Genomic DNA, 144179 nt, shown 5'->3' with positions numbered 1-144179 from the left:
GAAGGCAGGCGATCGTTTGCCAAAGTGATGTTAAATTGCTTGTGGGGTAAAATGGCACAACGACCGTGTTTACCCAAGACGGAATATTTGACAGAACCTTTCCGCTACTTCCAGATGATTCACGACAAAACCAAATACATGAAACACGTGGACGTCGTTCGCGAGGATTTGATCTTGGTCAATTACGAAGAAGATCTGGACTTTGTACAAGACGACCCTTTTGGAAATGTCATCATTGCGGCTTACGTGACAGCTCATGCTCGCTTAAAATTGTACGAGGCTTTAGAACTGTTAGAAGAACGCGTCCTGTACTTTGACACGGACAGTTGCATTTACATCCATCACCCGAGTCAACAGCACCCTGACATCGAAGGAGACCGTTTAGGAGCCTGGACAGACGAGCATCCCGACGACAAGATTCTAAGTTTCGTCAGTGGCGGCCCCAAAAATTACGGCTACGAATACCGGGACAAACAAGGAGAAGTGCACACGACGTGCAAGGTGAAAGGACTGACTCTGAATTATCGTACCAGTCGAGTGGTCAACTTTGGGGTATTGAAAGAAGCCTTGCAATCGGGAGAGGATGGAAACTTTAAAGTGACCACCTATCAACCGAACAAGATTGTACGTTTACCCACTCACCACATCGTCAGTCGACCCTTGGAAAAAGTCTATCAAATTGTATACCAGAAGCGAGTGCGACTTCCCAATCACTTTACGTTGCCGTACGGTCACGTCGGTATTGGTCTGTATATAAAAAGGAACCCTAGGCAAGATCGATAGTTCATTGTTCATTGAAGTAACTTACCATGTCGTTGACGAAGAAGAAACCAGATTGGTTAGGAGTCAAATGTTGGACATCACCGAGACCAGGGTTTTGAGGCTTGGACCCAAGAGGTGGCCCAGTATGCACGAGAGTTATTCAAGGAAAAAAGTTACTTTTCAACCTGTGTTAGTGACGGTGCCAGAAGAACCCGTCACCCAGGACGGGACTGTCGTGGACAGGCCTGAAAGACCCTTTCGGGAGGACACTTGTGTGACCTTACCCCCTACTATAGAACTGGTTAGAACTTTACCCAAAACATGTTGTACAGACACTTGTGTTTATTCCACGTTCATGGTTATCATGTGCATTTTATTCTTGTACTTAAGCCTTTGGCTTTTATGTATTTTTGTCTTTCGTATTCATGTTTGAAACATTCAATAAACGTGTTCTGAAAAAGTATATAAACTCTTGTCTTGTTTGTTTTCGTGTCACAAGTGACATTTCTCACACAATGGCTACCTCTGCTGTCTCTGCTCCCTCTTCCTCTACTGTCAAAGTCATCGACGAACACTTAGATCGTGCCAGTTGGGAGGCTTTGTATCTTCGCCATCCCTTTAACATGCTCATTGCTGGACCTAGCGGTTCAGGCAAAACCGAATTCGTCAAACGTTTGATCGAACATAAACATCATTTGATCGATCGGCCACCTCAACGGATCGTGTGGTGTTACAAAGAGTGGCAATCGGCGTACAGCCTCTTGCGAGAAAGTCAAGGCGATTCCATCGTGTTTGTGGAAGGCATTCCTAAAGAAGACGACGGTATCGTCTCTGACTCCCGTCAAACCCATTTGGTCATTTTCGACGACATGTTAGGAGAAGACGAAGAAGATATTAAACTGTGGTTCACGCGCAAAGGGCATCACCGTAATGCCAGTGTCGTTTACATCACCCAAAATTTGTTTCAACAAAGTAAAGCCCATCGCACCATCAGTTTCAATGCGCATTACGTGGTCTTGTTTAAAAGCCCTCGAGATAAATCGCAAGTGCAAGTCTTAGCCAAACAGTTAGGAACGCCTTGGCTGACTCAGGCGTACGACGATGCCACTCAAACGCCACACGCCTATTTACTCGTCGATTTGAAACCTTCGACTCCCGAGGATTTGCGATTTCGTACCCACTTGTTTCACCACTGGTGCCAAGACGGAGGGCCTGTCCTGTACACGTCTCCGTCCTCGACTTCATTTCACTCCCCATAATAAAAATCTATAAAAACCTCAGACCCTTTTCGTCTGTCTCACACAGTGTGAACATGACGTCCCTTCAGTCGCATCTTCCCGTCAAATTGATTCGTGCCTTGTATGGCATCAGTCGAGAAAAAAATCCACAAACATGAGCTCGTGTCTTAGAAGCTAGTCTCAAAGAAGTCTTACGATGGTTCACGGTGACGGCACGTCAACTACTCCAAGGAATCATTCAGATTCCTCATCAAACCAAACGCTTTTTCGATCGAAACAAAGTCGCTTTGGTCCAACTGGCTGATCCCCGCATCGACACTCAAACCAAAAAACAAATCATTTTGAAACCTGGAGGGAGCGGTACTCTAGGAGGGGTCATCATTCGCTCACTCTTAAGATGGGATCCTAATGCCCCCAAAGTTATCCCCAAGACAAAAGTCCAACGAAGCCCCAAGAAGAAAAAGACCAGGTCCCCAAGGAGAACTTCTCCAGTGGCAGGACCCTCCTCTGACCAGACACCACCACCCCGGAAAAAGAAAAGAAGCCCCCAGAAAAAGAAACAGAGAAAAAGTCCCCAGAAACAGAAAAGTCCACAGAAAACTAGTCGCAAGATAGGCACTTCGGCCAGGACGCAACCTTACACTCGCAAACCACGACCTGCCACGGCGGTGACTGCGTCTCCGGCATCCTCACGTTTGTCCACTTTTCCGTTAATGACACCCAGAACTGAAGAGTACTTGGAGACGTTGATCACACCAAGAACTTCTCCGTTAATGACCCCCAAAAGAACTTCCCAGTGGCAGGACCTTCCAATTTAGTGGCAGTGGCTGCTGCTCACAAAGTACCTTCTCCCAAAATCAAAGTTCAAGAAAGATCGGGCATGTTACAAAGTTTACTGGATTTGTCCAAGCAAGAACTGGCTCGATTTAGTCCGTTACGTACCCCTGCACGACGTGTCATGCCTGTCCTCAAACTAATACGACGTAAAGACAATCAGTGGCGACGCGTTCCAGTATAAAAAAGGCCTGTGACCAAGTCGGGTATCAGTGTTTTTTGGTGCTCCTGAAGACTCAAAGATGTCACCCTCCAGAAAACCCCAAGGAAAGAAAAGGAAAGGACTGCCACCACGTTTAGCCAAACATGGGGACATGTTATCTGTCCTGTCCAAAGCTTCTCCACCCCTACGAAAAAAACTCATTCAAACAGCCTCCAAAGAGGTCATCGATACCGTGTGCGAATGTTGTTTGAACGTTTTGAAAGGCACGATCCCTTTGTCCAAACACCAGAAACAATGCTTAGGCAAACATCGTCACGTTCTTCGCCAAATGGTTCAAAAGAAAATTCCCATTCGTCAAAAAAAAGAAGATGTTAGTGCAACGTGGAGGTATTTTACCTCTCTTGTTAGGCCCCATACTGAAAGGAGTCTTGGGAACCATGTTGGGAGGACTGGTGGGAGCAAGATAAAAAGGCCTCGGAAGTTCCAAGATCTCAGAATCGACCCCTGACAACCCCATGGAAGGACGAAAACTAGCTTTAGTGCCTTACAAACGATGGATGGAATACCATCGGTGGCAAGAACAACACACCCCGCATTTACCTCCCAATCCCAATTTGAGCGAGATGTCCCAGTTACAACACGAATTGCAGTCCTTGATGGATCGCCAAGATTTGTCCGAAACAGAAAAATCGCAAAAGTACGGTCAAATCTTGCAACGACTGCAACTCTTTCACCAGAAAGCTTTAGACGAAACAGCTCTACCCACTCTGAAAGATTTTAAGACCTTGATGAAAAGTCCAGCACCATCACCAGTACCAGTACCAGTACCAGTGACCAAGACAGAAAAAGGAAAAGAAGAAGAAGAAGGGTTTCAAACTCCACCAGAAAAAGTACGCAAGTTAACAACACCACCTACCTCCAGAATTGGATGGATTAAAAAGATGATGGCCACCCCTTCTTCATCACAAGACAAAAAGAAAGTGAAGACAGAAGTGAAGACAGAAGTGAAACAAGAACCGATATCCCCCGCTCAGACATCTTCCTCCTCTTCAACACCTATTGCCGGTCGCACACGCAAAGCATTGCAATCCGAGAAAATACCCCAAGAGAAAAAGAGTAGCATCCTCCAAGAGTGGGTGCCTTATTAACACACCAACCAACACAAAAAAATGGAAAAAGTCTTAGCCAGCATTTACTACGATCCCTCCCATCCTGCAGGTTACGCAGGAGTTCAAAAATTGTATCGTGCTGCCAAAACGCGACTGTAAAGTCTCCGTTTACCTCAAGTGCAACGATGGTTACAAGAACAAGCTACCTACACTTTACACAAACCCATTCGACGCAAGTTTGCCAGAAGTCGCACCCGAGTGGAAGGCATCGATCATCAATGGCAAGCCGATTTAGCCGATGTCTCTCATTTGGCCACCTACAATCGTGGCTACAAATATTTGTTTTGTGTCATCGACGTCTTTTCCAAATTTGCCTGGGTCGTGCCCTTGACTTCCAAATCGAGCAGCGAGTTAGTGCGAGCCCTGCAACGAGTGTTGAAACAAAGCTGTCGCCACCCTCTTCGATGGCAAACGGACAAAGGCACCGAATTTCTGAACCAAGCTTTCCAAAAAGAATTAAAGAAACGTGACATTCATTTTTTTACCACCGAGAATCCCGAAACCAAAGCCAGCATCGTGGAACGTTTTCAACGCACTTTGAAAGAACGCATGTGGAAATATTTTACGCATCACCACACTCTGAAGTACATCGACATCTTACCGCACCTGGTGCAAGCGTACAACCAATCTTACCATCGAAGCATCGGACGTGCCCCGCAAGACGTGACTCCCGACAACGAAGTGTTGGTGTTTGAGCGCCTGTTTGGTACGTCCCCGACGAGGGCTGTCCCCAAGAAAAGTGGAATGTTGGCCGTAGGAGATTGGGTGCGCATTGGCAAAACCAAACGCACTTTCGACAAAGGTTACTTACCTAACTGGACGACCGAATTGTTTCGCGTCACTGGACGAGTGCATGGCCGTCATCCTGTCGTCTATAAATTGGAAGACATGAACGGAGAAGTGCTCAAAGGAACGTTTTATTTGCCCGAGTTACAACGTGTCACCAAAAAAGAAGACGACGTGTACGACATCGAAAGCATTCTCGAACGCAGAACCCGTAAAGTGGGCAAACGACGTGTCAAAGAAGTCAAAGTACGTTGGAAAGGATATCCACCCAGTTTTGATTCTTGGATCGACGCTTCGCAAGTCATCGACTATAAAAAGAAGTGACCATCATGCCTTTTCACACAGACGCAGCTACGTCGACCACTCCTCCTTCACCTAGTTCTTCTGTGCAAGATTTACAAAAACAACCCTTGTGGGTGTGGTGTGGAGAACGTGTGCCAGAACGCAAATCGTCTTTTTCTGCCAAATCTTCGTGGTGTATTGTGTCATCGGGGCAGCCATCGCCAATTTGAGTTTGCAACAAGGAGACAAACAATTGTGGACCATTTTATTGAGCAGTTGCATCGGTTACCTGCTTCCTAATCCCTTCCTGAAATTCACCTCGAACGGGAACCCCGGGAACCTTGTGTCCAGTGCCAGTACCAGTCACCACTTCAACCACACCCAGAACCCCATTTTAGACGGAGACACGCCTCTGACGTCCACTAACCCCTCGGACAGCCACAGAACTCTGGAATTATGAGTCACCAAAGCTAATTGTACTTAACTTTACCCAGTGACAGTTCCATGGAGGTGTTTCCCAAGAACACGTTGTGCTGTTACACGGCCAAATTACCCCAGGCCATCCAGTTAGATCACAAAGCCCATTGGGAAATGGCTTTAGTAGAAATGATTCACCCGACCCAAGTCCTCAATGTCCTTCCCAATCAAAATTTTTTTGATGTGGAAGTTCATGACGAGCAAATGCAACAGTGGATGGATAGCAATGTCAAATATGACAAGAAAACCCGTACACAAAAGTACACCACCTATCACTTGTTCATTCCCCCAGGCTATTATTTTAGTAGTCAACATTTGGTCAGCACCATAGCCTCCAGGTTTAATGTCGTGTTTCTGAAAGCTGTGGAGCATGTCAACAAAAGTGTCACCATGGAGTACCACAAAGCAGCTCGTCGCTTCTTGATGAAATTTGAACGAAGTAAAATCATGTCCATTTTATTTTGTCCTGAATTGTTTGACATGTTGGGCGGAGACATGGACATGAGAAATGCCATGCTCAAGAAAAACGAATTACCCATCGTTTACGACAACGAGTCTTTTAGCAAGTTATTTCGTGCCCCGGTAGAACTGAACCAAGGACTGAATTTGATGTTCGTGTATTCCGATGTAGTGGAGTACAACGTGGTGGGACACACCTCCGTACCGTTACTGCGTGTCATTCCTTTCAAAGTGGATTCTGCCACGAACACTGACGAGGAAGGTGGAAACACTTACCACGTCCACCGCGAATTTGTCCATCCTCACTATTTGCCTGTCAGTAAGTCGTATTTGGACACGGTCAACATTGCTATAAAAGGAGATCTGGGACAAAATATTCCATTCACCAAAGGAAAAGTCACGGTGAAACTCCATTTTCGAAAACGGTTCTCTCACGACTCTTAAGTCATGTATCCAGTGTACCGAGGGGTTGCTCGACAGCGAGGACACGGCTTAGGAGATATGTTAAAATCGGCCTTTCGTTCGGTGGCCCCGGTGTTGAAACCGATGGTGACACGCGGATTGCACGCCTTGAAAGATGCGGCACTGACGCAAGGCAAAGAATTTCTCCAAAATGTCATCATCGACAAACAAAACCCTAAAGAAGCCTTCATGAGGGCAGGCAAAAATGTCTTGCTGCAAACGGGCAAAGACATTTTAGGCCAACGAGAGACACCTATAAATGCCCTGCACGCTACCGAGTCAGGCATTCAGCAAGGACAAGGCAGAAAGAGACGACGAAGAAAACACCTTTTCACCAGACTTCAAGCGAGAAAGGCCAAGAAAAGAAGAACCGTTCGAGACTTAGACGTTTTCGATTATTGAGAAAAGAGACAAAAAAAAAAATGATGCACCGAGAATCTTGCGCTTGTTCCAAGACGGAACTGGACCTGTTTGCCATGCCCCCCACGATGATGACGATGCAAGAATCCCAGTGGGTGGAATTTCACCCCGTCTCCTCACTGACCGATTCCGCTCCCATCGAGTTTGAAATCAAAGGACAGCCCGAAGATTACATCGATCTGAATAGCAGTTACTTGTACCTGAAAGTCAAAATTCTAGATAAGACTGGAGGTGCTATAGACGATGAAGCAGTAGCTCCCGTCAACAATTTCATGCATTCCTTGTTCAGTGGAGTGGACTTGTACTTGAATAACAAACTGGTCAGTAGCAGCATGGATACTTACCCTTATCGTGCCTACCTGGAAAATCTCTTGACGTACGGAATAGATGCCAAGAACACTCATCTCAATGCCTGTGTGGTATGGGAAGCTGACGAACCTACCAAGTTTGAAATATTGGAAACTGATGAAAAGAAAGACAACAATGATGGATTTCTAGAACGAAGAAAGAGAATCACGGGAGCCGACACAAGTTTAGAACTGATTAATCGTTTGCATTTGGACATGTGGTTGCAAGAAAAGTATTTGCTGAACGGGGTGAATGTCCGCCTGAGACTGAATCGTAGCAGTGCCGCTTTCCATTTGATGGCTGATAGTGACGGTTACAAAACCAAAATCCTAGAAGCCAGACTCTACGTACGCCGTGTGGAAGTGTTACCTAAAGTGGAAAACGACATCAGTCAGACGTTGAGCAGAACGACTGCCAAGTATCCCATACGACGCGTGGAAGTGAAAACCTTCACCATTCCCAAGGGACAGCGATCCATGATCGAAGACCATCTGTTCCAAGGACAGTTACCCAAACGTTTGATCGTTGGTATCGTCGGACATACAGCCTTCAACGGAGCTGCCGAAAAAAATCCTTTCTACTTTCAACACTTTGGCGTGTCCAAAATCGAAGTCAGTCGCGATGGCAAGACCTTGTGTACCCGACCTTTCGAACCTGACTTTACCAAGAAGAATTACTTGAGATCGTACTTGTCCCTGTACGAAGCCACCGGACAGTTAGGAACCAATACCAGTCACGGTATTACGTACGAGGATTATGCAGGAGGCTACGCTTTGTGGGCTTTCGATTTCACTCCAGACCAAGGCAGCGACGAGGGACATTTCCACCCTATAAAATCCGGCCAGATTCGTGTGGAAATTCAGTTTAAAGACCGAGACCCTGATGAAACGGTGAACGTCATCCTGTATGCAGAATTCGATAATACCATAGAAATCAACGGTTTGAGAGAAGTCATCCTAGATTACTAGAAACCATGGAAGACTGTTATCCCTCTTTACCTAGTGGAGAAACTTTTAGTGTTGGATTATTGTTAAAAAAATGTTATAGTTGTTGTTGTTTAGTGTTAAGTGAGTTTTGAATAAAAAATGTTGTGTTTTGAAAAAAATGCCTTTGTCTTTTGTTTAGCTATAAGAATGTTGGATTGATGCTCTTTCATTTCTTACTATCCCTCTCATGACACTCACTAAACGTTGCGACTCAAAAACCGTGTGGGGGATGTTTTCCTTCACGTCCGCGCTTTGACTTTAAGAACCGGGGTTGTTTCCAGTCTAACCATCCATTGTCGACTCATCCTCCTACGAAGATGTGCTCCAAACTAGCTAAGCTCAACGAAGCCTACGTGAATTTGCATAGGGTCAGACACAGTCTGATACCGAAGCCAGAAGAAATAGAGAATGTGAGAATGCTAAAAATCACTGAAGACCTGATAGAAGAGCTCTTCAGAGAAGAAGTGAACAGAGAGAAAGAAGAATGGACAGAGAAGTACAGACTTCAGAGACAGCAACAACAGCAGCAACAGCAGCAACAACAGCAACAGCAGCAACCTGAAGCTGACAGAGGCTTTGTCGATTGTCGTATCGACACCAAAGAGTTCTTCTTCTCTTTCCGAAGAAGCAGACCTATCGCCAGAAAGTCTATCCTCAGAGGACATCGCATTCTTAGAAACTAAAAAAGAATGCCATAGCAAACAAAAAAAAACAGCCCTTTTCAGGGCTACCCAATACTCTAGAAAAGAAATAACGATCGATTTGCCAATGTGTGTAGGTAGAGTAGTGTGAAAATAAACACTAACTCTTTTTTAAAAAAATGTGAGGGTATGTGTTTGTGTGTTTGTGTTTGTAAGTGGTAAAGTAAGTTGGTATGGATAGTAGATTAAAATGATGTCTTTTTTTGGTGTTTGAGGTGTAAATTTGGGGTTAGATTGGATTGCTTTGCGTATGTGGATAGTCTATTGAAGTGATTTATACAAAATTTTAAAATAGTGATGAGTAGCATAAAAAGTGAGTGAGTGTTTCTTTTAGGTCCGCGCGTTGTTGTTTTTTGGTCATGATGTAGGTAAGATCAATTTTATGTTTTTAGGGGATGTTTTCCTTCACGTCCGCGCTTTCACTATAAATTGAAACTCGTTCGGCAGTCCAACTACCCTTGTTGATTGATCAACACCAAAAATGAACACGAGACTGGAGAAACTGTTGGAACTTCATGTGCATCTGGAATATGCCAGGCGCATATTAAATGAACTGGCCGCGGAAGCCATTGTGGACGAGGGAAGGATAAGAGAGGAGGAGGAAAGAAGAAACAAAGAAGAGGAGGAGAGAAGATATAAAGAAGAAGAGGAAAGAAGATACAAAGAGGAGGAGAGAAGATACAAAGAAGAGGAGGAGGAGGAGGAGGAAAAGGAGAGAAGAAGAAGAAGAAATTTCAGAATCCCAGAAACCGAAAATTGGGATTCTGAAGCCACATATCCTGCCTCTGCTCTCTCCCCCCAAAAGGTAAAAAGTAACTGGGGGATAAGATGTGTATGCGGCGCCAGGCCTGGAAGGTGCCACCATTAACCAGGTGTCCATGAAGTTCCAAAAAAACAGCCCTTTTCAGGGCTACCCAATACTCTAGAAAAGAAATAACCATCAATTTGCCAATGTGTAGGTAGAGTAGTGTGAATATAAACACTAACTCTTTTCTAAGATAGTGTGAGGGTATGTGTTTGTGTGTTGGTGCTTGTAAGAGCTAAGGTATGTTTGTGTGAATAGTAGATTATGGGTTTCTTAGCGTATGTGAAGAGTATAGTTAGGGTTTTGTAACCGCTCACGTACGATTGTGTGGATAGTAGATTATGGATTTTGTTTATTGTTTCTTAGCGTATGTGGAGAGTATAGTTTGGGTTTTGTAACCGCTCACGTACGATTGTGTGGATAGTAGATTATGGATTTTGTTTATTGTTTCTTAGCGTATGTGGAGAGTATAGTTTGGGTTTTGTAACCGCTCACGTACGATTGTGTGGATAGTAGATTATGGATTTTGTTTATTGTTTCTTAGCGTATGTGGAGAGTATAGTTTGGGTTTTGTAACCGCTCACGTACGATTGTGTGGATAGTAGATTATGGATTTTGTTTATTGTTTCTTAGCGTATGTGGAGAGTATAGTTTGGGTTTTGTAACCGCTCACGTACGATTGTGTGGATAGTAGATTATGGATTTTGTTTATTGTTTCTTAGCGTATGTGGAGAGTTAGTTAGTTAGTTAGTTGGATTATAGTGGTTTTCGTTCTTTTGAACATGTACCACTTTTTTATTCACGCACTGCGTGATTTTTAATTACTCCTGGGGGAAGGAAAAGGAGCCTCGTCCCCCAGGCTTTTATGTACTCAAAGAGTACTTTTTAATTTAGCCACTCAGGTGTAGGACTAACTAGTCCTTAACAACCTGACTGAAAGGCTAATAGACATGAGTGGGAATAGTCACACCACACACTCGTGTTTCTTAGTTGGATTGAAATGCCCCAGGTGTCAAACCAAGCAGTATGTGACTCCCGCCACGATTGGTCGGCAGCGATGAGGTCACATTAGGACACCCGGTCTTGTGGCATTGACGAAGTGGCCCGCTTTTTTGATATCATCAATTGCCTTTCCCAGTCCGATATTCCGGTAGACAGAGCCTTCCTTTTTTCCACTCTGTTTAGGTGGTGCAGGTTCATCAGCTTCATCGCCGCTGGATGATGATACTTCCAGGGCCGCTGCCAGCGTGGAAGTTTCAAATTCTTCAGTGTCGTCTGCCAACATTGCCTGGATTTGGCTGAGTATGTTAGTAGAAATAGCTGTGGAAGCTTGATTTAAAAGTTCAGCCAGATGTTGTTTAAGAGACAAGGAGACGGTTAGGAGTATTTTTGTTTTTTTTTTTTTTTATTCATGAATTCCTTATTTATTTTGATTCCCTATCTTATTGGTTTGGAATGAAAACTTGTTTTTATGGTTGTTTGTATGTTATTATGGAGTCCTGTTTTAATTAATTCCTATTTTCCTATTTTAATTTTTTGTGGCCTTAATTGGTTTTTATTATTCGGGTATGAACGGCTGTGTCAGTTTGTGAACCTACGAGACCTAGCAGGCCGTCATAATTCCCAAACAGTGATTTTGTAATATTCGTCCTTAACTGGTTTTTATTATTCGGGCTATGAACGGCTGTGTCAGTCTGTGAACCCACGAGACCGAGCCGGCCGTCATAATTCCCAAACAGTGATTTGTTATATTTTTAACTGGTCTTTGATTTACTTTCTTAGATTTTTTTGAGTAGATTGGATTCGTGTATAAAACTTATGATATTTTTGAATGTTAGATTAATATTGGGGTTTGTGTTCATCAAGAATTCTGGGTATGTTGTAGGGGATCCAATTTTATGCTGTTTAACTTTAAACTTAGCCCTTTCTTTTTCAAGTGTATGGCAGTTGTTAAAAATATGCTCTATGTCTTCTGGGACCCTGCAGTGGTAGCAGTTAGGGTTATGTGGTTGTGGTCCTATGTACTGTCCGAAGCTGTTAGCCAGCTTGGTTTTGCCCGTGAGTATTCTATTTATGAATTTTTGTTCACTGCCTTTTGTTTTGGGTGGTTTCCTATTTCTACATACTTCTTTAATGATGGTTTTTAGTTTCCTGCCTTGAGTGCTTGTGTTCCATAATTCCTGCCATTTATTATCAATGAGGGTTTTAGATATGCTATTGAGTTCGCATATGCTATAATCTAGGTTGATGTGAGTGGTTTCGTTTAGTTTTTGTTTAGCTGTTATATCTGCCATATCGTTACCTGGTATGTTAATATGGGATGGTATCCACATAAATTCTACTTGTAAGTTATTATTGTTCAGTATTTTTAACAATAAATTGGTTTGCCTAAGATAGTTTTCTCTTGATTTGGTGTTGTTATTAAGTATTGAGTTTATGACGCTTAGCGAGTCACTTATTATTACCGCTTGGGGTATTTTGTTCTCTTTGATCCATTTGAGTGCTTCAAGTATGGCCCAGAATTCAGCTGTGTATATAGAGCAGAGGTTATGTAGTCTTCGTCCTACTTTAATGTTAAGTTCGGGGATTACGTAAGCTGCTGCTGTTCTGGGTGGTTCTGTAATTTTGGATCCATCAGTGTAAATCTTAATGTAGTTGCAATATTTTGAGTTGATTTCTTCTGTACAGATTGTGTTTAGTTTGAGTTCCTGTTCGTTTTTATTGCCATATTTCGTAATGAGGGTGTTAACTGTGGGGTTGATATTTATCCATGGTTCTTTGTCATAGTGATTTGCAATTTCTGCTTGGAGTTTGTCTATAGGAAGTTGTTCAACTAATTGATGGACTAATTTCCCTGCTGGTATGTTTTGTGATAATTTAGTTCTAAAAGGTATGTTGCATTTATTTATAGCTAGCCGGGTGGGGTGTGTGTCGGGGTGTGTTGTTAGCCTGGCTGCATATCTGAGGGTGAGTTCTTGTCTTCTAAGGTGGAGCGGCAGTTCTCCAGTTAAGATTTGAAGTTCCACTAGTGATGTGGATGGTAGTGCACCAGTGCAAATAATTAGGGCCTTTCTTTGTATGCTATCTAGTTTTTTGAGGTTATTTTGCGGTGCCGAGTTGTAAATTTGGCATCCGTAATCTAGTTTAGATCTAATTAACGATTTATATAAAGCTAGTAAGGTTTCTTGATTGGATCCCCAGGTGGTTCCTTTAAGGGTTGTAAGGAGGTTAAGGTCTTTATTACACCTTTTGACTAGTTCGTTTATGTGGTGTCCCCAGTTTAGCTTGAAGTCATAATGCATTCCTAAAAATCGTGCTACATTTACGAATTTAATTTCTTGATTTTGGATGGTGAGTTTGGGAAACTGATTTTGTAATTTACGTTTGGTGGTGAATAATACTGCTATGGTTTTTTCATGGGATATTTTGAAACCCCATTTATCAGCCCATTTCCCTATTTTGTTTAAACTTGTTTGAATATCGCTGATTACTTTGTGGTTGGAAGGGTTTCCTGCTCTCCATAATCCACTATCATCAGCAAATTGTGAGAGTTCAATTAGTTTTGATGTTAAGTTGGTGTCCAAGTCATTAATCATGATGTTGAAAAGGGTTGGGCTGAGTACGCTCCCTTGTGGTGTACCGTTTTCAAGTGTGTGTGGTTCAGAGTAGGTGTCGCCGACTCTGGTTGATATTTTACGGTCAGCGAGGAAGTTTTCAATGAATTTAAACATTCGACCTGTGATGGCGTAGTGGTTGAGTTTGGCTAATAAGCCTTTGGTCCATACAAGGTCGAATGCCTTTTCGAGGTCAATAAATACTGCAATTAAATTCCTATCAGCTTTGCGTTTGGAGTTGAACGACAATTTAATTGCGGTTTCTAATCGTATTAGTTGATCCGTGGTGGATCTTGTTTCTAAATCCGCATTGATTATCGGAGATTAAATTATTGCTCTCTAGGTGGTGTTTGAGTCGGTTGGTGACTATGGTTTCCATGATCTTACAAATGTTGTTTGTTAGGGAAATGGGTCTGTAGGAGCTAATATCGTTAGGGTCTTTTCCTTGCTTGGGTATTGGAATTACTGTTGCGTGTTTCCATTTATCGGGTAGTTTGCCTGAGGTCCATATTTGGTTTAGTAATTTAATAATTGTTTGTTTAATGTTATTTGGGATATTTTTGTATATTGTGTATCCTATTTGATCTTCCCCTGGGCTAGTTTCGTTTTTGGTTTTCAATGCTAGGTCCCATTCGTAAGTTGTAATGTCTTTATTTAGGTTCGAGACTTTGGGACCGAGGTCTTTAAAGAGATTACTATGGGTTCTTTCTACTTTGTCCCTATGTAATTGAAATGCTGGGGTGTGGTTGGTGTTGCTACTCATATCTGAGAAATGCTGAGCTAGTCGGTCAGCCTTTTCTTTATTAGTAATGGCTCCAGCTATTTTTGGAGTGGTGTTAGTTGTCTTTCCTCTAATTGATCTAATCTTATCCCAGACTTGTTTGGTACTAGTTGTGATATTGATATTCGTGCAGTAATTATGCCAAGTTGATTCCTTTGCCTGTTTAATTATGTTTTTAAGGTTTTTCTCCTTTTGTTTATATATAGTGAAATCAATAGAGTTTTTAGTGCGTTTGAATTTATTGAGGGCTTTTTTCTTATCAGTGATGGCTTGTTTGCATTCATCATTCCACCATGGGACTCCTTGTTTATGTGGGTTACCACTGGTTTTGGGTATGTTAGTGGTGGCTGCCTTTAGTATGGTATCAATCAGGTCTTCGTAATATTTATTAATATTATCATTTTCTATGTTTTTGGTGTCTATTTTGCTTAGTGTTTCATTAAATGAGGTCCAATCTGCTTTTGAATATATCCATCTAGGGGTTCTTTTTAGCGAGTTGTATTGGACCGTCATCTGCAGGGTGACTATTACTGGAAAGTGGTCACTGCCCAAGGGGTCAGTTTGATCCACTCTCCAGTCCGCCACCTGGGTTATTGATGGCGAGCAAATGGTGAGGTCGATGGCGGACATGAGACCGTTTTCTGGGTTAAGGCGTGTTTTTGTACCGTCATTTAAAATGGCTAAGTTAGATTCTGCGGTCCATTCTTCAATCAATTTGCCTCTTTTGTCCGTCACACCGCCCCCCCCCCCCCCCATAGCTCGTTATGGGCATTGAAATCTCCACAGATGACGATCTGATTTACTCGTTTGTGATCATTTATTTGTTTGTAAGTAATTAAGTTAGCTGTGCCTGATGTTCCCCCTGGGTCATAAATATTGAATATTTGTATTTGACCCTTGCCTGTATGAATTATGAGGGACTGAATTTCGAATGCTTCGTTGCTACCTGGGGTTGGTGTTATGGTTATTGTTGTTACATTCGGGATGTTATCTGCTATATAGATGGCTAAACCCCCACCTCCTTGTCCCGTGGTTCGATTTTTGAAGTGACCTGGGGCATATCCTGGGAGTTTGGGTATTTGTTTGGTTCTACTTGTTATTTTTGTTTCTTGAATGCATATAATATCTGGTTTGTGTTCTAAGCTTTGTAATTTGGCTTTGAGTTCACTGATATTACTTATTAAGCCTCTAGCATTCCATTGCCATATTATAATGTTCCGGTTTGTTGTATAATCCATTATTGGGGTGGTCATTTATTGATTCTTTTGTGTTGAGGGTTATTATGTTAACTTCAAATTTGATTCGATTTTGCTTATTATGCTTATTATCTGTGTTATTTTATCCACGATGTAGTGGTGGTTGTTGATAAGTTCGGCTTTGATCTCTGTGAGTAACTTTTCTATTGTCGGGTTTGACAGTGATTTGTTTTTGGTGTTAGTGTTATCTGATTCTTCGGGGTGGAGTTGTGAGTCTTTGTGGGATTTGATTAAGAATGTATCTTGTTTATTTAATCTTGTTTGATCTTGTTTGACCTTGTTTGACCTTGGTAGGTTGGGTGTTTGGGCTGTGGTTGCTTCAGTTGCTGGTTTGTTTGGGGTCATGATGTGGTAATTTTTATTACTGGGGGTTAGTTTTTTCGCCGCATGATACGGGATTTGCTTGTTGTTCATGATATCTATGGTTTGATATTCCTTGATAGTGTTGGGGCATTCGTGGGATTTAGGTAGGTGCGGGCCCCTGCAGTTGGTACATTTGGGTGTGGTTCTACAACATACATCTTTGTGGTTTCCCCCACATTTGTAGCATAGTTGGGTATATCTACATCTGTTAGAGAAATGTCCCCAGTGTTGGCAGTTGCTGCAGAACCTGGGTTTGTTTATGTATGTCTCAAGGCGGTGGCGTGCCCCAGAGTGATCTAGTCTTATCATGGTTGAGAGTGGAGAATTTGATTCTAGTATCGCTGTATTGGTTTCCTGTCCTAAATGATTTTTGAGTTTATACGCCCTATTTATGGGGGTACCACTGTCTTTGAGTTTGGCAGTGAGGGTTTCATTGTTTATCCCTTTATTTTGTCCTGTGAGTTTTAGAACTGCTTTAAATGTGGGGGTGTTCGTGCGGGAGTATGTGGCTAAGTCATTTGTTCGTGTGTTATTGTTTATTGCCATGAGGGTCTGGTTGCTATTGTGTGTTTTGGTTAGTATGTTCTTTGTCCCTATTTGTTTGTGTCTTTCGACGTTAACCCTAATGTTGTTAATAATTTCAATTTCTAGGAATTTGGCCATTTTATTGCGAGTGCTGCAGTGTACTATTATGTATCTTGTGTTTGGCCTAAATATTTTGAATTGTCCTTGATGAACCCTAAGGAGGGCCTGTGTGAGACTGTTAACAGTTAAGTTTATCAGTTTATTGGAGTTGCTACTGATATAAAGTGTGTGTTCTATGGGGTGGTATGAAAATTTGGCCTGTTTCTTTGGTTCTTTGTGGGGGTGTGAGTTTGAATTATTTTGGGGGGCAGGTTTGTTCTTGGTAAACATGGGTCCCTTCCCTTTACCCTTGCCATCCCACACGTTAGGTTTTGATTTAGTGGTTGGGTTAGCTTGTGTTTTGTTTCGGCTGCTGAGTAATTGTTCTTCAGTTAAGGGTTTTGATGGTCCAGGGGTCTGACTGTTAGGTTTTGATTTAGTGGTTGGGTTAGCTTGTGTTTTGTTTCGGCTGCTGAGTAATTGTTCTTCAGTTAAGGGTTTTGATGGTCCAGGGGTCTGACTGTTATGATATTTCGGTTTGTTGTTACTGATATGAATGGGTGGAGTTATCGTTACCATGGGCCCCATTTTGGGTGTAGTTTTTCCTTTGTTACATGAGTTGGGCCCTATTTTCGGTGGGTTTCTTATTATCATGGCTATATGTTTTTTTTCCGGGGATTGTGCAATGACCATGTATTTGGGGGTGGGTGGCTGGTCTTGTTTTTGGAGTGGCGATATTGGTGTTTCTATAGGTATTGTATCATCCAGGTCCTTGTTTGCCGATGGATCTAGTAAGTTTTTGAAACTTACAGTTGAGTTGATACTTAAGTCGGCTGCTGATATTTGAATTAGTTCATTTCTCTCAGGGGTGGTTAGATGCGGTGTTGTTAAATCTTTCCTTTCAGGAGTGGATGAGAAGTTGAGATTCTTCTCGCAAAGTTCAAGGTGCTTGGAGTTTTCACTGAGATCCAATTTCCCCGTGATTATTTGCGGGTTTGGTGTCATAGGGGTGGGAGGTTTATGTGATTTCATTTCCTTTTCAAGCCTATTGTTTCTCAGAATTTGTTTTCTAGTGTTAAAGTTAAGTTTGTTTGTGATTGATTGAGACATTCCTACTTTGGTTTTGAATAAAGTTTAGGTTACTTATTGTTGTTAATAGTGGTTGTGGTTATGAAGAAACAATGAGAGATGAGATTCTGTTACGTTCCGTGAATCGGAAAATCTCACAGCGGTTAGCTTGTGCTTGTAATTTGTGAGATTCTGACCAGGCGTGGTATCAGTGTGTTTCCTAGTGCCTGTTTTCGGGAACAGTGCTAACAGCTAGAGTTGTTATTATAAGAAAAAGGTAGTGGTTAGTTGTGTAATTTGTCGAATTTATTCTCTATGATTGAAAATCACACAATGATATTTGGTGCTTGTATCATGTGTGGGTTCAATCCAGTCGGTTCTAGTATGTTTCTTAGAGACTGTTTAAGAGAATAGGCGGCAAATTGAGTAGATACGGAATTTAGTACAAGTAAGGTAAAATATATTATAGTGAGATGTAAACAGCATAGAGTTTTAATTGCCCGCAGGCTTAGTAATTTTCCTACCTTGTACTAAAGTACTTAGCTTTTATACGAGGTGGTATGATCCAAAATGGCTGCGTGGCGGGCTGCTTGGCTGGATTTCCTTTGTCTGATATATTACTATCTTACTGCGTGTTCCTATCGTTCCTTTGTGAGAGTTCCTTAGATCTGTGCACTTCCTTTGTTCACGGCTTGCCGGGTTGCTAATCGTTTCCTCTTCTTAGCATTATTTCTTTGCACAAGTTGTCCTGTTCCTTTTTTCTATATTAATTGGTGTTGGTGGTGGCCGCACTCAGTAGAAATTTTAAAATTATACACCAAGTCGGTTTTAAACAGTAAACAAGTCAAGCAAATTCAGAGATAGTTTTCAAACTTCTATGTGGAGAATATAGTTTGGGTTTTATTATATGAAATGAGAAAAGTAGGGGGATGTTTTCCTTCACGTCCGCGCTTTCACTATAAGAACCCACAGTATTCGTCGTTCAAACCATTCTACAAAGAAGATGGCTTCTAACCAAATGGACAAAATACAAACATTGCAAGACGTTTTAGACAACTTAGGAATGATGGAACAGATGTTAATAAGACTCGTTGAAGACCATTATTCCTATAGTCCCCATCGTGTAAAGATGGAAATTAATAACTTAAAAAAGGTAAAGGACAAGATTAGTGGTGTGATGAAAGAGATAAAGGAGGATGAAGAGGAAAGAATAAGAATAAGCAAATGGAACGAAAAAATTGAAAAAGAAGAAGAAAATGAGAAGAGGAAGAAAGAAGAGGAGGAAGAGAAGAAGAAAGAAGAGCAGGAGAAAAAAAAGAAAGAGAAGAAGAGAAAGAGTGTAGGAGATAAAATAAGAACTTGGTGGAGAAAAAGAAGAAATTAGAAGCAGAAGAAGAAGAAAACCCAAAGGCCCTTTTCAGGGCCAGCCATATTTCTCGAAAAGAGATAGCCTTTCCATTGCCTACCCTTTTTTAAATTTAAATTTAAATTTAAAAAAACTTTTTAAAAAAAAAAAAAAAATCCCATATTCAATTCCCTTTGTCCCTAGACAAACCCAAACTCTATTCCCATGTTAATTTCCCTTGTCCCTAGACAGACCCAAACTCTATGTTAAATTCCCATTGTCCCTAAAGTGGCCCAGCGTTTTTCTCCATGTTAAATTTCCATTGTCCCTAAAGTGGCCCAGGGGTGTTTTTAATGCTAAGTCCCATTGTCCCTAATGTGGCCCCATTCACTACTAGCCTTTTTATCAACTGCTATCAATAGATGGATTTGTCAGATCCGGTGATGACAAGAAACAGATACCGCTGTGTTTTTGCTTCATGTCGGGAAAGAAGAAGAGACATAAATGGCGCGCGAGCGTGAGTGTGTGTGTGTGTGTGTGTGTGTGTGTGTGTGCTGAGGATGAGAGAAGATTTTTAAAATTACTTTTATAACATAATGTGTAAAGTAATGAACAGTATTTTAGCACAGAAAATAAGTTTGCAATATATTTAGCCTTATATACACGTCCAGATCTGAATGCGATTATGAGAGAATCAACCAATAAATTATTATTGTGCCTTTAATGTGCGATTCTATATCGGCAGGTATTCTTGCATTATTCATGCATTATATTGGAAAACTTTGAAAACATACGAGCCAAATAAAAGACGCTAAATGAAACTACATAATCATTATGTCCATGTATAGTTTTACTTTCTTCCCGCCATTTTCAGGTTTTTCAGTCAATCAAAGACATATTTCCTGAAACGAAAGTGAAGTCTTTTGTTGTTGACTTCGAAATGGTTTGTTGGCAAGGGGTTAGAGCAGCTTTGCAGCTTTTAGAACCCAGCAAATACATGGCTGTGAATTTCATTTTGGACAGGCCCGTTGGAGAAAGGTTTAGGAATTGGGATTACAGGTTAAAAAAAAAAAAACACTTTCAGTCCACTCCTTTGAGCTGCGATGTTAATATTCATTAGACTAGTTCCGATTTCTTTACATTTGGAATAGCTTTTTCAAAATAATTTTCGAAATGCTGAAAATCACTTGTAAATCATACATTTTTGGAAAGTTCAGTATCTTGAGACATCAAAATCTTAATTCCTTTAAGAAAATGTATAATTCTTTTAATTTCTAACGAGGCGAAAACCCCACTTCTGTTCATCCCTAATATTTTTAATGTTCATCACAAATAATTGTATTTTCTTTTCCAATTTTAGAGGGTCTTTCAGGAACACGAGAGTATGTATAAACTGCTGCGAAAGGTTTTCACGCTCCCCTATTTTCGCGCTTCCCTATTACCAGCAGACGACATACCACCATTTGTAGAGTTACAAAGAATTGATCCCGAGGCAGTGAATGTGCTGTCATTCCTAAGATATACGGAAGACAGTTGGATTCACAATGACATATGGACTATTGACTCCTGGTCAGTTTATGGCAGAAGCATCTGAACCAATAATGATGTGGAAGGGTGGCATAATCGTCTGAACAGGAGCGCAAGAAAGGGAAATTCGCCTTTCTCTCTCCTCATAACTTTACCTTATAAGGAAGGCAGAGAAACTGGATCTGTAGTTCGTATGTTGCAAGAGGGGAAGATAATACGAAATCAAAAGAAACAGACAACAAATGTTAAGGTCGCCATAGCAAGTTATGGGAGAAGTATGGAAACCACCAAATCAGCGCGAACACCTTGCTTAAATGCTGTGCCAGATTGTATGGCCCTTGTTAGACATAGCGACAGTAAAGCTGGACCGAATATTGCTGTCAAACTGGACATTTTTTTTATATCTTCACATGCCTAGTATGTTTTCCATTAATGAGTATATATATATATATATATATATATATATATATATATATATATATATATATATATATATATCCGTGTTAGCTACAAGTGCACGCCATTTGATTAAATAAACGATTATGCATTTTAACTCTTGTGGATCTATTTTAAACAATAATATCAGAACTGTAAATCAGGTAAAACAGAAAACATGAACTCCTTTATTGCAAATGAACATCACCGAAATGTAAATTTACCAAATTGCAAAAATTATACAGCAATAGATAATATTTATATTTGTATTTTAAATTCGTATAGTAGTAACTGATGTTTTACTTCAATAAATCTTAAAAATTGTAAATCGGCTAGGGAACATATTCAGGTAAAAGAAATGCACTCCAAAAGATGCTGATGTATTTAGTATGTGGTCTTATCTTTATTAATTTTAGCAGGCTTTCTATGCTTCTTAGAGGTAAATGAATTTTTTAAAAAAAGAAGAAAATCATAGTTACTGTTTAGAAGTATACTGTTGCACATCATAATTTGACAGTTCAACATCATGAGATGTAATTTTGATTAATGATGTGTGTTGATTTAAACATGCAAATATATGCATCATATTTCGAAAATAAATATCTGAAACCAATTTTTATATCTCTTTATTGTTAATTACAAGTTTCATTCCTCGCACCTCATTCAGCTCGATGACTGAAAGTAAACAGTCACTCGAGTGTGTAAAAGATCGAGCCGATGAAACACTATTTTGTGGATAACTAACACTAAAGTGTAAATTTTCAAACTTGAAGATATTGCAATCTGGGGTTAAGTGTTTCCTATAGAGCAAAAATGTACACCTATATTCTAGTCACATTCATTTTTTTTAAAAATATTTTTTCAATGTTTCTCTCTTTTTTGTTTTCTTTCAAATAATCGACGGGGCATGCTTGTCACATACTTTTGTGCAAAGAAACACGTGGTAATTGCCATCAGTTGTGCCAAGTCTTTAATCATACCAGTTTTATAGGTTTCGGGAGAGGACTCTCCATAAAACGCCTCCATATGTATACTCTTGATACTGACTGTTAGAATTACAAATCCCCCTTTTCAATGCCATTTCACTATTATTGATCAAACAACTTTCACCATTATCGATAAAGAAAATCGACAAAACATGACACACTTTGTAAATATTTACAATAACCAACTCATTATCACGACATTCAGCTTGTCGGATGAAAATACGGACGTAAACGGTGCACGGAGGTGTGTCTAATTTACGCTCGTTTATCGGGTAAACGAACAGCGTGATTGATAAGCGGCGATAGGTCAATTTCCTATGAACGGTGAGACGGGACTTTCATTTGTTTGCATAACAGCGAAAATTAACGTACTGCAGTATCGAAGATAATGATTATTGTAAACGATAGATTAATTGTCTGATCAATCTTATTACATAAATAAAAGGGGAAAATATTGTCTGATATAACGGCACGCTGAATGTAAATAAAATCTAGGAGAGAGAGAGAGAGAGAGAGAGAGAGAGATGGGATCATGGGGTATGAAATGAAACCTTAATGATAAGGTAAAGTAAAATGAGGAAAACGGCGTAATGCTTATGCATTTCTATAAATGTACGATAATTCCATTGATGTGGGGCGAAATGTTCAGGGTCGAAACGTCCATTGGGCGAAGCGTCCATGTACCAGTTTGGGCGAAATGTCAATTGAAGTGGGGCGAAATATCCTGGGCCGAAACGTCGATGGAGCGAAACGTCGCATTTCTCCGCCCGCGCCGTATCCACGTTGTATCTGTGCCATATCCGCGCCTGCATTTGTATTTGTATTTATATTTGTCACGTCGACGGAGAATGTGATGTGATGTGATTTTGATTTTTAACGTAGCTTTAACAATTTTTCAGTCATATCGCTACGATGTCTGCAATGTGGCAGTTTATAGTGATGTCTAGCACTGGGGCATCATGCTGCAGACACGTAGCATGATGTCCCACCCAGTCACATTATCCTGACACCAGGCCGACCAGTCCTAACACTAGCCTCTTAATGCTGAACGCCAAGCGAGACAGCTGTTAGTACCATTTTTTAAGTCTCTGGTATGACTCGGCCGGGGATTGAACCCACGACCTCCCGCATCCGAGGCGGACGCTCTAACCACTAGGCCACCGGAGCGGTACGACGGAGAAAAAAATCGGATACGTATACAGTAGCATTTTATGGGTTTTGTTTATTTACAGATCTGTGTTGAAGCACAGGAGTCTGACGTTTTATCAGTAAAGTACGGCGAAATCTCTGTCAACATGAAATCATCTGATCGGTTATATAAATGAACATTTCATTTCATTTATATAACCGATAAGGTTATTTCATGTTGTCAGAGATTTTACCGTATTTTATTGATAAAACGTCAGACTCCTGTGGTTGAAGTCATTCTATCACACATGACTTTCCTCTTGCATAGACACATCTCAGTAACTTTACTTGGCGACGCACGCGCATTGCACGCGCATTGCAACTGCGGGTTCGCATGCTTGCGTGTGTTGTTGTGAAGACATAGTCATTGGGGGTTTAGAAGGTTTGGTCCCAGATTAGTAAAAATGCATATCCCTTATTTTCATACGATTTGCGCATCGCACCTTGATCAACATCATATGATGTCAAAATCTATTCGAGAGTTTATGTTATACATTTACTGCTTGACAAAGGTAGGTATGTACATTTTTTTAACACATCTTCCCAAGAGGCATTCAAAATATTCGCTGAAACAAAATATTTATACATTTTTAGCGTATTTTCCCCGACCCAATGGGGAATTTCCCAAGTATGAGTAATATGCTATTAATAGTAACAAATTTTACCTTTTGTCAAAATGAAGTGATATAGTAGATGATGTGATGCTTTGTACACAATTTATCAGATATAAGTTTCGCTAAATTTATTATTTTATTTGGATAAAGACTTTTAAAATGAATTTTAGTAAAATAATACAAAGCATTAAAATATTGACTTATGAAATACTTACACTGATCACTTACTTTAGCACTGCACTAATCTTCCGGTGTAGATGAGAAAGGAAGGTAAAAACTGATATATAAAAATCCACAGAAACAGCGGAAGGTTGTCTTTTAATTTATATCCATTATATGCTAGTAGGCTTTTCAGAATCTATTTCAATTACTTAGCTTTCTTTCATTTCGAACGTCAGTACTCTGGATAGAAGTTTAAACAAGGACAGGGCATACTGAATGCCATCGCAGGGAGGTGAGTCATACCCGAATCTTAATCGTTTTGATTCCTAGCCCGTAATTTCATGTTTTTGTTTTTTTAAATTAAAAAAAACTTTCCTTGATAATCATGAATTTTTTGTTCAGTTCGGTATATGTAAACAGCGTTTGCTGTTTTACGATATTTAAAAGGTACATGGTTTTTGATAAATGTGTAAGTATCGGTCGACATAGTCCTACATAAGATCTCGACGCTTATATTTATGTTGTGTGCGTCAGGGTCTTACTGCCTAACTAACGCCGCTGTGTAGCGTGTTTTGATGTCGACTAACACTGTAGCGAAAGTAAAATATTCAGGAATATCTCGCACAACGGTCAACTACAATAACGACGCTTTTCTTCAGTAAAGTCATAGGGCCCCGAGTGGCCGAGTGGTCTAAAGCGCTCTCCGTTACGGATCACTGCCATCTCACCTCTGTCTGCGTGGGTTCGAGTCTCGGATTCAGCCAGTGTGGGTATGTGAGAAAGCTTGCTGGTAGCTTCTCATGGGTCGGTGGTTCTTTCTGGGGTTTTCCCGGGTTCTTCCTCCACGACTAATACTGGCCGCCATGTATAGCCTATCGTGTGCTGAAAAATGGCATTAAACCCCACAACAACAACAGTAAAGTCATAATGTTTTAGTCAGACTTTACTTACTCTGATGTCTTTTCTCTAATAAATTCAAATTCTTACAAAAGAAATGGACCTGTTTTCAAGTTTCGTTGTCCTACATTTCATTTGGCTGGAAAGCGATGAAAACAGGGAATGCCAAAATCAGGTTAAGTTGAAATATTATTCTTTAATGAAAAACAATTAAAAATATATTATGCCTATAGATAGTTCCCGAATGACGTCATCAGCCGCTATATTTGTGGTAAACTGTCAGATTTACCATTGACTTTATATGGTGTTTGGAAGTTGAAATAAATTCATTGAATCTCAAGATTCTTTTACGAAAATTACATAAATAAACAGAACACAAATTAGGCTTTATGTTAGTATCTATATTTTTGATTTATAAGTTGACTTTGCTTCAGTGTGTCTTGTTAGAAATGGTAACAATTGGTGATCACATATAGGAGAAACTGCCAGGTTGCCCATCGTCCAGGTAAAATGGCCAGAATATCGTCTGCTAGTGAACTTATTGGGAAGCATCTATTTGAACTGTAAGCAACATTTCGTTTCGTTCAAGAAACATTTCCTTTACTTGAACTTACTTCGGCATACCTCGACTACCATTGCATTGCAACAAATTGAAATGTATGTCAGTGGAACATGAAAATGCATCCATTAGCTAGTGTCAGATTTTGATTCCACAAGGATAAAAACAGCACAGTAAGTATATTAATTACATATCAGTTTGTTGAATAGTGTCGATATGGACTGCCAAGTTTGTGAGATATTCCTGAAACTTTGATTACTCATTCTATTGTCAACCAACATCAGAACACACTTTACAAGCATGTTATTTGGGTAGTAAGACATAGCACTAAAACAAAAAGAACATGTGCTATATCTTACATTGTAGGACTACGGTTGACATAGTCCTGTAGTATAGTACCCTCACATTTGTTTGTACCCCACTAACAATTTTAAAAATGAAATGCACCAAGGATATAGCAAACTGCACAAGACATAGACATTTCTTTCCTCGATTTATAATTTCTAACCTGATTGTCGCCAAGGGGTTACCAGCATTGTTGAAATATTGGTGTTTCAATGCATATGGAAGCTTTTGATGTAAACAAGCAAGCAGACTGCTTGCTGTCCATTTTTGATTTCTAGAATTAGTTTATTTTAGTAAAAACCTTATTGTCTGCATCCAATAGTTTTAATATTTCATAAACAAATAAATGGAACAAATAAATAGGAGGAACTCTTGCATAAAAATGTTCAATGAATTTTAAATCCAAAATTAATGGAATTATTGAGATTTTCAAAGATGTGAACAATATCACATCTCTTGCTTGAAAGTGTAAACTGGCCCAAATATTTATGGTGACCATGTTGCTAAATTGGATTCAAAACGCAAACAGTTGACAGTGTTTGGGATCTCCCCGATGACACTTATGATAGAGGTTATAAATGAGTGAATAAAATGACTAAGTTTTGTGCATTTTCTATATCCTTGATGCGTTCTGTTTTTAAACTTGGTATACAATCAAACAGGATGATTTGAAAATATTGTGTAATGAAAGATGCCATCTTTTTTTTGTGTGTGTGTGTGTGGGGATATCGTCTTACTGCTGAAATAACAGCACTTTTTAGTTCTGAGATTGACTAACATTGAAACAAGAAGTCAGATTTTCAGGAATAATTTACAGACTTGGTTGCCCATATCACTGCTTTTCTACAAATTAAAGTCATTGCTCAAGAAGGAGTTGACTTCTGATGTCTTTTTTTCTAATAAATTCAAATTCATGCACAAGCAAATGGACATGCTTTCAAGTTCTGTTGACCTACAATTCAGTTTTACTGGAATGTGATGTGAGCTGGGAAAGCCAAAATTGGATTAAGTTAAAGTATGTTTCTGTGACAAAATGAATTAAAAATTATATTAATATTGAAGAAAGTGTTTAGATAGCTTAGTTTCATTCAAGGTACTTATCATCCTTGTAATTGATTTCGGCATTCCTGGCTTTCATCGCATTGCAACCAATATTAGTAGACCTTGGTTTTAGGCACTAAGGTGGTGACCTCAAAAACACAAATGTCCAGTTTTAATCCAGCAAGTGATTTCAGGTCTGTTTTATTTAAAACAATAACCTCACGTCAGAACCCTTGATGGGTTTTAAATTGTGTACCAATATGGGTATCACAGTATCTCTTGACAGGATTCTCAGTGAAAAGCCTTTGAGTTTTTGACATTTATGATTTTTCAAGTCTCATATGATATCAAGGTCATCCACATGAGTTTGTTTTGTTGACTCACACAGCGAAGCTTGAATAAAGAATGGTGAACAGCCCTACTACACTGAACAAGAAAATCAAGTAATTATGTAACAGATAAAATACCAAATTGAATATTCATGGAATCAATAAGAAGCAGTAAGAAGCAGTATCAATGGAATATTTGCCATGTGAAAAGTTTAATAAGGTGTACATAATCAGAATTTCAAAGCTTGATAAATGGAATAGTACAAACCATACTTTAGAGCTATTATATACATGTATCAGGGATGGTCCTGGCTTTTAAAAAGCTGTTGCCAAAAAAATCGCCAACCTCAATATTTTGTCGCCAATTTTCAAAAAGTGTCGCCAGAACAAGTAGTGTACATTTTTCCAAGTGTTAATTTAGTCTATTAATGTAACAGGCAATGAAAATTACAAAAGATGGGTTAGTTAATACTTTAATTACAACAAGCATTAACAAAATGTTACAAAGTGTTAAATGAAGATCCATCATGATTTTAGGGCTGCCCACTTGTTGAATGCAGTTTCAAAGTCTAATTTTTCACATCTGTATATGCTGATCCTCATTAAATTCTCGAGAGATGAGATGCAGAGTTTATTTCTGATGTCAGTTTTTATGAGGTTCATCTTACTGAATCCACGTTCACAGTCTACAGTGCTGACAGGTGACACCAGTAGTCTCTCAGCAGCCCCCCCCCCCCATGGCTAGCTTCACAAAGCTTGTAGTGAATTGCTTCCTAAATCCCAAGAATGATCACTGAATGCTGTATACATTTTCTCGACAAGCAAAGTAGGATCTCCATTCCCACGAATGAAACTTACAGGAGTCAACACCTGGCAATATTGGACCGTATATATAAGCATAAATTCACACCCAATTTAGTGATTCTTTCACTCCTGTATTTTGAGAAATAATTATTTTTAATTATGCAAAACTGTTTTTTTTTTTTTGTGCTATTTCTTGTTGTGGAGTTTAAGTCTCTGCAGCCGTAACACGGGATTGATGGCAAAAGAAAAAGATCAGTGAGTAAAATGCTGCACTGGCGACAGATATAATTGTGATTGAGATTTTTTCCATTTGCTTTGTATTTATACACAGTAGTCAGTACTTCAAAGCTTATCAGTTTTCTATGAAGGTTCAGCAAAACTATTGTATTGGTATATGTAAAAAAATAAAAAAACAGAAGGATTAGCCATTCAAATAATTGTATCTGTTCTATTCGCGTCTTCAGAAGTCGGTCAGTTGTAGGTATATTTCGGTAGCATGATTGACTTTATCACAGCATACAGTACTCAGCCCAGATGTCAGCATAAGCAGACTATGATGTAACAGTGCACTGTAAAGATGGGGTTGTCAATACGAACAAGGATCGTTTGTGTAACAGATTGATTCCAATGCATTGCTTAGTCAAGTTTGTGGCTTCATTTTGTTCTCCCTTTTAATTTATCCAGTCCAAATCCATGATTGTATGTACAAATTAAATAACCAAAAAGTCTGTTGCCAAAAAAGTCGCCAGATGGGATATTTTTGTCGCCAATAAGGAAAAAAAATCGCAATTTGCAACATTGGCGAAGCCCAGGACGATTCCTGCATGTATGATAACATACTACATTATAATTGGCTCCATTTAATTTCATTGGTTTGAGAGCATATGAATTTCAGATCATCACATGTAAAAGATATTAAATCCCAAATCCCTGAAGGTGTGGATTAGAACAGAATAATACACAACAAAATGGTATAGCTTCCATCACTAATTGGAAAGATTTATTATTTTGTAAATAAACAATGTAATAATGTAATTAAATGACCCAATATTGGACTGACATTGAACAGTTTTAGATTTTGTAGCATACAGTTAAGTTCAAACTGTTTTTAGCATTTTCTCAATATGTGTACAATTCTTAAATTCTTGTTTCAGCTTGAAAATCTACACAAAAAGATAGATGCACCTTTTACATTAAATTACATACTGGTGATCCAGACAAAGTATGGAAGACGCAATTGGTAATGCTCGAGGTAGGCTTATGGTTGCTATTCAGAAGAATGAGGACCCAACAGAGAGTCTTGGGGCTTTACTCGGCCTAAAGTGCCCACTGACAAGGAAGCTGGTGGTACTGGATGTTTCAAGATTACTCCAACAAAACGGGAAGGTAAACCGAATGTCATATAATTGTATTTATTTTGTGTGAATCATGAAATAGTTTTGATACTATAAAAGGTACAACCTGGGCTTGAATTTCAGGGAGGAGTGTTTTTTTCTTGGACATCACAATAGTGTATTTTGGGTAGTCAAACATGTATGATTGGATTGAGATTCATACAGTGTACAGGGTTCACACGCTACTGGGAAATCGGGAAAAAGTCTGAGAAATGATAAAAAAATTCCCAACCATGAAAAGTCCTGGACTTTCGCAAATATTGATGAAAGTCAGGAAAAACTCGGGAATTTTCCATTATCACTTGACGAACGAAACAATCATGTAATTGGGTCGTAACTAAACTGATCGTGAGTTACATTTATTGAGTTCTAACAAGAAAATTCAAAGGGTGCAGTATGGATTATTTGATTGCTTGCAATAAACATATATGCTGAGTCAATCCAAATGCCCAGTGGATTAGATTCATCTAGTACACTTTTATTTTCAAAGTCAGCTCGATATCCATATCTTTCCTTATATAGAAGGTATGAAAACCAATCTAACATCACAAGAGGCCATCATGGTGTTGGCAAAGCGTAGCCGCTTACCGGATGGCCTAGCAAACTTTAAACATTGCTAGATCAAATGAGACATGCATGAAATCGATATGAAAATTACTTACGTTCTCAGAAATTGTGAGTAGTAAAATCGTTATGTCTTGAATCTGCTGAAAGACAAGATAAAACTATGTCGTTGTTGAAATGTGACCTGGTGCTCATGATTTGCATTGTTTGTTGCATGAGTATTGTACACATATCTAACAACCCACCTTTTCAAATGTTGTAGAGAGAAAAAAATATAAAAAAATATTAAATGAAAGTCGTATAATGGTTGTAATAAAAACACAATAACGAAAGAACACAAAATTCTCCATATTTATATATTCCGAGAGCAACTTTTGGAGTATTGTTGTATCACGTGACCACCACGTTGACATGTGATCTCTGCTTGATAAATTAGACTGGCCAGATTGCTGGTTTTTACAAAAAGTTTCTGACTTTCATTTAATATAATTGAATTTCTGTACAACAAATAAAGTAGTTTGTTGTTGATATCACATGAATGTTGGACTTCCGATGTCCTCATTTGATATTTCTGGAGTCATGTGACTTGTAATGCAAATGGCAAGTACTGGGTCAGGTTTCATCTACGCCATAGTTTTGTCTTGTTTGACCGTAGATTAACGACATAACGGTTATAATACTTGACATTTCTGAGAAAGTAATGGTGAAAATAAAGGTTATTTTACCAGATTGGATTCATGCGATGGTTGTCTGAGAGTTATGCATTGGTACGTCACTATCTTTTGAATGTATATGTGTAGTTTTTCAGTCTTCTTGTGATTCTGAAGTGATAAAAGACACGCGAGAAAAGTCAAATTGAGCAGAGGGTTGTGGTCATGCTTGCACTTCTTGTGTTAATTTTTATTATCAAAAAGGTGATTTCATGTTGTCAGAGATTTCGCCGTACTTTATTTATTGATAGAACATCAGACTCCTGTGCTTGACCTGGTAGCCCAGAAAATCCTATTAGAATCATACAACTACCTACATTTTATAAAAGATGGAAATGTATACCTTAAAAAATTATGTATCTTAATCAAAGTTTCCAATTTTGCAAGAAGTTGTCCCACACATACTAAATCGTCTGCTGCCCAACATGTCAGCTTGCCACTAGAATGGGATTCTCACAGAACTTCCCAGTGTATAGTCTGTTTCTAAATTCTTTAGTATTTTTTCCTCATAAACAATATGTTGTAAACACATTACACCCTATTCATTGTTGTTTCTCTTCCACATAATAACTCTTTTTAAAAAATATAAAATATTGAATTTTACTAATTTTTTTTTTTGTACAACATCGGTTTAGTTGGCTTAATAACGCTTGTTATTCTTTGGTATTGTTACGTTGGATTTTGTAAAACTAGCTATAAACCTGAACAGAAACGGTCCAAAGTAATGTATTTCATTTCTATAGCCCGATGGATAAACATCTTTTCAAAGCTGTGCACAGAATTGGCCGACATATTGTGAGTCATGGAAACACGTTGTCCAAAATTAATATTATTTTGAACAGAATATTGTGCTGACAATTGCCTTTTTTCAAATGGTAAGCATTACAGTATCTTATTTTCGTCAGTCGTTAAAATTCGGTTTCACTTCGAGACGGAAACCTTAGGTGCACAGAAATGCCCGACAGCATTGTATATATTAAAAAACAACACGAGCTCCAGTATCAATACATGTTTGGTGCCTGGTTTAACGAATTATAAAAAGACAAGTTGATTTTACAGAAAATTCAGTCCTTGTTTATACAACAGTATACCATTTTGAAGGTCTTTTGTCAAAACTTAAATCAACCCTTTTGAATTTTTTTCATCAAATGATGGATTTTTTACCAGATCATCTTAAGGAGATTAGGTTGTTTTGAAAAATATTTTTTTGGGATTTTGTTGGCACAGATAAATTTAGGGTTAAACTCTTTTTGTTACAAGGCAAGATTTTAATTATTTGCCTTACTATTTTTCATACTGTAATAGGAAATGTTACTTTCTATGAAATGCATTTATATATTGCTATAGAATTCTTTAGAATTAAATGTTTGAAAGGAAACAAAACATAATTTATGTTCATTATGTTGTTCTCATTTAGCAACATAATGCAGCAAAATAAAGTTAGAATTTTTATTCTGTACGTTGAAATGACTTTACATGCTAATTTATAGGAATGTAATCAAACTTGTTTCGTGCAATACATTTTGTGGTCTTGTACATGATCATCTTTTCTGACAGAAGTTAAGAAACTGAGAATGTCAAAAGTGTATGATCTTCATCAGGTGAGATGTTGTTACGTTTGCCCTTCAGATCACATTATTTTCAAGACTATGCATGCGGGGGCCCCGAGTGGCTGAGTGGTCTAAAGTGCTCACTATTACGGATCGCTGCCATCTCACCTCTGTCTGCATGGGTTCGAGTCTTGGGTTCGGCCTATGTGGGTATGTGAGAAAGCTTGTCTGTAGCTTCTTGTGGGTCGATGGTTCTTTCCGGGGTTTTCCTGGGTTCTTCCTCCACCATTAATACTGGCCGCCATGTATTGAATATCTTGTGCTGAAAAATGGCGTTAAACCCTACAACAACAACAACTATGCCAAAGTAAAGACACCAGCAAATAATTATGTAATTACTTTTGACAATAAAAATGTTAGTAACTTGCATTTGAAAGAATTCATACCATTTCAATTTCCACCAGCATTCATACTAAATGATCCATTTTGGTCAGACCTCCATTCTTTAGAGTTTAAATGGGCACCATTAAAAGGAAGATAGATGATTGCCTGAAAGAACTGGAACATTTCTGGGTTATTACCCTAACTAGATTTCAACCAATCAGCTGTTGCCTAGATGTCATCTGCTTTAAAAATAGATTGCAACATCTGAGACACTTTCAAAACGTATTTCGACTTTAAGCTGGTGGCATTTTTTCAGACATCGTAGTTATATGACTTACAAATTGTTAAAGCTACGTTAAAAATCCAAATCACACACACATACTCAATGCTTGTTGATGGGAGAAAACACAGATTTATTCTCAAGGTGCAAAACTGTCTCTACTCTGCCCAGGAATGAGTGTGTAGTAAAGTTTTACCTGGCCCAGCCAATTTTTACCTGGTGAGGGCAACAGGATGAGTGGTTATCCTGAGCCCTGCCTAATAAATCTGTAATTTGTATTGATGTATCAGTCTTCCTAATTTGTAATTGTTGAATGTTTTATCTTTCATGCTTTAATATTCAGTTTGTTTTAATTGCAAATAAGCAGATACAGTTCTCCATATTTTAAATTTATAATGGAATGACATTCATGTACTGGACATTTGGACATGTTACTATGACTGCTTCTGAATGAAAATGGTGCCAATCTAACAAAAAATATTGTATCTTCACCCAGTGCACCCATCTTGTAAACCTTACCACAACTCTTACAGACTTCTTATGATGTCTTGTAGGTCTAAAATGAAAATAGTGTCACTCAGTCATCTAGTTTCCCTGCCACTGTAACCATCTTCATAATCTTGTTATTGCTATTTCTCCTGATGGTCATCTCAGTACATGACTTTCACTAAAAGACTTCTTGTGATATCTGATTTGTCCTAAATAAAATTGGCACCAATCTGATGTCCATTATGGTGAACTTAGCAGTCATCTTGAATTTGTATATATTACTACTCATGAACACCAAGGGTTTTCTTTCATGAAGATTCGTTATGATTACTAGTTGGTCCCAAATGAAAATGGTGCAGCTTAAACAACTAGTATGACCACCAGTGGACCTTTTAAAATTATTGTTATTGCAACTTCTGTTGAAGTGATGGTCATATCAGCATTGGGATTTTACTTAAAGACTACGTATGACATAGAAATGGGCCTGCATGAAAATGGTGCTGATCTGACATTCTGTATTGTCACCAGAGCAGAAATAATTAAAATCATGTTATTGCAACTCCTCCTGAATGGAAATTATATCACCATGGGGTTTTCACTGGAAGACTTCTTACAGTGTATAGGTGGTTCTAAATGAAATCTGCTGACATCCAATATTACCACCACATCAACCATCTAGAAAGTGTTGTTATGGCTATTTCTCCTGGACAGAAAGTCATATTGACATTGGGTTTTCACTAGAAGACTTTATGATGTCTAGTTGGTCCGAAACGAAAATTATGCTGATCTGATATGGGATTTTCAACAGAAGACCGATTATGATGTCTGTTTGATTTTAAATGAAAAAAGTGCCGTTCTGACCTCAAATATACAGCAGCCATCTTGAAAATCATGTTACTGCTACTCCTCCTAATTGAAAGTCATTTTGACATGATTTTCAGCAGAAGACCAAGTATGATGTATAGCTGGTCTTAAAAATGAAAATGGTGCCAATCTGACCTCAAATATGCTGCTATAGCAGCCATCTTGAAAATCTTTTTATTACTATTCCTCTAGAATTGATGATATATTGATATAGGCCAGAAAACTTCTTAAGATATTTGGTTGGACCTAAATGCATATTGTGCCAGTCTTATATGAACTATGGCTGTCTAACAGCGGTCATGAAAATCTTGTTATAGCCACTTCATCAGAATGAATGGTCAAATTGGCAAGGGGTTTTCAACCAAGTCTTCTAATGATGTCTAGTTTGTCTTGAATGTAAATGGTTCCAATTGGAGAAAAGTGGGTTTTGCAGAATAAACATTAGTTCCACGTTAAGTTCCTTTACCAAACTTTGGATGGCTTGCATTTAGGTAGGAAGGAAAGGTAGAAAGGAAAGTTACATTCTGAACATTCTAAATGTCAAAGGTCATGGTCATTGTAATTTTAATAAGAAAATAATGGTTTCTGTACATTTTGTTTAGTTCAAAAATATATGTTAACCAAAGTTCCAGGTCATTGAGACTTATTAGTATGTAATCTCCATAGTTGTTGCTGTTGTTGTGGGGTTTAACGCCATTTTCCAGCACACGATAGGCTATACATGGCGGCCAGTATTAATGGTGGAGGATGAACCTGGAAAAAAACTGGAAAGAACCACTGACCGATGAGAAGCTACTGGCAAGCTTTCTCACATACCCACATTGGCTGAATCCGAGACTCAAACCGGCGCAGACAGAGGTGAGATGGCAGTGATCCGTAATGGAAAGCGCTTTAGACCACTCGGCCTATCGGGGGCCCCTAATCTCCATAGTCAGCAGTGCCTTATTTTGCTTTCACAGAGGACTATTTCATATTACATATATTATTTATATTCTGTTCACATTAGTCTTGGTAGTTTTCATATTTAGCTGATTGTCTACATGGCAAACTTAACATATATTCTTTTGACTCATTAACTGTATCCCTATTTTCATACTTTTACCTTTGTAGGGAAAACTACGGATGCTGGTTACAGCTCTCAGTATATTGGAGAAGTATGGTCGACATCTGCTCAAGCCCCCTGAGAGTCGCTCAAATATGTGGCGATACATTAAATTCTCCAACCAGATCTTCAAGGATAAAATTGATGCTATCAGGGTAATTTTATTGTTTGCATAAGTGCTGTCTCCAGATATTTTAATATAATTAAGCTTTCAAATTTGGTCCATCTAGTATTGCCAAATTTTGTATATTTTATAGTTTACTAATTGGAATATGTATATAATATAATACATTGCTGTCACTGTGAATGTAATTTTGCAAACTTTGTTTTCTCTCCAAAAGTTTATAGTTATCATGGCTTAATTATTATTTGTTAATGAGATACATATTATAAAATTCAGATGTTTTTCTTTCCCACCAAATTTCTAACATATTTACTGTTGTAGTTCTTTAATTGTCTGAAAAGCCAAAATTTATGCATTGTATTTTTTTCATAAGGTAGATGGAATAAAGCTTGTTATGTACATTGCAAAAGGTGTGAAGTTGTCTTGATGCTTCGGTAAACAGTATAATGTAATCTGTACCAGAGAATTATCCCTGCCTTATGGTTCCCTGCTCCAATCAAGTTTGGAAGTGAATCATTTAATTACAATGATGAAAGAGGGTTTCCAACAAATTGTTAACTCATTTTCAGTTAGGTCAGTTCCTCAGGCATTGTAAATTCCAAAGTCAGGCAACATTTTATGGAGATGTGTTTTGATTAGTACTACATGTATGAAACAAAAACATTTTCATGCTCAAAAGGCTTGAGTTGAGTTTTGTGTTCATGTCATTTGGGTATTATTGGGCACAGACATACAGCTTGGTTTGTATATACATTCAAAAATCTTTCTAAAATTAGGTCACTTTGACCTGCAACTACTTGGGTTTGGTTTGATTTTAGATTGAGATCAGGTTCTCTATAATTGTTTGCCATATGATATGCAGCTTGTTATGTAAATGCATTTTGTTGAGTACAAATCAGCCTCCAGTATTCAGTCACTGACACCTAAATTTGGCATTTCAGTGACTTCATTTAAATTTTGCATTAGGTCTGTTTCTTTTGTATTGTTGGTCACAGTCATGTAGCTTAGTATGTAAATGTGTATTGGTTAGTAAAATATCTTACCACAAGCAGATCACAGTAAACCATATTTACAGTTTTAATGACTTGGCTTGAACTTTTGTATTTAAACTGATATTTCAGGCATTGTTGGCCACAGCAGCTTGCAACTTTGTGGATGTATCTTGGTGATAACATTACCATGATATCAAAATTTAGTTACAGTGACCAGCATTTTATACTTTAGTAAGTTCAGTTTTGCAATTATGTCAGTTTCTCAGGCATTATTTGCCACAGTTATGCAGCTTTTCATTTGGAGTTGTCTTGTTGAGTACAACACTGTCTCATCATGAATAGATCACCGTGACCTATATTTCATTCTTCAGTAACTTAAATCCAAGATTTGTGGTTAAATAAATTTTTCAGGCATTATTGGTCACATAGACATGCAGCTTTGTGTTTGGATGTATCTTGGTGAGTCCAAAACTCACCTTACCAAAACTGAGTCTCTGTGATATATATTTGACATGTTTGTGACTCTGGTTAAGTTAACCATTTATATCAGCTCATGACATCAGTTTCTCATGAACATTTGACACATCAGTTTCTCATGAACATTTGACACATCAGTTTCTCATGACACATCAGTTTCTCATGAACATTTGACAACTTGGATGCACCAATGTGAGATGGTTGGGCATTCATTTTCTATGGAAACACTTGTAATGCATTCATACTTTTACCTCATTTCAAAAATCCTATTCAGAACCATGGATATTCCTCTAAACTAGCATAAGTAATAACCGTCAAAAAATTAGCTTAAGAAGGTGTTGACCCTGAATAGAATATTTAAATATTTAAATTTTAAAGTAGTTATACCACTTTTTCTGAGTCTTCTTTGCATTTATTCTTTCTTTTTCCACTGTAAATGTGCTGCAGATGAAGATTGAAGCATTCTTTGTTCATTTTTATCTTAGCTGTCACATTGGGATGATGAATCGAGCAGGGTATATTTAAAATTAAAGAATGAGTTTATTACGGTTTTACAGGGTGGTCGTGACATTATGGTACAGCTTGGATACACAGAGAGTATTGATGATGGGTTATCATTTCCAAATGGTGCTGAACCGAACCAGGCAAACATTGCACATTTGGTTGCAGATATCTTGCTGACCAAGCGAGAGCTTGATGCATTTCTGGCACAAAAACACCCCAATCCTGCTGATATTGAGAAACTTTTTATGTAAGTTGAATGTTGGTATTTGCCACAAGCATACATATTATGTTATGATGGTGTCCATCTGTCTGTTACTAATTTCATTTCCACAAAATGACTTTTAGTTGAACATCTTGTACAGTTACCAAATTTTGTGGATGGCTTGCACTTGGGTTAAGGAAGAACCTTATGATTTTAGGGTCAGAAAGACAAAAATCAAGGATACTGTGAATGAAAGAAAATGGTTTCTGTATTAGATGCATTACTTTATCATGTTAATATTAGGAAATTAGTCTGTGTTACAGAAAAATCCAGCCATCTCAGCACGACCATAAAAAAATCTTTCAGTATATATACCATATAGATGAAGGGAAGTAACTCATACTGATAACTACCCTTGCTTTTGCTAGGAGGCTACCTTTATGCCTGTTTGACCCAGCTTAAACTTTAACTGTGAACAGTGCTTCCAAAAGTATCCATTACAATTTATATTTAATTTTGATCATCTAACATTTAGTACAGTTGCTATATTGGCATTCCACAGTGAGACCATGCTACATACTGAACATGACATGGCCAGCCCTACTAGCATATCTGACAGGTAGAACCCATTTTATACATTGTGACAATTCGGCATCATCCTGCCATACAGAATGATATGTCCATTGACACGTAGTTTAGGGGTAACATGTTCTTGCCTGAAGATTTATATCCAGTCATGGAAAGGATGGAATTTAGTTTTAAGTTCACAATTGAAGAGATACACAGAATATAGCTTCTGTCAGAATGAACTCCTCCACTGGTAGTTAGTACCATGTGCAAGGTCTAGGCATCAAAGGACATTGATGTTGATGACAAAAATTCATCTTTCAGAATTTTATAATTGTCAAAGATTGCAGAGATTATTGGGTGTCTCTCAGATAAAAATTGTGAATGTATTAATTCGAAGACCTTTCTTCAGTAAGTCATTTGCTTGCAGTTTTCTCACCACACTGGTACAAATCACATACTGATGCTTATCATTCAAATGTACCTAGAGTATACAAGGATATTACTGCTGTCCAGATGTCTGCTGTACTTTGCTGTTATAACATAGACAGACAGGTGTTTAATGCCTGTCTAAATTGGTCAGAGTTGTCATGTCAACTTCCTCCCAACTCAACCAGGCATCCCAGGCAATCTTTTACCTCAACAAGAAGGGGAGAAGTGACCATGCCTAGGAATCAATATTCTTTATTACCGTGGTACTCAGATGGGCATTTGTAATATCAGCTTGACAAGAAGACTCACTTTACTGTGGATTTTCTCATAAACTCCGCCATGTTGCAATGTTGTGCTCTCTCCCTTCAAGTTTCCCCATCCATTTGTGGATTTAGATTAGAAACATTGAACATTGCTATGTTGTGAAATTCAAAAAGTCCTGTAACTTTGTAAGGCCAAGGTTGTTTTCCTGGCATTTATTTTTGTGAAAATACAAACAAAGCAGCAAAGCAAGTACTATTTAACCTATGCATGACAGTACTATTTGAAGGTAGGCAAATCATAAACCAATAAAATTGAAATCATATCAATTGCTGGTTGTAATAAAGCTGGAAAGTAATTTGTTATATTTAGAAAATCCCTTCTTGTAAAAATAGATACATGTTCTTGGTTGTGTCAGTTTGGTCTGGAAAGAATGGTCTAATTTGGCCAGATGTCGACATTAATGCTTCAGTGTGTTTTCTATGAATAGTTAGAATAATGTTTAATCAGCAACAATGAAATTATAATGAAGTTACTTGTACCTTTGCTCCATGTGCATGTTACCGGTGGGTGTTTCAGAGTAATTTAGAAATCTTTTTGACTGCCATTGAAAGTAGAAAAAAAAATTAGTGGGTAGTTAATTAAAAATTTAACTGACTGACAAGACTATAATCTCATTACTCCTTTGAGTTAAAATTAATTACACTCTGCTTTTTTAAAGTCATGTGGCCATAATATACTGCATGCATCCAAACATATACTATAAAGTATGAATTTAATAGGCATGAATATATAATTTTTTTACACATGCAGAATATATTTATTATAAACATATGACATGGATTTTTCAACCTGAAAATAAAGTAAGGCTTAAAACCAGTAATAAATAGATACTTAGAAATAAAGGACATAATTCACATATGTATGGCATTTCATGCTTTGCTCCCACTTCTTCCTGTTCAGCTTCCACTTCTCCCTAAAATTCAAGTCTAGCTTGACCTTTCTAATATCTCTACAAGTCTAAACATTTTGCTGTTTTAAAAAATGTTAAACTCTTTGATAATATCTCGACAGGTCTAAAGTTTATGATGTGATATGCTTGGAATCTATGTCATGCCTTTGTCTTGCCTGCTTAAGCAAAAATCATGTTTTATTGTTGCAAACGATATTAAAGTTGTTAGTATCACTATTGGTCAAAAGGTTCATTTGTTGTTAATATTACCATTGGTCAGAAGGTTTATTTGGTGTTAATATTACCATTGGTCAAAAGGTTCATTTAGTGTTAATATTGCCATTGGTCAGAAGGTTCATTTAGTGTTAATATTACCATTGGTCAGAAGGTTTATTTGGTGTTAATATTACCATTGGGCAAAAGGTTCATTTAGTGTTAATATTACCATTGGTCAAAAGGTTCATTTGGTGTTAATATTACCGTTGGTCAGAAGGTTCATTTGGTGTTAATATTACCATTGGTCAAAAGGTTTGTTTGGTGATATGCCAAGGAGTTTATTTCCTGTTCAAACACTTGAGTTAATTGACAATTATAGGGGCACAAGTCTGACACTGTGTTCCATGGAGCACTTGCAAATCTGGTATATTTTCACTGAAGCTATGGAGTTGCATTTTCAGGTTTGATAATGCAAGTAAGACTCCTGTCGGATAATGGGGTTATAATTCTTCCTATTACCAACAGTACTGGTTAGGGTTTATATGCAACAAAAAAGGATATCATACATCAAATGACCAGAACCAAGTTTTCCTTTTAAATTTTTTATTAAAATTGTTGTGTCACAGTTCATGAAATTTTTTATTTTAGCACAAGCAATTTTCATTTGAAATTGAAATCTGACAAAATTGGGCTGAATGATAGTAAAATTATATTAAGCTGAATTTGTGTTTGCTAATTTTTCATACATTTTTCATTATCATTTTCTTAGTTACAGTTTTCTAAATTTTAATAAAACTTAACTGTTTTGTGTCAGAAATTAGAGGATAAAATATAATTATAATTGTTTGCTCTGATGGTTTATAAAAAATTTATGGGGTATGAAACCCAACAGTATGAACTGAAAACTAACTAGATGTCTAACCATCATTGAAGATGCAGCCCCAGAGTTAGATCTGCTTAAGACTCCAGGTTTAGATTAGTTATTGGTCAGTTTTCATTTTGAATATTTCAGTCACTGACACTTGCTAGCAGATAGAACGAGCTCAGTAATCTGTCAACTCTTACCCAGGGCTGCAAAATAAAATTCAGTCACCATATTACCTGATATTAATATGGGGCTGAAATCATTAAATACTTTGTGTAGAGTGAGAGACTGACCCGTGACTAGTGCATTTGGACCCTTATGTTTGTCTCCTTATGTGTTATTGAATTTGAGACTGTCTAATGTGCTATATCAGAAAGAAAATGTTCTTTATGACAAGATTATGCTAAAGTTACATTATTCACCAAAATGATATGATGCCCAGTTATTTTTGTTTACTGAACATAACACATTTCTGTCAAAGGTCACCAGATATTGGTCAAGTGTCCAGTTCGTTGTCTGGTCAGGATCAGCCCATGGTCATCCAGAGACCATCCGTCACATCCTCCCTACAATCCAATGAACAGGTTAGTATGACCAATAATAACCATTTCATGTTCATCTCATACATTGATACCATAATATGGTTCACTGAAGCCTTAAAAGTTATGGGGAGCTATGGTAGAACAGTTGATACAACATGGAACTCATTTTTCCAAAGGTTACAGGTTTTGGTACCCACAGAAGTCAGCCTGGGCTGTCTGCCTTGGTGTGTCATTGGAAAATGTATCTAGCTCGATATAGCCAGTTATATGAGGGCCTCAAGGTAGATTAGTTCTTAGCTAATTTTGTTACCCTCTTTAAATAAGGTCATCGTTATTATTATTATTATTATTAGCAAACTAACCATAAATGTTTATCGTGTTCAAGCTGGGCTACATTATGCTGAAGTAGGTTACATTCAGTACTTGGTCATAATGGTGACTTGTTGGTGAAATTGCCTTATAATTGGTTCTGATGAACAAAAACTTAAATTAAGTGAAATCAAGTTAGTTTTGCCAATATAACGGGACCTATGACTATCACTATGTCATATGAAGAGCTGTGACCAATATAATGGGACTGGTGAATATCACTATGCCATATGAAGGGCTGTGGCCAATATAATGGGACTCATGACTATCACTATGTCATATGAAGGGCTGTGACCAATATAATGGGACTGGTGAATATCACTATGCCATATGAAGGGCTGTGGCCAATATAATGGGACTCATGACTATCACTATGCCATATGAAGGGCTGTGGCCAATATTATGGGACCTATGACTACTATGTCATATGAAGGTCTGTGGCCAATATAATGGGACAGGTGAATCTCACTGTCATATGAAGGGCTGTGGCCAATATAATGGGACTGATGAATATCACTATGCCATATGAAGGGCTGTGGCCAATATAATGGGACCTATGACTATCACTATGTCATATAAAGGTCTGTGGCCAATATAATGGGACCTATGACTATCACTATGCCATATGAAGGGCTGTGACCAATATAATGGGACAAGTGAATATCACTGTGCCATATGAAGGGCTGTGGCCAATATAATGGGACTGGTGAATATCACTATGCCATATGAAGGGCTGTGGCCAATATAATGGGACTCATGACTATCACTATGCCATATGAAGGGCTGTGGCCAATATAATGGGACTCATGACTATCACTATGCCATATGAAGGGCTGTGGCCAATATTATGGGACCTATGACTATCACTATGTCATATGAAGGTCTGTGGCCAATATAATGGGACAGGTGAATATCACTGTCATATGAAGGTCTGTGGCCAATATAATGGGACTGATGAATATCACTATGCTGTATGAAGGGCTGTGGCCAATATTATGGGACCTATGACTATCACTATGTCAAATGAAGTGCTGTAGCCAATATAATAGGACTGGTGAATATCACTATGTCATATGAAGGGCTGTAGCCAATATAATAGGACTGGTGAATATCACTATGTCATACGAGGTACCATAGGGTACTGAAGATAGTTATGCTAATGGAGCACTGATACTATAAGCTTTTCACTCTTTGAAGGAAATCTTCACTGAAACTTCATTGTATTGTCCAATTTTAATATGTATCTGATTTTTGTAATGGCAAAAACTGAATACTGGATCTTAAACTTGAAAAAGAATATATCAATCACATCATCAATTATCTTATCTTGGATTTATGGAAATTATTATTTTCAGCAAGTAGAGTGTCAATCCCTTTAAAGTACTCTTGCATTTTATTGTCGAACCCACATTCGTGGGAAGTGAGATGAGGCATAGTTTTTTTTTTCAACAGCATCATCATCAAAAGGTGTTTAAAGTTTAATTTGCATGTATTTCCTTAACCCATTGGTTGATTCTCATAATACCTGGCATGAGTTATTGTGAAGTCAAGGCCTATCTCCTTAAAATAAATTCCCCAATTGCATTAATGTTAGGGATATAAACCAGCTACCTTCCAAATCTAACCATACTAAAAAGACCGAAGTTCATGTTTTCTGTTTCTGTCATGCTCATTACTCCACTTCTTGCCACGAGGCGTTGTTTGTTTTTAAGTTTGCTGTTGTTGAGAAAACTCCCGTAAATCCATGCTAATATCATTGTGAAACTAGGAATTTGGATTTATATTGTGTATTAATCATAATCTATATGTGGTATACATTATTTTTTAATGTTTCCAAAATTTTCATGAATGCATGAAGCCAAGTTTCTAATCCATCAAGCCTCCTAACTCTTGATGCTGACCTGCCAGACAGCCTACTGGTGGGCACCAGACTCCTTTAATTCCAATTGTGTTGGATCAATTTATTTCCTCAGAATGAATGGGAAATCCAAGTTATTAAGGAAAGGCTTTGACTTTGGACTTCAGAAAGTCATTTTATTCAAAGTCATTTCAGAAAGGCTTTGGACTTAATTTATCCAACCCTCTCTTTCTTCCTCTCCCCATGTAATGGACATAACACCATATTGGTTGTACTGTATTCAGCAACAGCAGATATGGTTGCTTACTGGCAAAAGGGTGCTGAAGATTGTGGGAAAACCACAGTCTCTGGAATTTTATTCAAGGCTTTTCCTTTTACAAAAAAGATGAACAGCAAGTTGATGCTGATCATTGACATGTGTTGCATTAGTCAATACATTCTTTCACTGAAGTTCAAGATGGAAGCAGTGAGAGCAATACATCTCTCCATTAGAAGCTATTAGTATGCTATCAATCTATATCTGATGGATGCATACATTCATGTCCCTTCATCCATTGCGCAGCCAGTGAAAAAGCCCCATTCAGAAGTGACAGTATGTGGAGATGCTAGTATGTATGGTTGGGGAGCCCACCTGTTGCCAGGCCTCAACATTGTCTGACATTTGGGGGCCAGGGAAACTGCCTGTCCACATCAGTCTTCTTGAAATGAAGGTTGTCATCAACACCTTTCAGTTTTGAAAGGACCAGGTCTAGGGAAAATGGTCCTGATTATATCAGACAGCGATGTAGGAAAAATTGTCCTGATTATATTGGGACAGTGATGTAGTTGTGACCTACTTACTCAAATGGGGCAACATCAGATCACCCAGCTTGTGCATTCTTTTGGCAGTTTCTATGTTGGTGTGACCACCTCCATATCAAGGTTCAAAATCAGACACATTCCCTACAGAATCAATGTTCCGCCTGACACACTCTCCAGAAATGGTCAAATCATTCACAAAGAGTGGACCTGCCATCAGTTTTGTGCACATTAGGGGCATCCTGTGATCAGTCTTCTTGTTATAAGGTGGAATCACAAATTGCCTCCAGTTCAGGACTCAGATACTTGGCCCTTGAACACACTGCCAGTCAGTTGAAAGGTGTTGTGGGCCTTTGCCTACTCTCCCATGGTCTTGGTACCAAAATTAATACATAAGTTGAGGGGTTGGACATGCAAGATGATCATGATAGCCCCTCTCAGATGGGACAAGTCCTAGGTCAATGATCTACTTGATCTATCTGCCAAGGAAGATTCCAGTCAAACTGAATCTTTTCAAACAACCACTGTTGGAGGTGTTCCATCCCTGCCCAGACTGTCATCTTATTAACACCTGGCTCCTGTCAGGACAGCCTTGCATAAAAAAGAGTTTAGACTTGTGATTGTGGAGAGCATCTTGCAGGCAAGAAAAACTTCCATTCTGAAGGCTTAGGGAAAGTGACATTTTTACATGGATTTGTACCAAGTCAGACAAAATTTCCCATTGGATGTTTCAATCCATGAACTGGCTGATTTTTATCTCTGGCTATACAAGGAGAAAAAAATTTGGCTCCTATTTCCATCAGAATTTGGCATAATACTGGAAGATATATTGGTCATGATAAAATCTATCAGACCTAATTACATCTTGATTCGATCAAAATCCCTTACGCTGTTTCCAAAATGGAATTTGTCCTGGGTTTTAACTTGGCTCTGTTAGATAATTCAAGCCTTTAGCACTTACCTTGCTGAAGCTTCTATCATACAAAATACCATATATACTCACATATAAGCTTGTTCACGTATAAGCCGACCCCCAAGCTGAACAGGTATAAACACTAAAATGTGCATGACCCTTATATAAGCCGACCTACAACTCTGAGACATCTCAAGATGCACAAAGCAAGTTTTAAATGCATTTATTTAGGCAAACTTATATTTAAAAAAATTACATGTATACTTATCTCGAGGTTGGTATGCATGATTATTAAAAAGAATTGGTATAAACTTGTTTGCAAAGTAATTTATTTTTGTTTTCTTATTGTTTCTGCCTAATTTAGATTTGTGTATAATTTGATTGAACGATGAAAAGAATTTAGCAGTCGCGAGTTGCTGTAACACTGCCTCTCCCTTTTGATTCGATTATTGTTTGTTTATACATTATTGCATTGGACATTTTATATCAGTGCACCGGTAATTATGTTTTATTTGGCTTTGAAATTGCAAATACCTAACTCATTAAAATGTAATCCCAGTATGAGTTTTTCTTTGCTTTGATGTAAGCGACCTTACACCATACCTGTCAACTTTAATGTGGAAGAAAAAAAACATCCCGGTTTTTGGGGTTGCTCCACGCCTACCTCCTGATTTCATAATACCTTCTGATTTTTGCAGAGAGCTCCCGATTATGACATTGTCTTTGATTTTCATTTCTTCTAAACAAGAAAAGTCCTACATGTTCTGTTGTATCACCTGTGAATTTATTGTTATGACGAAATAATTACTTTACTATTAAGAATCCGCTTCTTCACAAAATAGAATGTAAAGTTTAAACATTCATGTAAATTAATGATTTTTTTTACCTCTACAATAATACAAAAATAATAAAATAAACCAGAAAAAAATAAACAAACCACAACAATAAGATCGTCCACAATTAATTTCAATCCAAAGAAGATCACTACGAATGATTTAACTCCATATGCTACAGCGCTATTCCCACGAAAGAAATTTACACAAGTGAACACCTGGCATTTTTATGCTGTATATAACAATGTTAATTACCATTGTTAAATTAAAAGAAGGAATGTAAATAATACCACACAGCAAATGTGTCCTCAAAAAAACTTGTAATAAATGATACTAAATGCTTTACAAGTTGACAATAAGGGAATATGATCGGATGTACAAAGAGGGGAAAATAGTTGCCACATGTGTGGTACCACGAGGTTAGTTATTTTTGGACATTTAGTTCAACAAAATTGGGAATCCTTTATTTGCCAATCAGTTGCTGGTGCTTGCATAACACACAATAGTGTAGAACATGGTTTATTTGAATTATGATGGAGTACCAATCATTTTCACAAAATAGTTGCATGGATAAGGATTAACTTATAATTAGTCGTGCTGGCTTTCTTGCTTGTTTATTTAAGACAAATCTTTATCTGTTGTGCAGTTTGACCTCAGCTGACCAGAATATGAAAATGGGGCATGTCCTGGGGGAAAATAGGGCACGTCACAGAGAGAAACAGCAAGTCTTTTTGTGAATTTCACGCATATTGGACCAGGATGGTCGATCAATATTTAGTGAAAACAAGGCTTTAAAAATGCAGGAAAAAACCTCCCAATTTTAGGTCCCAATCTCTAATTTTTTATTCAGTCTCCCTACTTGGCTTTTGAGAAGTTCATAGGTATGCCTTACACTTAGTTTTACAAAATTACGATAATCGTGCTAATGTTATGGAATAAAAGACAATTACACATCATTGTACTTATAACAAGCAAGTTTCAAGATTTTAATGATTAACTGGCCTGTACTGCTGTCACAAAACAAAAGACAAATTCACCAACTATCAACATAGGAGATGCCAAAACATCAAGCTTTCCATTGTGTGGAAAATTATGATGTTTGTTCAGCTAAAACACTGAACTAAATTGATTGATGTTGATCTTGGTTGATCTATATGAGAGTTTTAGCCTTTATTACCACTCATTGTGAACAATAAATTATGACGGTTATGTGCCTTGTACAATTAAAAGTGTGTAATGTTTTAAAAATATTACCTCAATTTGTAGGATCCCTTATATCATTGAAAATGAGTAACTTGTGATCGCATGATTCAATGTAAATGAAACAAGGACTAGCTGAAATGTTATCTGGAAGAATGCAGTTTGGTTGAAACAATGAATAAAGCAAAATCTGCATCTATGTTTGGGAATATGTTTGGAATTTAGGTGACGCTATGCATGCTTTGCACTGTGTAAATACTGTACATTATAGTTATAGAAAATAAGCACATGTAAAATAATAACAAAATCAATCATATTACATTATAACAGTTAAAAAATTGTTGGGTGACCGAAAGTTACTTTTGTTTACATGCCTATGTCTTAGGACATGGACAAAATTATTGTTTCGTGCCCCAGTAATTACAGCCATTAAAGTAGTCAACAAAAAGACCTAAAAACTGTCAAGTTTAGACATTAGCCTGCATATATGCCGACCCCCCCCCCCCCCTTCCAGGCCTTTATTTTTGTTAAATTATTCAGCTTATTCGTGAGTATATACGGTATGTTCCTGATAGATTTTGCTTTGGAATGCCAGATGAGTGAGTTACATGCCCTTTCAGTTGATCCAGTCCATGCTCAGCTCAGATTGGATGGTTTGGTAATGATCATGCAACCAGGTTTTGTGACAAAAAAAGAGGTTACCATCATTGGACAATCAGAGAGTCATAGTCTGCTCCCTCTCTTCAATGGACACGTAGTAGCCATGCAAGACCCTTTCCATGCCCTCAGGCACTATTTGAAGCACTCGGAGACAACTTGTGGCACATGCAGTCATCTCATTCACCTGGTGAAGCTGAGATGCAAGATATTATTCCTCAAGCTCTATCTTGTGGCTGAAGTGGGTTATGTGTTCAGCATCCTTTCAGGTGTCAAAGATCAGATTCACCTCATGAGGATTTGAGCTCATGAATTGAGAGCAGTGTCTGGGAGCCTTTTGTTCAAACGTAACATTTTGGTACGAGACATAAAAGAAACTGTTGGCATGCAGAGTCAACCTACTCAAGTTTGACCTCAATTCAGCTTTGCAGAGACAAATTCTGAATCTGGTGGGTCCAATGGCAATGGACCAGATGACAACCAGACCCAGCTAAATGCAACAAAGCATCTTATCTTTCCAGTGAAATTTTGTCAGTAAGAAGAATTCAATAATCATCTTCATAACTGGTTATTGGGATCACAAATCATGCAACACTAGGCTGTGTTGCTTACACATTACGAGAGTGGGTTGTCATTCTCACAGGGTATAGGTAGCATGCTTAGCATTTCCTGCTCTTATTACCTATTCTCTTTACATTAGTGTGATCAGAGAAGGAGAAAGCAAATTTTTCCAGTAAATTACGTTTCACAAAGAATAATACCTGATCACATTACTTAAAAACCATCCTAGTCACTCCACCATGTGAATATCCTCATTGCTGTTTTACTCTGCATAAAAACTAAGACAGTACAGAAGGCAGTGGGCAAGATAGATTCTCATCATACTTGATGTGAATGATTGTGAAGCTAATACATTTCATTTAGTGACGACTGCTCCAGTAGCCTAGTGTTTTGAGCGTCCGCCTTGGATGCAGGAGGTCATGGGTTCGATCCCTGGCTGAGTCATACCAAAGACTTAAAAAAATGGTACTAACAGCTGCCTCACTTGGCGCTCAGCATTAAGAGGTTAGTGTTAGGACTGGTCGGCCTGGTGTCAGGATAATGTGACTGGGTGGGACATGATGCTACATGTGTGCAGCATGATGTTCCAGTGCTGGACATCACTATAAATTGCCACACTGCAGACATTGTAGTGATATGACTGAAAAATTGTTATAGCTGCGTTAAAAATCCAAATCACACACACACACACACTCATTTGGTGACATGACACTTGCTGCTGGGTCAAGGTCACAGTAAGAATATTTGTTTTGAGGTTGTGGTTATATGTTTTTCATTGAATTTTTTTTTTTCAAGTCTCTTATTGGATTGTCTTCATGCTTTCATACTTTGGAAGAATCATTATGAAGCTGAGACAATCCATTGGGTGACATGTATTCTTGTCCCTTTGATCTTTGGGTCAAGGTTACAGTCACAGAAAATTTTCTTTAAGGTTTGGATAGAGTTTTTTTGATTTGCTTATAAATCCAATATCCCATTGATAGATTTTGTTCATTATCAAGCTGAGGCAATTCATTCAGTGACAGGATTTTGACCTTATTTTGACCTTGGGCTCATTATCATGTTTTACAGCAGTGCCCGATAGTAGGCTTAAATTGAAGGCTCTGGCTTTACATCATGATAAAATTTTGTGTCAGATTTTTGCAAGTAAGTTATGGTGGGGGTAGTTCATAAGCAGTAAGTAAAGGGTCAAAGGTGAGACAATGCATTGTGTTTAACACTTGTTATTTAAACATTTCGCTTTTCAGTCTACACAAGCGGAATTAACTACCAAATCAGCAGCTGATGAAAACCCGGAGAAAGAAAAATGTGAAACTAAAACTGGTGGTAAGTAATCTAATACTAGCATTTTGCATGATACTTATGTATATTCATGGCTGTTTTTAGTAATTGGCACAACATTCCTGAATAACATCTGTTGTACAGTCTGTGTGCTAGGCTTGGTCAGATTACATCATGTTTCATATAATTTGTATAAAAAAAACACAAGATGACAATATGCATCCAATTTGGACCACATATACTGTGACATGTTGTTGGTCTTGTTACCTACTGGGACAATCACTAGTAAAACATTTCTCGTTGAACTAGTAACCATTTCTGTGCTTTGAGTCAATGGAAAAACTTCATACGCCCTAAACATTTTGTTAAAGATACTTGTTATAATTATGGATATAGTCACTTGTACAAATTATTATATTGTAAATACTAAACTTGTATATTTCAAAACTGGAATGATAAAAGTTGGAAAAATGCTGGTATAAGCTCATCTTGTTATACTCTAATAGATTTTTAAAAAATTATGTTTTTGTTTTTTTTTGTTGAACATAAGTCGTCAGAATTTTACATGTTCCCTACATCACCACTACTTCAGTAGTTTTAGGTTTGTGTTTGACCAAGCTCTAGAGCAGCTCAAGGGGATTGGATTATGCTGACATTTTACTTCCTGCATAATAAAGAAAGCAACTAATTATCCAACATGGTTCTTTTTTGATAATTGTGTGAAAACCTTTATTTTGTTTTGGTTGATATTTGGAAAAGTACGAGAAATCCTGTAGGAGCTTTCACAAATTTTCCACTGTACTCGGGGGCAAACTATGAAGTTGTGAACAATAAATGATAATGATAAATAGGTGCATATCAGTATTTGGCATTATTTTATTGCAGCTTAAGTTAATCTTTTACAAAGAATAGCAGGGCCCTTGCTGTTTGAGTGGTCAAAAGTGTTGGCCTTTCACTGTTTCACTGCTGTCTCACCTCAGTTCATATGGGATCGAGTTTCAGGCTGATCACTGTTGATACGTGAGAAAGCTTGCAAGTAGCTTCCCATGTATGGTTCTTCCCCAAGTTTTCCCAGGTTATTCCTCCACTAGTTGTACTGGTTGCCATGGATAACTTGTTGTGTGCTGAAAAATATCATTAAACCACAACAACAACAACAAAGAATAGATACATGTATATCATAGTGGAGCACGCTCAAAGTAATTTCCATCAGAATTATACAAAGACCACAATATCAGCATTCCAAGTGGTTATAAGAACCAAGTCTTTGAGGTATTGAAGCATGAACTAATTTGTAGAAGCTATGGGTTCAAGCCCTGCAAACAGCACAGAGGAGATAATGTTGAATATGGTGGTTTCCAACAGGTACTTTGGCATCCTCTTAAGTTCCCATATACTGGGCATGATGTAGCTAAATAAAGTGCAGCAAATTCCATTAAGTACCAACCAATCACCATATTATCATTCTTCTTGCATGTCAGGATGGGTGGTTGGTTGTAAACAGACAAATGTTACCCAATCCTTCTAATCCACCTTGAATGTATAATCAGGTTGGAAAGTGTCCATTCGATCACTTGACTCACCAGGGGAACTGGAGCCAGTAGAGTGATCTCAGGACATATACGTGATGTGTGTCTTGCTTAATATTCAGAGACCTACAGTTTATGCAGATTCAACTGTACACTGTTTAATAATATGCTTGGGTAATCTAATTTATTACCAGCAAGGGACTTGAGTAATGGACAAAATATTAACAGAAAATTTGTCACAAACAATGCATTTGCACTGTGTTGCATTTTGGCACTCTTTAGTAGCTTCATTGGTTCGAGTTCCATATAAATATGCATATTAATATTGCTGCATTGTCCAGGTTTAGAATGTATGCCAGCTGACCATCCTGTTTTTGGGCCTGTCCTTGTTTTGTTGATACAGGTATTTACATTCTTACAGGGAGCTGCAGTGGCTCAGTGGTTTGCATGCCAGACTCATCACCAAAAGGGTGTGGGCTAGAAGTTTACCATCAGACCAGCCAGTGTGGACTGTCATATTGTGCCACAGCACTAAATAACTTAAATTGTGTTTCTTTCCCATAAAGCATAAAAACCAACCACATCCTTACTGAAACAGACATCATTTGTGAAGGCAATCTTCATCAGTACTAATTACTTTATTTCTGCCTGTTTGTGTCATTCCATGAAGGTCTTATAAAACTTGAGGTATGTTCTTGTTGCTGTTGTAGGTGTTGTGGATGGTGGATCTTTTTTTTAAAACTCAATTTTGCAAAATGTTTATGGACCATATTTTGTCCCCTTGTTGGCTCGAACTCAAAGCTGTTGTATTAAAAGTTTTCTTAGTCCTACACTTGAACCATTTTGGCCATGGTGACTTCCTTGTATTGGGTATACATTTTTTATGCTAATTGTAGCATCAGGTGTTACAAACATTATGTTTGTTTTTTAATTGTTTTTAAAAAAGTCACTTGTTATTAGCTCACAGTTGTTTAACTTTTGTGTGAAACTTTCTAATCAAAAGAGCTAATTAGATACCCCATAGTTGATAAAATTTGTTGGAATTTTTCAAAACGTTTGATACAATTTGTCATTTGAAACAACTAGCCTTTATGTTTTTCAGTAATCTAAAGAAGGCAGGACTGACATGCTTGATATACATGTTTAAATTAGATTAAAGTTTGATTTTGAAATCTGTTTTTCATTTTTTGAGAATTGCAAAGTTCACAACTATTGATAATATGTCTTGTTAAGTTAACAGTTCATTAGATGTCATGTGTTACTATAATATATTTTTGCCACATATTTTGCAGTCTGTGATATTTGTGGGGACAATTCTGCTGAAGTAGTGTGTATTGTCTGTGATAAGAAACAGCTTTGTACAGCATGTGATGAAAAATGGCACAAACACCCAAAACGGCAAAATCATGCACGGACAAGAGTGGGAACCAGTGCCTCAGAAAAACCTGATCAAAGCTTGACATCTCAGACAGCTCCGACAGGTAATATAAAGTAACAAGAGGCTTAGGTAGGTCTGCCTTACATATCACATGGCTATTTCACTAAGCAGGCATATGAAATATTGTAAGAACACAGCACTGTGTATGCCGTGTTCCATACTTTATATCCTGTCATTGTGCTCTATTTTACTACAGTCAGGCAAAAGAAAATTCCAAAGATATAGACATTTGAAGTATTCATAGATCTTTTTCATAATTTAATTCATACAAGATGTTGATGAGATAAACATATTTACCAATTTTTTTAAAAATTGGTTGTTGTTGTTGTAGGGTTTAACGCCAGTTTTCAGCACATCACAGGATATACATGGCGGCCAGTATCAAAAGGTGGAGGAAGAACCCGGGGAAAACCCCTGGGAATAACCACCAACCCATGAGAAGTTACTGGCAAGCTTTCTCACATACCCACATTAGCCGAATCCGAGACTCGAACCCACGCAGACAGAGGTGAGATGGCAGTGATCCGTAATGGAAAGCGCTTTAGACCACTCAGCCACTCAGGGCCCCTTAAAAATTGGTAGGAGAAATATAGTTTCTAGCATGGTAACAAGTAATCAGATGTAAGATCACCTTATTAATATCTTTAATAAGACTCACTGAGTAATATAAAGCTTAGTAATATAAGGCCTTTGCCAGGTTCGATTAGAATTGGAGCAGAAATAGTCACAAGGTGATAACAAGCTCATTTGGTCATTAATATGCATGGAACTAGCCTATTATGACGCTTGACTAAGATATTGATAATATAAGCTTGTATTTTATGTTTGATCCAATTGAACCAGAAATATGGCCTCCAGATTGGTAACCTTCTTGGCCAATAAGATGCAGTATCACCTGATTAAAATGCTTGAATCACGCTTGTTATACAACTCCACCAAGATCTTAATGCTATAGCCCTATAATTCAGATTTGATAAAAATCAGATCAGAAATACAATCTGCATTGCTTTCATTATCGGTCTCATCAAGGATCCTGATGATAAAATCCTGAAGTTTTTTTCAAAATCAGATCGGAAATATGATGTCCTGAGTGCAATGAGATGCAAGATAATCTCGTTATTGCAGATCTTGCTCATTACTGAACTTGTCTGAGAGCTAGATTATGTTCAAATTTGATAAAATGGATCAGAAAGATGGCCACCAGACTGTAACAAGCTCAGCCAGTCAGATGTAAAGATCTTTACATTACTATAATTATATCGTGCTTATAACTTAAATACTGCAATTACATTTTTGAGTGGAACATGTCATAAATAAATTGACAACTTACATTTTGTCCATCTTCTTGTAATAAAATCTTTAGAAATCCATAATGCTTGACATTTTAAATCCATTAATTTAGTCCTTCAGACACAGACAATATTTATATAACAAAACACAAAATATAAAATGGGTTCTTTGGATGTAAATGAAAATGGAAGCAATATAATTATTAAATAGCTACTGTAAACAACATTGATAGATGCTTTACTCTGCAGTGTTTAATATCTAATATTTTCAGATTATTAAAATCAAAATAGATGTACATACAGGTATTGTGTATCTTAATGAAATAGATGAACACGGTACATACCACATACATTTCAGGATGGGAGTTGTAACATGAAAACACAAAAATATTTTAATTGACAGTATTTTGTACATACTGCAAACATCTAGAGTTTCCAATATTACCTCAAGATTTATGAATCAAATTTTCAGTAAAAATAAAATTATAAGTGTAATTATTGATGGACAAGCATTGGATGAAGGATGCAGGGCCCATAAATTCACTTTGATTAAGACCAGGGTGCACCACACTCCTCAGTGTTTGGAATTTTTAAAGTTAGGTTTTCTATTCAAGGCAGCATATCATCAGTGTAACTAGATTGTATTTTGGTGATATATATATATATATATATATATATATATATATATATATATATATATATATATATATATATATATATGTATATATATAATCACTGCAAATGGGATGTCCAAAGCTTGCATTGAGAATTACTTCATTCATGATTGATCTACAGCAGTTTTCATTGTTAGGGTAGTAAAAATGTAATATGTGCCTTTGTTGTTCATTTCAGGAATGGAAAGTGTGACAAAGGTGCAAAGCATATACCAAGCTGCTTTCACTCATCTGCCACCTGAAACACTGAATAGGCAAATGCCTGGTCAAATCTCATTGCCCAGTGGTCAGTCTACACAAAATCGAGCATCTGAGTATGTAGCTGCTTTTTTATCCTCAAGCTTTGTAGTATAGTATGGGAGAGTTATGTCAGCATTGGCTCATATAAACACATGTACATATGTACAGCCTAGCTGCATTTTGACCATTCCTTCCTTCTAGGTTTTAAGGTAATAGTCTGGAGTGGATTTCAATCCACCTAACTCTTGGGAGGGGGCTAAAGAGTCTACCTTTGTACATACCTGTATATTGCTTGTACATTCATGGTTAAGTTTTGCATTTAGCTCCAGATATTTGTCCCCTGTATACATGCTGTTATACCTGTATCACAGAATCAGGTCAGTGTCCCACATTAGATGTTTCTATGTCGTTAGTTCAGTTTTGTATATTAAATTTATTTCTCAAACACATTCATGATAGAATCACCAAATTAGATGATTGTATGAATCTTTTTTTGGTATTTCACCCATTGAACAATGAAGAACACTGACCTGTATTCACATTTTACTGGCTTAGATTCATGTGTTTAGCTTATGTCATCATATATATTTGTCTCACCTGGCCATAAATTCAAGTTAGTTTATGGTAAGACATTGTGTCCATCATGTGTCATGTGTCATGTATCATCTGTCCATCAAGAATTATTTGTTACACTTTTGAGTTAATATTTGAGATCTGCTTTTGCAAAGACTTGAAATATTAAAGAGCCATACATGTTAATGGTGTGAAATTGCATCTGTCTTAGTCTTTTGCCAATCAGCATATTTCTGATTCAGTTTTGATCAAACTTTGAGTGCTGTATTATTTGGCATTTAAGTCAATATTTTCTTACCTGGAAGTCTGTGCTTCATCTAATGTTCTTGAACAACTTGTGTATGGATTATATCATTTACATTGCCTTAAGTACTGGTAATACCATGCTTTTTAGATATAATCAGCAGAATTGAATGCAGTTCTCATAGCTTTATGAATTCTTCAGTTACCATGTCTATGAATTGTTATAAACTTATATGACAGCTTTTGTATTTTAATTTTTATCATTATTTTGTATGTATTTGTAGTTTATGATTTCTCCAATATGAAATAAAAGAAAACAGTTAATGAATTCACAAGTCACAGCTACATAGTACTTATAGTCCCTTTTCACTAATTATTGAAAAATCATTACAGTATTATTCTAAGCATATCATTTGTTCAGTAAAAAAAAAATTAACAAATTTTGCTTTATTCATCTTTTTTCACCATATCTGATTTATCCTTATCCTTACAACATTTTCATCATAGGTCTATTAATATTTGATTTACCAGTATTTTACTTGGTATACTCAAACAATTATTGGTAAATCTTCAGCTCTACTAGTCCTGGATATTAAGAACTTATGGGACGGTCTGTCATCTTTTTTTGTCCGTCTGTCCATTAGCACAAGTTTATTTCACTAATCCTCCTACTGGGAGGATTGCCATGAAACTTTAAAGACACATTCATCATTGGTTCCAGATAAAAATGGTGCTGCCTGCACATTGAGAGTGGCCACAACAATTGGCCATCTTGAAAATCTTGTTATCATTGCTTCTCCTGAATGCTTGGTCATATCAACATGGGGTTTTCAATAAAAGACTTCTTATGATCTCTAGTTGGTCCTAAATGAAAATAGTGCTGATCTGATGTCCAATATGGCTACCACGTCAGCTGTTCAGAAAATCTTATGATTTACCAGTATTTTACTTGGTATACTCAAACAATTATTGGTAAATCTTCAGCTCTACTAGTCCTAGATAACAAGAACTTATGGGATGGTCTGTCATTTTTTTCTGTCCATCTGTCCATTAGCACAAATTTGTTTTACTACTACTCCTACTGGGATGATTGCCATGAAACTTTAAACACACATTCATCATTGGTCCCAGATGAAAATGGTGCTTCCTGCACATTGAGAGTGACCACAGCAGTTGGCCATCTTGAAAATCTTGTTATCATTACTTCTCCAGAATGGTTGGTCATATCAACATGGGGTTTTCAATAAAAGACTTCTTATGATCTCTAGTTGGTCCTAAGTGAAAATAGTGCTGATCTGATGTCCAAAATGGCCACCACATCAGCCATCTAGAAAATCTTTTTATTGCTACTCCTCCTCAGCGAAATGACATATGGGATTTTCACTAAATACTTTTTTATAATGTCTACATAGGCCTAAATGAAAATTGTGCTGATCTGGGGTCTGATACAGCTGCCACAGTGGCCGCTTAAAAATCTAGTTATCACTATTTCTTCTGACGGAATGGTCATATCATCATTGGATTTTCGTAAAAGACTTCTTATAATGTTTTGTTGATCCTAAGTTAATATGGTATGATCTGATTTCCAACATGTAGCCATCTTGAAAATATCATTAAAGAGAAAATTATTTTGACATGGTGATTTTCATCAGAAGAGTTCTTATGGTGCCTACTTGGTCCAAAATGAAAATGATTACACCTCAGTATGGCCACAATGGTGGCTATCTTGAAAATATTATCTCTACTTCCAAATTGATGTTTATATTAGCATGAATTTTTCACCAATAGATTTTTTTATGATACCTAACTGGTCCTGGGTGAAAATGGTGCCAGACATACATCAATATGGCTGCTATGATCATTATGTAATAGGGTTTTGACCAAAAGACTTCCAATGATGTATACTGTGTCCTAAATGAAAATGGTGCCAATTAGACATCCAATTTTTCCACCACAGCAGCTGATTTGAAGATCTTGTTATCACTGATGAATGTCAGAGATGGTTTCGACATTCAGCAGTTAAAAGGAAGATACTGCTTTATCTTAAATTCGTTGAAATTTCTTTCTGCCTAGTAGAGTGTCAGTTCCTTCAGTGGACTCTTGCTTTCATTGATATAATTGATTCTAGAAAGAGATGTAATCCATATTAATGACTCAAATATTTATAAAATACTGTAGATTAAGCACATAAATATCATATATTTAATATTTACTCTACTGTTATATATTCACTAAAGAATGCCCTTAATAGACGTTAAAATTCAGAATAGAGATGGATTATTCGGTTTTTGTTTTTCACCCTGTCCATCTTTAGCTAGATGAGGCAGCCATAGAGGCCAAGGCAAGAAGCTTTGAGATTCCACTCCCTTAAGGAGGCTTGGATGAGCATTACAGATGATATGCAGGTCTTTTCCACTTTAAAGGATGGTTAATGACTGCATTCCCAACAATCTCCTCTGCTTTCATGGATCCTATCTTGTTTCACCAGTCTAAACTGGTTTGTCTAAGGAAAGGGGTGCACATCCTGTGCATAGATTGAGAGGGTGGCGAATGACCAAAGTCTAGGTGGATCCGTTTGGTGCTGAAAACAGGTGCAGAGTTTCAGGTCATACAATTTTCACCTTTCTGCTGAGAACAAATTCCTTTGGGAAGAACACTTTAAATGGAGACTACCACTTCAGTCAGGAATGCCGTAAGGCTTTATGATGGGGTAGTCTTAATAGATCTTGCAGGATGCATACTTTCACATCTCCATCATCATATCTCACAAGAAATACATCCCGTTTTGTCTCACTCAGGAGGTACTTCCATTTTGGGTACTTCATTTGACCTTTTTTTTTCAAGAGCCTTTACCAGGGTGATAGAGGTAATAGGAGCCCACTTCAGGTCTCATGGAGTCCCCATCTTCCAGTACTTTGTTGACTGCTTGATGTGGTGTATGGCACTTGCCTTTACTGATCACTCACCTGTCTGTGTGAGTTTGAATCTTGGCTCAACCAGCATGGGTATATTGGAAAATTTGCACTAGCTTCTTGTGGCTTTCTGGTACTTCCAGGATTCTTCCTCCAACAAATATGCTGGCCGAAATATATGGCTTGTCATTTGCTGAAAAAAATGCACCCTCTTCACAGACCAAACCATTAATTGTTACAATTGTAAATACATTGATCCTGTCTGTCCCCGTTAATTGCAAATGCAGACTTTTCCTTTTCAGGGAAAGAAAATGTTTACTGTCTACCACTAAGGGCTATAGGAAAGCCCTTATTTGTACTATGAAGTAATCTGAAGTCCACATTTGGCAGATCCTCACCTTTTAGATCTCATCCGGTTTTCTAAGCTCCAGGGACCAGTATCTTGTTCAGTGATGCCTAGATGGAATCTTCCCTGTGTTTTCTTTGTGCATGCTCTAAACCCCTGCAGAAATCTTTGTGTGAAGCTTCCTTTGAGTACCTTACCCTTCAGACAGTTTTTCTACTGTCCTTTGCATCAGAAAGGGTGTGTGAAAGGGTAGTTTGCACTTACATGGTAACTAGGATTCAGTTTATCTTTACCAGCCTGAGTTTCTGTGTGAGAATCAGCTATCTACAGTAACCTCTGTACTTACTGAGATTCCCAGTCTCAGTTGCATCATTGTTGGGGATGATCTAAATCAGCTGTTCTGCCAAATTAGGGCCTTGAGGTTTTATTTGGCTTCATCTAAAATGAATGGAGAGGTCAGATTCATCTCTTTCTCATTTCCAGTGGTTCCTCCGATATATGTGGTCACCATTTCAAGGTGGATTGTCCTGACTATAAAGAAAGCTCATCAGTCCATTGGTGAGAGGGATCATTCTTTCATCATAAGAATTAAAGCCAATGAACATAAGGCTATTTCTACATCTTGGGTCGGGGCCCCGAACGGCCGAGTGGTCTAAAGCGCTCACCATTCTGGATCACTGCCATCTCACCTCTGTGTGTGTGGATTCGAGTCTCAGGCTCGACTAACATGGGTACATGAGAAAACTTGCCAATAGCTTCTTGTGGGTCGGTGGTTCTTCCTGGGGTTTCTCAGGGTTCTTCCTCCATCAGTAATACTGGCCGCCATGTATAGCCTACCTTGTGCTGAAAAATGGCGTTAAACCCTACAACAACAACAACATTATCTTGGGTCTACTTGAATCACTCCTTTTTGAATGATGTCTTGCAAACTGCCTTTTGGAAGTCTCACTCTACCTCTTCATTATTTTACTTTGATTTACCACAGAATGGGCAATTATCCCTTATGTCCAGTTTGTGACAGCACAACATGTGGCAAAACCATAAACCAACTTACAGAAAGAAGCACTTCTATAGGAAGAGTGAATGCATTTTTGCTATACTTATGGGTTTTTTCTTGCAGTCATAAGCCACCTTCCTAAATTTAGTGATGCAGTAATAGCAAATAATGTATTACTTCTATTCAAATGCATTTGTTTTTTGTGGTGGTGGTGTTGATGGTAAAACTAATTTTAATTATATAATACTTAGCTGTCACAATTGCAGTGATGCTTTTCTCCAGTTGTGCTCTCTGATATCATGTTGTCTTGGTCCAATTCAAAAGAGAAAGATATTCCTTATGTTGGATTTAACTAATGAGTACAACTATGATATGTATATTTAAATTCTTATTAATTATAGGGGGGCCCCGAGTGGCCGAGAGGTCTAAAGTGCTCTTCGTTACGGATTACTGCCATCTCACCTCCGTCTGCAGCGGTTCGAGTCTAAGATTCAGCCAATGTGGGCATGTGAGAAAGCTTGCCAGTAGCTTCTCGTGGGTCGGTGGTTCTTTCCGGGGTTTTCCGGGTTCTTCCTCCACCATTAATACTGGCCGCCATGTATAGCCTATCGTGCTGAAAAATGGCGTTAAACCCCACAACAACAACTTATTAATTATAGGAGGGTATATTTACCATGGGCTGGGGACTTACTGTCCTAGGAACAGTAATCAATGTAATTGTCGCAGGTAAGTATTTCATAATTAAAATTATAATGAGTGATGTGGAGCCTGTGAGTGTGATGCTGCGATGAACTGTCAGCTGTGCAAGTAGGAACCACATGCATACTTTGCATGGTATGTTGACATCAGTCTAGTTGCAGGTATACATAGGTAAGCTACAAACAAGTGGCTAAAATTTTGGACAGACTTTGGTGAACTACTGATAGGCATCTGTGAGGGTAAACAGAACTGCTGTTGGTTTTACATCCACGCGAGGAGTCTCAGACTTCAGGAGTCTTTTGTTTCTTCCCATCAAGAAAATATGAAAGTTGCACAGGACATTAAATCATCCATGGCTAGCAAAACTTAGAATTCTGAACTAATCTGGAGAAGATAATCTTGGTAATCGATATATTTATTTTTTAGCTCTGAGGGAAGTACACCTTCAAATGTTGGTCGTGTTAGGCCAATAATACCTGACAACTCCATGACCTCTAACTCTTCAAGAGAGCCATACTACAAAGCAGAAGGTACTTTAGCTATCACACGTGCGGCAGAACAGATGATCCAAAACCAGTCCACACAACCAAGAGCAATTGCTCAGGGCAGCTGGTCTCACACAAATCAATACATGGACATGCAGAAATTCCCAGTTGGAATGCACCATTCAGCTACTTCTTCAGAGCCATCAAGCGGCCACCAACCATACATGCTTTCCCAATCTCCAGAAGGTCAGGGTCAGGGTTCTTCAGTGACAGCAACATCTCACGCTAGTGGTCAAAGAGCATATGTTCTGCCTGTCAGTAGTGCATATGGGCGACCACAGGGACATTATGCAGACCATAATGCTCACAACATCAACAGGTAATTTCATGTTAACTCCTATAATCAGGAATCTGTTTACAGCCATTGAATTTTCATTATTTTTTTACCTGTATAGTTGATTATTTGGTCATTCAGCTAAGGGCATATATCTTGCCTGTATTTTACTATACATAATCAAATGACAAGACATATACCTGTTATGACTTGGAGTGTTTTCAAGCCCTCCCAATCTGTGCCATAATCCTGTTTTACCAAAAATAGTTTGTAATATCATTGCAATAAACTGTACGATCTTGCTAAAATTAGTAAAAAAGTATAGATCCACTACGCTTTTGAGTCAACAACAATTTAATTCAATGATTAGATCTTATAGTAATCTCCATAGATTGTTCCACTGATGGTAATACTTGAAAAAAATAGAATATACTTGAAATCATCACACCAATTTTTCCACTGTTAATATAAATTCTCTACCGACATGAAAGAAAAATTAGAATAATATTGTAATGATTTTTCGATAATTAGTGAAAAGGGACCGTGAGCAGCAATATGTCTAGACTTAATTTCTTGCATCAGAATTTATGTAAGTTAGTGTTACTTCAGCCCACCAAACCATCAGTGTTTTCAATACTTTGATTTCTGGCAGTGACATGGCAACTAGGAGTGGTATCATTTCATTTTGTTGTGTTAAAGTCATATACAACAGAATTTAATGGAGTTTTACCCATTGTTTGACTCCACTATAATCAAACTCGTCCTTTCATTAAAAACCTCCAGTTCGTGGATTCAGACAAATTTGGTATGAGGCTTAACATGTCAAGTTTGCTCTTTTTCATTTTCTAACAAAATCTAATCGAGTCATGGCCCCCCTCTTGGACTTAAGGAACCTAATGAATTAAATCCAATTGCAGTATCAATCTTTACATTATCATGACCATGATCAGATTTGCATGTCACTATTTTGACACCCATGTTTTTTTAAACTTTACTTTTTGCACTTTTGTTAAATTATATTGGCAGGGCAACCAAGCTGTTTTGAATATTTCTTGTTTAATCTCTGATGCAACATTAATTTCAGATCTGACCAGCAGTACATGAGAATGTACACAGGCAACCAGACACCAGGACAAATTCAACTGAGTCTCTCAGATTCTTCATCTCCAGGGACCCCACTGGTTTCCCCAGACCCATCCAATCCCCAGATGTATTATAGCAATAAGCACCAGTCCTTGTCCACTCCCAGTCCTAACCCATACAATATTGCCCCAGGGTATAGCTTGGTGAGTGGAGCTCACAGCGGGATTAATTTTCCACCGAAAGATGGAGCTAAAAGAGTTTCTCAGCTGCTTGCAAAAGTAATGGCCATACCAGACCTGGAGAAAAGGAAAGCAAGGATTGAAGTTCATGTTACTGTTCTGGAAGAAGATTTACAAACCATAGAAAAGCAGATTAATCATTTGATTATGGAGAATTCAGAGTTTTATCAAGATTCAGATTTTATAAGACTGTCAAATCAAAAGGGAATCCTACTTAGGCGAAAACGTGAGTTGGAAGACTATGAGAAGGAACTCGATGCCATTATGGCCGGTTGTGGTGAGGAGCAAAATGTCCGAGCTTCTCATATTGGATTTGAAGGGTTTGTAGATCCGTATCAACCACACAGTTTTCAGCCAGTGGCAAGAAAGGAGCTAGGTGGTGAAATTCTAAACATCCCCAGAAATCAGTTGTGTTCTGTTCCAGCTAAGGGTCAGGGGCTGTACTTGCCTGGCTATCCTATGAAAAAAACTGCAGGACCCCCAGTAGGGGCTCAGTCTTTGCTCTCTGCTGTGCACGATTATGTACCAATGTCCCTAACTCCAACTAAACCTGCAGGTGAAAGGTCAAAGATGCCTCCATCTGAGATTAGTCAACATGAGTTCAGTCAACATTATCCAGAAGGATTTGGTAAAATTCAAAGGCATCCTGACTTACTTCCAGAAGAGGATAAAAGGGGCCTGCAGCAGGTCAACAATTTGAACCAGTCTAAACAGTCTGTAGCCGATGTTGTGCCGAACATAAATGTTATTTATCCACCAACTCTCCCTGCTTCAAACAAACACACAGGTGCAGAATCCTCATTAAGACGGGTTCAGTCTGTCTCTCCAAAAGTATCGGACTTACAGCCAGTGCCAGTGGGGCCAAAACAAAGTCACTCTTCTCCCAATATAGCTGCACAAATGGAAAACAAAATCCTACCTGTTAAGTCTTTACCTGCTAATGTTCAAACTCCTGACAATTGGCAATGCCAGCATTGCACATGGAGGAATCAAAATAAAACCTATATTTGCGATATGTGTTTCAGAACCAGTGACAGAAGGGTTTCTATAGACAAACAGTCTTCAGAGGACTCATTTCCTCATTTGTCCCCACAACTAGATGAAGAATATAGTTATATACAGTGTGACAAGTGTACATATTATAATCCTCCAGGAAGGCCTGCATGTGAAATGTGCATTGCGCCTCTTCCCAGTGAACTTCATCCTGTAGCTATGACTCAAGAAAAAGAACATTTGGAAGGAGGGAATGAGGCAAAATTTGGTCAGATCAGCAGAAAAGAAAGACATGGGGATTCTGGGGGAGGACATGATGGTTCAAATACTTTTACTGAACTCATAGAGAGAGAACAGGATCAGGTATGGAATAGCAGAATCCATCATATGTGCATGTGTGAGATTTTCCTGTCCTATGCCAACGATCCATCAGTTGTACTGGTGTGGGATTTTCCTATCTCATGCCAATGCATATGATACATTATTTTTCTCATTTTGGGGGAGAATAGGTGCAAAACAGAGATGGTGGATCATTGGCATGGATGATGCTTTGACTTGCAACATATTTCATGAAATATTTATGTCATTAGGGAATAGCTTGCACTATTTGTATACCACAAAAAATTTGTTGCTTGTAAACAATGATTACCATTTCAAGGGTGCAAAATTAGTCGTCAGTTTTAATATCTCTACTAATGGACAATGTGTGTGTGATTTTGATTTTTAATGTAGCTTTAACAGTTTTATAGTCATATGAATATGATGTCTGCATTGTGGCAGTTTATAATGATGTCTAGCACTGGGGCGTCATGTCACAGACATGTAGCATCATATCCCAACACATTATCCTGACACAGGCCAACAATTCCTAACACTAACCTCTTAATACTGAGCGCTAAGCAATTCAGCTGCTAGTATAATTTTTATAAGTCTTTGGTATGACTTGGCAGGGGTTCAAACCCATGACCTCTAACATCCAAGGTGGACACTAACCACTTAGGCCTCCAGAGCGATCTGCATACATGCATGCATTCATGTGTATATGTGGACTGCTCTGGTGGCATGCATGCATGCCTGCATCCATCCATCCATCCATCCATCCATCCGTACATACATACATACATACACACATACACACATACATACATACATACATACATACATGTGTACATACATACATACATCCATCCATCTGCAAGAACCATGCAGTTGATGATGAAATGCATCCTTGTGAGGACACATCTCTGTTAACCCACATGAGTTTTAGGATACTGTATGTATACTATCCTACTCAGAATCATGAAATGTGTGTTTAAAGTTCTTTTTATTGGTTGTTTATGTTCAAATGATGTAGATTGTTAATTACAACCAAGGAAGGCTACCATAACTGTCATTTTATGTTTCTCTAACATAGGCCATGTATTTGTGTTTTGTTTATGACCACAGGTTTGGAGCTGTGGTAGCTCAGTTGGTTGTGTTTGGACTTGTAATCCAAGGGTTGTAGGTTTGATACCCACCCAGGCCAGCACAGCTAGGCTGCCTCATTGTATCATTGGGAGAGGCACTTAGCTCCCATTTCCTTGGCACACTATAGCCGGTAATGTATTCTAAGTGCTATTAAAACCAACACAAAACCCCAACATTTGAAATCTTGTATACATCCTAGTCTACACAGATGGCTGCTGTGACTGGTGCATTTGGAATTAGGACTAAACATCTTTATGCTGTGGTATACTTTCCATATTAATGACTATACATTGTATATTGTGCTACGTTGACCTGAACAGGTTAACTGTGTATTGCACATGTCAATGAGTATAGGAATAAGATGGGTGGGCTGCATGCTTTTGATGCACATCCTCTGCTATAGTGACTAGTCAAAGTAATTAAGGTGGAATTTATTCTGAACAGTCATACTGGCAGTCACTTGAATGTTACCATATATACTCACTTATAAGTAGAGTCAAACTGCAACAATAAAGATTTTGATCTGCCATAGCATAATGAACTGCAGATCAGGATCTATCTTGTTTGTTCTCCTGATTACTCCAACCAAAACTGCACAGACCCAGATCTGCCAATGCAGTTTGGATACATTTGAAAATTTTAATTTTTAAATTTATGGTGCATTTTGTGAGAAAAACTTTTGAAATAAAGTAAATGCAGGCATCTATTGGATTGTTTGCAAATTGCTGCTTGTATGGATAGAAACAAAATGATTGAATCCCAATATTTTCAGGTGTTATTTTAGAAAAGTCAAGCAAGATCAGACATAAAATCTCTTTTCTTCAAACTTTGCTCTTGTGAAAGCTTATAAGTACAGAAGGAAGAACTTGTTATTGTTAGATTTGTAAGCACAGTTTTGTACCAAACTTGGGATACTTTCAGGTATACCTAGAAAAGAAAGAAGCTCAAAGAAGGTATCAGGAGTTACAAGGAAAAGCAACGACACAGTCTCCAGCTGTCAGTCACCCACAATCTAGTAGGTTCCATATCTATACTACATATTATCTTTAAATTTAATACATTTTTTGTTCAGTCATTTGATGTCAATAATTTGTGTTTATATTACTGTTGCAAGTATGATGTCATTGTAGATCACAGAAAAATGACTTAAATAATCACTTCCATTTATGCAACAGAAAAATGTTTTCAATCTGAATTCTTGTATAATTTTCATTAAATGTAGTCCATCCCATTCCACAGGTATTTTATTTTTTTAAGTGAACTTGTATGTTAGGTATTACATGTTGATGACAAGAAAAAAAGCATACAAATCCAGTGTATATTAACAAAAAAATAATATAGGGACCTTGGTTGCATGTTTTATGCAACTGTTGATGACCTGATTAGATTACTGTGTCACTGAATGTTTTTTAAAAACATTTTTTAATGTTTTTTTTTGTTTGTGTTATCTTTAGACTTCGGCTTTTTGCTGTGTAAAAGATCATTAGCATGCAGAAACCACTGGCTCTTGAAGAATACAAATTTGATGGATATCTTTTATATATGCATAGAGCGTACCTGATTTCACTTAATTTTTCAAATTTTTTAAGGTTTTATTTTACCATTAGGACTGCTGCCTTTTGGAAGAAGTAAGTGCTATATGTAGGTTACAAACACAAATACTGTGAATGCATTCTTCTTTTGGACAATTGCAGAGTAATCCAGGCTTATAGAATGGTGATGTCCATCTGTCTAGCATCAACACACATATTAGGGTTTGCATTTAGAATATTTTCTTAGGCCCCATTGCTTGTAGCGCTACAAAAGCTGATATTTAGATGAGTTATGATTGGTGATACACCCATCAATTACAATTAGGTCACTGTGACCTATATTTCAGTATCCAAATTGATATGCAACTGTTCTTGATAGATCACTTTGATCAGACCCTATGGTTACAAAACTCCGAGCACAAGTTAAGTTTTGCTGCTCAAATAATTTTGTGACATGGAGACTAGGAAATATACAAATTTTGAGCACAGGTTTGAGTTTTAGTTGCATCATTAACCAATCAAAAATGCTGTTTCCTAAATAAAATTACCTTCAGTTGATTTGGTTCTCAAGCTAATACTAATGTTCATGAATATTATTGTATCCAGATATGGTATGGCCTGGTGTGGCAACATAGTCATAAAGCACTGAGCAAAAATATTGAACTAGGACATTGGATGTGAAACTTAGAGACCATCTTTTGACAACTGTACAAAAATTGTATGTAGATCAAATAAAAAGGTAAGCTCCTTCTGAAATTTTGCAGTTTAGCCTCTGTACACTAAAAACTGTATCTTCAAAGCTGTTGCTAAGTCCAACTTTCAGATTTTGTGTTCAGTATGTTAGGTGACCATGCAGCGTGAAGAAACATGTATCAGCTTTGGCAAATTGCAATAATGTATAATATTTGCTTTACAGGATTACTGGAAGTTGTAAAAAAAGAAAACATCTCACCAAACAGTAGCTTAAGTAGTAATGAGAACTACTGCTCTGCCCCCAGCAGCCTGGAAAATCCCACAGGAGGAGTCAATGTTAACACTGTGGCTGCAGCCAGCAGTGGCCCCACAGTTCATGTGCCAAATTCATCATACATTCCTTCCTTGTCCTCCCCAGGGTTCTTAGAAATTTCACAACACCAAGGGACTCCTCCCAGTCAAGGGTCTATTGAGCCTACATCATTAGCAATCAGACGCAACCAGGCTCCAGAAAACTTTGCAGAAACAATTGAGAAAATTAACCTTAAGCGATGCATAGAACAGAACACAGTGGATGGGAGAGACATGGTATCTTTGATGAAGGTAAAGATGTAGAATAATGACAATTGCATATTGCCAAAATAATGTTTGAAATTTGTCTTGAATTTCATGTTTTTAAAGAATAAAAATGTTTTAGCGCACCTGTCCATTGAGCCAAGTATAATTATATCATGTCCTTGCATTTGTCATTTTTCATATGTTGGTTAGCAGGTGCTTTGTATTACTAGTTGTGATCAGATTTTGATTATACTTGGTATATAGGTTAATGTGACCAAAATTTTGGACAGGTTCAATAAAGAGTGAGATCCATACATATTAATGAGATGATCATGTAGCTTGTTGCCTCTGTGGAGATCATATTTCTGATTCAGTTTTGATCACAATTGGAATAGAAGATGATATTATTAAGATGTTGGACAGTGAGCACTGTTCAAATATATTAATGTGGTGATGTTGCAACTGCTTGGCAGAGCTTGTTAGGGACATGCTTGACAGAGTTGGCAAAAAAAATATTGTTTATATGCCCATCTGTCCATCAATAACTTGGTTTCCACAAGATAACTTCTATCAGGACTTTTGGATTTTAACCATTAGGTGTGCAATTTGATTTTGATCAAACCTCAACAATGTTTATTTCCAGTATGTTGTGGCTTCTGATTGCTTATCCACTTTCTATCTGTGACTTAACTTTCTCAAAGATTGTTTAACTTTAAACAAATTTTGACTGCACTCTGTATTGATGAGACCTCAAATGACTCCAGCATCCAGCATTGCATGCCATCGTTTACTGAAGTTATGTCACCTGATTACCATCCTTCTGACTGGTTTCCACAGTGAAACTCTACCAAAATGTGTTGGATTTCAACTAATGTTCGTATACATGTTCATTCTGATAAGACCTTGAATAAATTTATTTCCTTTGTCATTTTGAAGAGATGTTGCCTTTTATTGTTCCTCGTTTTTCTTCTTCAGCATAACTTTATTAAGTAATGTTGGATTTCAGAGAGATTTTTAATCCACCTTTATACTGATGATGTCATATGCAAATTGGATTTCTTGCATTGCACTTCATTGTTCAAAAGAGTTGTGTTACCTGATTGCTGATTCACATAACTTAAGTTTCTCAACACAGGTTCCTCTGAGTCTCATTGGAGAAGTTGGTAATGCTGGTGGTCTTTTATGATGTACCTATCTCTGATAACTTTAGATATGAGTCTAAAGGACATGTTTAAATCTGATTTTGGGGAGACCCAGTAACTCAGTCGAGCATTGTACTTGTAATGCGAAAGTCACAAGTTTGATACCTGTCTAGGCCACGCCAGGCCAGGCCAGGTCAATTGCTTTGATCCATCATATCCTTTCATTTTCACTTCTTGGGAATGATATGAAAAACATGCATTATCAAATTTGGGTTTTCCAATTTTTAATATCCGAAAGGGAGATAACTATATCTTTCATATTCTGTCTTATTAAAAGTGCACATTAATGGACTAGCATATGCATAATGTTGTCTATAAAATATAACTGCAGCGGTATCAAGTGTAAAAATACAGTTGTAGAGTATTTGTCAGTAAATTCTATTTCTTATTTGTATGCTTTTTTTCTAATAAAGATTGTACTGATACAGCCACTAGTGATAATGTTGTTACATCACTAGCAGTTTTATCAGTCTTTACAAAATAAGTGTCACCGTTTGTAAGGGGATGAAGTAAATTGTCTGTCAGTGTAAAGAATCTGACCTTCCAATGGCTTCACATTTCAGTGCTTATTTATCATTTACCTTTCTGCATTTGCACACCCTATCCCTTCCAAGTACATTCATCATTTTTTTGCATTCATTTTGCATTATGTGTGCATTTTGTTTTTGCTTCACTGATAAAATGAGCACTCTGGAGAAAAAAATTCATTTCGATTTATCTAAACTTGATTTAGATAGGTTTTGTAATTACATAGATTTGTGCGTATTAATGCGGGGATCTTTTATCAGATTGATTGAGCTTGTTACCTCCCCAGGGGCAATATTTCTCATCCAATTTCAATAAAAATGGTAAATTGATTTGTATCACTAATATTGTGAATGAGTTCTACTCTGAGCAAAATTTTTTTTCTGTCTGTAGTAAAATAGGTAAATTCAATATCATATAAAAGTTTATAGATAGTTTACATAGAGTTAGGTTCATACAGTATTTCATGTGCCAGCTTAGAGACATTGTCAGCTGCTAAGTTAGGTAAGCAAGTGAGTATATCAAGCATAATTGGGCCTCTTGCTTTCAAATTGAAAATAATAATGGAATGATAAATGTCATCAAGATTAATTTCTTCTGATCATCAGTTTTAACTTTTTTTATGTTGTTTAAGCTTCAGAAATAAGTACAGACAATTTCAAATACATAAAAAGGTCTTGGTGATTGCATCCATCAATAAATGGTTTAGGTCATAGATACTGAAATTCTTGTATTTGCTAGACATGCCCAGCAGATTAAAGGTATTGACTGGTACATAGTTTGATCAGTCTAAAATTGTTTTTGACTGGCACATAGTTTGATCAGTCTAACATTGTTTTTGGCTGGCACATAGTTTGATCAGTCTAACACTGTTTTTGACTGGCACATAGTTTGATCAGTCTAACATTGTTTTTGACTGGTGCATAGTTTGGTCAGTCTAACAATGTTTTTGACTGGCACATAGTTTGATCAGTCTAACATTGTTCATAGGAGTTCTCAGATGTAATTTTATCAACTTGTCAATGAATTTGGTTATTCATGGAATTGCCTGATAAACAGCTTAATGAGGTAAAATTTTAAAAAAGGGTCCTTAGGTCTAGTTAACAAATTGTAAGCAGCGAAGTTTAATTCAGAGGTGATCAGGTCCACTCTACATATTGTTTCTTTGTTGGATAACCAAGAGAGGTTTTGCCAACTTAGCTTGCTTGGTTATTGTTTTCTTAATTGTTTAAACACGCTATTGTCACAAAGTAGACAAAAGGGGTGTGAAAGCATCTATCTGTGACTTTTGAAAACTCTATTATTGGATACTTCCCCCTTTACTACTATACACAATAAATCAATTTCTCAACACCAATTGGTTAGTGACATGTGAGTCACCACATGATAAATTTGGAACAAAATATATCAACCATATGCTATAATTAAGAAAAAAAGATACAATAAACAACATTGAACTTTTATTATCGTCCTTCAAGACTTATTTGGGGACCTAATCTAATGAAACATCACCATCTATCTTTACCAGACATGAACATTAATTAGGTGTTATGTATTTTCAATCAGTATGTTGTTAATAAAAAAAATCTTGAAAAACAGTAGAGTGAAATAAAGTACTGTTTTTGTATGAAATTCTGTAGTATAATTGTTTTAAATGTGTTTTTTATCAATTAGAAACCAGTTACTTATTGAAGGATAAAACTAACACTAATCAAATAACATATCTGGAACCAAAAATGATACATTTTCTGTTGTATCTCCTTTAAATATTTTTATGTAAATATTTCACAATTACATTACCAACATTAATTTTTGGGGAAAAAATTGGGAAGGGCCTTAAGAATGTCAGGATACCCGATTTCAATGTGTGCTGTATCGGTGGTAGAAGTTGTAAAATTACCAAATGTGATCAGCATTTTCAGGTGATTATTTATTTCAATAAACAAAATTAATTTGATGGATGAATTTTCAGTTGTGTCTGGTTGTCTCTTGCTTGCCATAGAAAATGGGGATGTTAAATTGTGCCTTCCTTCCTTCTTCCCATATTTCTGTCACATTGTAATTTCTGCACAGTAAGTCTCTTAATTCTTAGCAGATTGTAATCAAAATTGGTATGCAGTTTGATATTGATGAGTCTTCATATTTCATTTGTAAGCATTTTGCCATCATGTAGTAGAGTTATTGCCCCGATTGTCAGACCCTCTGATTTTCATTTCTGCACAATGACTTCCTCTTTGAATTTTAATTTAGTAGGCAGGTTGATATTGTTAAAACTTTTGCTGAGTTTGATTGTCAGTATTACTTAGATACATGGTCAGTATGCAACATCATCTTTTAGCAGAGTTATGGTCCCGGATTGTCACACTGTGCCTACTTTTCTTTCTGCAGCAGTAACTTCCTTAATTTACATTAGATTAAAACCAATTTGATGTTGAACTTCAAGGCTTAGTTTAATTTTTAGCTCGAAAGCCATTTCAGTTTGCACAAATCATGCTGACCTTATGTTAGATTTGGCCACCATTACTGAAACAAATGAGACACCATTTAATGACTTCTTAGCAACTACTGAAAGGAACTTTACCAGATTTGACAGAAAATATCATAGCATGAGGGGCTTTGTATATCATGCCAATTTACCACCAAAATAAAATATAAAACCTTTAAACTACATCTTAAAACTTATCAACAGAATTTGATCAAATTTGACAAGGATCCTGACATTAAGTACGTTCAGTTTGTTACAAATGATATCAATAAGATATAGATACCAAAGTTAAAAACATAATGATGTTACTTCTCGAATACCACTAAACAGAACTGGATGCAAATTTGACAAATCACGGTGGCATGATGGCCTTCTCAATTTTAACAAATGATGCTGGTTTCCACAAATATATCCATAAGAAAACAAAAACCTTTCAACACCTTTATCTCAAAAGTCACTCAACACAGAAAACAGCTAGAGTTGAAAAACATCCTTGCATTAAGGCCTTAGACATTTGTATAAATGAGGTTGATCTGCTATTCGATATGGCTGTCATTAATTAAAATATGCAAAACTTGAAATGACTTCTCAAACATCACTCAAGAGAATTTTACCAATTTGACAGAATGCATCCTGGCATGAAGTTCTTTCACATTTATAAGTTTATCTAAAAAAATCCGTTCAAGAATTAGACTAAACTTCAGCTGAAAGCATTGTGGCATAAATGATGCAGATTTGACAAAATATAGGGATGAAGATGAAAGAAGAGAAACTATGACACAATTAATTTGGTAATATTGCAAGAATTCTCTCCAATAAACATCTCACTGACAACAATTTCCTGGCCAGCTACTCCTGTATTTGACTCTGAGAAAAATCTCAACCAGATGAGCCTTTTGCCTTTTAGTCATTGTTTCCTCTATCATCATTTAGCAGAGTTGTGCCCCTGATCATTGGAGCGACCCTTTTTGGTTACTTATCAATTCTTGGGTTTCAAGAAAATTGTATATGCAGCTCTAAATTAATATCAGTTAAGCAAAATTGATTATGAGCTTTGTGTGTCATTGTTTATTGGAGTTATGGTCGCTAAATGTTTGAACCAGATTTTATTATGCAGCTTCGTAGTGACAAAGTTTCGCCTGGGTTTAATTTTTAGAGTTCTCATCATTTGCAGCACTTCCTTATCTTATTTACTAGATCACCATTGTCATCTAACTCTTTCCGCTTCAAAACTATGTTAATCTGCTTCCAGTGAAAAGCTTGTGACATCATTCAGTGCAAATTTTGCTTGTTTTCAACTGATTTTTCCTTGAGTGTAACATATTTATGAGGTTATATAAATGATGCCAGGAATTATTTTTAGTGGAAGATAACTTTCTCCATTTAGCTTAAAAAAAACAGTTATTATTTTCTGAGAATGAGTTACAGTATTAAAGATAATAATTATTATTTGGTGGGTAAAGACTGAAGTTTAATAAGAGAATGGGAAATTGCAAATTTCATTTCTTTTCTAATACACCCAGTAATCAAACATGTCAATTTTTCTATGGCAAAATTGAGATCTGCTTGGAAACTTAAAGTGCTCATTAATATATGCTTGAGCCATCTTTTTTGTCTCTTAATTAGGGAATAGCTCTTAGAAGGAGTTAGATTGCTTGTCAGAAAGAAAAGTCATTGTGCATAATATATTTATGCCCATTTGCAAATTAAAATAATTGCTTTGTATAAAATGTTGATAAGTGTGAAATTTGAATTCACTTTATTTAGAGGGGTAATAAAGTTCCTAGATTTCATTGCCACTACATACCATGAATTGATGGCATGAAAATAAAATGCCAATGACTGTGATTGAACTTGTTCACCTCCAGATTGGGTATGTGTATTATAAATCATTTGGTTCTCTGTTTCAACAATTTTGCTATGGAGCAGCAATTTTTTTGTTAACAGAGACCTAGTATAGAAATCTTAGCACACTAATGCCTTCATTTGACAGAAAAGAGAAATGGGTGGAAAACATTGTTTGCAAAGCAAAGAAGACAAAGGAATATATGGTTTATCATTTTATCTACCAGTATGCAGAGCAGGCCGGCTTTGGCATTGAAGTTGTACCCGTTGCCCTGACCATGAGTGTTGAGGAGAAACTGACTCCTATGGAGTGGCTGAAGAAGAAGTGGCAGAATTGGGTGGATGAAGTGGTTGCTATAGTAGCTGCTGCAGGAGCTGAATCACAACAGAATGACATTGGGAAACTTTCCAGCCTGGAAGCCATGGACGCATTGATAGAGTGCCAGGGTGACATTAAAATGACAGTCCAGAAGTGTGTTAAGGAAAGAAAAGAAAAGGTAAGGTAAAAGTATGTGTTGTTAAACAAGTTTACAGTGGATGCTTGTGTTTAATGTAGTCAGCTTTAAGCAGTGTAATGTAGACCCAGATTAAAAGTGTGTGGAGTTAAGTGAATTTAAAGTGGACATTCATGTACATTGTACTGTCATTTGTGAGCAGTGTACATGTGGACCCTAGATATATCTTCACATAGTACATGTGTGGATTGGAGTCTGTGCTGCTTGTTATATTTATAGTTTCAAGCAAACATTGGAATTTTCAGCATTACCGTATCAGGGTCTGTGTTGGATAACGATACTTGCTGAATTTTGTAAGAAAAGTTTCTCACAAATCAGATGTATTTTCATGTTACTGATAGCAGAAATTACAATTCCCTTGTTTTTATCACAAAATGCTTATAAATTGTCACTTTTTATGTTGTTTTAAAAGCTATATTCTTTTTTATAAGTTTTGATTTAATATCATTAATACAGTATCTGGTACAATTACATTGCTTTCCATTTCCAGTACTCTGGTCCCCAGTCCAAATTAATTTTTCCTTCCTCCAGTTATTATTGGAATGCCAGAATTGAAAAGAACATGAACCCAGTCTGACTTCTTAGTCATAACAAACATACACAATACCATCCTCTTTTATCCTTGGACAACATGCGTATTACTTGTGTGGTGTGCTTTATCGCTTATCAAAATTTACCTTTTTGGCATTTCACTTTTTGTATAGATTATGTGTTATCTCAGTCCATGCTTTATTTGAGTATTATATGGGTTCATTTTGTCAGTGTTAGTGGGTTTTGTGGCATCTTCCATAGCAAGCATTCAGTTAAATTGTATCCTCTCCTTCATCCGGTGCTAGAGTAAGCATTGTATAAACCTTTTTGGGTTCCAGATCTTGTTTTTTGCATGAGTTTTTATCTTTCAGAATTTCTAAGTTCACAGGGTGTGGTCAGATTTGGCTCCAGGAAGACCCCAGGTGTGTGCACACTCAGACAGCTGTCCAGTTATCTTTGGTCTGATTAGGTGTAGGACTTGGCAGAAAGTCACCACAAATACAGGGCGAGGAAAAAGAGTCCTTCTTCTGCTTTTTCTCAGTGAACAATCTCCTCCATTCCCAGATCTCTTTTCAACACCCCGCTTCAGTCTCTTAAGGGAAGAATCAGTGTCTCCAGCTGCACTTCAGCATTTACAGGTGGATGTAGCAGAGATGTTGCATCATGTGCTATGTTGATGATGCTTTCTGCAGAGCTTCTTCACCTCTGCAGCGATGCTGCCTTGCAGACACTGAAAGTCTCACTGGAAAAAAGCAAAAACCTTTTTAAAGTCTGCACATCCAGAAATGGAGATGGTCTTTGGAGGCTTCATCCCATCTGTGGTATCACATAATTTGATGAACTTGCAACACAGGTCCCTGGCAGTTGCTCTAGGCCTGTCAAAACAGGCCAAGAAGTGAGCATATCCTGATTACCTTGTGGGACATTCTCCCAAGTTTTTCAGGCAGGCCAGTGGAGACAGTAGCAAATGACAAGACTGCAGTTCTTCATTCCTGGACTTTTCTCGTCTCAAAGATGGGTGAAAAGTTTTGACTCGTGATCGTCCCTTCCACCCTAAACAAACTTCTTAGGGAGGAACACTTCAAGGTAGAGACAACTGCTTTGACTAAGGCCTTCAGACTCGATGGACACCATCAGTCTTCAAGATGCATATCTTTCCTTCCCACAGAAAATATCTCAGTTTTGCCAGACCAAAAGATTTCCAATTTCTAGCTCTTCCATTCAGACATGTTTCCACACACAGAGTTTTTACCAGTGTGTGGGGGTTATTGTAACCCACTGGAGAACCCTTTCCTATGGATTCCCATCCTCCAGTATTTCAATGACTTGTTGGTGCACATTATCCTCAGAGATTCCCTTCTGAAGGACTCCTCCCTTTGTTGGTCCTCAGTGACCTGTCTCGAGCTTGTTTAAAGCTTAGACAAATTGGATCTCATCCCTTCTCAGGACATTTTATATGTGGGGATGAATTTCTATAGAAACTTTGGCAGAGTCCAGGTTCCTCTGCATAGGGTTGACAAGATCCTGACTTTCTTAATGTGTCTTCTGGGCAAGACCTTGTTGTTGGCCCATCTTTACTTTTCACTATTGAGTCTCTGGGCTCTCTAGCTGACTTAGTCCCCATAGGGACACTTTAGTTGTGTCCTTTCCATTTCCTGCTTCTAGTGAACTCAATCTGCTGGGATTCCCCTGGACTCTGATTTCCACCACCACCTGAGTTGGTGTCCCAATTCATTACATCTGTCCCCGCTGCTTTCTTTACACTGACATGTTATTTTTGGGTTGGGGCACTCCCTTTGAGCCCAAGGGCATAGTTCCTTAGGAATCATGGTTCCAGAAAGAAGTGAGCCTGCACATAAACAGTTTGGAATTGTGGGCAGTGTTCTAGCCCAAAAGGGGCCTGTCAACCTTCTAAGGAGTCACTCTCTGATGGTGCTCACAGTGCATGCCATAGTAGTGTACCTCAGGAGGCAAAGAGGTACTTGTCAGTGGAAAAGGGTTGTTTCAGTGGTTAATATAATTTGGTTTCTCTTCTTGTCATCCTGGGTTTCTGGCTAAGAATAAGCTGCCTTCAGTAACACCACTTTCTGTTGAGAGCCCCAGTTTCAGTTGTATCAGTGTTAGGGATGATCAAGATGGGTTTCTTTGCCCATTTAGGGCCTTAGGGTTTTATTTAGCTTCCTCTAAAGGGAGAAGGAAGGGTCAGAAGCATCTCTTCTACCTCTTAAGGGTAGGTGGATTGTCCTCACTGTCAAGAGTTCTTATGAATCCATTTGTTTCATGAGAAATAAAGCCCACTAAGTTAGAGCTGTTGCTTCATCTAGAGCCTGTTTGAATTATTCCTTTACTTTCTCTTCCTTTTACCTTCAATCATCAGAGTGAACGCATTTTATCAATGGACCCTGTAGTAATGACACAACATGTGACCCAATGTTCTAGCAGCTTACAGTGGTGAACACTCCTACTATAAAAGTAATTACAGTTGTTTTCTATACCAGATTCAACAAGGCCATCTAATTCCCTTCTAACTTGTTGTTGTTGTTATTGTGGGTTTAACACCATTTTCCAGCACATGAAAGGCTATACAGGACTGATAGAAGAACCTGAAAAGCACTGGGAAGAACCACTGACCCACGGGAAGCTATTGGCAAGCTTTCTCACATATCCTCATCGGTCAAGCCAGAGACTCAAAACCATGAGGATAGAGATGAGATGGCAGTGATTGGTAAAGGCAAGTGCTTTAGAGCAATCAATGACCTGGCCCCCATTTCCGACTGTTAAAATCAGCAATGCAGTAGTAACAGATAATGTATTACTGCTATTAAATTGTACTATGGGGGGGGGGAATAACATTAATGTTAATTATGTAATACTTACCTGCCACTATTGCAAATATTTGCTCCACCTGCATCACTCTGAAGCCCTGTACAATGGATGAAGAGACTGTATCGATTCAGGCTCATTCATCCTGGATTCAGAACAGGATTATGTTCTTTTCAATTACTGACCCTCTGAGGACTGGCACACTAGAGTCCTGGATATGGAAAGCAATGCCAATGTAGTAGGTAGGTATATTAATTAAAATTAGTTTGACCACCAAAATATAACCTGTACATTTGTGTTTCATTTTTTCATTCCAGTTTCAGATGAACCCTATATGCATTTTGAATCTGAAGTTGCGCTCTTGAAAATTTGGTGTCTGATTTTTACAAACCTATTTTGTGATGGTCATATTATGTGATGGTATTGTACATACCTCTGTCCATCCATGCCTGTCTATCCGTCCTTTAACATTTGCTTGTGCAGGCCTTGGAGATATTTAAATGAAACTTTACCTACATCTGTATCATGACCATCTGTTGTGTTGCATACAGTAGTCAATTTATATCTCAGAGAATCTCAGAGAACAAGGCCATGGTAAGTGGAGTGTCCCAACAAATGCATGCAGGACAAAAATAAACATACAAAAGTGCACACAGACAAAAGAGTACACTCACCCCCTCCCCAACAAAATTCTGCAAAGACAAAAGTGCATTGAGTAGAAGTAGAAAAAAATGAATTCAATATATTATTTAAGGAGTCATTAGTCCAAGATGATTGTACAAACCTGAAACTTCATATATAGCACAAACATGTTTAGGCCTAAACATTTGCAGCCATTGAAGGAACTGAATCACAGAAGCAGAAAGTGCATACCGTATTTACCGTATATGTTGGGACACCGTATTTGTTGGGACACCATAAATTAATTTTAAAAGTAATTTTTTTGTGCACTGTATGTTCTGGGACACATTGTTTTTTTCGAGTCGTAAGTTGTGGGACTCCATTTAAATCGTTCGAAAATTACATGTCGGAAATTGCACTCCAACTGAAATTTTATTTTAAAAAATATAAAACTGTATACTTGACATAAAACTCTTCAATCCACTGCAGCAGCATCTCATCAATACAACCCTTCTCCTGCACACGTACAATCTATTATTTTGGTACGTGAATATATGTTTAGCTTTCTTGTACCGTGAAAAAATGTTAGAGACAACACACTTCCTAAAGCGGAAACTGCAAGGACAAAAGTCAGATGTTTTCAAATCTGCACTAGTCTTGCTAATTCTCACACTTTTGACGCCCATCTTATAGTCAGTCCATCCAGGAATGCGATCAAAGTACACGAGTTTTATCCATGTTAATGATCATATTGTCGGCGAAATGATCTATTCATCACGTGATTTTATTTTGCTCCAAATCTTCAGGATGATGCTGGGTCATTGATGTTCGCACACGAAGCATTATATTGTAAACTTTAAAAACTATTCCATTGTTTCACTTTATTTTAAAAAATGTGAATACTGGTGAAAAGAAACCTAAGTTAGCTTCCATATCTCGGCCGTCTTTGTTTATTCGAAGCTAAAATATAAAAAATCGGCACACGTAAAAGAATCCAAGTCAGCTTCTGAGGTCAGCTTGCTTTGCAATAAAATAATCTTTGTATTGATATCCTTTAAAAAAAATTCGGCTTCTGAGTCCAAAGTTGGCTTCCGACGTCGGCTTGCTTTATGATAAAAATAACCTTTGTCTTTGATGGCCTGTCGGTAAGTTCAAAGAAGTTTACTGTTGGCTGCCAGCTGTGTTTATTTACCACCAGGGCTTCTATGTGCTTGGCATTTTTTGTAGTAATTATTACAAAGGTGCACTGATGTTTGCGGATAAATAGTAATCATACTTTTGTAACCCGTGCCGGCGAAAAGAATTTTAAGTAATGATTTTTTTTTTGTTGCGAGATACTGTCATACAGTAGACCTGGATAAAAATTATTCTTGGCTATTTTGAACCTAACACCGTACCATGTGTGAATGGCAGTTGTCTTCAATATATCGGTTGATTATTTCCCTCTCGTTTACGAATTCATTGACATCTGTGCACAAAGCACTATATTGCGTCAAAATTTGTTCCATTGTTTCAATTTATTTTCAAAATTCCCGTGAATATAATTGAAAAGGAACCCAAGTTTGCTTCCATATCTCGGCCGTCTTTGTATATTAAACAAACAACAAAAAAAATTATTAAAAAATCTGCTCACTTCACAAAATCCAGTCAGCTTCCAATGTCGGCTTGCTTTGCAATAAAATAACCTTTGTATTGATATCCTTTACCACAACAAAAAAAAAAGTAATCAAAGTCGGCTTCTGAGATCGGCTTGCTTTGTAATAAAAATCACCTTTTGTCTTTGATGTCCTGTCAGTAGGTTCAAAGAAGGAGTTAACTGACTGCTGCCGGTCGTGTTTATTCACCACCAGGGCTTCTATGTTCTGTGTGTTTGGCATCTGTGGTTACAATTAATACAAAGTATCATTGACATCTGCGGGTAAATAGTAAGGATAATTTTGTAACCCAAGCTGGTGAAAAGATTGTCCATTACACTTAAGTGAATGTGTTTTCAAATGGTCATTTTTATTTGCGACATACTGTCATACAGTAGACCTGGATATAATTCAATCTTGATTATTTTGCACCCAACACCGTATCATGCGTGAATGGCGTCTTCAAGATATCGGTTGACTATTTCCCTCTTGTTTGCGATTTTGTTGGCTCCAGTTTTCAGTCGGATAACATGTTTAAACTTTGGAGCACAACCACACACAATTGCTTCTCAATGTTCGTGTGAACAACGTGGTGTGTGGTATCGGACATAATTGATACACGCTACAGTATGGAATCCTACGCTTATGGATTTCGTGGAAATATTTTATTCTTAAATGCTCATGTTGATAAAAGGAATAAATGATAACAACACAAGGTTAGTTTCTTTCTTTTTATTATCAATTCAACGTTTTATTTATCTATTTTATTGCAACGTGCAGTGGGGTGGGGGAAGCACAAATGCAATACAACTTTATTTCGTTTCTTAAGTCTTGGGACATATGACCAAAGTGAAAAAATGTTTCACCATAAGTTCTGGGACAGGAAAAAAAATAATTATTTTATCGTGTCCCCACATATGCGGTAAATACGGTACTTTATGTGATGGCTGTCTCATTCGTAAAGATTGTATTAATATGGATGGTAGTATATCGTGGAGATGCATGATAAATGACTGCAAAGGTCAGATGTAATTGGATGCAACAGATGCAACAATTTTTTAGAATTAATTACTATATTTCTGCAGTTTGAGATATTGATGATCTTATTTGTTCCTTAACAATTTATTCTACATATTGAGATATTAATTAATAAATGATGGTTAATGATCTTTAATGCTGTGCATTAAATATTTATATGATTTTGTCAGGGTGCTTTTGTTCGATTTTGTCGGTGCACTTTGGTCAGCATGCTATTGCCAAGCAATCTCTTGGTGCCAGTTCTGGGAAATGTAACTCAGATACTTCTTTCTTTGACCATCAGAAAACTTCTGAACCATTGAAAATATGTTCATAAACTGAATGTGATGCATATGATGTCCAGATGGAGTTTTACCTCTCACAGTCACACCTACCTCTTGTTCAAGGTCATAGCAAGGAAAATTGTAAGTCTTTGAATGAGTTACTTGTTTTGGCTGCAGCCTTGGAACTACTGAAGATCTTTTCATGCATTTGTTTCTTCAGATAGATTACCGTCCAATATCTTTCAGATTCAGCTGTCCTAAATGAAAGCAGATTTTAAGGTCTTATTTTATAAGATTGGTGCTAAATCCTGCAATTACTGCTTTGGCTAGTACCTAGTAGCCACACTCTTTTGAGAGACCTTCCATTTTGTGCCTCTTCTAAACTTGAAGCAATCCTTGATGTTTTCTTATCACAAGGAAATATGCTCAGTCAATTTTCTCACAAACTTCCGCTTTATCATCATCCGAGATGAATATTTTGCATCTCAGTTCATGTTTTGTCATAGAGTAATCTAGCCAGTGCATCTTAATTCTCTGTAGAGTCCATAGTCCATACAATATGTCTACTTAAAGTTATTTGCAGCTTCTTTAAAGTAAATGATCATTTATTCTTAGTAATTTGATCATTTTTCTAACATTCATTCCTGTTCTTCACTTCACTTCACTTCACTTCACTTCACTTCACTTCACTTCACTTCACTTCACTTCACTTCACTTCACTTCACTAAGTGTGATGCTTAACAGATATGTTTTGTTTTGCTCTCTTTAATTGCAGGTAACTTTAGGTCGGAATAAATTGGGACATGTGAGATAAAGATAATCATGCTACCTGCATCAGATACATTGTGTTTCAATCAAGGATACCTGAATATGAGATCCCTGTTGATAATATTTCTACCCCTTGGTAGTTAGCCAGTTTTACTGATGTGCTGTTAAATCCTATGCATACATACTGAAGCTTTGCTAACTAAACCAAATGGTCAGTACTTCTGACTGTGTGAAGCTCAGTGTCAAAAAAATGGGAGGAAAGCATGGCTTAAAGAAGGCAATCTTTTTCAGCAACCAGAAATTTGCTCTGAAGCCATAATTACTAGCTGTTATGCCCATCACCCTCTCTCTTTCCTGTTGAGGAAGGTTTGGTTCCTTCAGGAACTATCCACACACACCAGCCTTCTGAAGATAAAAGCCACAGTGGATGCCTTTCGATCATGGCAAGAGATGTGACCTGGAAAGGGCCTTTTAATCCTTCCTGACATGCCATCTGTCATCAATTACTTTGAAAGACAAGGAGAAAGCAAGTTTTCAGACCTCTGCCTTCTTGGTTTGGAATTTCCCAGGTGGGATCACCATTGACAAATGCATATTTAGGTCTGCCTCAACCTGGTCATACTCAATGTTCTATTGGATGCTTTTTCCTGAGAAAATGAGCTGCTTCACACTAGATGGTTTATTCACCCCTCTAATATTCAATCAAGTCGGTATCCATTGAGTTTTACCCATAGTTGACCTTTTCTCTACGAGGTTGAATGTGAAGCACCAATCCTTCAATTTCCTACTCTCAGGCCTGAAACCTGGTTATTTGATGCTCTTCTCTGATCTGGAATGATTGCATGGTGTATGCCCTTACTCAACCCTACAGATTCCCCTCAAGCGACAAAATGATGGATCAGCAAGTTCCTGATCTTCTTTTGTTCATGCAAAAGGTGTGAGCAGAGAAACATCTGCCCTTTAAAAGCTTCAGGACTACATACAGCTAAGTTCTTGCAATGGCTTTTTGAAGAGAAGAAGCTAGCCCAACCACAAATCAAGGGCTACCATTCCACAATTTGAAACAAATTTCCACTAGGGAAGGCAGGCAATAGGTGAGAATAAAGACTACCCCAACCTCCCAGCCAATTTTAATTTGTCTTAAGTGAGGACCTTGACCTGTTGTCGAAATTGGCAACTGCTGTGTGTTTCAGTGTGAACCAATTACACTTTAAACCACTGTTAAAGCTTCACTGGCTCCTCTTTTCTACAAGATCTGCATGAAATTAAATGATATTCATGCAATATCAGTCAACCTGAACTATCTGCACTTTGCAGTTTCTTTCTTCATCTCTCAGGGACCTTCTTCCTTCTCTTTGGCCTGTTTACTTTCTGAAATTTGTTGTATTTTTTGATGAAAAGTTTCCTTTCTGTGCTTGTGGGAAATCAGTCTTCATTTTGAAACTGCTGTCATCCTTGGACTCTCCTTAAGTGTTTCTTCAGGACTTCATTAGGACATTAAAGTGGGTTTTTTTTCATTCCATGCAAAGAATGAAGAGACTGTGTATTGATTCAGGCTCTTTCATCCTGGATTCATTGGGGTATGTGCTTTACCAATAAAAAATTATTTCAATTTGTTCCTGATTATTTTGTGAATTTTGCCATAAGCATATCATTGAAGAAAAACTATTTCCTGCATTGCATCATTCAGGCCATGGGATGGTGGTATGACACAACATTATCCAGCTTCTGTCTGAGAGACCATTGTTCCCAAAAAGTTTAGTTAGATCTGCTGAGACTTGTATCATCAGCACAGTAGGATATCTTTTCAGATTATTTCATCAGCTTTGCAGTGGCATGGATTATTCTTATTCTGCTGGATTTGCAGTAGTGAAAATTTGTATACCCCACCATGGCATTGGTAGGGGCATGTAATGTTACCTATGTCTGTCTGTCTGTACAGCAGTCTTTATGTCTGCTCATCACATCTTGATCCAGTTTTGCCTTTAGGTCATTTCAGGCACTGTCGTGGGACATCTGTCTTCAGTGAACACATTTCTAGTTCTTCAAGACTATATTCCTTTATTGATATTTACTAACCCTGGCCTGCATATCACACGAGTCCGAAGCTGCTTCTCGTACATTAGGAGATTGTAAACACAGATAACTCCAGGTTAAGTGGGTGTAACTCCCTCCACCTCTTACATATTTTCCTAGCAAATCCTCTACAGCGTTATATTGCGACTGACAGATGATGGGATTTAGCTTCAGTCTTGTTCAAAGGGAAACCACTTTTGTCTGACTGCTGTCTCAGTAAGCAGACAACAGTTTTAGCACTTTTATTGCTAAAACAAGACAAAAGACATGATTTTCTTTTTGGAGTTATGGATTTATTTTTTTATGTAGTGAATGTCTAACATATTATGACCATGTAAGTATTATCAAAGATGATAAGGAAAACTGTAACTCTCTTATTTCCTAGTTCTTGAAGGGGTTTTCATGCAACCTTATCCAGAAACTTATTATGACTAGAAGCTGTACAATAGCTGCATCCCCTGCTACAAGGTCAGGGTCATAGCAAGGGAAAACATAACTGGTTAACCTGTTTCTTTGTCTGGGCTGTAACTTTGGAACCAATCCAAATATGTTCATGAAATGCTATTTGGATATAACTTGCTAAATGATGTGTTATATACAACAGTTGTGCCTTCTACCTCAAGTTCAAGGTCATGGCAAGAGAAACTAACTTTTTGATTTGTTTCTTGTTTCCTTGTCCAGACTCTTGAACCACGAAGATATTTTCATGGTACTTTACCCAGAAGTGCATCATCACTAGATGTCACATGTTGGTCATGCCTCCACTCTGAAAGGTCAGGGTCACCGCAAGGGATAATTTCAGCACATGAAATATTATAAAACATTACACATTGTGCCACAATATGTGAATTAATTTATTTTCATGGCATCACATTTTTTGGTTTGGTGAAAATGCCATTTTAGTACTTAAATATGTGAATTGGAGAATATGATCTGTTGCTGTCAGAGAAGGCTCACTTTCCATGGTTTCATTAAATTTGCAGTTTGTAACAATCATAGAAGCCATGAACATTGATTGATACCCCAAGAAAGACAGGTCTCTCTCTCTCAGAGGTCAGATCATGCAAAAGGAAATATAAGATAGACCTGTTATATGCTTTTCACTTTACTCTTGTTAAAGTTATTGGTTATTATAGCAGATTCTAACTATATTCAGTACTTTAGAAATATGAAAATTACATATAAGTCAATTCAACTCCTTATTCAGTCTATGCTTCTCTTCACAGTTCAAACTTCTAAATGAAAGTGGTACTTTTGCACGGGAGAACATCCTGGAGATACTTTACCAAAACAAGGGCAATGTCGGTGACGCACTGGACCAACTGAACCAGTCTCTTTTAGGTCCATTCCTTGATCGTGTTTGGGGCAGCTATGATAATGGACCAGGGAATATGCTTGCTTTGGGTGGTGGATTGGGAGATGTTAATAATAGCTTTGCTAACAGTGTCATCACTCATGACAGTTTTGAGCAGATAGTAAGAAACCAAGATATTGATGTCGAGGTATGTTTAATTGAATTTCTTCTGAACATATTGATCCATCTTTTATTTGAGCTTGTAATCAGAAGGCTTAAAGGTTTTATGAGTACATAACTTAGGAAGGAAATGATGCTGTAAGTCTTCAGATTTTGTTTTAGATCAAAATTGGATCAAAAATAGGGTCTCCAGAGTGGTATCAACTGATATTTATGGAAGGATAGGATTTATATCCTCCAGATCAAGTTATCACTGTGGAGGATATATTTTTGATCCATTATTTGATCAAATTGCACAAACTTGCATCTGACCTGGTTGTAAGGCCAAGAGAGCTCATGATATAGCCATTGTAAATCACTCATCCATTAACATTGCTCGTTGGCACTCTGGAGACCATATTTTTTTATATTAATGAGGTGAATTCATTTTTTGCATTATTTGTCATGGTTTCACACATAATTGGGTGTGGTGGTCCAGTACTAAATTTTGCAGATTTGTCAGGGACAGAAAGGATGTTTAAGGCAAAGACATTTTATATTGAGAATATAAATTTATACAGCTGAAAAGGTTGCTTCCTTGCTCAGGATAATTCATGATCATTAGTAATTACCCATACTGGATAATTCATGATCATTAGTAATTACCTATACAGGATAATCCATGAGCATTAGTAATTATCCATACTGGATAATTCATGATCATTAGTAATTACCCATACTGGATAATTCATGATCACTAGTAATTACCCATACTGGATAATTCATGATCATTAGTAATTACCCTTGCATAGAGCATAAATATCTCAAGAGTTTGAAATTTTCTGCAATATCACACAGCCTTCATCAGCGACTAATGTTGATCATGTGATTTATAATGGTCATGTGATCCAAGGAGACCGGTGTAGAAATCAGCACTAAGGGTAAATGGCTATCCAAAGTGGATTTTCAGAATTTCAGAAAAGCACACAAAATCAGGAGTAGCCTAAATAGTACCAACATTGACATGCTATATATCCATGGTACATCAGATGTCCTGGCCAGAGTATTCAGATAACATGGGATCAACATATATCACAAACCATGCAGCTCTTTAAGACAACAACTTATACATGTGAATTACAAAACTGAAAATTTGAAAAAAATGTGCTGTGGTTTACTGTATCAAACGTAATAATGATTGTGAGAAAGATTACATAGAGAAACAGGCAGAATGTTAGAAAGCAGGATTATAGAACACATCAGGTGAGAGTCATTGATCATACATTAACATTGTAGCAATATGGGACATTCCATCGTCCCCAATAAACCCAAGGTGATCACATCAGAGGACAATAATAAAGTAAGGAGCTTGAATTACCACCCATCTACACCAGTCTCCTCAGATCACGTGACCATTATAAGTCATGTGATCAACATTAGTCAGTGATAAAGACAGTGTGATATTGCCGAAATTTTTTGAACTCTTTACAATATTTATTGCTCTGAGCATGGGAAATTACTAATGATCATTTAAATTTATGGTTTGTATCAACCATGAAAACCAGTGAAAATGGTAAAGTGTGTCCCAAACCAAAGAATTAATTAACTGTATCTTAACTCCTTTTTGTATTAATTTGTGCTTCATTTTCTTTATTTAAAATAAATTTTATAAGTTTCCATTTCATGGTATAGCTCTCTTGCTATAATGCACTCCATTTTACCACTATTCCCAGTATAACACTAATACCACTATCGACATCATGTGCAACATTTAACCATGGTATTTAAATTGTTTATCAAATGCATGACAGCATGGATTGAAGAAATAAAAAAAGCTTATGCAATGTCTTTTCTTCCTTTTTAAACATTTTTTTGCGGGGACAAAACGCCAATCATTCCCGCTAAACTGCAGTATGGTTCATACACAGTTCTGTACATGCCACTATTCTCACTACCATACAGAGGGAGAGTTGTAATTGAAAAGAAAACAAATAGGGCATTAAAGTACCAACAGTGAATAGCAAGAGGTTGTACTAGACTGATTTTTTGTTGGATTTCTTTTAAAATTCTGCAAGAGCACTGAAACTAGCTTGTCCTTAATTGTACATTGAGATGCACAGATTCTGTTTCATTTTATTTCAGAGAAGAATCCGATTAATTTTGGTGGAGAGTAAGCTGCAGAGTTGGGGTAGAGCAGAGGTGGTGATAAAAATACTTGACAATGAAATGAATAATGTCGACGATCCCCTCAACTGTACATTGGAAGATGTAGTGGAAGCAGTAAGGAATTGTGGAGACAGAAGAGCTTCTGTTGCTTTTCTGACGCAAGAATGTGGCATTTGCTTTTCAAAGTACCCAATGAGCAAGGTATGAAGCTGAAAGATTCAATTATTATGCTGTTTACTTTTGTGCATTTCATTAATAAAGTTGTCTAATGAATACAAAGTGCAGCTAAATTCACTTGTTTGCATGTTTATATATGGATTTTATGTAAATTAATTTTGAAATCTACTATGATACAGGGCTTTGTTCCATAAGGTTAGCATTTTGCACTGTGAAAGCAAAAAAGCAAATGACCTTTCCGCTTTACTTTTTTCTTGTGACAGAAATTGTGGACAATAACTTTACATCGATGTTCATGGCATTGATTTCTTGTTTAAAATGTACCTTTTATAAATTAATAAATAAACATTACATACCTCCAGAAATATATATTTAGTCAGTATCGTTTCGTAACCAAGTCAAAGTGGACATGAGGTGAAGAACATTCAGGTTGAGTTAACCACATAATTGTCTAGGTTCTTCTATCCTCTGCTTACACTTCTCATTTGTCAGGCTCTTCAGTAAGCAAAATTTGCATGTTAAAATCTGACATTCTGATCTGACAGACACTGATAAAAGTTAATGTTTGGATGACCTTTTAAATTCTGTCATAGACCAGAAGAGCTTATGGGATGGTTTGTTTTCCATCATTTGCCCATCTGTTAACCCAGATTTGTTATTGCAGCCATTTGGAGCTTTGTCTTAAAACTTTAGACACACATTCATTCCATGGTCAAGTTGGTTGTAAATGAAAATGGTGCTATTCATGCATCCAATATGGCTGCCACATTGGCCATCTTGAAATGCACAATTGTTATTGCCACTCTTCCTAAATGGATGGTCGTATCAGCTTGGGGTTTTCACTAAAACAGACTTCCTATAATATCCAGTTGGTCCTAAATGAAAATGGGGCTGAGCTGGTGACTAGTATGGCCACCATGGAAAGTATCTTGAAAATCTTGTTATTGCTTCTCCTTCTGAATCAATGGTCATATTAACATGGGATTTTCGCTAAAAGACTTCTTAAGATGTCCAGTTGGACCTAGATAAAAATTGTACCAATCTGATATTCAGTGTGGCCACCACTGTAGTTATCTTGAAAATCTTGTTATTGATATTCCTTTGGATTAGATGGTCATATCAATGTGGGAGTTTTCACAGAATGAGTTATTTTGTCTGGCTGGTCCTTAATAAAACTAGTGGCAGTCTGACTTAATATAGCAACTATTGCAGCCATCTTTTTATTGCAACTCTATTTGAACAGGACATCATATTGATGTGGGGTTTTCACCAGAAGTCTTCTTCTTGGTCTTAAATAAAAATGGTGCTGATCTGAATTTCATCTTTAAAATCTTGTTAGTGCTACTCATCCTTAATGGAAAGTCATATCTTGAAAATATTGTTATCTTTACTCCTCTACAGACGCATGGCTATATTGAAATGGGAATTTCATCGATAGACATTTTATGATACCTAGTTGATCCTAAATGAAACTGGTACCAGTCATACATCCAGTATGTCTGTCACTAGATCTGTCTTAAAAATTTTGATGTCATTACTCTCCTCAATGGATGATCATTACGGCATGGGTTTTCACCAAAAGACTTTTAATAATGTCTATTTTGTCCAAGCTGACATCCGATATGTGTACAACAGCAACTAATTTGAAGATCTTGTTCTCACTGCAAAGATGGATTGAACTCTCTACAGTTAAAAGGAAGAAATGGTATTATCGTGAAATTCTGAAAATACTTCTTTTTCCCAGTATAGCATCAGTCCCTTCTAGGGACTCAAGTTTTTAATTTGCCTCTCAGAAAAAATGTTGCATTTCATAATTAGGAGAGTTAGCGTTAGTAAAATATGTTCCCAATGATGTTTGTGAGTTTCCGAAATTTGAAAGTTGTAATTAAAGGTGAACCACATGATGTACAGAATACGACCTCTTATCAGCGTCCACCAAATCTCCATGTAGAACTGGGAAGATCTTATTTTATTCAGATTGTGTTTACAGCGTGCCATTTTCCTCAACTGTTAGCTTTGACATATATAGGTCTATAAGTATAAAATGAAGTTTATCAGCAGTAAATATTATTGTAAACAGATCATATCACCACCCTCAATTCAGGACCACAGATAATACACTAGCTGGACATGTTGTTGTAAAGGTGATTCCTGAGTGCACCTGTTTACATTTCACAGTAGATTTTTCAGGTCTGTTTGTTTACATGATTTTATCCTTGTAGACCTATCACTCCACTCCCTAGCAACCATATTACAATTGTTACCCTAGCACTGCCTGATACTAGCTTTTCTAAACACAGATAAGATATCCATAGTACTGGCAGGGTCTTCTCAGCAATGACTGAGTGTTCATACATTGTTTCTCTGATAATAAGCCTTATTCAGTAATTATGCCAAAGACTAAATCTTTAAACTAATTTTAGTGAATTTTTATTTTTATGGTTATTCAGTAACTAAAATAAAATTCACTGGATTCCAGATTGCTTGGAAGAGATGATATTAGTAATTGGTTTTGTGAATTGTGACTTTGGTAATGAATGGTTCATTTCATAGTGGCTAGTATCTGAGAACTATGTATCCTTTGAATACATTCATTGATCACATTCCTGTTAAGAAAGAAGCTCCACTATCTTTCAAATAAAGAAATTGAAAATAATTTTGTTTCCTATTTCCCAGCTTTATGCAATTAAAGGGAAGAAACTCTTTCCAGCGTTTCCTATTACTTCCCCTCAGCACCGTTACTACTCAGTTTTTAGCTTTCACGTGGTATCCATTATCTGTCATGAAATCTTTGTAAAGTATTGACCATCCATCGACAAGGTCATTTTAGTATTGTGTATAAAGATATTTATTAAATGCAATCATTATTTTGTGAAATTTGCTAAATATATGTTTGAGCTTTTCGCACTTGTGGACTTTGTTGTTTTTCTCAACTTGTGTTCCAGTATGGTATTGTTGGTGCTCATTGTCAAGGGCTTATTCTTGTACATGCATTTTTTTTTTTGTTCAAGTAATAAGTGTGGCCTAAGATTTTAGGTTAATGAGGACATACATGATATGTCAGTTTTGCACAGTGTTCTTTCTGTGATGTTATATGTGAACACTTTCTGGTTGTTATTTCTGATAGTTGATCATTCTTGTCAGTTAGTTTTGGCAATGACAAAGTTAGTGAAGACATGCATGTCAAGTGTTCATTGACTTGTAACTGCAGTGCGTGTGCAGAAAGTTTGGAAGGAAGTTGATCCACGGTTTGCGAAAAAGCTTGAAGAGACACGTCAAGCTTTGGTCAATGGAAAGTGACACAAGTTAACAATAGTGTTGCAGTTATCTATTCAGTCAGTAAATGAGCTGACCAGCTAACATGCTACCAGCAATTCATAATGGCAAGACAAACCACATCACTTGCCCAGCTGCTGATGCAACCACCAGCTCAAGCCTTTACAGCTTACCATTGGGGAGATACCAAACCATGCACAGGTTAGTTCTTCATAGCATTTCTGTTTGCCAGATACCATAATGCACATGGAATAATCCATGATGATGGTTCAGCTTTAAAGTGGCTGGGAAGAACTTTACAGAGTTCAGCCAATCAGTGAGTGCCCAATGAAGCCTGTGAGGTGAAGGCTTTGGTACACAAGATAAACACTCCACCTTCTATCAACAACATCAAAGAGATCATCTATTGGACAAAATCAGTGAGCCAGGAAACACCAACGCCTTATTTTTAGAAAGCCAGCATTGTTCTTGTCACAGTGGTACCACATGCACTTGGGCACATAAAATACCAAGTTGCATAAGTTGGATAAAAGCATTATGACTGATAATATTACACCACTTTTATGAGTTGGATAAAAGCATTATGACTGTTAATATTACACCGCTGTTTATAAGATGAAGCTAACTGCTTTGCCAGGTTAGTGCAGAATGTGGTAGCAGATTCTTTGATGTTTGATTTGGCATCAATATCAACTTTTCACCTTGCTGCGAATTTGGGCAGTGAGCTTACCTGGGAATTCGTGGCCTGTATTACCAAGGTAATTAACATACTATGCACAGTTTGATGACTAAAGCCATGATGACTTAAGCAGATTCACTTAAGCTGCCTCTGCCTTTGGCTGTCCATTCCGTGCCCTTTGGTACACAGTTGCTGTTTGACAGTCGAAACAATATATACAGAAGCAGGTAGCACAAGGACTGCTTCTCAAGCATATATTACCACCTTTTCCAGTATTCTAGACAAATCAGTCTCAGCAGCAATGGAGAAACAATCATTGGCAAAACGAGAGGAAACCAAACACTTCTAAACAGCAGGTTTGAATTCAATCTAATTGCCAATGGCAACAGGTCCCTTAGTTTCTGAGACAGTTAAATAAATGGGATAGGGAAGGTTTCACCTTCACCAGGCCACCCAACAATTGTCAATGACTTGCAACACAGCTGCCTGCCAGCAATTTCATTGTTGACACCTGACGCCTTTACTTTTGACACACTTGGATTTACTCGGGCATAGTAGGGGATGTCGTGATAGTCCCACCACCCAAATGATGCAAGAAAGGCTGACTGCAATGATTACATCTGGCAAATGGGAGGAAGAAAGAGTTGCCGAGTTGCCATCTCCATATTTTCCCCAGGCAGTGATAGAATTTCAGGTGCATCAATTGATACAGGAAGTGCCATTGTAATTTCTGGCCCGATGACAGTTTGTCCATACATCTGTCACAAATCTCCAGGGATGGTTTGGAGTTGATGTGGGAACGTCTCACCTTATTCAGTTAGTCCATTTAGGCATTAAGTCTTCCCACATGAGTTATCCCCAATTCAGATCAGATAGTTCCCTGTCAACCAGGCTGTATAGCTAAGAATAGGTGTCCATCAGCTGGTCTGTCCCTCTCTTTCTCTCTCTCAGTCTTGTCTTTTTTCCCTGATTGAAGTCCTGTAACGGGGATATATATGTAATCATGCAGGCCCAAGAATTGTGGTTGAAGTGGGTAAAACACTTGGCATATTTTGAAATCACAAATAATCACATGCTCCTCCTGAAGATTTTAGTTCATGAGATTAGAGTGGTTTCTGTAGTCTTTCTGTTGTGATCCAAGACATAATAGAAGTTGTTGGCTGGCATGCACAGTCAACCTTCTCCAGTGTTCATTCCATGATCCAGCTTTGCAGAGACAAGATTGGAATCTGGTGGGACCAGTGGCTGTTGCCCAGACAACCACCAGGTTTACTTGATGTCAGCACAATCTCCTTATAGGTGTGGATGTAGTGCTTTAACTGGATTCACCTGGAATTTGTATCAGTAAGAATGATTTTTTTCTTATCCTTTATTTTGTCATCACAGGTTACATGACCATCAATTGTTCTGCTGTCATGTTAGGAGTGTGGGTTATTTTTCATGTAAAGAGTCTATCCATTCTTCCCTTCAAAGTTGCTTATGGTAGAGGTAGAATGCTTAGTATTTCCTTCTCCAGTTACTTATTCTCCTAACATCAATGTGTCTAGGAAATGTATTCAAAGGAGAAAGCAGGCCTTTAGTAAATTATATTTCTCTGAGAATACTTACCCAATCATATTACTGTAAAACCCCACACCTCCCTGCAAATACAACCATCCTTACTGAGGTATTGCTTAAACTTAAACAACAGTAACCACCAGTCAGGGACAATGGGGGGTAATAGGAAGGGCTGGGAAAAGTTTCTTCCCTTAATCTGTATGTCATATAAATGGTGAAAGTAACATTTCTTGTCTTTCCATGTTTGCTCGATTCAATAGGTAGCAGAATTTTTTCATGACATTAATGTCATTGAGTAAGTATTCTCAGAGAGACAAAATTTATGATAAAAAGGGTGCTTTCTGTACTTAATTTATTTACTTCTGTATTAGGTAAAGGAAATAGTTCCATAACTTTGTTAAACACTGGCATAATGTTTACCGGCCTTCAATTATTACAGTACATGATGATAGTGATAATTAAATTTTTTTCTTCCAGATCTGCAAGCTTAATACATGTAATTGTAACTTATGTCGTGATTGCCTAAAGCAGAATTTTGAAGTTGGCATAAGAGAGCGACATGTGAGGAACTGGACCTGTCCATTGTGTAGTCAACCAGACCTTGAAAATGAGACAGCTGCAAACTATTTTGAGTTTCTACAGTTAATGGTACGTGAACCATAACTTATTTAAAAGTTGTGAATGTTTGTGCCTGTTTGAAGTTTCACTGGTTCACTTATGAGTACTTTTCAAGACAAAATAAAGAGATGACACTAAAATTAAAGAAGAATCATTCAAACTTAGTCATGTAAAACAGCCCAGTTCAGATGATTGTTCTTGCCCCCCTTCAATATATTAGAGATATAATAATAGATTTACAGTATTCCCACAATATGAAGATATGGTAATGATGTAGGTGGAGACTTCGTTGTAATAAGGCATGTTACAGTTTAGGTGTACAGTATTCCCACAATATGAAGATATGGTAATGATGTAGGTGGAGACTTCGTTATAATAAGGCATGTTACAGTTTAGGTGTACAGTATTCCCACAACATGAAGATATGGTAATGATGTAGGTGGAGACTTCGTTATAATAAGGCATGTTACAGTTTAGGTGTACAGTATTCCCACAACATGAAGATATGGTAATGATGTAGGTGGAGACTTCGTTATAATAAGGCATGTTATAGTTTAGGTGTACAGTATTCCCACAACATGAAGATATGGTAATGATGTAGGTGGAGACTTCGTTATAATAAGGCATGTTACAGTTTAGGTGTACGTATTCCCACAATATGAAGATATGGTAATGATGTAGGTGGAGACTTCGTTATAATAAGGCATGTTACAGTTTAGATGTACAGTATTCCCACAATATGAAGATACAGTAATGATGTAGGTGGAGACTTCGTTATAATAAGGCATGTTACAGTTTAGGTGTACAGTATTCCCACAATATGAAGATATGGTAATGATGTAGGTGGAGACATTATAATAAGGCATGTTACAGTTTAGATGTACAGTATTCCCACAATATGAAAATACAGTAATGATGTAGGTGGAGACTTCGTTATAATAAGGCATGTTACAGTTTAGGTGTACAGTATTCCCACACTATGAAGATATGGTAATGATGTAGGTGGAGACTTCGTTATAATAAGGCATGTTACAGTTTAGATGTACAGTATTCCCACAATATGAAGATACAGTAATGATGTAGGTGGAGACATTATAATAAGGCATGTTACAGTTTAGGTGTACAGTATTCCCACAATATGAAGATACAGTAATGATCAACATTGTAGGTGGAGACATCATTATAGGTAGGCATGGTACAGTTTAGGTTTTGTCATACTGGATATATTAGACACAAAGTCCACAAAACAATACATGTAAAAATGCAAATTGTTTCTCATTGATCAAGAATTAAAATCACATGGAAAAGATTCTTTTGGAATGGAATAACACTGTAACATAACATAACATAACATAATATAACATAACATAACTTATCACATAGTCAGTATACTTTACATATGGGATGTGCAGTTTCAGATTTTTTTTATATGACAGCATGTTAAAATATCACTTTATGTCATTGTGATTAATTCAGATTTGTCCATGAAATTCTTATGCAGTATTCTCTTTACTGATTGGCTGTGATCTTTGAAACATTTTCCTTACCCTGCCTTCTGGAACTTTCTGTTGTTACTATAACTATCAACATTTTAGTTGACATTTTTGAAAAAGATTGCAAAAATGGAACTGGGGAAAAGAGGTCACATCAGTCTAATTATGGCCTGTTTGTACCACAGGGGCTTGTTACGCCACGTATGACCTATCATGCATTGAAAAACCATGTAAAACCCCAAACAAGAAAAAGAACAGGAACTACAAATAAAACTTAGGGAATTGGTCAGTTGATTGTGGGCATGTGGAGAGAGATTTAGACAGTATATCTGTAACATGGAATTCACCTGATATGCAAGAGTGGTTCAAATGTTAACTCTTAGGAGTAAATCAGCTCACCTCTGTTCATGGAAAAATGTGGACATAAACTGGTCTACCAAATGATAGAACATTATCTTACTGCACCATGTTTACACAGTAAGATAGCTCAAATGACCTATGTTTCTTAGTATGGGTTGCAATTCTGACTCTAAATATAATTTTTGTCTATGTCAATTATAGTTTATTGTCCCAAATGTTATAATGCAATATCTGGTTACAAACACATTACAGTAAATCTGGAATTTCTATCCATAATCATCCCTTCATATTAATATCCAAGAACTTGAATGCTTCGAAGTGAAACAGACACACTTTTCTCTGTTTTCAAGTGAGAATGAACCAAATTATTTCTTCTTTCTCTCCTATTTTGATTAAAATAAAAATTCAGACCTGCCAACCCTTACAATTTTGCTGTAAGTCTTATGAAAATTACCATTTAAATACAGACTTGTGGAATAATCCTTAGTGGAATTAGAGAAAGCAGACCATAAAAGTTGTGCCTCAAACAAAGCATCTGCTTGATCAAATTTTTATTGTAGACATTTTTTAAAATGGCGTCCAGCTACCAATACATGTTAAAGACCAAAGAAAAATATATTACAAAAGTTTTAATAATCAGTGCAGAAGAATAAAAATTAATATTTTTGTTTTTCTGACTAAGAGCAGGAAGGGACACAATTATGTTTATTGGACATCACGTGTCATTTTGAGTATGTCACATGGCAGGAGTTAGGATTGCCATTGTGTGTACTAAGGAAACATATCCAAGAATTACATCAGGTTGACAGATAGCAACCAGCCATTGAGCTGCAAAAGGTTTGGAACTGAAGTTTATGCAACTATACTAGAGTTTAATAAGGTGTACGTATGCTTTACAAACTTTTCAGATGAACATTATTCTTACCATCAGTTTGGAATACCAGACTTTTGAAATACACGTTTTCCAACTTGACAATAGCAGTACATGATATTTTGTTTCACCTTACTGAAACTGGTCAGACTTACAAAAAAACTCTGCTGCACCTTACTGAGACGATTTTGTTAGGGTTGGCAGGTCTGAAAAAATAATTTTGTCAGTGTCGTAAGACAAATGCATGTGAAAAAAAAACATTCTTGCTGTCCCAACACTTACTAAACTGTTATAAACTACTATGATTGCTTTTGTTAGTATTTTGCATGTGCAATATTTTTGTTATTTTTTTAATTATTTTGCATGTGCATATTTTCTGATTTCTCCAACATGAAAATTAAATAAAGGTAAATAAAGACTTCATAATTCACGTGCCAGTTCAAGTTTACCAGAGAGACCAGGCTGTACTGTAATGTTAGTACTTACACAGTGCAAATAGTACCTTGCATCACTTTAATCCTTGCTTATTCCCAAATATGTTTGATGCAGATTTTGCTTTATTCATTTTTTTTTTACCAAATCACATTCTTCTAGATAACACTTCAGCAAGTTGGTTGATCTGCATGCACACAAGTTATTCTTTTTCATTGATATAAGCAATGCTACAAATTGAGGTAATCTTTATGAAAAGGTATACACGTTCAATTGTGCAAGACACATAACCTGCATAAATGTTACATGTTGATGAAATAATGGTAATAATAAAGGCTGAAATTCTGGATATAGATCAACGAAGATCATCATTAGTGTATTTTACTTTTGTGTTTTGGCTGAACAAAATCATAATTTTCCACACAGTGGAAAGCTGGATGTTTCAGTATCTTCTTAGGGTCCCGGAGTGGTCTAAAGTGCTCTCTGTTACGGATCACTGCCATCTCACCTCTGTCTGCGCTGGTTCGAGTCTTGGATTCAGCCAGTGTGGGTATGTGAGAAAGCTTGCTGGTAGCTTCTCGTGGGTCGGTGGTTCTTTCCAGGGTTTTCCCGGGTTCTTCCTCCACCATTAATACTGGCTGCCATGTATAGCCTATCGTGTGCTGAAAAATGGCGTTAAACTCTACAACAGCAACAACAACAACAACATCAGTATCTCCTTTGTTGATAATTGGTGGATTAGTCTTTTGTTTTCTGACAGCAATACAGACCAGTTAATCATTAAAACAATGAAACTGGCTTGGGTTAAGAGGGAATTTTGACTGGCAATATACCAGTACTTTGTGTAATTGCCTTTCACTCTGTAATATTAGCACAATTACCATAGTTTTGTAAAATGTGGTGTAAGGGTGCTTACATCAAACTACGTCTCAGTTTTGATGGTATTAACATAATTTTTTAAGCATTATTTCTGAAACTTCATTGTTGTATTTTGAAGATATCATTAAAGTTTATTGCATTGATGCCCATAATTTGAATTTATGTACTTCAGTCAGTAGAATATACTACATTCAGTGCATGTTCAGACCTACAATTTACATGCAGTGGCACCATTAAGTAAATATGTTCACTTGCCTAATTGTGAGTGTTGAATCAAACCCTGTTGGTGTTCATTGTTGTCATACTGGGATAATATTTGAATGAGTTAGGTATTTACAATTTAAAGGCAAAATAAAACATAATTATTGGTACATTGATATAAAAAGACCAATGCAATAACGCATAAATAAACAATTGAATTGAATGTTCTATGTATGATAAGTACTGACATTGATTAACTATGCATTTTCTAAGGACAGTTTTTGTTTATGTTAATCTTTGAAGACCTCATTTTAAAAATTGGAAAATTCAGTGCTGTACAAACCCGATGCAAGTATTTGTGCACCATGATGACAATTACCACAATGACAATTACCACTTCAGGACATGCATTTAGTAGAGAAAGAATTCCATCATTGCTAACAGTGCACAACACTAGCCTTACTGAATGAAATTCATCGGTGTATGTAATAGAGTTTAATGTAAAAAAATTTGAAGAAAACTTAAAGGCTACATATCTCATTATTGTTGAAAGCATATGTATTGTATCCTTGGGCTTAAATAATCACAAAAGTTAATAAAAATTAGGACAAAAGTTTATTATTTTTAAGGTGATTTATATATTATTCAGAGGAAACTGTCAAAATAATTTGAATTTTTCAAAACTTTTTTAAAATGGTAAAGAATGTAAATTATAGTCTACCTATAACCAAAGATCAGTGTTTTCCAGTATGTGCAAATCCTTGTCTTTATCAACAAGGTATATGGGCTAAAGACAGTATGTAGACAAGAATTTGTTCACATTATATTAAAACATGGTATTTTCGTAGGACTTCATCATGAATAAGTCTCATTATATGCATAGAGTTATTGTTTTGTACTTGTTAGCATTTGCACAGTTCTGTCGGAGATATGTAAACGTTCACATGTGCTTAAGCAGAGGACAAATTATACTTTTTGCACATGCAGCTTTCTGCCCTTTTTCCAGATTATTCCATGTTTTGTTGAAATAAATATATTTTGGCAGAGCAATATATATCATCAGATAACATGTTTCTATATGAACCTTTAGGTTTGTACAAAAATCATATATTTAGATCTATATTATGTTTCTTTATGAACATTTAAGTTTTTGCAAAAATCAGAACATATACAACCATATATACATCTCTCCCCATCAACACACCAACCCCATAAAAATCACAATATGCCACCACCTAATCTCGCGTACAAGTGATTTAAAACAAAATTTGGGATCTTTTGGGTGGGGGGCACATGTCTGGTATGTTGATATTGACCAAGTATTTAACTTTAGAATGTAATTTTAAACAGGATTAGATTGCATAAAATGTTTGCAAAAGAAGAAATCCCCTGTACAGTAATTAATTCAGAGATTCAGATTTCCAAGTGAAAAAGAAATGCTTATAAATATTACTTCTTTTTCAGTTGCGGAATTTGGTCGATCTAGAGGTGATGGAACTGTTTGATACAAAGTTAAGAGACTGGCATTTGATGAAGAGTGAAAATTTTAGATGGTGTGCCCATGTAAGTTCTCATAGCAGTTCTTCTATTTCAGATGCCGTCAAACCTTTCCCAAAGGACACAACAAGAATGGACAATCATCGATTAAAGAAGGATACTTTCCTTCTCATTGATTTTTAGGTCACCTCTTGAAAGTAGAGGTACACTTCTGTACTAACCCAACGTTAGCATTGGCATCAACACATAAAAGCACAAACATATGTGAGACTTCTCTAAATTGTAGGTACACTTTCTTTCTTCCTGTGTCCTAGGCAACAGTTTGGAATGCTGTACACCACCAGATGTTGCTAGGTTTTTTGCTTCACAGCTATACTGATATCATTATACATTTTACCTCCAACAATCCAAGCTATCTTAGTGTTGAGTTTGGACCATCCAGCTTTCATTTCAGACTTTTTGTATGGGACAATCATTCTTCAGCAGGTTGTATATATTATTTTACATTTTCTGCCAGATTTGAGTGACTTTGTCACCTTTATGGACTTTGTCTATTTAAGACCATGTAACACCATTCTATCATTGACCTTATGTTGTCATTTACATCACTGATTATTTTCGCCTATTCCGTTAGTAAAGGAGATGGTATTTGTGAGTTAATATGCTGCATTGCTAATTTGTTTTTTTCTTGCATCATTTCAGTAGCAATGTTAACTAATGCATGAATGCATAAGTTGAAAGCCTAGTGTAGAGAGCATCAAAAAAATGGGTACAACCATCTGCTGTCAAACAGATGTATCATCTGGTCCAGGAGATGAGGATGCAGTTATTGACATCAGGCCAAATATTACTGCTATTTCCCACACTTACTTCTGTACCTTTCTCTGTCTCATTAGGCAAGTGTCCCCGCAACCCAGTGGGCATAAGTTACCCTGCCTGTCCAAGAATGGCCTTCAGGCCTGTAAGTCCAGATGCATGGGGTTTGTACTTGATCAGTTGGATTCAATTCGTAATATACCCACACCGTCACCAACCATCCAATCATCACTGGCCATCCAGCCATCCCAGCTCAGGGAACTTTTTGATGAAATGGTATGGCCAACTAGGATTTATGGGGATCTTAGTGACAGATCTACCCATCTAGTTTTACTGTTGATGACATAACCTTACCATGACAGAGATTTCATTGAGAAATCTGACTGTCCAGCCACGCCCTTGGTACAGATAGTACTGGTGATAGCCGGACCCTCTTCTATGCTGTATGCATCCACACTGACCATACACTGGGCAAATCAGCCAACAGTTCTGGCAGTGCTCAACTTCCATAAATTCACTGCCTATCCATATGGGAGAATTAGTGATATTTTCAAGAAGGACCTAATTGAGTAATCCATGCCACCTGGTATGTCTTATCCAGAGTTGCAACCAGACCCAGATTGGGACTTGACAAACAGTGAGTATGACAGAGCTCCTTCAAATCAGCCATACATAGATCCAACCATGAACAGTCAGAATTTAGCTGCAAGGCTGCAGTCAAGGAAATTTCTAGAGTGTTGGCGACTTCAGAATGCCCTTCACCCCTACCACTACTAAAGACTATAAAGTTAAAGCATTGGTAGATTTCAATGAGGAGTAATCTGTCCTTCTGGCTTTGTCCCCAGTCAGGTAAGATTAAGAGATCAATGACTGGCTTCATGTAGAATTGGTGACCCTGGGAATTCTAAGGCTTTCTTATCAGAAATCAAATGACATTCTCATCTTGCTGGTATAAAACTCACTCAGACATGTTCAATACTGATCTCCTAGCCCTTGACAAAAATCTAGCAGCTATTCAAATGTCCACTCCACTGTTTTATAAAGTGGACAGAAGTGTGTTCCATGCCACGTCAGAGCTAGTCCAGAATGTAATCACTACTTCTACAGTGTTAGATTTGGCCTCATTGACAATTTTCTGACTCAAGGAAAAATTGGGCATTAACTGGACAGCTCACCATCCCATGGCCAATGTTTTGACTGCTTCAGCCAATTTAGACCTGATATGACGTGATGCATGTTTGCATATTTGCTCAGACCTCAGCATGTCCAACAACTATTATGGTGGTGTTGTACCTCCTCAAATGGGGGGGCACCAAATCACCTGATCTGTGTGTTCTGATTAGGCAGTTCCTCCATTTGTGTGACAATCTCCATATCAATATACAAATCAGATACAATCCAAGCAGAATCCATGTCTTGGCCAACACTATCAGGAGAGGTCAGGTCCTTCACTTGGAATGGTCTTTCCATCAAGTGGCCTTTACTCAGATCTTCACACTTTGGGGGCGTTCAAAAATTGATCTTTCACAAATTACCCACCTTTGTCTCTCAAGTCCCAGACCCAGAAGCTTGTCTGTGGATGCTGTTAAGTAGATAGGAATGGTTGTGGGCCTTTGCCTATCCCTGCAGTTGTCTTCACACCAAAAACAATCAGAAGTTAAGGGGTCAGAAATACAAGTTAGATCTGATAACCTCTCTCAGATGGGACAAATCCTGGGTTAATGATCTACTCAGTCTAGCGATAGATCTGCCCAGGAAGATTCCTGCGAAAAGAATCTTCTCAAGCAACCACTGTCATGGATGTTCCATACCTGCCCAGACCATGTTCTTCTTTACGCTTGGCACTTGTTCAGATGGCCTCATGAAACAAACTATTTAGACATTCAGTTGTGGAGAGAATCTTGAGAGCAAGAAGGCCCACCACTAGACAGACAAAGGGAAGGTGGTGTGTTTTCAGGGACAATATCATCCCTCTGAGTGCCTCAATGCCTCAGCTAGTTGAATTCTTTTCTTTGGCTCTTCAAAGAGAAACAGTTAGCCCCAATTACTATCAAAGGCTACCAATCCATGATATTGGACACAATCCGGCATTATGGTAGATGTGGCATAATAAAGATCTATTGAATCTTTTAGCCAGTTTTGATCTCTACTGACCAAAATCCCCACTCTGTTTCCAAAATGGAATCTGTCCTGGGTTTTAACATGGATCAGTTTGAAAAAAATTGAGCCTTTAGCCCACACTTTGCTAAAGTTACTATCATGCAAAACATGTTTCCTGATAGCTTTAGTTTCAGCATGCAGGGTGAGCGAACTACATGCCTTTTCCATTGAATTAAACTATTTTCAGTTAAGATCGCATGGTTCAGTGGTCCTCTTGAGACAAACAGGCTTCATAACCAAAAATAGTTTTCAGTCTGTCAGTAATCAAAGAATTATCATTCACTTGCTCTCTTCCATAGGCAGGTTGAGAGCAGGTTCCATGCAAGATCCTGTTCACACATTCAAGCACTACCTGAAACACAAAGCCCAGAAATGGGATATCACCCTCAAGCCTTTGTTTCATGGCTGAAAAAGGGGTATATGATCAGCATACACAGAGGTTTCACAAGATATGAAGATTAGTGCTCATGAGATTTTAATGCGAACTGACATAATACTTTAATCTGAGATATAGTAGAAACTGTTAGTTGGCATGCAGAGTCAGTCTTCAAGAGTTTTTATTTGGTAGGTCTGGTGGTGCCCAAATGACCACCAGACCCAATTACTACAATCACACAACCTATTGCCTTCTCTGGATTCACCTTTAATATTTTTGTAGGTAAGACTATTTCAATAATTATGTTCTTAACCATATGTAGGGTCTTAGAGCAAGTGACCCTAAGCTGTGTTGGTTATGTAATCACTAGAATAGGTTATCGTTTGCATGAAGAATCCAGCCATCCTTCCCTAGGAAGATACTCATTGTAGAGGTCAGATGCTTAGCAATCCCTCCTCCTATTACCTATTCTTCTAACTTAATTTGATTGGGAAATGTATTTGAAGGAGAAAGTGTGTGTGTGTGATTTAGATTTTTAACGTAACTTTAACAATTTTTCAGTCATATCGCTATGATGTCTGTATTGTGGCAGTTCATAGTGCTGCGTAGCACTGGGGCATCATGCTGCAGACATGTAGCATGATGTCCCACCCAGTCACATTATCCTGACACCATGCCGACCAGTCCTAACACTAATCTCTTAATGCTGAGCGCCAAGCAAGGCAGCTGTTAGTTCCATTTTTGGGGGCCCCGAGTGGCCGAGTGGTCTAAAGCGCTCACCGTTACGGATCACTGCCATCTCACCTCTGTCCGCGTCGGTTTGAGTCTCGGATTCGGCTAATGTGGTTATGTGAGAAAGCTTGCCAGTAGCTCCTCGTGGGTCGGTGGTTCTTTCCGGGGTTTTTCCGGGTTCTTCCTCCACCATTAATACTGGCCGCCATGTATGGCCTATCTTGTGCTGAAAAGTGGCGTTAAACCCTACAACAACAACAAGTTCCATTTTTGTAAGTCTTTGGTATGACTCAGCCGTGGAATCAAACCCACGACCTCCCGCATCTGAGGTGGATGCTCTAACTACTAGGCCACAGGAGCGGTCAAAGGAGAAAGTAACACTTACCCAATCACATTACTTAAAAACCCTCCCAGCCACCCGCAAAGCAAGCATCCTTGTTAGTAGATCGCTTAGATAAAAAAACTAACGACACCTGGCACTTGCAAGGAGGAAGTATATGGCAAGAGTTATTGTCCTTTGTCTCTATGAGATAGACAGAAAAAGTTGATTTTCATCTTTAAGTAGTGATGGATTGCAAGGTAGCAGGCTAATATTCTTAATGAAATGTGACTGAGTAATTATTAATGGAGAAACACAATTTACTTAAATATTTGCTTTTATAAATTTCATATCCATAATTATCATACAGTTTGTAGTGGGTGTATTTCACAGTAGATTGTTTGATTGTAATCAACTGCTTATCTCGAGCCTTGATAACTCAATAACCCTGTTGTGTCGGACATAGGTTTTTGTCTGAAGTAACGTGTACCCGCTTAATTCGACAAAATGCAACTTTAATGTCTATCTAGGAGAAGTTGTACAACAAATGATCTGGCATTTCCGCTACTACCTACTTCGTACCACAAGAATGGAAAAAGGCAGTGCAAGATCAAATTTTACCGCTACCACTACAAATGTTAATCAACCAGTTTCGTCAATGCATGGTTTATCACTTGCATAGAGTGAAGAAAATTATGTTGTAAACAATACATAAGGGTAAGGAAATTGAATGAATGAGATTCTAACCTTTATGGGAGTTGCATTTATAACGGACAGCATCACATGTCAACACCATGGCAATTTTGTTCATTACACACTCCATCACATATTTTATCTTATCAGTAACTCAGGTCAGCATCATTGAATGTAAATAAAAATACCTAATTCATTTTACACTATATTTAAAACAAATTAGGTAATTAGCTACATTTAATGACACTATTCTGAAAACTGACAGAATTAGAGATAGGATAAAATTCACGATGCTTTGTGGAACAAACAATAGTGTAATCACATTCCAATATCGTCACGGTCAGTCACCACCTTAATTCATACACAATTAACAACTTTGGTTCAGAGTTCAGTTGTAAATAGTTAAATGTTTTTGTGATTGGAGCGAGTGTAAGCCTTCAAATTCAGCATGGCTAGATCATGTGACTTACAATCAACTATAAATAGAAACCAGCAAAATTCCAAACCAAGCTAGTAACACCCCCCATCAAAGACGTGGTTATTAACTCATTTTGAACAAGATTAAATAAAACACATATAGTTTTTTTTTAAATTCATAGTGCCCAGTGTTTTTTAAATTGAAGTTGTCCATCACTGTGACATGATTACAGATTCTTTTACCCAAATTGAACGAAACAGAAAGTGAAAAGAGTAATGTCTATCAAACATAAAGAGGGTTTCTTTCATTTGTATTGTTTTATTTAGAATCAAATATCAAAGTGTTGCAGTCCATCAAAATGATACACCAACTTTCTGGTGCTGTCTTGTTGGCAGTGGTCACTGATTAAAGTTGGGAGAGAGAGGGGACTACAACTGTATGATTAGATTAAGTTGGCATCTTAGAGAATTTCTTGTTGAGACAGTTAACTTTAAAGACTTTAAACACATTTTACAGTTTGTTGGTACATGAATACCAACATCCTCATCTTTTTTCCCGGTACAGAGTCAAATTTTATCTGTGCAAACCAGCATACCAAACCTCTGATCATCAACAAAAGCGATTGATTTTCATGCACCATTTTGGTCATATACATTTTTCTACTAGTTAAAGTCAACACTGACAAAATAAAATGCTTGTTTTATATAAAATATTGTACAGTCCTATAGGTACATGTACTTAAATTGGCCTAGACAAGTTCAGCATGAGATAACCATTGCATTGCTGAGGCTACCAGAGGGATGAGGCTATCACTGGGAAATAAAAACAACTTTATACCGCTGACATTGTTATAGTAACTTAAGTTTTGTAACAATGAGTTACTTGTTACTTAATCTCATTTTAAAGACTTGTCATCTTTTTTCTGCAACCTGGCATGACTGAATTATTATTTTTATTGTGCTTTTGAAATCCCATTTGTTTTTAGAAACAGAACTCCTAATTTTTGGTGCTTCAGATGCATATTCGTTGTTCTGCAGTACATTTGTCAACTAAACCCTGATATCTCTGAAAATGGTTATGAAGAATTTTTTTTGACACCCCCAACATAAATGAGATTACTGGGTTTGACTATCTATCCATCTATATATATATATATATATATATATATATATATATATATATATATATATATACACACACACACACATACATACATACAATTGGCTGAGTGGTCTAAAAGCGCTCTCCATTATGGATCACTGCCATCTCACCTCTGTCTGCATCGGTTCAAGTCTCGGATTCGGCTAATGTTGGTATGTGAGAATGCTTGCCAGTAGCTTCTCATGGGTCGGTGGTTCTTTCTGGGATTTTCCTGGGTTCTTCCTCGACCTATAATACTGACTGCCATGTATAGAGCCTATTGTGTGCTAAAAAATGGCATTAAACCCTACAACAACATACATACATAACATACATACATACATACATACATACCTACCTACCTACCTACCTACATACATACATACATACATACATACATACATACATACATACGTACTGTTGATAGTAGATTTTATTTCAAATGATTTATCAACATTTGTTAATGTGCTAGTTTAATGTTATTTTTCAGTGTGCCAATGGTTTTATTTGGGAGGCCGGTGAAGGAAGACTTGATATGGTTTGCCAATATTGCAATAAAAAGACATGCTTTTTATGTAAGAGAAAGGTAAGCAGTTTTCCATCTTGCTTGAAAACGGTACATACTTTGGAATTTTAATAAATATTTTGGTCAGATTTGCAGAGACTTGTTTATGTTGATCATTCATCATTTTTTAAAGCTTTTAAACTGCTTTTAGCTCACCTGAAGAAGGAGTACTGTATGGCCCAGATTTGCATCTTTATTCAACAAACTAGACTGGCAAAATTTGGGAACAACACAATAATTAAATCACCCAAATGCTGACTCTTTCAAACTTTCTCTTTTATTGCTAAAAGGAATTTTATTTCCAAATGAGAATGTTTTCAAAGAATAAAACAAGGAAGTAACAGGACAAAAATGAAAGTATTTTATGAACGCAAAGACATTTTGATTGAAAAAGTATACAGATTGGTTGCCATTAGCAACAGTTGGTCTGATTCATTATTTGTGTTTTATATGTCTCAGTGGGAGGAACAACATCGGGGCCTTAGCTGTGAACAGTTCAGCCAGTGGAAGATTGACAATGATGCTGACAATCAAGCAGCTGGATTGGCACGTCACCTGGAGGAAAATGGAATAGGTAAACTGAAGAAAAATTTAAGAAGATAATATATAATGTTTGCATTATGGACATGATGAGAGACTAAAATAAAAAAAAACACTCTTCTACAAAAGGGCACAGGGGAGAGGGTGGAAACAACCAGACTATGTTTTTGTTTTCCCAGATCTTTCTGGTCTCAATAAAAAGGTAGAACCATTTGACTGATAACAACCAGACTGTGGCTTTCTGTTTCCTGATCTTTCTGGTAACAAAAACAGGCAGAAAGTTTTGACTCATTGACCTATCTGGATTAAACAATATTTCTTCTGGATGAATCCTTGAAGATGGACACTACAGTCTTAGTCAGAAATGACATAAGGCTCAGCATCTCCATCAGTCTTCAGGGTGGATACCTTCTCATCCCCATATTCCTTTCACACAGAAAATACCTACTGTTTTGTTTTGACCAGATGTATTTCAAGCTTTTCTGTTCTGCCTCGCCTCCACTTTGCTATGTTGATTGGGGTAGTCCCCATCCTCCAGTATTTTGATGACTGGTCAATGCACAGTGTCCTTCTCCTCATTCCGACCATCCAACACTATTGGAGGAGGGAATAATTAGCTTCAGATGAAGGATTAAGAGTCCAGGAAAAGAAATGAATGCAATAGTTGCAGGTCGGTGTTAAAATTTAAAATTAGTTTAACCACCCCAGATAGATTTTTTTATATAGATAAACCAATATTTTAATGGTTGTATGCATAGAGCTTAAAAGTATACAGGCACAATTCTGACTTTGTTTTGAGTACATGTTGATATCCATAAAAAGTGTACAAAACAAAAATAAAGGCAAGAAATGGTAAAAGTTAAAATACCAAACAAGATTTGTGATATAGTTGGACTCTTTTCAGCATGAACCTCATCATTGGCTGCATCTTTGGGCAAAAATGTTGCTTCCATTGGTTGTCTTTCATGACATACAAGAGGGCTTACAGGGTATATTTTACATCCAAAAACCAGTGATTCATGTTCAAACCATGGTGTGAGACACTTAAACCTGTTCTATAACAGAAATTTGGTTCAGGAAACATTTTAATTCAATTTTTTTATAGATTCGTTATAATGAAATTCTCTTGTGAGCTTTATAACTCTTTTAGATATGTTTAAGTTAAACACTGTTCTGTAAATAAGTCCATGCCTTCCAAATATGTTTCAAGTTCATTTACACTTTGTGCAACGTATACATCAAATTCCCAACTTTAGGACAAGTATATGCCACCATACATATATTTTCTCATTTTTACCACAATATTACAGTAACTCCCCTTGCATAACCTCGAATCTACATGGCATCTGTCTATTGATCATTTCCCACAATCATCTGATATAAATTGGAAATGAAATACATTTTAATAAAGAGCAAAAGAACAACAAAGAGACATCTATATTTTGAAGATAAGTGTCTTTATTTATTTGCTGATTGCTTTTTTTAAGACTTGCAACACCATTCTGGTCTATTTGTGTCTGTGCATGAGATTTATATATATAATATATATGGTATTTTTATATTTTATTTAATTGTAAAGGCAGGTAAGTTTAGCAAAATAAGCGGGCAACATCAAAACATAATATTTTTGATGTCTTTTCTATAACAACCATGGGATCAAACCCATGACCCCCCGCATCTGAGGTGGATGCTCTAACCAGTGTTTCCTTATTGATTTCAGACTGTCCCAGCTGTAAGATGAGGTACTCATTAGCCAAAGGTGGATGCATGCATTTCAAGTGTCCACAGTGTGGACACGAATTCTGCAGTGGCTGTTATCAACCATTCTTGCAAAAAGGGGTACATTTATTTTCTTAGTAACCTATTTTTTTTGTGGCATGGAAAATATGTTTATACATGAATTATTCTTATGAATGTGAATTTTCAGCATTCTTTATGACGATGATAATTACCAAAATATTTTATCTTAGAAATTCTTGAACTTCTGTTGCTAAATTATTAATACTAATATTTTTATTTACTTTTTTAAGTCACTGTTTGCATCTAACCATTATATCAACGTATATTTAAGATGAAGGCAAGGCATTGACTTAATAACAAATGTCATATGTATTTAGGAAAATAATATTCTTCTTGCTGGCTGTTGGAAGCAGAAAATGTTATTGTTTCCTTTTTTTAAAAATGGTTATCTTTGAGTACATGCCAGTGTGTATGTAACAATCACCTGACATACCTGAATAATCTGATTGGTTTTGGTTTGGTGTTATGCAGCACAATGACACAGGTAGCTTATTTATTACCAAAGCAATTGGAGTGAAGTACCTTGCCCAGGGACACACTATGGTAGCTGACCCAGGCTTGTCTGATGGTAGGATTCAAACCTAGAACTTTTTAGTCTCAAGTCCAGTATGCTAGTCATATCCATCATGGCTCCAGCTTCCGTTAGTTACTTCATGAAGTTTTAGCACATTAGGTGTACTCCCATAGGATGAATAAGCTCAGCAGGATTGATTTCTTCACAGATGCAACACAACACCAGAATATATTGTGAAGTTACAGTCTTTTGATGACAATTTTAGATACCCAACTAATCTCTCACACTGTGAAAGCATCTTTCATTTTGTCTTCCAGATGTGCAATAAGTTGAAGTCTTGCCGAAACAAAGGTCTCCATTGTGACCACCCTCGAGATTGCTTTTACTATCTGCGTGACCATGATATAGAGGAACTGCAGGAATTGCTGCAGGTGTGTTCATCTTTCTGACATGATTTTATTTTTATGTCCTTTCATAAACCACAGTTCAGATAGATTCAGTTTGTTGTTCATCATGTAAAGACATCATGCAAGTAATGGCACAATGTCCAAGACAGCTCGCAACTTACCTAGATAAAAATAGATGATTCTAGTAAAATTTATAATTTTCGTTATATAATGAATATATTAATATTTTTTATATGATTATTTCATGTAAAATTGATTACACTTAATGATTTTGCTATTTGGCTTCTGAGAGTTCATTAACTATATAAATAAGTTTACAGTTTTCATAAATTTCATATGAAATGTTGCAAGTCCTGTGGTTTGAACTTTTATATGTGTAATGAGGTGATTTCACTCATTTGGCCTCATCAGCACTGAATGTTTAATTTACAGTCACAATGTCTGTCTTTACATTTGTTTGTTTGACATCAACTGTTTTGTAAAGTTGCATTGTCACCGCCCATTACATAAATTGTTTACACCTGCTTACCTTTGCAAAAAAATTATTTGTGGTGTGAAAAGGTCTAGCTTATGGAATGACATTCATTGTAGTGAAGAAATAGGTATAGACCTATGATACTTGTGGATGTAAAATCAGTGATGCTCCAGGTAAGCATTGGAGTGCACAAATGATAAAGAACAATGTCTTTACTCGTAAAACCAATGAACAAAAACTTTCTCCCAAGATGAAATATTAACAGTTGAATGGTAAAAGACTTAAATGTGTGTTAAAATTAATTTTATTATATGTTCATCTTTTTCTCCATTAACTTTACATTGTCAGAATCGTGCAGTATTTTACGATGTTGCACTTGTGTACTTCATATTGCACTTGAGTGTGCCCAATAGTGTATTAGGAACTACTTTGTAAACAAATCGTGTATACTCATGTAGTAGACGCTTTATGTTTTGGTTGATTAAATTTGTTTCTGAATGAACTAAAGCAAATATTTCGTGGACTGCCACATACCAGCTGCTTTGGCACATTCCGCGTTAACTTTTTTCATACAGTGTTTCAGATTTAGGCTAGAGATAGATGCCAGACAGGTCTCAGTCCCTACAAATAACATGCAAGTGACAAGGCATAAACATGTCTTCATTAGCTGGTAATAAGAAAGGCAAAAACTAGACTCACAGTTTTATATCCTAAATTTCCTAAAAATGTACTTTCTTAGTTCTGCAAATCCGAATTACAAGAGCCATGTCATGGGTTCTAAAGCTTGATTACACAGTTCAAAATTGTACTGTAATTTCGACTATATTCCAAGTACAATTACATCCTCCTTACTGCACTCAAAATTAAAGAAACATATTACATAGCGTCTTTTTGATAATTGCAATTGAAAGACTTTCTATTTTCTCACATTATGACTCCAAACATTCAATGACAGAACAGAAACACTTGCAGACATCAACACATTGCTCTCTTGCTGCTGAAATCAGATGTACTTGTAGCATTGACACATATAAACCCAGTCATTATCACAAAATTTATCAGAATCAACAAAAATACCAAAATCATTCCAGACTAAATGGAAAAGTTGTTGCAATTCACAATATGACTCTAAATTTCAATTTGAAGTACAGCAAAACATCAATTTCTTTCGAAAGTTATGTCTAGCATGCGACTAAGTTCAGATTTATCTGGGCGGAGTTATGTGCGCATTAATAATGATATTGTGTAATGATGAATCTGTGCTTGTGTATTTAGTTTGGAATACAGCATAAATTCAGTTACTTTGTTTCTTGTAATGTATTTTTGTTTATATAATTAAGCCTTAGGTAGAATAAGTGAATGAGCATATAATAAAAGGGTCACCGCTATTGTATGGGAAAATATGAAATCATTTTGTCAAATGGATTTACTGCATTTGCTAGGTCATGCAGTATATCCATCTGAAAAACTCGTTCATATTTTCCCGCCCAAAGCAGTAACCTATAAATATTGGCAAACATTTCTCACAAATAGAATTGGTAGTTTTTGTTAGACTGAGTAGGGGCACAGTTAACAGGCTTTGGAGATTTCATTTGATTTGGTTTGGTGTTTTATTGCACAGCAACACAGGTAGTCTATTTAGGGCCAAGGTAATTGAATTTGGGTTTGTGTTTTGTTGCACAGCAACACAGGTAGTCTGTTTAGGGCCAAGGTAATTGAATTTGGGTTGGTGTTTTGTTGCACAGGAACACAGGTAGTCTATTTAGGGCCAAGGTAATTGAATTTGGGTTGGTGTTTTGTTGCACAGCAACACAGGTAGTCTATTTAGGGCCAAGGTAATTGAATTTGGTTTGGTATTTTATTGCACAGCAACACAGGTAGTCTATTTAGAGCCAAGGTAATTGAATTTGGTTTGGTGTTTTGTTGCACAGCAACACAGGTAGTCTATTTAGGGCCAAGGTAATTGAAAGAAAGTGCCTTGCCCAAGGTCACACCATGGTAGCCAACCAGTGGTTAGGACTCAGCCTTGTGCCCTTGCTGATTCAGGACATGATGCTAGCCTTACAGCCAATGCAGAGATTTTATTTTGTAGATGACATACCTGTCCATACATGCAGTGTTTATCCTGAAAAGGTTTACATGAAGATATCAGTGATATATTTTGTATTATTTGGAGAGTATGGTAAAAATTTTAATTATACTTCTTTCAGGTCATTGTGTTTAATTTTCTCTAAAAAAAAAACTTTCATATTTTTCTGATTTAAACTTTCGCTCATTTCATAAAAAAGAACATTGTGATGCTTCGTGTAAACATGGTCAGATATGTTCTCTTAACTTCTCTACGTTGTAGCAGTTTTGATGCCCTGATGTGAGTGAAAATCATTATGCATTACCTTATTTATGCCCTCGCCACATCTATGTAGGGGGCATATGCTGTATATGGTCACTTAAAACTCAGGTCCAACTGTAAATAACCTAGACCGTCTATCTTTGATGCATAATGCATTAGCAGGTCAGGCCCATATTTTTTTTCTGCAGGCACATTATTTGATGGCGGATCTGGGTCTAGATAGTTGGCATTTGGATCCAGCTTAGAAATAAATATACATGGTAGTGTTCATCTGTCCTGTCATGTTACATCACATCTGTCTGGTCATGTTACATATTTGTCCTGTCATGTTACATCACATCTGTCTGGTCATGTTACATATTTGTCCTGTCATGTTACATCACATCTGTCTGGTCATGTTACATATTTGTCCTGTCATGTTACATCACATCTGTCTGGTCATGTTACATATTTGTCCTGTCATGTTACATCACATCTGTCTGGTCATGATACATATTTGTCCTGTCATGTTACATCACATCTGTCTGGTCATGTTACATATTTGTCCTGTCTTGTTACATCACATCTGTTTGGTCATGTTACATATTTGTCCTGTCATGCTACATCACATCTCTCTGGTCATGCTACATATTTGTCCTGTCATGTTACATCACAGCTGACACAACAATTAATTTGTTTCATTTCAGTAACATTTTTAAGGATTTTGTCAGATCTTTTACAATAAAATTACTTAGATTCAGTTTTCACCATTTTCTGACAAATTTTAATGGCGTTATGGTTCTTTTTGGACTTAAGATTTTGTCTATCAGTTGCACTTTCTTGGCAGGGGCATCCATATTGTATGGACACATTTCTAGTTTGTATCTTAATTTTATATTATTGAATGGTATGGCTCCTGTCTGGTATATCACTTAACATTTTTGTTTCCACAAGTCTTCAGTCAGAAAAACTAAATACCTAAAGTAAAACAAAATTTAGATGGCAGCCTAAATGTACTATAATAATGGATTTAAAAGGTCAAAACATGGCAGGCATTTCTAGGGGTGGGTGGGTAGGGGTGCAGTTGACCAAACTTATACATTTAGACCATGTGACTATTTGAAAATTTCCTGGTGCCCTAATGTGTCTTATCAGGAGTTTCAGCTGAGTACATGTTTCAGCAATTGATGAAACACAGAGGAATTCTACATTTACATGTTACTATGTCGGTATAGTTGCATTTGATTAAAGACGTGAAAAATAATATATAATTGATAGAGGGATCAGATATATACATAATAGAATGCAGGACATGGATTCACTGCAAATGACAGTACACAAGTTGACCGTATGTGTTCAACATGAGTGGCTCTGTACAAGTGGAGCAAGAGCTGCAGTAAACTACAGATGAATGAGACATATTTCTGTATGCAATGCCATCCTGGTATCTACAAACTGGCATTTTGGATACTAAATTTATGTATGATATTAATGGTTACAAAAATAGAAGAAAATAAATTCCATCTGATCAAGTATCATGTTCATAATCACTGGGGATAAATTTATCTCAGAAAAGGAGAAAAATTGGAAATCTCCAAGAAACATCGAACAGATTTTCCTGTAGGTTGTCCCAAAGGGTTTTATCAGGGTTGTCACAGATGTATCTCACATATTCTTTTATGGACACCATGATATAAATAAAGTCAGAATTGCCAAAGTTTTACCTTAATAATAAACAAATTTTTCAGAGTAGGTTTGTATTAATTTTCAGGATAATGAGGTTGTTTACAACACTGATATCCCTGCAGGACAAGTGGACCCTAAAGGCTGCCCAGTCATGGAACAGAAGGAATATGGTGCTGATAAAAGGGATGAACCCTGTGGGAAAGAACTTCAAAATGGCATGGCAGGCCTTTGTGTGTAAGTGTTAATGCACTATATATCACTACTTGAACCAACCAGGCAAGTAATACCAAAAGACTTAGAAAAATGGTACAAGCAGCTGCCTCGTTTGGTGCTCAGCATTAAAAGGTTAGTGTTAGGACTGATCAGCCTGGTGTCAGAATAATGTGACTGGGTGGGACATGATGCTGTGTGTCTGCAGCATGATGTCCCAGTGCTAGACATCACTATAAACTGCCACATTGCAGACATCATAGCAGTATGACTCAGATTGCTAAAGCTGTAAAAAAGAAACAACAGCACACAGTACTTGAACAAGCTTAAAATTTGTATGCATGTAAGCTACCAGCTAAAGTCATAAAAATTTAATTCATGTTTAAGTAATGTTTGCATCATAGCGATGTAATGAACATATCGTCTGTCAGTAATTCTTCAAAATTTAAGTTGGCAACTATTGCAAATTTATTGTGAAATAGAGCCCTGGAGAAACAAGTGCTGTATCAGTCGTATGTACTGACTGACATTTTGTATGACACCAAGGAAATGGGGCGTCTCCATTCAGTGAAAGAATACAAATGAACACTGATATTACATGACATGATGCAAACAGTTTGCATAGGAGCATGTTTATTTTCTTTGCATATGCAAAGAAAATGTTTTTGCATTGTGTGGAATAATTTTAGTTGATGATAAGAAAAATATGTTTTAAGTCATGTATTTATGGACTAAATCAGAGGGAAGCTAGAAACAGACAACCGGTAAAATGTTTTCACCTGGATTAGAATGTAGAGGATGACAGGGACCTTGCTTTACAAGCAAACATTGTGCCTGCTTGAGCTTTGCTCATTATTAATAACAAGAAAATTTATTACGATGATAAAATAATGCAGTGTACAACATATTAGGCCAAAAAGGATTAATCTTAACTGGTATCAGACTTGAAAAATACAGTAACTGTTATTTTCACTAATCTTCTTACCTTAAAGAATAGTTCACATAGAGCTATGTTTTGCTGCATGTGGAGTGTTATTAATAGAATCCTTCATGTGCATTAGTGTAAGATTGAAAAATTCCACCAGAGGTTCAGAATTTTGCACCAGACACTCAGCAAAGCCTTGTGTCTGATGCAAAATTTTTATTGCATGGGTGGAATTTTCCTATCCTACATCAAAGCATAATAAATGATTCTCTTTTTCACATTTCTGAATGAAAAATGTGGGTTGAAGTTAAAATGGTTTGTTGTGAATACTGATCTATCTTTTAAGTAGCAAATTATCCATTGAAAATGTACTTACATTAAGATTGAACATTAAAAGTTAATGTTGGAACCAAAAGATCGAAGTCACTCAGATTAAAGTAAAATGGTTTCTGCACAGTAACTTTAGTTCTAGACCATATATTTTTCACCAAGTTTCATATGTGTTTGCACTAAGGGTGGGGGTGGGGGAGTCAGATATTGATTATGGTGTTGAAAAGTCAAAGGTCAAGGAAAGAGTGATTACATTAACAAAACATGTTATCATCACAATACTTTTCGTTGTAGACGATGTACTTTGACCAAACTTTGTAGATAGCTTAGGACAAGAAAGAAAACAAAACAACATTTTTTGGTCAAAGTCACAGTGGTATAACTGAAACATGGGACCATTCATTTAGTCGTATACAGCTGCAAATCAGGCAAGATTTTTCTGAAATTCTTGTGGTCTTTTTTTAATTAGAACAGTGCCATGAGTCTGTGACCTAGTATTAAGCGGTATATTTCTTTCAGGGGCCATTACAAGGAATATCTTGTTGGCCTGATCAACAAGGATAAGTTAGACCCAGTCAGCATCATGAGCACTGATCAACTGAAGATATTCATTGAGAGGAATGAGAAACATGTTCCCAAACGAGCAAGCAATGAGAATGAGGCACATTACAGGAAAAAACTTATCCAGGTTGGTTCTCACTCTCACTAGTTGGGGTTTGTTTCATGAAATAGTGAAATATCTGGAACAGTCTGTGTGCATCCATGTGTGTGTGTGTGTGTGCATGATATATATATATATATATATATATATATATATATATATATATATATATATATATATATATATATATATATATATATATATTACTTAATGTAACAAGATCAGAAAAATATCCATGCTTTATTCCTTTGAGCACTTTTACATCATCTTTATACATGCTCTTCAGGTGAATACATCATTTCTTTACAATATTTATGTGAAAAAAAAATGATGCGAAAGGACTCGAAGGAATAAAGCATGGATATTTTTCTGATCTTCTGTTACAATAACTGATTTTTCTATGTATTATTTGACACATGGATAGATTCATTTTTTCATATATATATATCAAATATGGTATTTATTGCCAGCACGAAGGCTAATATTATTGATATACAAAAAGCATTAGTGATTACTGACCAGTAGAAGAAACACCAGTAAATATACTATTTTAGCCACCATTTTCATTTAGATTTTGTAGATGAATACACACCATCTTACATAAAGGAATCATGAGGAAATTGTTTTGGGCAAGGAGACAACTTATACATGGGTAATTATGTCAGTGTTGTACCTTGAGCATTGGTTTTTGTTACTGTCCCCCAAATTTGACCTTGTGTGACCCTTCAGGACACATATTTGTCAGGGAATAAAAATATGCCTACTTCTTTTTAGTGGACGTCCTTCCACATCTATGTTGACACTAGCAGTGATCAAAGGTGGTAAAGGTAATGAAAACTCTAACATAGCAATGAATATCCATTTTCAAACAATGTCTCTGGCACTCTGGCAATGAAAATTTTTAAACGTTTGTGGTAGTCGGATACTAGTGTAATGTAATTTCAAGGTTAAAATCACACCTACAGGAAGAAAGATCTAATTTATTTTTAGGTTGAATTTATGACAGTAGAGACTAAATTTATGCAAATATGCAATTTTTCCTTTAATTAATTATTTATTCATTTGAAAAGAAAAGTAATTCAGACAAGGGGGGTATTATAATAAATACTGGTAGTAATGAGTGAACACTAAAAGTTAAATTAGAGCAAGATCTGGAACGATAAATTCCATGGTGCAGCTCATTTCAGGTTAATCAGTTATTCAAACATGTAGATGTTTTCATGAGTTAAATTTATTTCACTGATGCAAGTGGCCAACAAAAATATGATAGTACAATGCAGATGACTAAGTTAAGGTGGCAAAACTGTCAAAGGAAAAAAAAATCATCTCATTTTGTAACAGTACTAGTGCTTTATATACTGATATTTTCCTTTGTCCCTTTAAAACATTGTGCATCCCCATATTTGGAGAGTAGAGGACATAGTGTCCCCAGCCTTTGGGATCCTAGTTGCAATACTAACTTATAAATGTTCCATAATTATGCAATGATAAACCCACGCCACCCCTTTTTTGTGTGCAGGATTTGTCAAATATTTGCAGTGGATTCCTTTTGTCAGACAATAACCCACTGGTCCTATTCTTTGGTATAATTTTTTAGGCTGTTTATCATATGAAAAATACTGATATGTATTTCTTGAATAGTGATGACTGTCATAATTGGGATGTCAACAAATGTCAGGAAATGTGGAGAATGTTTCCTAAGTCATGCAGAAAGATAAAACATCCTCTGCAAGCAGTTTATAGCGTCCTGCAGAATGATTGGTACTTATTAACATGTAATGATAGGATAACTTTTAAATCTGCAGCCAGACAAACATAGTTAAAACAGAGATAAGCAGCATAAATCCTTTCTACTGATTTGCATTCTTTCAAGACCAATGATTTTATCCTTTCTTTCAAGGACAAGGATTTTATCTTTCTTTCAAGGTCATAGATGTTTTCCTTTCTTTCTTCATCTCATCACAAGACTCATTGATATATTTATATAATTATACTGCATTATACTGCATATTCAACTGTGAACATTGTTGACCCAGATCTGCCATCAGATAAAATGCACATCCACTGGCAGATCAAGGTAAATTTTGCTTGCTTGAAATCTTGTTGAACATCATGGAGTTGGATCTGTTGATGCAGTGTGTTGTGTCAGATCAGGTCCAGAAATGATAAAGTTCTCAAGCATGAGTTGGATCTTGAGATTTTGCTTTGACCAATCACAAATGATGCTACATTTGAAAAGTCATTTCTGATTGACTAGTAGTGAAAACTCCATTTCAAACTCAGTCTCGGTGTTTTTATTTCCAGACCTTGGTCTTATTCACAATAGGGTACATGTTATACAGGTGCAGCTATTCTTTATACAGGTGCAACTATTTGCATCATGCCTATTCTTTCATTCATTTCTTTGATTACTTGGTATAATTTTTTAAGAAGTGCCTTTTTTTTGGCCTCACTTCCTTTTGAACTATGTCAAAATTCATTTAACCAATGCAGTCCCTTGTACAACATAGGTATGGAGGTATGATCATGAAACCCATCAAGTCCCTAATATAAGGTAGCACAGGTGTGGTCATGAACCTCATGCAGTCACTCAGATATGGTTATGAAACCTGTGCAGTCTGTTATATTACACAGCTATGGTAATAAAACCCACGTAGTCCCTCACATAATACAGTTGTGGTCATGTTCAAGTGCTGTCACTCAGATAATACAGGTAACCAATGCAGTCCCTCAAATAACAAAGGTATGGTCATGAAATCATGCTGTCTCATGTAACACTGGTATGGTCATGAAACCCATGCAGTCCCTCACATAACACAGGTAAGGTCATGAAATATATGCTGTCTCTGGTCATGAAATCATGCTGTCTCATGTAACACTGGTATGGTCATGAAACCCATGCAGTCCCTCACATAACACAGGTAAGGTCATGAAATATACGCTGTCTCTAATCTAGCACAGGTATGGTTATGAGACCCATTTTAGGAAGCATGTAGTTTTGATATTTGATCTCATTTATGACAATGTACAATTTTATGACTCTCCAAATAAATTCATTATGTGTGATTAAAAAGCCAGCCATCCATGTCAGAGTTCATGATCAACATCTGTGCAGAGCATCTTCACTAGTCAAGGTTCCCATGTGTCAACCCTGTCTACACCTAGGCAGATCATTCAGGTATTTCTGTGCTAGTCTGTGAATTTCACAGCATGTAATCAAAATCTAGTTGTTCAAATTTAAACACTGCTCCTACAAGATCAAGACAAGGGGAGCACACAATTGGAATGGACTCATAAATAAGCAATTTTCTACTGCCGGTCTATGTTTGTACAAATACATCCTTTCCTTTCATTAAAATACACATGCGATGGCTTCTCTCTGGTATACAGTCATACTTTTGATGTTAAACTTACAAAGTATCCTTTTGAAGACAATTGCCTCCGCCATTTTCAGCTGACATATAATGCACTGCTGTTACACGCTGTCGGTTAGTTCGCATTGCACATTAAGGTCAACAAGTCATGAATTCCAATAGGTGTCACTAGGACATACTCTGAAATATCTGTACAATCTGCCAATGTGTAGATAGTGAAGATGTATGCAGAGCAGTACTGCTGCTTGTACATTTTAACATCGCTGGTGCAAATCACATTATATAATTTAATTCTATTGCTGCATTTGCCCATGTAAAAGACACACCCAGCTGCAAAGTAATTTAGCTCACCATTTCACAGTGCACTGGAAGAACAGTGTGTGCAAATCAAATATACAGTGAATATCATAACTTAAATATAACTCCAGTTATTATGAGATGGAGGATGTTGTTTTGCAGATGGATGTACATTACATACAATAAAATATGGTTATCATTTCTCTTTTTTTTTGTTTTTGTAATACTTTGACTCTTATTTATTTTCCAGTTTATACAAGAGAAGTTTCCACTGACAAGGAGGTAGCATGAAGAGCTGCAGTGCCCATTTAGACAGGCATTCTGCCCATTGCAGGAGACATTGACTGTTTGAGAACAAAACACTTCAAAACCAAATATTTAAGGAGTTGATAGTTGACAAACTTGATAGAAAATATCAGTATTAATAAATCTGATGTACTAATACATTGGGTGATATGAAATAATTATTATGTATGAATTATTCATGTTTTTAAAATATGAATTCATGGCAGTCTGTTAATTGTAGTGTGATACCAAGGCTTGTGCCATTTTTCAGTTGAAGGTTCCCCAGTGTCAGATTTTTATTTTATGACAAAACAAAAATTGGTTGGCAGTGGAGTAAAAAGGAGAAATTTTTTTGCTGGTTTATTATTTGGTTTTATAATTTTATATGCAAAGTATTTTCGTGTTAGAGTAAATATATTTGAACTGCAGGAACTGGCATATTGTATTATATATACCTCACAACTATATATATCAATATATTGTGAGGACATAAATAACAGCAATGCCTGGATATCCACATTTACAACATATTCGACATTCTGGTAAAGTTATTACAAAGAAGAACTGCAAACTTCCATTCCATTAGCCAAGTCAGTCCAAGTTTTAAGAAAAGTTGTAAGAAATAAGTAGTTACCAGTATATAGTGACATCCTACTCCTGTGGAGATGTTTTATTGTCAGTTGTTGTAATGCAGATAATGAAATGTAGTTAGTTACATGGTGTAGTTGAAATAACATTTTTAAAATTTAAGAATTTTGGTATTAATATGCAGTCTAATATCATGACTTTACATCCCAGGCATTTAAATGCTGTGTGAAGGTATGACACTGTATCATTTCTTCTAGTTCATTTAAATGATATATGAAGGTATGTCACTATATGAGATCCTATGATTGATATAAATGCTATATGACATTATGCCACAGTATGAGTTCCTAAGGTTCATATAAATGCTATATGAAGTCATGCCATTGTACAAGTTCCTCTGGTTTGTATAAATGCTATATGAAGGTATAACCACTGTACAAGATCCCATGTTTGATATGCGTTTCTATGGTTCATATAAATGCTATATGAAGGTATGAAACTATGAGATCCTATGATTCATATAAATGCTGTATGAAGTCATGCCACAGTATGAGTTCCTATGATTTATATAAATGCTGTATGAAGTCATGCCACAGTGCAAGTTCCTATGATTCATATAAATGCTGTATAAAGTCATGCCACAGTATGAGTTCCTATGATTTATATAAATGCTGTATGAAGTCATGCCACAGTATGAGTTCCTATGATTTATATAAATGCTGTATGAAGTCATGCCACAGTATGAGTTCCTATGATTCATATAAATACTGTATGAAGTCATGCCACAGTATGAGTTCCTATGATTTATATAAATGCTGTATGAAGTCATGCCACAGTGTGAGTTCCTATGATTAATATAAATGCTGTATAAAGTCATGCCACAGTATGAGTTCGTATGATTCATATAAATGCTGTATGAAGTCATGCTACAGTGCGAGTTCCTATGATTCATATAAATGCTGTATGAAGTCTTCCACAGTGTGAGTTCCTATGATTCATATAAATGCTGTATGAAGTATGCCACTGTACCAGTTCCTATGATTCATATAAATGTTATATAAGTCATGCCACAGTGTGAGTTCCTATGATTCATATAGATGCTGTATAAAGTCATGCCACAGTGTGAGTTCCTATGATTCATATAAATGCTGTATGAAGTCATGCCACAGTATGAGTTCCTATGATTCATATAAATGCTGTATAAAGTCATGCCACAGTGTGAGTTCCTGTGATTCATATAAATGCTGTATGAAGTCATGCCACAGTGTGAGTTTCTATGGTTCATATAAATGCTATATGACACAGTGCCACTGTACCAGTTCCTGTGGTTGATATAATGCTATAAGAAGTTGTGCCACTATATGAGTTCCTATGGTTCAATAAATAAAACTGGTGTATTTCATCATCTTCAGTACTTATGCATGCATTCCTCCATCAGTGGACAGCAAAAACTCAGATTATATGCTGTTGCATAATCTACTGGCAGATCAGGTCTGTACCATTTGATTGAAATCATCTACAAAATGAGGACATAGATCAAGGCCTAGAAGTCATAAAACTTCTTAGCTTGAATTTCAGTTTGGGACATTATCTCTGCCAATAAAAAAAATACTTTACTTTCATGATGTCACTTTTGATTCATTCATAGTGAAATCTCTTAAATCAAGTTTTTTATTTTCATTATCTCAAAGTCAGTTCTGCTGCTTTTAATCACCAACTAATCTCCAGACAGATTTGCTGCTTTTATGCAGTAGTAGATATCCAGATTAGATCTATTGGTCTTTATGTAATGACAAACCTCTACGGAGCTGCAGCTCATTATACAGTGACATATCTCCACTAGTCTTTATATGGTAGCATATTTTCAGGAGAGATCTGATGGCATAATTCAGACAGTTTGCCAGGACAGGTCCGCTAGCCTTTATACAGTGATGGATTTGCAGGCCAGGTCTGCTGGCCTTTATACAGTGATGGATTTACAGGTCAGGTCTACTGGACTTTATGCAGTAACAGGTCTAGGCCAGTTGTATATTGACCATTTATTATACACAAACAAAGAATATGTTTCTTGTACCTGTTATCATTAGATGACAGTCAGGTAATCTGGTCCCAATTATGTGTGTGTGTGTGTGTGTGATTTGGATTTTTAACATAGCTTTAACAATTTTTCAGTAATATCGCTACAATGTCTGTAGTGTGACAGTTTATAGTGATGTCTAGCACTGAGGCATGATGCCTCAGACATGTAGCATGATGTCCCACCCAGTCACATTATCCTGACACCAGGCCGACCAGTCCTAACACTAACCTTTTAATGCTGAGCGCCAAGCGAGGCAGCTGTTTGTGCCATTTTTGTAAGTCTTTGGTTTGACTCGGCCGGGATCGAACCCACAACCTCCCGCATCCGAGGCAGACACTCTAACCACTGTGCCACTGGAACAGTCGGTCCCAATTATCTGAACAATTTGGTTTGTTGATTGTATATAATAATAATGTGAGTCACATGTCAGTCTGTAAACATTTTCATCTATGTGCTTTTTTTTATTAAAAAGTGGGCGACATTACAATTCTTTAAATATCTTCCTCTATCTGTCCATCTCCATCCATCCATCCATCTATAACTTGGCATCTTCTTACACTGCTGGTTAAAATTCACCTTCAGCATTGATAGTGAACTTGTTTATACAGTACCCATGTGCTAGAGTGGCAGTAGTTTTGTTGCCTTTTCCTGGGGTCCAATGAAGATCTCAAAGATTAAAAGTACAAGCAATAAACTCAATTACCCTGACCATTTTGTGTGATGTTAGCCTACCGTTATGTCAAGAGTACCAGTTTTCATGGGTTTCATGGTTGCTGTATATAAAAAATTTAAGGACCCTGTGAACAATGATTCTTCGGTGAAATAAATAGGATCTCCTGCAGTAAAATCATGAAATTGTATACCCCAAAAAATAAATTAATTAGCAATATTTTCTTTTATAAAACTTTTTATATGCTATACACTCATGGCTTGAACTGTAATACATGGAATGAAGTTTCAGTTAGATACTGTGTCACAGTTGACAATACAAGGTCTGATATAATTTCAGACTTGGCAAAACTAAAAAAGCTGATGGATTTGCAGTTGTGAGACTTGAAAGTTCCTGTCATATAAATATGAACTTGCTCTTGTGAAGTATAAAGAAAACAAGTTCCAAAAGTCATAGTGGTTGATGTATGATGCAAGTATGTGATATATATGGACAGTCGGTAATCTCTGTCATAAAGCTTAATACAATGATACAAGCTAAAAAGTAATGCTTGCGGGAAAGTCAATAATCTTTGTCATAAATGACATTGACAATAAAAGCAAATGATATATCAGGGATAGTCGGCAATCTTTATCATAAAGGTCAGTTCATGATCAAACAAGTGATATGTCAGGGACAGTCAATGATCTATCATAAAGGTGAGTTCATGATACAAGCAAGTGATAGGTCAGGGACAGTCAGTGATCTATCATAAAGGTGAGTTCATGATACAAGCAAGTGATAGGTCAGGGACAGTCAGTAATCTTTGTCATCAAGGTTGATACATGCTACTAGCAAGAAATGTATCAGAGATGGTCAATAATCTTTGCCATTAAGGTTAATTAACCTTGTCACATGCAGGAATTTGAGTAACAATGGAGAGATCATTTTCTGCAAAATCACGAAATTTGATACTCACAAAAAGTAAAATTAAAAACTAAAAAAGGATTAACTTCAAATTATTTGCTCTTTCCCAAAACATGATTATTTTAACTTTTGTATACTGTTGCTGTTGGATGATATGTGCTCTGAGTTAGATCAGCCCCCTAGACACTGATATGGTTAAGAATAAAGATCAACGTAAAGTTATACCAGGCAGCCGTTTTCTTTAATTCTATATGGGAAAGCAAAAGTAATGTCCTATTTCAAGAGATAGTGTAGAAAGGGAGATAAGTCATGCTATTATTTTTTTGTTCATCTTCTAGGCTTGGTCTGAAAAAGGCCCCATTCCTTCCACATCTTACTGTCTCCATTCTTCTTCTATTGTAGATATTTTTTATGAGATAATTGATATTTTTTTAATCAGATTTCCTGTGTCCATTAATGATAATTCTTACAGACTGCTTTTGCTCATCTGAAAATTTCTTTGATAGCTGACATTTTTTGGGAAGACTAAATCTATTTTACCTCTCAGAAAAGTTCGTCTAATTTTTAGTCCTTAAGAAAAAATGTGTGTGTTTGTATGTATGTATGTATGTATGTATATATATATATATATATATATATATATATATATATATATATATATATATCTCTCAGAGTTTTCTGCTAATGTCCCTGTCACTAAGATGCAGGACCCCCAGTAATTCTCTTCTTTATTAATTATAAATTTGTTCAAGGCAGCAATGAATTTTTAGCAACTGGCTCTTTTAAAGCCACCAAAAGGAGGGTCTACTTTTTGGAGTCATCGTATCTTTCAAAGCATCTACAGATCTATGAACAGTGATTTTAAGTCATGTTTTATGAACTTAATGCAGCCTAAACGCTATGACTTTCAACCTATTCCAATGCATTTGGGACTATTATAAGATTTTATCAATCAGTGGAAGTAGGTGATGATGGCAATAGTCTCACTGGACAGTTTAAAGTTGGAAAAACTCAGAAACAAACAGAGTAGGTGACTGCCTCATTAAATGGTGTTTTTAAAGTGTAAAAATGTATTGGGGCTTGTCAGTTACATAAATTATTTAATGACCTCATATTCAAATATGAATAATTTTAATTTCATATGTCATCTATATAATTTTCGTTGTACAATTTTTAGTTTTCGTCACGAGGACTTGTTACTTAATTTCTTTATGTGACCATGCCATATATTGTCCTAGTTTGACGTTATATTTCTATGACATTTTGTTGTATAATAAAATCAATAAAGTTATTTCTTATTAGGGCAAATTGTATGCATTAAAGATTCTGTTAAAATAATTGTTAATATTCAGCTGAATTCATTTGTTGTGAGCTTTTATTTTCTATTGTAATTAAAAATGTATCCATTTATACATATATGACTTTGAGAGTTCATTGTCACTCCACAGCCTACTCAAGTTTTTGTGAAATCTGCTTTCGTGGAAGTTCAGCACAGCAATTACTTTGCATCTCCATCCAGATCTAAATATCTTAAAGCTCAAAGTTCAAATTTATTAGTTTTAGCTCCGTCTTAATAAGTTTTATTATTTACTTTTATATATGTTGTTGTTGCTGTAGGGTTTAACGCCATTATTCAGCACACGATAGGCTATACATGGCGGCCAGTATTAATGGTGGAGGAAGAACCCGGGAAAACCCCGGAAAGAACCACCGACCCACGAGAAGCTACTGGCAAGCTTTCTCACGTACCCACATTGGCTGAATCCGAGACTCGACCCCACGCAGACAGAGGTGAGATGGCAGTGATCCGTAACGGACAGCGCTTTAGACCACTCGGCCACTCAGGGCCCCCACTTTTATATATGTATTTTATAGCTAAATATGGTCCAACAGATGGGGCTCTCTTGTAAATATTATGCTTTTTTATTTATCATTTGGTAATACATCAAATACATTTATCACCAGTTAATTGCTGAGCCATTTCATCAATGAAATATTGTTATTTTCACAAAAACATTTTCTGTTAAAATAAATACTTTAATCAAAGACACTCACTGCCACCCCTCCCCACAGTCCATATCTCAAGTTACATTAATCATTAATCAAATACATGTATTTAATCCTTGCCAAAGTATAACATTATTTAAGACTGATTTCTTCATTTCCCCAGCTTTCATTGACTAATGGACCGTGTATAATACATGTTCATTTACTGGAATTGTGATATATATGTGCAGTTTTATGGTTGCCATGGTTTATTCAGTTTGTTACATTTATGGTTCATGTTATTACATTTATGAAAGTTTATTACACTTGTGGTTAAAACTCGTGTTACAATTATTATGATTACATGAGCTTAATACATTTTTCAGATAATTTTCTCCCATGGTATAGACTGTTGGGCAGTTCTTTTAAATTTAGGATTACTGAAATTTTAATATAAAGATGCAATTTGTTAGCTCACCAGGCCATGATTTATTGCCATATAATTTTGATTTTAAAAGAAACATTGCAGCATAAGCACTTCTCAATTTGTTTAGTTGATGCTGGTCCATCATCCAGTAATTTTTCCATTAGCAAAACCTGAAATAAAGCATCCTGACATGAAGGGCTTTCAGATATTTACAAATGATGCCCATCTACCACCAACTATGGTTGCTGTTGGTAAAAAAATAAAAATATTATAAGAAATTCTCATAAACAGCTCAATAGAGTTTGACAAAATTTTACGTATCTTTTTTGCATGAAGGCTTTTCCATTTTTTTGCAAAAGATTTGTTTTTGTTGTTGAGTTTAATTATAGTGGCGTGCACACAACTGTGCATGTGCCACTTTTTTCTGACTGCACCGCAGCCTGCTAGTTGTTCCTGGGAAAGGGAATGGTGCCACCTCCCCCAGGCTTTTATAGGTTCAAGGAACCCTGATAGTTTGGCCTCAATCTGTGGGTCCATAAAGGTCCCTTACAGTTGAATGGTTGACTGTCATTAGTAGGAAGGAGAGCTCGGGAACGGTCCTGGTTGCTTCACATCGCAGGTTTCTAGTTGCATTTGCCTGGTGTTTCCCTTTTTTTCTTCAAAATGTTCTAAAAAGGGGTGTGTGTTCTATGCTGTTTATAGAGGTTGTTAGACGATCATGTATGAAGAGAGATTTTCAAGGTTATTATGGTATTACTAGTCGAGGTGTTTATGGTGTGTTTCCTACGTTATGTTATTTGTAAGTATTTAGATATTGCCTCTTTAAGTTATTTATTTATTAATGTTTTTAGAGATTGAATGTTATTTATACTTTATTTATCAAGAGACTGGAGTCCTAGCCGATTACACGGTTCGTTAAGGACATCTATGACCGGAGTCCTCGCTGATTACTCGGTTCGTTAAGGACATCTAGGTCATCCGATTTTGCGGTTTCCTTAGTTTTTGATAGGTGCTTTGTAAATGAATTATTTATTAATATTTATTTAAAATTGAATGATATGTTATGGGTTTTTTATGTGGGGGCTTCTAAATTTATTTAGCTAGTTACTGGGTCTTTTGGTTTTGTGGGGATAGTAATTATATTTTGTTCCTAAGTCCTGCTGAGCCTATGAATTTATTTATATTTTTATATGCTGACTGTTTATTTTTATTAGAGTCCATAAGTAACTCTGGGTATGTGTGTGGTGATCCAATCTCTTTTTGGTTTTTGATAAATATTTTCCTAGCGGGTTGATATTTTGGGCATATATTGAATACGTGGTGTAGATCTTCGGTGTTGTGGCAGTTAAAGCAGTTAATGGTTGCTGGTTTGGGTCCTATAAACCTTCCAAAACTGCTTGCTAGTTTAGTTTTTCCAGCTTTTATCCTGTTTATGGTTTTCTGTTCCAAATAGGTACCCTTAGGTAGCTGTATGTTCCTATCTACGGTTTTTGGGGTTTCATGGTGCATTTTACCTTTTGTGGAGGAGTTCCAAAAATCTTGCCATTTTTGGTCTATATATGTTTGTGTGAAGCTTAGTGCTTCTGTAGAGCTATAGTTAAGCTAGCAGCAGAGAGGGTGAACAGACCACTTAAGGGAATGGTCACCCTTGCGTTTAGACCAAAAAAAAAAAAATAGTGACCCTTCATAGAGGTCAATACCACGTCTACGATTATTGTTTGTCCCAAACAGAATTGTAGGCGAACCCTCTCTGCTGCTATCAATCTTGGGAATCATCATCTGAATCATGGGAATCTTTTGTTTTGTTCTTCAAGTAATATTCAAGTTCTGATGGTGGTTTTTCTATTTTTGGATTTATGTTCTTTCTTTTTCTGTAATAGTTCATCAAACTTCTGTATCGATCTCCACCGCAATTTTTGCAAATCTGATATAATCCTCTAATTCCGTTGTTACATCCAACACAACTTCGTGAACCAGCATGAGGATTTTTCTTTAAAATATAATTATGTTTTTTACAATATTCTCCACGGCACCTTTTGTTGCATTTATTTGTTGTTCCTTGAATTAACCACGCACAGTTGTTCATTATATGAATGATATCTGTTTAATTAAATTTACACCCTCTCTGCTGATATCAATTAAAAAATTGTTATATTTAAAATAATGGTACATCCAGAATCTCATACTGCAAGAATAGCACGAGAACGATTAGAAGCAATTAAAAAATTTCTTCCTGTCTAAGACTCATTTAGAAAAAATCTACAAGCGCAGCAAGAAGCACAAGTTGAGTACGAAGAAGAAATTAAAAAACTGTTTAAACCCGTCACTGCAGCTACTGAAAAAGTTACAACTGTCATCAAAGAAGATCTTCTTCCGGTATCAAAACAAACAGCAGAACAAACTGAAAAAATAGCAAGAAGAACTAAACAGACAAAGAAGATTTTACGAGATCTTCCACCTGGCATAGCCAGGGAAATAGCTGCGGCTCAACCTCCACCTGTTGGTGAGGAAATACTTGAAAGTATTGGAAAACTTCGTACTGAAGTCGCCGACGTGCAAAAAGAACATGCACCTAAATTCAAGCCAGTAAAAGAAAATATAAAATTAATTGCAAAATTTAAGGAAGGGGTTGTTGAAGAAATTAGGAATACTGAAATAGAAAAATTACCCCAAAAAATATTAGATTATATATCTGACAAATCTGGGATTTTAAAACCGCGTCATGAAAAAGTAAAAAATGAAGATCTTATTAAATGGATATATCGCATACATGCAAACAAAAGACAGGTTAAAAGTGATGATTCGAAATACAAAGATCTTTATAAACAAGTAGAAATACTTCACAGAGAGAGACTAGAACAAGAACAAGAACAACTCTCCCAGTATCAGCTTCCTCCACCTTTACAACGTAAAAAAATTTCTGCGCCGGCACTGACATTTACACCGATAGATTCACCACATGGATTTCGAAGTGACTCACCTGACATACCCCCGGTCACCACTGAAGTACTTCATCCGGTGATGCAACGACCAGTATTTAAAACACCTCAAGATGAACCTAAAACAGGATCTGGTTTATGTCCTGATAATATCCTCAATGACGTGTCACGGTTAGAAGTTCTCATAGGAGGAAAACGTGCCGGAAATAATTCACCAGAAATAATTAATGAAGCAGCTGATATTTGTCGGCGATTATTTCAAGGTGGTATCATGGATATCGGAGTTTACCGAGAACTTATCGATGAACTTGTTGATGACTAATTGTTAGATAAATGGTAAATTAAAAAAGATGATCATACATAATAATCATCGTAAACCTGTACAGGTCAGAGCGGTGAACTCACGATTACCAATCTACAGAGCTACTTACGGAGATGGACTTGGTGATGTTGTGTGGGGATTATTCACAAGGATAGCTCCAAAAGCAGCACCCGTTGCAAAACAAATATCGATGAAAGCTATCGATATTGTTCGTGAAAAAGCTCCTGGAGCAATTGTCAATGTTGCTGGTAAGGCGTTTTCGGCAATCAAAGAAAGACTAGCACGATTATTGCGACGAAAACAACAACCACCAGTGAAACTGGCAAGTACTGAAATTAAGCCCGCAGACGTAATTAAAATAATAAATCAGGCTGCAAATCAAAAACTAGCGGAATTATCTAAAGAGGCAGAAAGAAATATAACATCAAATTTGATAGCAGATCAAAGACTCAGTGAATCAGGAAATAATATTTCAAGCATGATATCAGGAAGTGGAGTTTCCAAACACGGTTTTCGTGTTAGACGAAAATAATTATAATAAAATGTTTAAACGTGAATCCGATGAAGCATTTGATATGGAGGCACCTGTCCTTAAAGATGAATCGGTACGTGATTATCAGTTTTATTCTTATGAGGCACGAATACCAGATCAACGTGGAAGAATTGAACTACAAGTTCATGATACAAGTAGATACTTTTTACCCGCTGAGGCTTTTCTTGAGGTAGAAGGTACAATTATAAAAACGGATGACACTAATTAGGGAGGTGCAGTAAAAGTTGGTTTTGTCAACAATGGGATTATGGCGTTGTTTGATAGCGCCACTTATATGATCGATGGAACAAATATTGAATCGATTCAGAAAGATGTAGACGTTGCTACAACAATAATAGGATTAGCAAGATATTCTGATGATTATACAAGATCAGCAGGTCCTACAATGATGTTTGTGAAAGATAACTCCAATAACCCTGAAAGCGATCCGTATAATATAAGACGACCAAGAAATTTTGCCAATAACGCTGATGCTGATGTGGCCTCAGTGGTTCATGGTTCTAGCGAAAATTTCAGCTTGGGATTTGCAGCACGTAGAAATATGTTGATAGGAGACAATAGAAGATTTTCATGTGCAATTCCACTATCGCATATTTTTGGATTTTGTAGAAATTTTAGAAAGGTTATTTTGGAGCTAGACACACGGTTGTTCTTGTGCGAAAAGGTGATGATAACGATGCTCTGTGGAGACCTGTTGGTGATGCTGGTAAAGTAATATTGTCTAAACTTTCACTGTGGATGCCGGTAATGACTCCAACGATCGCAGTAGAACAAAAAATAATTTCCTTCATGGACACTGGTGGTAAATCCTTATTGTCATGGTTAACAACAAGCACAGATAGTATGCAAACTAACGTTAACGGTCAGTTTACATGGCATATAGCATCACAACAGGGTGTTTCTGCACTGCGACATATTTTTGTTGCGTTTCAGGAAACTAATCGATTAGGCTCACAAGTTCACTCTCATATGATATTTGATAAACTAGGTATCACAGATATTTCTTTACGGATAAACGGACAACAAGAACCAACAGAATATATACAACTAGATTATGAATAGAATCGTATAGGACGTGCATATCATCGTTTAATGTCTTTCATGGGACGTGATCAAAATGTTGATACCGGTTTGCAAATATCACAATATGATTTCAGAACTTTGTATCCGATTTATTATTTTTCACTGGAACATCTTGATCTATCAAAACAATCTGCCGTTGATGTACATCTTAAAGCAACATTGAATACAGGTGGTGCTAATTATAGAGCAATCGCGGTCATACTCAGCGATAAAGCCATGTTACTTGAAGGTGGTAGTGGTCGAATGAGAGTCGTTGATGTGCCAGTGGAAAATCTCTAATTATTCAGAAAAATATTATTTATATAAAAATGTCGTATAGTCATGTTAATGTTACTCTTACTCCCGGTCAGGTCAAAAAGCTTCAATCAAAAACCACCAGCAAATGCGGAACTAAAATATCACTAAAACGAGATCAGATGGGTGGTGGTCCAAACAAATTATCGTTGACAAATAATCAGATTAAACATTTCAATAAAGCCCTAGAACCAAAAGCTGGAGTTCAATTACGTCTTTCTCCGAGCGCCATCAAAGACATGGTTAAAACGGGTGGTATATTTCCACTTCTTGCGGCTATTACAGCGTTAATAGCTGCTGCCGCTCCAGCCGTAGCAAAAGCAGCCGCGTTAGGTGCTGTTGGAACAGCTGCTGGAATGGCTTTAAAGAAAGCAACTGGTGGACGATATAGCAAAAAAAAGGGACGCGGTCTAAGATTACCGGGATCTCGCTGGGGAAGCGGTCTGAGGCTCCCACGTTAGATGTTCAAGCATCAAATTTTGATTTACTTGATGCTGCTAAACGATTAAAAATAAAAGCCTTTAGAGGTGTTTTTATGCGAGATCAATTACCAAAACAACCAAACAAACTCGAAACAGGTATTATTAATCTAGACTCGACTTCAGTCCCCGGTACTCATTGGGTATCATACGCGGTTGATCCACGTGGAATCGTTTATTTTCATTCATACGGGTTAGCTCCACCTGCTGAATTTATCAAGTATGTCGCACCACTCCACGCGCAAGTTTGGTATTCAACGCTACCCACACAAACAATGACAGATCCGCCAATATGCGGCCGTGAAGTAATTAATGTACTCGACGCTATATCAAAATAATCCAAACCGCCACATAAAGTTGTGCATGATTATACAAGCAACCGATTCGTTGCGCGTAAAGCGTTTTAAATAGATCTTGGATCTTAAAATATAATGGTTGATATTTACGGAAGAAGATCTTCCCGCGTTAAGAGAAAATCCGGCGATGTTGATCTGTTGAAGTATGCGACTAAAGATGAACTCGCTGATATCATGAGCCTGGCTGGAGTTGATCCAGATGAGGTCGTTATTTTTCAAGATCGATATGGTAAACTAAAAACGAGCAATATCAGATGGTATGATATAGTTCGACGAGTACTTGGTGCAGCTACAGATAATATTCCTGTGTTTACTGACGGTGGTAGAATCAGAGATTCAAGTGTATCATTTACAACCATCAGAGATGAAATTGCAAGAAGCGTTGCTAATCGCGTGAAAAATACCGGTGACACAATGACGGGTGAACTCAGCATGAGCGGAAATAAAATAGTAGTTTTAAGAGATCCAACATCCGACGAAGATGCAGCAACAAAAAAATACGTCGACAACGTAGATAGTAGATTATCCACGTTGCGGGTCGAGTATGACGTTCACGTGGGCGCTTTTGGAAGATTTCGCAGAAACCATCAAAGAACCACAGAAGAATTCTTCGGCATTCCGCACTCCGTTGACATGAAACTTTCTGATATCAAGACGAACATCGACACGATCAAACAAACACAGCAAAACATCGTAGCGGGGATTCCTGATATCGTTAATTAAACCAATTTGATTAAAATTCCAGCCGGAATAACTCCAGGGCATATCACAAACATCGTATGCACTGTATCATCGGGATTCGCAACATGGTCGCAGCAAAATAAAACCGTCAAATATACCGCAACAGTCACTGGCGTGTACAGGTTGTCTGTGTTCAGTGGTGCAAAATTTAAAATATTTACAACGTATCTATGGCGTCATTCAACGGATAGGTTTTCCGGAGTTGTATCTGTTATATTAAATAGCGGAACCGAAGAAATATTTATTCTGGAAGCAGATGATGAAACATTAGACTCAACATCTTACTGGTGGTGTTTGGAATTTGTAGCTGAAACACCTCAATTGTTTACTGCATAAAAATATATGGACGGTGCACAATACAGATACAATCAAGCGCGTGAATGGCAGGCGGCGCTGAAAGATCGAGTAGAACAATATACAGTAAAAGTACAAAAATATCGACGACGATTAGTTATCGTTGATGTGATTGTTTATTCAGTATCCGCTGTTGTTGCTGGAACCGGCGTTATATTATCAGTGGTGACAATGATGGCACCAGCAGCCGTAACTATTTGTATTTCAGCAGCAACAACGATTGCAGGTGTGCTTAATATCATCACAAAAAAATATGCACCTGCATGAATGAAAAATTATCCGATTACATGATAAAATTGCATACAGCGACGGTCGCATACTCGAAGTTATCTTCGTTGTTATCAGCGAATCTCAGTGATGGAATTATATCTGATGTCGAGTTTTCAATGATGACTAAAATATAGGACGAAGGTATCGGTATTAAAGACATAAATACTAATAATGACAGAATTACTCCAGCAGATCGTGACTAACACAACTCCGCCAAAGATAACGATGATCTCGGTAAGTTCAACTAATCCTGAATTTAGTATTAACTTTCCTACTGAAATTCCAGTAAAAGAAATAGCACTGGCTCAATTACGGGTATATTACAGCTGGCCAAATATCAGATCAAAATCATTTAATGGTACACCAGCAAATAATTTGCTTGTATTTGCTAACAAGAACAAACCAGATGGTACTCCTGACTGGATAGATGTTGGAATACCCACTGGTAGTTATGAGATCGAACAAATCAATGAGGAATTTCAACGTAGAATAAAATCAATAACCGGAAAAGAAGCAAAAATATCAATTAACGTTCATGAACCGACGCTGTCCTCGACGGTTGAGATACATTCTCCTGATTATGCCGTTGATATCTATCAATCCACGATAAGATCCGTACTAGGTTGGCCGGATGTTCCCCCCGTGTATGAAGGACCACCAGAACCGAAAAAATCTGATTTTACGTCAACAAGTAACTCTCGTCACGATATTGAAATGAATTCAAATTGGTTAGGTTACATAGAAATAAAACCAACCGTGATAGATGGAGGACTTTATTATGATCCTGACTCTATTTTTTATTATCTTATTAGACGTATTATTGCTTTGGATATTGATCCTATATTTTCTTCAATAAACTCAGACCATAAAATACAGTTAAATAATTTACATGATAGTTTTCGGGAGTATTTATCTGATTTGACATCTGCGCGCGATAATATCATCAGGTACATAGAGATTTTAAATTTTATAGTTGATTCTTCTGAAATTATCTATAATAAAATTATAGATGTAGTTCTTAAGTCATCAAGCGATTATAAAAAATCCTTCTCAGCCAAATACAAAATATCCGAAGCTGATATTGCAACATTTAAGTTCCCTGATTATAATCCAGATAGATTAAGAAAATCTGTCAATGATGTCATTGATGAATATTTTCCTAAAATACTCGATGCGTGGAAAAAACTAACACCACCTCCAACTGTTCTCAGACATAATAATGATCCACACGGCGGCGGCAGGCACGTTTCTCCGGGAATCGTTAATATAACCAGCACGATTGTGGTCAATCTGGTTTGTGACGTAGTCGATGGCAGCTATCAAATAGATCTCGGAAAATCAAATCAGGCTCAACAAGGATACATCCTATATACATTTACACCACAAGTTCCCCCTGGAAGTTTAATCGTGCAAGAACCAACTAATCCTGTGTATCTGCGGTGTCACAATAATATGTTAACACGAATAAATTTTAAGCTCACAGACCACCTTAATCGCTTAATTGACATGCGTGGAGAAGAGCTTGTGATAAATCAGTATGTGAAATCTTAATTAATCCAGCAAATGTTATATAATGTACCAGCACGTGATTGTTTTTTATACACTTGAAAAACGCCATCAGAACAGTGTTTTCAAAACACAGAGCAATTTAGCGTTAATTTAGTTATTGATGAATACGGAAGCGAGAACAGTTAGATGAGCTCCGCCGAGATCATCTGTAGAGAGATCAGATTCTAAATTATACACACTCCTGTATTAAACTCGATCAACTTAAAAAAATAATATTTCAGAATAAATAAATATAATCACTGATGGGATAAATTACACAAATTAATCAATTTTGTACAATCTGATGGGGTGGTTGGTACTGAAAATTACACAAATCAATCAGTGTGCTAATTCTGATGGGGTAATTGGTACTGAAGATTATACAAATCAATCAGTTTGCTAATTCTGATGGGGTAATTGGTACTGAAAATTATACAAATTAATCAGTTTTCCAAAAAATACTACAAAAAAAGTATTGTATTATTATTCTGAAATATTGTTATTATTATTCTGAAATATTTTATTTTTTTGTGAATCAATCTGATGGGGTGGTTGCTACTCAAAAGTATACAAATTAATTAGTGTGCTAATTCTGATGGGGTGATTGCCACTTAAAAGTATACAAATCAACCAGTTTGCTAATTCTGATGGGGTGGTTGGTACTCAAAAGTATACAAATTAATCAGTTTTCCAAAAAATATTTTATTATTATTCTGAAATATTTTATTTTTTTATGTAAATTAATTCTGATGTGATATACAGTGAGGGAAATTATACTACTACTCAGTCGTTACCCGCTGACATATTTTTTCTTAAGTATCTTATGCGGGTACTGATTGTTTTTTTTGTTTCGTATTCGCTGGATAATTCCGACCTGATCTTTTCTATTGCAACAGAAAGAGGAATAAATTCATTTACTTGATCATCGTTCACCATAGCCAGTGACTGAAACATAGCTGCCTGAATCCGCTTTATGAACTTATATTGAGATGATAGAACATACTTATTTTCATTTTTAAGTTCTTTTAACGTTTCAAAATCAGATATTATTTTTTCAGGATTTAGTTCATCAGATATATTAATTCCGTTTTCTTCTAGTTTTTTAATAGCAGAAATAATGTCTTTGATATTTTCATTATTCATTATATAATATGTAAATCTTTAAAATAAAAAAAAATTATCCCTGAACCCCTATCGAGTCTTTAGCTAGTTCAAGGTACAGGTACACGAAACACTACCCCCGCTATGAGAGCCCCTAACCCGTCAAACAACGGTCTAGAGGCCCAAGAGGGTGTGTTTGGTGAAGGTATACAATGAAATGGGTATATACAATGAAATGGGTATGTACAATGAAATGGATATATACAATGAAATGGGTATGTACAATGAAATGGATATATACAATGAATGAATGACGGCACAAACATATATTATGAAACGAGTTTTTTAGCAAGTTCATTAAGTATCAATGAAATGGGTATGTACAATGAAATGGGTATGTACAATGAATGAAGGACATTACAAACATATATTATGAAACGAGTTGTTTTAGCAAGTTCATTAAGTATGAAATGAAATATATACAATGAATAATTGAATAAAGGACGGCACAAACATATACGCTCAGCAAAAACCCACCCACAATAATCAAGCCCGTGGGTGATACGAAAATATGTATCAACCACCGGTTGATACGTGGTCGAGTTTTGCTGAGCGGGGGGGGGGGGGTCTGGCGGAGCCCCCAATTATTATAAAAATCGCAATTATGCGCAAACCACCGACATGTTGTCAGCCATGGGGATTCGATCCTGGACCGCGAGCGTCACAGTCCAATACGATACCGATTGAGCTATCAAATCTTGTTACAAACATATGCTTCAAAAGTTAATATATAGCTAATAATCATTGAAAAGGAACTAATTTCGAATAATACAATTCTGAATTCAAGAAATACGTTTGAATGATATATTTTCACCAAACAAAGCTAAATTAAGGAATTTCCTATTTACTATACCACGCCATGTATGATAGAACATCCGATCTAGATCATTTAATTGCTAGACTGGTCAAAGGGAGTTTACTCGATAAATAAATAATCACACATACATACACAATCTCGCATTATATTTTTGCACTGAACAAGGAAAATGCAACTGATTTTTAATTCCAAACACTATCGTGGACCTATGAGTCAGTACATTGCCACACGATACAGACTAGACGCTGGATTCTGCACTCAGTAGGCTGGAATATACATGTCGGTTTTCTGTAGGTTAGGATGAAATATACATGTATTCTATGTGTTGCGCTGTTCTAATAGGGCAGAAAAATACACGAACTGTAAGTTAGAAATCTGTAATGCATACTGTATCCATCAGGCATCACAGACCTTGGATGTTGTATATGATTATGACCATAAATTACCTCCCTTTCATGAGTCAAAAAATAAGTAGTATAATAATGACAATTTCTGACCCCCCCAAAAAATAAATATAATTCGAGGTGGTGATGATAGTTAACAGTACTGAAAGGTGATTTTCTGCTTATATTTTTTGGAGAAAGCAAATCTGGTTATATTTCTGCTACTTTTTGCACTGAATATGAGTGAATATCAAAGTATTTCGCAGCTGAATGCATCGAACGAAATATAATTACTTCGCCAGTTTCTGTGTTTGTGGAATTTACCGCCCTCTTTCCGATTGTTTTACATCTTCCAGTATTACCAGGTGCAGAGTTCACGCTTTGTGTGACAACACGAAGGTTGGATAAATTATTGTTTTGAGGATCCCCGTCAACATGATCAATAACAAGACCGTCATTGATCATCCCATTATGACATTTATGCACAAATCTATGACAGAGATAGCTTTTCTTTCCTCCCTCATATGTGAACGCTAGATAACCAGAATTAATGACATGACCAACTGGTCTCCTCAACCTACAGTGTCTGATCATGCCATTACGATCTGATTCGTAATTCTTGATGAGAGGATGTGGGACAAATATATTTTGCTCCATTATAATAATATTATTTGTTTAAATCATTGTTTGTCTGAAATCTTGATATATAATCCTCCACGGATTTTATAGCGTTTTCACTATTATTATTTTTTTTGTCATAATATCTTTTAAGTTCTCTAAACCGTTTTCCACCGCACTTTCCACATAATTCTGTTTTTTCTCGCACTCCAATACCACATCGCAGACACGGTATTGGTCCTAGACTTCCTCGTCGTATACTTTGTAAGTGCATCCAACAAAATTCCTTTTTGCAGGATTTGTTGCATCGATTTACTGAGCCGATCATTAACCATTTGCATTGAGACATTGTCTATAAATAATTTTCTTTATTTAAATATTTGTTTTAATTATATGAATGAGTTTGAGAGATTATCCCAAACTAGGCCTGTTAAATATAAATTCAACCTCGACAGACTATCTTCTGATTTACAAGTACGAGATTTGGTTGATCCGAAAAATAAAAGTTTGATCAATAAAAGTCACGACGCCAAGAAAGAATTTTACACGGATGGTGCATCTCATACATGGTCAACGTTCAAGATTATACGCAATACTGTCAAGGACGCCACAATGAATGACAAGCGAGCGGCAACTATCATTAACTACATCGCTGAGTATGAGGGAAATCAAAAATATTTCTTCAGAGTAAAATTTATTGTATTAACAGAAACAGGTAGTTGGATTATCCGTGACAAATATGATCCTGTCCTTGGCAATAATAAAATTCCATATTAAGTAAAAATTCCAGACCAGGTCTATTGACGGGTATTGACAAACCGTATTATGAGTGATCGTATCCTGTAACAGCGGTTATTTATGGAATCTATGAGATAAATAAAAAACCCAACGTTGATAAACTGACACTCATGAAATTTTCAAGGTTAAATTGTGTAGCCGAGCGAGTAATAGAACATTTTACAAACACGACGCGTGGAAATGGATTAACTGATTTAAGACGTAAAAAAATAAACTCGTGGGCTGATTCAGTTAAGGATACCGGTGCTACAATAAAAGATGTTGCTGAGTTAGGAAAAATATTAAAATTTCCAATAACCGTAGCGACAATAACGGGAGAAATACTGTACGAATCGAAATATAAATCGAAAGGAGCTTCAATAAATATTATTGATCATAACGCGCACGCATGGACCAGCGCAGTAACAATATTTCCACGTGATCGAACTATGGGGGCAGATATGTTTGAGTTTATCAACGAAATAAGTAAAAACGATCCTGTATCGGTATGGTTATTTAAAAATAATGAGGAAGGTGAATTTGATCAGTTTGTTAGACCAAACGGTGAAATATATCGAACAGAATCTCTCCACGACGAGATGAAAAATCTCGCGGAGAAGTTTTCCAAGTGCAAACACTCCGCGGAAAATACTGACAAATTACTAACTAATTGCTTTACCGTTCCATCTGTTGCGGCTCATTTCGCTAGAGAAAGAAATTCATGGAAACCAACACGATTTGATTTACTCGAGGATGTACGCGCAAGTTGCGTGGAATACGGACATGGCGGATTGTGGAATACCAAGTATAATTACAATGATGTTATTTCGGTTGATATGGTTGCATGTTATCCAGGAAGTTTTCTAGGATACGGAGATTGTTCTGTATACTTTAAAAGATTCGGTCATCCTACAAACGAGATGACGCGAGTGGCAATTAATGGACCATTATCTGATTTTGATCTGACTGGATTCGCTTGTGTTGAATCATTCGAGCTTAAGGAAAATCTTCACAAGATTTGTTATGTTTGGTTTGGCAGACATTTTTGTGAAAAACGTTGGGCGCCTATAGTTTTATTACGATATATGCTAGATTGTGCGGTACTGACATTGTTGGTTGTCAGTGAGGCGATTATATCATATCACGCGCAGACCGAAGTTTGGTTGCCCATGCCAGATTCTATCAGTGTTGATGAAGTTATTAGCGAGTTTAAGGAAAAATGTCCTGATGTTTCCGAAGATGATATTATCAAAGAAGTTCCTAAAATTCTCGAGATTAAACTCAAAACCGCAAAAGATCTCGGTAGAAAAATTATAGGTAAATTTACTCAGGGTGGTGCATATGATCATAAAAGACATCACACACGATTAATTTTAGATGATGCCGAGTACGATTTTATAATCGCTGATACAACAGCGAGAAATATATTTGTAAATCGAGAAAGTGTTTATTTATCCGACGGAACAAAATTGGGTACGATCGTTAGTTACATAAATGATATCTCCCCACAGTATACTCATCTAAGATCTTCCATGTTGGCTTATGTTTCTATAAATTTATTATCGATGATTAATAGATTTCCTGAGACCGCAGTCAGAGTCGCAACAGATTCGTTTTATATTTCGAGTAAATATTTGGAGTCTGTTATGAAATGTACAAGTAACGATGGAGTTCGTGGAGAATAAAAAAGGAAATATTACACAATTATACAGAATCAGCAGATGTTCCGATGAGACATTTCTATCGTAAGTGCAATAAAATTTCAGAAATGTCGAAAGCGCCGTCGTTGAGTGATCCAATAACTAGATATAAGACAGTATATCTCAATGGTCCTGGTGGATGCGGAAAAACGACTCGAGCGATTAATGTTTTTAGAAATTCTGATATGATCGTGCTGACACCCACACATAGACTTGCACGCGAGATGAAACAACGGCAAGCACAATCGTGCACGTATCATAGTTTCTTTCGGTGGCGCGGGGATACATGGACTCCTGAACGAATGGGAGAAAAGTATATACCTAAAATAATTATTTGGGACGAGATATGTACGGTGTCATTGGATACATTAAAAATGTTTCTTGATTGGTTGTTGACGAAAAATACCGCTGTGGTGGTGTGTGGCGATCATGGTCAACCACCGCCTTTTGTTGGACCATCTCCACATGATTGGTTAAAAAATTTCGTTGATTATTACGAAGAAATAGATGATGATCATAGAGCTCTCGATGCAGATTTAAAGGAATTTAAAAAATTAATCAGATTACAATCAAACAAAATTCAGTGTGAAATAATACGCGGAGTAATCTCAGAGACCTCAAAACAACAGCAGTTATTTCAGCTGCATAAAGAAAAATATTCAGAATTACCCGTACCGTTATGTTATAGATCATCAGATACACGAAAACAGAATATTAATGTTGATATTCCAGGACAGACTGAGAACCAAAATCTCGTATTAAATGATGTTGTCGCCGTTGATATCAGTGTGGTCGAAGATGCATTACGCGCTGACAAATCTCCATGGGTGTTGGGATACGCTATGACGATCCACTCGTCTCAGGGATTAACTATTTCTGACACACGAGTCTGGATTGTAGACGATCACATCGAGTGGTCAAATTTAGTTTATTTAGCGGTATCGAGGGTGAGAAATATATCTCAATTACGTAGAATTATAATTCCTGAAATCGTTAATAAATTCAACGTTATTGATGATGATATAATAAGAAAAAATTAATCGGATACAAACAATCTGATAAAAAAAATAAACGCGACTTTGATCTTGATGCTGAATTTATTATTGAGTTAAAACAGCAGCAGAATAATCATTGCGCAAGTTGCAATTGAATAATGCTGTGGAGGTATTCGAGTAATGATTCAAGACAATTTACCGTAGACAGAAAAGATAATAGTCGCGGTCATACACGAGAAAATACCATGTTGACCTGTCTTGAGTGTAATCGACATCGGGGTGCAGGCACCCTTGGCGCTAGTGCTAGTTAAGTGATCGCGGTGGTAGTTGTGTATCCGTGGGAATTATTTGTAGTTGTTCACGTACAAATCCACGTTGAGGAGCAGCCGAATCTAATCTGTAGATTGCAGGTCTACCTGGCGATCTTGTCACGGTGGATATTTTGTGTGTGGTAACACTCCAAATAGGATCAGTCGCTCTCGCGCTACCGCCTTCAAGTTCACCCGGTTCATATAAATATCTAACTGTAACATCACCCAATATTTTTTGTTTTTCAGTACCTTTTCGTTGTGTTGGTATATTTTTTTGTGTGACTGAGCTAATGGGTTTCAAGTTGGTTGTTAGTGTGATCTCGCTATTTAATGCAGCTATCACGCTTGGTAATCTTGCAACCCATTCACGAGATCTTTTATCTTGAATAAATTCCTTAGCATATTGATATCCAAATAACCGCTCAGCAAGTGTTCGATTAAATCGCTCAACAATTGCCTGATCACGGTGAATTGCAGTATGACCTCGTCGTATTTTGGTATTATGTCGTTTCATCAACGATGATACTGGACCAAGAAATTCCTTACCAGGATCAACCTGTAGCAGCTGTGGCCATCGCAGACCACTTTGTGGTCCACCACCTCGTTGATAAATTCGTTCAAACGCATCGGCTACTTCAGATGATGTTTTCGTTGATAGCGGCTCTGCCTCTTTATATCTACTTGCAACA

The 144179-nt window shown here is 36.9% G+C and overlaps 1 protein-coding gene across 4 annotated transcripts; it reads left to right on the top strand.

Moving 5' to 3' along the window:
• The first annotated feature begins 23939 nt into the window (after nt 1-23939).
• LOC149779829 (uncharacterized) lies at nt 23940-126790 on the top strand. Of its 4 annotated transcripts, XR_016414939.1 has the most exons (25): nt 23940-24147; nt 28985-29216; nt 35176-35322; nt 37318-37511; nt 41241-41343; nt 49738-49816; nt 52593-52781; nt 54880-55015; nt 61138-61575; nt 62615-64208; nt 66234-66327; nt 67761-68140; nt 74380-74649; nt 85648-85923; nt 88017-88241; nt 94207-94377; nt 100048-100146; nt 107225-107320; nt 107759-107873; nt 109560-109678; nt 110471-110584; nt 115136-115284; nt 117035-117203; nt 121098-125196; nt 125255-126790. XR_016414939.1 is itself a non-coding variant. In XM_089936497.1 (24 exons), the coding sequence occupies exons 2-24, from the start codon at nt 29055-29057 to the stop codon at nt 121131-121133; spliced, it is 5355 nt and encodes a 1784-aa protein (XP_089792623.1). In that variant the 5' UTR covers nt 23940-24003; nt 28985-29054; the 3' UTR covers nt 121134-126790. The 4 variants fall into 4 exon arrangements, 3 of the variants coding, with proteins under 3 accessions (XP_089792623.1, XP_089792624.1, XP_089792622.1); XM_089936497.1 differs by having other exon boundaries at nt 23940-24003; nt 121098-126790; XM_089936498.1 differs by having other exon boundaries at nt 67956-68140; nt 121098-126790.
• The last annotated feature ends 17389 nt before the right edge of the window (nt 126791-144179 follow it).

The sequence above is a fragment of the Sinohyriopsis cumingii genome, chromosome 16, assembly GCF_028554795.1.
Source record: "Sinohyriopsis cumingii isolate HCF-2022 chromosome 16, ASM2855479v2, whole genome shotgun sequence".
NCBI classification, from domain to species: Eukaryota; Metazoa; Mollusca; class Bivalvia; order Unionida; family Unionidae; genus Sinohyriopsis; species Sinohyriopsis cumingii.
The sequence above is the reverse complement of the archived record's forward strand: the minus strand, read 5'-3'. Positions and strand labels throughout refer to the sequence as shown.

Excerpts from the sequence above, each read along its gene's own strand:
- LOC149779829 (XM_089936497.1), top strand. The coding sequence starts at position 29,055 with ATGGAAGACGCAATTGGTAATGCTCGAGGTAGGCTTATGGTTGCTATT. Across the intron at positions 49,817-52,592 it reads ATGTGAAACTAAAACTGGTG|TCTGTGATATTTGTGGGGAC; the intron begins GTAAGTAATCTA and ends CATATTTTGCAG. Across the intron at positions 68,141-74,379 it reads ACATGGTATCTTTGATGAAG|TATGCAGAGCAGGCCGGCTT; the intron begins GTAAAGATGTAG and ends TTTATCTACCAG.